The sequence below is a fragment of the Nymphaea colorata genome, chromosome 10 (assembly GCF_008831285.2).
Source record: "Nymphaea colorata isolate Beijing-Zhang1983 chromosome 10, ASM883128v2, whole genome shotgun sequence".
In the NCBI taxonomy this organism is placed as follows: Eukaryota; Viridiplantae; Streptophyta; class Magnoliopsida; order Nymphaeales; family Nymphaeaceae; genus Nymphaea; species Nymphaea colorata.
This window is the reverse complement of record NC_045147.1, coordinates 8,096,801-8,207,171: the sequence shown is the minus strand read 5'-3', so window position 1 is coordinate 8,207,171 and position 110,371 is coordinate 8,096,801. Positions and strand designations below refer to the sequence as shown.

General features: G+C 38.4%; 2 protein-coding genes across 4 annotated transcripts; both read right to left on the bottom strand.

The window, feature by feature from the left end:
• Positions 1–17,376: 17,376 nt before the first annotated feature.
• Positions 17,377–77,351, bottom strand: LOC116262232 (uncharacterized). Of its 3 annotated transcripts, XM_050080228.1 has the most exons (16): positions 76,795–77,351; positions 76,584–76,667; positions 57,189–57,329; positions 57,031–57,101; positions 53,459–53,552; positions 41,296–41,373; positions 24,888–24,954; positions 23,273–23,358; positions 23,054–23,104; positions 21,561–21,608; positions 20,466–20,586; positions 20,129–20,309; positions 18,646–18,783; positions 18,444–18,556; positions 18,261–18,329; positions 17,377–18,183 (listed from the first exon to the last, which is right to left on the bottom strand). In XM_050080228.1, exons 1-16 carry the CDS (start codon positions 77,011–77,013, stop codon positions 18,050–18,052), a joined length of 1,695 nt encoding a protein of 564 aa, XP_049936185.1. In that variant the 5' UTR covers positions 77,014–77,351; the 3' UTR covers positions 17,377–18,049. The 3 variants fall into 3 exon arrangements, with proteins under 3 accessions (XP_049936185.1, XP_049936186.1, XP_049936187.1); XM_050080229.1 differs by lacking the exon at positions 18,261–18,329; XM_050080230.1 differs by lacking the exon at positions 41,296–41,373.
• Positions 77,352–103,294: 25,943 nt separating this feature from the next.
• Positions 103,295–109,631, bottom strand: LOC116262545 (protein NRT1/ PTR FAMILY 8.3). The gene is made up of 5 exons (XM_031642002.2): positions 109,473–109,631; positions 105,850–105,952; positions 105,496–105,713; positions 104,785–105,341; positions 103,295–104,552 (listed from the first exon to the last, which is right to left on the bottom strand). Exons 1-5 carry the CDS (start codon positions 109,533–109,535, stop codon positions 103,730–103,732), a joined length of 1,764 nt encoding a protein of 587 aa, XP_031497862.1. The 5' UTR covers positions 109,536–109,631; the 3' UTR covers positions 103,295–103,729.
• Between the last annotated feature and the right edge of the window lie 740 nt (positions 109,632–110,371).

Below are 110,371 nucleotides of genomic sequence, written 5' to 3'. Positions count from 1 at the left end.
ATTGTATAGAAACATGAGCCTGTGATATGAGCTCCTTTTGATAGATTGCCTTCTAAAGGCTAAGAGCTTGGTGGTCGGGTAATCTTCTATTATTGCATATATGAAAAAAATAAGTTATGAAAATCAGCCAAAATGTTTGATAAAAAAAATTGATCTTGGAATGTTGTCTGAACATCAAAAAAACCTAAGAAAGTCATCTTTCACAAAAACATAGCACAGTGTTTTCTTATCAAATAGCTTATAAACGACCGATAAGCAATAGGAATAATATGTTATTGTTTCATGAATGTATCATGTTAACTCTACTCCAATCTTCAAATTGCTAGATAACTCCTAAATCAACAAGTTATTACAGCTATAATCAGAGTGCAATTGAAATTTATAATATTGTCTACTATGAAGAAGTGTATTATGATAAAATTTATGTTGTCCCTTAGAATGAGCATAACCGTTGACCTAATGTTCTTCCCGCGACAGATGAATATCGAACTCCATTTTTTTTTTTGGTAATAAAGCAAAAAGAGCCTCCTAGAAGTTAGACTGATAGGTAAACATATGGGCTCCGTGCGACTGCCACATCACCGTTGACTTTGGAATTGTTTCATATCAATATTGCAGAAAGTTTTTTACGAGAAAATCTCTCTTCATGTTAAAGGCTACAAACACTTTTGCTCATTTTTCTTCTTCTTTTTTAAATATATTTTGTTTGTTGTAAAGTGTAACCATAGCCACCGTTGAAACTTTTAATTAAGGTCTATGCTTTTTTTTCAAAATAACTGGGGATAACGATCAGTGCTATTTTTGTCAAATTCAAATTTAAACATACCCCTAAAACTTGACTTGGAAATAAATAATTTTTTTAAATATGTTTGATAATCTCATATCTTAGTTTTCAGGTTATACATATTTTAAAATGATGTTTGATAATGGATGTGGTCTGTCTTAATGAAAGTCACAATCCTACCAAAGAAAGGCTCAATGGTGAAAACATTGAAGATAGCAAGCAGTTTGGTGGTGGCAACGGTAAAAGAATTGAAGACAATAAACAAAATGGAAAGAAGACTCAACGTCTCCAACCGATAACAAGAACCTCTCAAATTAAAGAAACTGTTGAAAACAAAATAGTAAAGAAATATGCTTATAATACAAATGCATTAATGTATGAAGCAGGATGAAGGAATAAAAATCAGAAATGATCTCATGTGGATGTAAGTCAAACTGAACCACGTAAAAACCGTCTTTGTTATGCTCTTTCTTCTCTCTTTTATGGTATCAAAGCCAACTTCATTCCTTATTTCAGCAATCGAGACTGATAGCAATGGTAACTTCTCCATCACCAGCATCAAAAAATTTAGGATCTTCAGTCAATACAAGTTTTGGTACGATTTTCACTTCCCCACTCATGCAATACCCCAACAATTTACAACATTTCTTAAACATCAAACTTAATGTAGAAAACTACTTGATATGGGAACCTCATTGATATCTTGTGATTTAATGGGGTTCATTGATGGTTCTAAACTTAAGTAATCCATGTATGTGGTTGGAAGTAGTACCGTAATCAACCAAGACTATGTTCAATGGCTTAGACAGGACCAGCTATTATTGAGTTGGATCAAATTATCCTTGTCGGAAAGCATTCACACTCAGATCGTAGGGCTGAAATCCTCTGTTGAAATATGGAAATATGTCAAGCAGTCATACATTACTCATTCTAGGTTCAGGATTATGCAATTGAAGTCTCAGTTATAGGACCTCAAGAAAGGGATTTTAAGCATGAATGCATATGTTTATAAAGCCAAAATGATAGCACATTAATTAGACAACATCAAAACCAGTCGATAAAGAAGACTTAGTTCTCTATATTCTTAAAGGTTTACCTTCGGAGTATGCTGCCTTCAGAACTAACATGTAAACTACAAAGGAGGCTATAACGTTAAATGAGCTACATGGTCTCCTCTTTATGCAAGAGGCAAACCAAAAGGAAAATAAAGTTCAAGTTGAACCTTTGACTCCATCTGCCAACGTTGTGACAAAGATCAATTATGGTAGACATCAAAACTATAGAGGAAGAGGGAGAAATAATTATCAAAATAAGAGCAAGAATTTTCAAGGAAAAGAATGATCGACCTGTCAAATATGTGAAAAGTTGGGCATTTGGCTAAAAACTGATATTCATATGCGAACCTTATCAAAGAAAAACGACCTAACTCTGGATCGAGTCCTCAAGCCAATCACTCTTCAATTGGAAACTTTTACAACTAGCAAGTAGGAGACGATAATTGGTATGGAAGCAACCGACTACATCACCAACGACATTAACAATTTATCTATTCATACTTACCATCAAGGTGGAGACACATTAAAGATTGGTGATGGATCAAGTTACATATTCTTAACATTGGTTCCTCCATTATTTCTCCAAACTTGTGTTTAAATGGTATTCTTCATGTGCCAAAAATTACTAAAAATTTACTATCAGTTCAAAAATTTTGTAGGGATAATAATGTCCATTTTGAATTTCATCCTGATTTGTGTTTTATTAAGGATCGAGTAACAGGGATGGTGCTTCGCCAAGGAACAACTAGTGGAGGTCTCTACAAAATAAAGCATGACAGCGAGAAGAAAGAAGTGTTCAGTAGCAATAAGGAGTGATCTATGGCATAAAACATCTTGGATATCTTGCATTTTCATTAGTTAAAAGACTCTTAGTTAATTCTGATTTGCTTTAAGATAGCATGCTTTCTATGTCTTTGTGTAAGGCTAGTCTTAAAGCCAAACATCATAAATTGTCTTTTAAAACCTCTACATATAAATCGATTGTTCTTCTTGAGATTATTTATTCAGACGTTTGGGGTCCATCTCCAATTATAAGTTTAAATAATTTTAGGTACTATGTGATTTTTGTGGATGGTTTCTCTAAATACAAATGGAGGTGGTGAATTTGTAGGATTAAAATCCTTTTTTATTGAGCATGGCATCGATCACAGGATCACCTATATGCACACTCCTGAACAAAACGGTATATGTAAAAGACGTCAGGTCTTGCACTTATGGCTGATGCTGATGTTCCAAAAAATTTCTGGTCATGTGTCTTTTCTAGTGCAGTTTACCTCATTAACTGCATGCGAACAAAAACTCTTGATTATCTATCACCATTTGAAAAACTTTTAAAAGATCACCAGCTTACAATTTCTTAACATTTTTTGGTTGCGAGTGTTTTCTTTAACTTTGTCCATATACCAAGCATAAACTTGACTATAGATTTGAAAGAAGTGTCTTTCTAGGGTATGCCCCTCAACAAAAAGCTATTACTATTTGAAATTGAAAAACAACAATTTTTTTGTGGCTAGACATGTTGTTTTTAGTGAAAAAGAATTTCCATTCAAAACAAAAAAAACATAGAGAAAATTACAAACCAGAATATCAAGGTAGCCAATCTATTCCCTTTGCATTTCCTTCTCCAAAACTCACTGCCGTCGAGACCTTAGAGCCACATCTTGAGACGCATCATGCTGATCCAAATATGGAGCAATGCCTTCATTTTGACAAGCATGATGATAGTCAATAACTAGGTGGTCAAAGTTACAGCCAATGCCCCAGTTCAAATGGTGAACCAAAACTCAACCAAGATGGTGTACCTCATACACCTTGTCCCACTTGTAGAGATGATGTCCAAATCGAATGTAGAGGTGATCAACTTGAATCTGAAATACTTGCTCCCTCTAAGACTCATATGATGGTTACTCGTTCACAACTAGGAATAGTCAAACCAAACCTAGTGCTTCAAGATTTTCAACTATATTCTTCTATCAAATACCCATTAGCTTTAACATCTATATTGACTGAGGAAAGTGAATCACAGTGAAGCCTTACAATGTGAGAAGTGAAAAGAAGTTATGGAAAATGAATACAATGTACTTGTCCGAAATAAAACATGGACACTTGTTTTTCTTGAGAATTTCAAACATGTTATTGGGTGTAAATGTGTTTTCAAGATAAAAAGGAAGGCAGATGGCTCTATAGAAAGGTACAAAGGTAGGTTAGTAGCTAAGAGATATAGCCAAAAGGAAGGAATAGACTACACCAAGACATTTATTCCTGTCGTCAAACGCACCACTATTAGGACCATTTTGACCATTACTCTTAAAGACAAATGAAAAAAAAAGTAGGTTGATGTGCAAAACACATTTCTCCATGGAAGCCTTATTGAAGAAGTTTTCATGAATCAACCGTTTGGTTTTGAAAATCGCCGTTTTCCAAAATATGTGTGCAAATTACATAAAGCTTTGTATGGTCTAAAACAAGCTCCAAGAACTTGGTTTGCTAGATTGAGTACATTTCTTTACAAAATAGGATTCCAAAAGCTCGTACAGCCACATTTCTCTTCATTTTTAAAAAAGAAAATATCATTGCATATATTCTTGTATATGTTGGTGACATCATTATTACAGGAAATTCAGAAATTTATATTCAAAAGTTTATTATCTCATTTAGCTATGAATTCACCATCTAAGACTTGGGAGATTTGCACTATTTTTTGGGCATCGAAGCTAGACATACCATTGAAAGGTTGATCATTTTACACCAAAAATACATTGGAGATTTATTGAAACGAACAAATATGATCGGCACCAAACCCATGTCAACACCTATGGCTACTAGTCCTACCTTAACCATTTCATCTAGAACAAAATTTAATGATCATTCTTTATATAGAAGTATTGTTGGAGCATTACAATATACAACCATGGCAAGGCCTGACATCGCCTTTGCTGTAAATAAAGTGTGTCAGTTCATGCATTCTCCAACCGACTTCCATTGGGCAGCTGTCAAACGCATACTCTGGTATCTGAAGCTCACCATAAATTCTGGCTTACTTCTTAAGAGATCATCCACTATGAATATTACAGCATATAGTAATGCTGATTGGGCAGAATGCCTAGTCGACAGACGATCGACTGGCAGATATGTAGTTTTCATTGGAGAAAATCTAGTATCTTGGAGTGCCAAGAAACAAAATGTTGTATCAAGATCTAGCACAGAGGTAAAATATAGATCTATTGCTAACACTATAGCAGAAATCACTTAGGTTCAACTACTTCTTCATGAACTTGGAATTTCTCAAGAATCAAAACCTGTTCTTTGGTGCGATAATGTTGGGGCAACTTATCTTGCATCACATCCTGTAAACCATAACAGATGCAAACATATTGAAATCAATCTACATTTTGTTTGGGAGAAGTTAGATCATGGAGAGATGATGATTCAATATGTGTCTAGTAAAGACCAAATTACAGATATTTTTACCAAGCCTTTAATGAAGCGTTCTCACCATTCAATTCTCCCTCAACTTCATCTAGTCAAGCTCACATCTTCTTTTAAGACAGTGAACTTGAGGGTGGATCTTAAGGAAAGTCACAACCCTACGAAAGAAAGGCTCAATGGTGAAAACTAAGGCTGGGCGTTGGGCCGGGCCGCCGCCGGGCCGGCCCGATAACCAAACCGGGCCGGGCTCGGGCAGGAAGGGCGGCCCAGCGGCGGCCCGGCCGGCCCGACTCCCGCCCTCGGGCAGTCGGGCGGGTGGCCTCCGCCCTGAGCCCTCGGCTCGCTCTCCATCTCCCTCTGCTCCGTCTCCCTTTCCCTTCCGTCTCCCTCTCCCTCTGCTCCTTCTCCCTTCTGTCTCCCTCTCCCTTTCCCTTCCGTCTCCCTCTCCCTCTGCTCCCTTCCGTCTCCTTCTCCCTCTGCTCCCTCTCCCTTCCGTCTCCCTCCCGTCTCCCTCTCCCTCTGCTCCTTCTCCCTACCGCCTCCCTCTCCCTCTCCCGTTTCCCTCTCCCTCCCTCTCCCTCTCCCTTCCGTCTCCCTCTCCCTCTCCCGTTTCCCTCTCCCTCTCCGCCTCCATCCACCGCAGCCCCGCTCGCTCCCCTCCCTCTCCGCCTCCGTCTCCCTCTTCTCCCTCTCCCTCTCCACCTCCGTCCACCGCAGCCCCTCCTTCTCCCCTCCCTCTCCGCCTCCGTCCACCGCAGCCCTACAGCTCCCCTCCCACTCCGCCGCGATGGCCGGCCATCTTGGCAGCAGCCACCCACGAAGTTGGGTGGCCTGCCGGTGAAAAACCACCGCCCGCCTGCCGTTCGGCAGGCAAGCGGTGGAGGGCTTGGACGAGACGCTCGACCACTCGGGCGGTTGAGCGCGGGTCGGGTCCGAAGCGCGGGTCGGGTCCGCCAAATGGGCTGGGCTGGGCTTGATTTCTGTGGACCAGGCCCGGTACCCGGCCCGGCCCGGTACCCGGCCCGGCCCGGTACCCGGCCCGGCCCGGTACCCGGCCCGGCCCGGCAATATATCGGGCCGGGCTCGGGCCCGGGTTTCAGGCCCGACGGGCCGACCCGGGCCGGGTTTTAGAGGGCCGGGCCGGCCCGGCCCGATACCCACCCCTGGTGAAAACATTGAAGATGGCAAGTAGCTCGGTGGCAATGGTAAAAGAATTGAAGGCAATAAACAAAATGGAAAGAAGACTCAACGTCTCAAGCCGATAACAAGAACCTCTCAAATTAAAGAAACAACTTAAAACGAAATAGTAAAAAAATTTGCTTACAATAGTTCAAATGGAACCTTGATAAATACAAATGCTTTCTACAGTCCCCATGCGACGTCAAAGGCCACGATTAAGTGGGCGGTGGAAAAAAGGGTGAAGGGTGAGAAAATTGAGACTTTGGGTTAAATAACTAACCTGTCATTTTCTTCTTGTTTTCTGTGGTTGAGGCTCGCCCTTAGTTTCAAAAGCTTAAAATTTTTAAAATTCAATCAAACGATTTTCTTTTTTCCACATAAATTTAAAAGATGAATAGTTTCCTATGTACATGAATAGTTCGATTTATTAAGAAAGAAATGGTAATCGTGCATATACGTCAAACCGTAAATGTGAATCTAACAGGAAACCCCTTTGGGTGCAAAACAATTCCTTATTTGTATAATGGTAGATACGATTTGATGATAAAACCCAATTTTTGTGATTAAATATAACAAAATGTGTCTTCCCCTTTTTAATTCGAGAAGACTGAAGAATGAAGATGAATAACAAGAAAGATAAGAAAAAGAGATAGATAGAGGAGGGAACATCCTAACTTGGCGAAACACCTAAACTTCCTGTGTCATGCTGTTCAGGACTCGCCGTTGGGATTCTTAATGAGTTGAATGGAGCTCATACAAATTAAAGGTTATTTTCTCTAAGCATCATCAGTGACAATCTTCTGAGGATAATGAGATTGGTGATCTTGGTTTAAGTGTTGGGATTTCTCCCCTTTATGTATACACAAACGATATGTCCTAGCCGGTCTAGAAAATCAACTGAACCGGTCTAGAAAAGGTTCGAATCGGTTCCAAAAGGTCCGAACCAGTTTTGAATTGAGTTGAATCGGTCTGAAACCGAATGAACCGGTTCGACTTTTTCAGAACCGGTTTGACAAAAGAATCAGTTTTCAAAACTTAAACCGCATGGATCGGGTCGGGACCCGGACCCGACCTGGTCTAAAAAAATTAACACAGAAGCGGGCGGCAAAAAAAGTTTTTTTTTTTTAGACTGTTGGATCCGGATCGGGTCTGTTAAGACCCGACCTGGACCGACCCTCCCGCTCGGCCGTCGCCCACCGAAGACTGCCAGAATCGACCGGTTTTTTTTCTTTTTTTTTCTTCTGTTTGCGATCTGCCCCCTTTTTTTTTGGATGGTCGGGCGCTGTAACAGCGGCGGGAAAACCACTGGCAGGCCACCCAACTGCGTGGGTGGCCACCGGCGGGTCGTGCCTGGGCGGCCAGAGGTCAGCGGTCGCCCAACGGCCGGCCGACGCTCTCCTTGACGGCCTGAAACCCGTCGCCCCTCCCTGCCGTCGCCTTCTCTGCTGTCCCCCTTTCCTTCTTCTTGTTCTTCTGTTTTGGCTGCAACAGAGACGCGGAAAGCACCGACTGGCCACCCAACGGCGTGGGTGGCTGCAGGCAGGACGCGCCCCAACGGCCGGAGGCCCGCCATCGCCGAACGGCGACTGATGCCCACTGATCCTTTCGTCCCTTTCTCTATACCTTAGGTGGTGGCAATGGAAGCCCGACGGCTTTCGTTGTTCGCCCAAATTTTCTTTTTCTTTTTTGAAAAACTTGTTGCCGAAGAACCAAAAGGGGAACATCCGAACGGGAAGAACGCACAAAAATCATCTAAAATCAAATCAACGATTGAACAATGAACATGGGCTTTGATAGCAATTGTTGGGATTTCTCCCCTTTATGCATACACAAACGATATGCCCTAAAACAGGATCATGCTCATGCTAAATCATTGAATTAAATAAAATAAACTTAACTGTAGCGAAAGCGTACCTGTATCCATATGATGAACTGAACAGTAGATCGCGGTAGGATTTTTCAGGGTCTTTGTGGTGTGCTTGAGGTCTCTCTCAGATGGGGAAGAGGAAAACCCTAGAAACCAACGTTTCAGGCAACCATTGCATGACCTCATGGACTACTACCATTTTATATTAAGGACAATTACGGATTCAACCTATCAAAGAGTCTGTAATTGCGTGTAGGTATCTATACATTTCAAAATTACCTCATACCATCTAAAATGACGTAATATCCCAAAACGCAATCACTTAAGCGGATATTTACCTTAAGATAGTCATCATGACTGAAATTCTTCACATATGCCAGCTCACTAAATGATCTTACATTAATATCTTCCCATGTTACCGGAGAAGAGTAGAAAAGGAGAAGAAAAAGAAGATTAGCAAAATTGACGGGGGCACAAGTCCCAACCTCTATTTTCATGAGCTATCGGAGAGTGGTTCTCTCATCTCTTATCTAAGAAGTAAGAAGTGGCATCCATTTATTCCTCCCATTTCAAGACAAATTGGGTGCGAAATTGGTCCTGACTTTGCGCGGCACAATAGAAACACCCATCTCTTGAAATTAAATAAACAGAAAACAGTCGCCTCTTTACCTGCTTTCAGAAGCATCTTCAACCTTTTTCCCTTCCAGGGCGAGCGGGAGTATCATTTACCCTACTCCTCATTTCGAGAAGAGAGTCGAGTCCTCCACCTCTTCGAGCCCCCTTCTAGAGATGTACGATGCCGTGTTGGCTCCTTCATAGAGATCATAGAACCTGCAAGAATCACATAGTGATGTGGTGTCTTCCACTTGTCCACTAAATTTGACCAGCGGCGCTTTCTTCTTTAACGCACTGAACTCTTACAGGTGGTGTTGTAAAACAGGAACAAATTAGATGGAACCAAATAAAAATAGATGAAACATACAAGTAGGGATGTCAATGGATCATATTTCTGTTTAAATTAATTATAAAGAAAGTAGTTATGGTAACCATTTTAGGATCCTAATAAAAAATAGAAGTGGATTAAGATTTTAAAAAACAATATCTGATCAAATTTGGATCTAGATTATGTTTTAATTAAATATCTGATCAAATGGTGAAATTTTTGACATGAATATTCAAATCCTAATTTAGATATCTGTACCAGGAATGCACCCATCTAAATCCGAAGAATCCGAATTCCAAACCATGAGTCTGAATCGGAATCCGTCCTGATCTGGCTTTTGAAGTGCCTCTATTGTCTGGGCTTTGAACCTGCAACCTGCCACGGCGCTAGGTTGTTTTGGCAAAAGCTTCAGCCAAGAAAACCAACTTAGATAATTATTAGTAGGTGAATATAAAATTTATATAATTAAAGAGTTAAGTCTCAGTAATAAGTGACCGTGGGTTTTGTAAAAGTGGTTGTAGGTAACCATAAGTTTCAAAGGGTCAACCTATGACAATGATGGATGGGCTGTTTGCTTGAAGCTTTAACCAATAGCACTAACGTAAATTTGTGATAATAATTGAATAGTTCGATATTTTTCAATAAAATATCATGTATTTTTAATTAAAATGTGAATGGACCCAAGTTTATTGGATCACCCAATTTTAATCTCTAGGCTTTTTGGAAATATATAAATAAATAAAATCAGTTTTTAAATGGATAATTATTTTTATTTTTTAATTTCTCATTCTTTTTTATAGAGGGCCGTTACCTTTGTCTCCCACTTCAACTAATACCTGAAGCTGTGGAAAAGCCGAAAAGGTTACCTAAGTTTGTTTTAAATGAGGTATCAAGCCAGCAAGGAGAAAAGAATGTCCTTTCTTCTTCTTCTGCTCAACCACTTCTCTACTTTTCTTCCTTGTTCTCCCTTGCTGCTTAGTTGGGACTATGTCGAATGGTAGTGCTGTCAGTAGTTACTGTAGCAGGTATGCTGCTACCCTATGATTTATTGTAGTCTATATACACTATATGGATGCTATGTGCCTTGTTAACGGAATGACTCATATGTGCATGATTTCTCCTCTTACTTTCATAAATATATATGATGGATACTGTATAATGCCAGTGTGAGGAAGACATGATATTTTCCCTGTGTATCAGCTTTACTTATCTTAATGTATGATTGCCAAGACGATGTCCACCATGCATATGTATGTACCTCTTTTTTTTCTTTTTGTACCATATTGCTGACATTTACCACCAGGAGAAGTGTCTACATACATGGTTGAGACCATGTCGTTATGCTCAACTGAGGCCAGTGCATATGGATGAATGTCATGGCACTAATTCCATCTTTGATGCATTTCTATTTTTGAGTATGTGTAGTTTTAATGTGCATGATGCTTCGGCAAATTACATGTTGACCATGATGCTAAGTTGCATGCATGATACTATTGCATTTGTTCATTGTGTTCATTATATCTTTTTTTTTTATATATAACTACATAACCATTGTGTTCATTAGACCTTCTTTTATATAACTACATCAGCATGGAGAGCATATACTTGAGAAAGCGGAATTCTCTTTCCTCTCCCAATGTGTTTCTAAAGATATTAAACAAAACGAAATCGATGGGTTTCTGGTGTCACGGGCTAACTGTGTCAAGTCATTCTAACATTGGCGGTGCCGAGGGTTGCCATAAGCCCTCGACCAGTTTGCCTCAATGGTAGTTGAAGCATTCTTCAATCTTTCAGACCGTGAACTAGATGAGGAGTGGTAGACATGATTTATCCATAGTAAGTCATTGGCAAGCTGTGGCCATGATGAGGTTTTGTTAGAACACTGTCATTCCTTCAAGCAACTATCTATTCCATACAAAATTTATGAGGAAAAAGACTTTTCTTAGAAGGAAGTCCTTAGCCGAAGCTAGTTGCCAACTAGATGTCATTAAGTAGGCAGGCAACCATCACCTTGATAATGAGCTTCCACTTGCTCACCCCACACCATTATACACGGTTATGAACGAGTTTATGCATCCATAGGAGAATTAGGCCTAACCCATGTGCACCTTCACAAGTAGCTTTATGCTACCCATGGGAACTTTGCATCTTTCGAATGGACTACCAATCATGCTGCACTAACATGCTTCATCCTTGCACTACCACACCGCATATCTCAAGTGTGTTGTTGTTTGCTTGACTTAGCATCCGATTGGATCTCACTTGAATCTTGATCAATGCCGAAACTGGCTGCATGATTATCCCATACTACTTGCTTAGTCAGGCCAAGCACAGTCGGTCTGCAACATTCTCTCATCGCCAAATCATTGACAGCCTCACCAACCAGCTGCATGTGGGGGAAAGTCCACAACCATCTCTTTTGTTGTCTTTTGCTGCATTCGATCCTTATGTTGGTTCTCTTGAATCTTTTGTGCTATGCTTAGTCTATCTGTTGACTTTTGGCTACCTCTGTGCAAGGATTCAACACAATATCGTTGATTGTTCTTGATTTTACCAACCTCCATTTGTTGACGCCACTATGTCTTGGTTACGTGTCTTATCGAGTGTATTACCTCTAGTCCAACTTCGGGTCTTCCCGCATTTTTATTGCATTTTGTGCTTTAAAAATTGAATCCAGACCGGGTTATCCCTCATGAGTACCCATTCTACCATTTGGGTTTTCAAATTTGTCAAAGGCTTATAACTGAAGTTCAAATTGTTATAATGTAACACTGTTATATCATATTGCATACATATTTATGAAAATTAAATGACAAAGTTACGTGATATTTTAGATAAGATTAATGAAAGAATTAGTCTCACAACATATATATGGACTTCTTGTAAAAAACATGGTTATTTGCGTTTGACTACATATTATATTCAAAGGTGAAACTAGGATTTTTTTTTAAGGGGCCGAACAGTTTAAGGACAAATTGTAATATATATATATATATATATATATATATATATATATATATATAACAGACACACATATACACATACACACTTTAAATAGCATTTATAAACCACAACGTGGAGCAAGTGAACACACACATTTCAACCACTTGGGCTTGCAACATTATATTGACAAAGTACAATTGATTATGAAGAGATTATTGGCGATAGTAACTAGACAAAAGAGCGATGCCGATAATGAACATAGAGGGTTGGTTTTGAGGTTGATGATCATGTATTATTTAAAATTTCACCTATAAAGAACGTTTCCTGATTCTGTATGAAGGGAAAATTGAATCCAATGTATGCTGGTCTTAACATATTGGAGAAAGCTGGTGCCCAAAGTTCAATCATGGTGATGATATTTTTTTGTCTTTATGGTTCAAAAGTATGCACTAGATCCAATGCATGTGATTGATTTTAAAGATATTCAAACACCAATGAATTGCTTATGGAGAAAAAAACCTATCAGAATCATGGATTGAAGAGAAACAAGTGATTTTGCATCAAACTGATTCAATTAGTATAGGTAAAGTGACAATACATATATTAGGAATTTAAATGGGAGTCTGAGGATGACATGAGGAGAAAGTTCCAATACTTGTTTTGATTTTGAGATACGTTCTAAATTTCAAGGAACAATTTATTTAAAGGAGATTAGATATAATACCTAACGGTATATCTAAGGAGATACCCAACATTTTAAACGGAAACTGTGAAATAGAATAGAGTTTTGATCTAAGATAAATAGAAAATTTTATTTTTATTTTGCCAACAACTTGGAAAAGAGCATAAATCGTACTAATGCCCAACGACAGTACAATCTTGTCCGAAAGAAAATTTTCTATGATGTAAGGAGAGCCATAATTGAGGTAGGAAGTCCAAGATCCAAATGGGAGATGTAATTAAAGTTTCTATCAAAGGTATCTGGGGGATTTTAATTTTACAAAAAAATGGATTTTTAGGCTGATTATTCTGTAAAAAAATTTTGAGAGCAAGGAAACCAGTTGAGAAACTAATACTTCAGGTAATTTGAAGAAAATCAAGTTAATGGAGCAAGTTTTTGGGGTTAAATGAAAACATTAATGGTGGATCCTGATTACTGTCCGGATGCAAGCCCAATGTTATTTTGTGCATGTATTAGATGTTAACCGGAGGCAATAAAGGCATCGGGTTTGCTAAAAAACAAATACAAGAGAGGAAGAAGCATGAGAGTAAGAAAAGATAGAGGACACAGGAAGCAGCAGAAGATGAGGAAGATGCAAGCACACACCCACACTCTTTTTCTCTCTATCGCTCCAACTCCCAGTTTTGTTTTGGCCGATGCCAAATTTGTGCAATATCTCACAAATCCACCCTCCAACCCTTTTTTTTTTTTGCATGGGACCACAATAATACATTTTGGCTTTATTTAGCAGATTTCTCTCCTGCTGCCGGTAGTTGGACGTGTGTTTTGAACTCCATTGCTAGTTTGGGACTGAGAAAACTTAAGGTGAATCAGTAGATTTCATACATTTTTATTAAATGTCTCCTCAAATGATTTGTTAATCTATGGTTGTTGCATGCCAAGTTTGTGATTTAGTGAAATGATGAATTTCATGAAGGAGATGATGTTGTGTTAGGGACATTTTTTGGAGCCGGGACTGCATTTTTAAGGGTCGAACTGAATGGATGCTTAGGTGCTCCACATCCTACTTATTTGGACGCATCAAATGTGCTGTTAAATTGCTGGAATTCATGAACTTGCTGGGCCGTTGAAAGCAACGATAGAAGTATATCCCCACTAAGAGTTGCTTTAGGAAAAAGCTATATGCTTTCTAGGCCGGACTGTGGGGGATTAATGTCTGCTCCACATCCCAGCCATTTTCCTATTTTAAAATGCACATTTGATGATAAAACGCACTAATTAGAGAATTGTTAAGATTAGTTTAGTGTTTGATAGTAAACTATGAGTGAGTTTTAGTGTGAGGGGTAGCTTTAAATTGTCATTTGAAACTTGAAGAGTTAAATTATGCTCTCTGCTCCATGTTCGACACTTTTCGATACCCCAGACGTGATTTTTTAATTGATGGATTCTAAGTATTTAAGGCAGTTAATTGGGTAATGCAGCTTTTTCTTTAAGTGCATGAACATAACTCCTTATTTTGGTGATTTGATCGATATGACAAGAAGTTAAAGAGCTTAATGCTGCATTATGGCTAGACTTTTAGTTTGGGGTCCCAATTCTCTTGAAACTAGCAATTACTTAGTCCAAGCTATGGTAGTGATTTTTAGAGTAGAGTATATGCTTTTTGGACACAATGACTTAATCTTTTCTCCCCTTTGGGGTCCCAATTCTCTCGTTATAGCTACTTGGCAACCATGGGTTTTTAATATATGGAAAATACTTTTGCTGACATGTTGAGATGGTAGGTCTATTTTGGTGTGGTTAGTGATTTTATGACGCTCATGATTCATGGGATTGGAGCTCATTGCATTTGAGTTAAGAGAAGGGTGTAAACTGTGTAGATAATGTGGCGGTGGTATGAAATAACTTCATGTGGTAAGTAGCTATCTGTCCAACGTGGAACATGAAAGCTACGGGTTGCGCTGAATTATCAATAAACTGTTTTATATCATTCATGTGGATGAACTTTCAGCTTGGTCATGTTTGCATGTTAAGAAAGAGGTCGATGCCTTAGAGCCACGTGCATATTTCAAAAGCAGGAAAAAAAAATGTGTTGGCATGCACTGAATCTTTGAGCCGCATTATTTTGTCATTTGTTTTCCTTTTTTTTTTTGCTTTGCTTGTTAGCTTATAAATCTAACTTTGGAGTTGGTGTAGATCATTAATTAGAAATTATGAGAACTTCAACAGGGAATAGAGTGTTAGACAGCTTATACTTCTGATTGGTGATATTAAATGCCTAAAGGTTATTGCACGGATAAATGCTGAGGTCAAGAGTCCAACTGTGGAAAAACAAAAAAAATAAACGTGCAGCTGATCTACCCGGACAGATGTAAATACTTTAAGGTGGTTTCTATTTTTAAGAAATTGACAACTTACTCTTCAGTTAGGTTTTTTGTGTTGTTGTGATAAAATGGTAATTTTTAATAAAATGTGGACATCAAGTTATTTATATCTATAGAAAGAGAAGTAACAAGTGAGAGAAAAGACACCTTTTTTTTTGCTTTTATATTTTTTGTTTGTTTTATCAAGTGTTTTTTTCATTGTGCCTGGAGTTCCGGTTGTTTGTATTTGTAGAGAGAGAGAGAGAGAGAAAGAGCAGCCCTTTTACCTTGTTGGCAACAAAATTTCAGGTGAGAATATCCCCAATAGGCTTGGCATGAAAAAAAGAGAGCAATGACCGAGAAAATACTTTCATTGGCTTACATGGCTTTTTATATTTTACTACGTACTTTCTTTTGTTTTATCTGAATTTTAGGTTGGTCATATGTGTAGAGAGAGAGTATTTTTATTGGCACCTATTTTTACATGCTTTATTACTTATTTTCCATTGTATGTTTCCTCTATTTTTTGTTTTTAGGTCTCTCAAATGTATAGAGAGAGAAAAAAAAAGATTGGCTCTCATTTTTAATATACTTTATCAAATGTTTGCTTTGTGCAAAAAAGCAAAGTATTTTTATTTGTTCATGTTTTTTTATATGTTTTATCATGTACTTTATTTTAGCATGTGTGTGTGTGTGTGTATATAATATATATATATAGAGAGAGAGAGAGAGAGATGCCAAACTATGTGTTAAACATGTCCATCCAATTATTTAAGCAAACATTAGACAAAACAAGTTGAACACGCTATTGAAGCAGACACAGGAGGATTACAACTTGTCCAAAAGACAATAACTTGTTCTTAGAGAACATGTTCGAATGACGTGTTCCAGAAACATTTGATCCTGCAATAAAACGGTATATAGGGAACTGTACTTGGTAAAATCTTGCGTGTTAAATCAACCCAAAATACCAACGACCGCATATAGAATGAGGAATCTTACAAACAGCAGCAAAGCCCTCTTTCCACCGGCTACGCAGAAAGGGTAAAATACACAAGGACACTTGAACCGTAAAGAGGAATATCTGGCAACACCTTCCGCTCAACAGACTCCATTATTTTAGTTTCTGAGGATAATCTTAGCAATAAAATAAAACGTTTAAAACAAATTACACAACGCAAACACTTCCGCCGTCAAATTTTCAAAAATTGCCAAAGGGAACCTCGACAATGATGCAGACGTAAAATGATAATACTAATAAACATTCTGTCATCATAATCTCAAACATAGGCAGAAAGATATAGACCTTAAGATATAAACGTCAGCCAACATGTAAAGCAAGTTGAGATTGACCGAAGCTAAATTTCAAACAGAAGGGACACACTGTTATGGTTTTCCTACGTTGTTCTAATTTCACCGTTATGTTCCCCTAGAGAGAGTGTTCTTCTAGACGGAGCAAGCTACGGATGACAGTCCCAATATGCCAACCAAAGTGCCACAATATGTACCAACTCGTTCTTCAATTCAAATTCTTTTACTGCTTTTGGATGGCATGACTGGAAATGGGCCTAGGTAGGATTCAAATATCCGCCTGCAAACTTACCAAGGTTTTATAAGGTCCTCGTGGTACAAAATTCAAGGTATATCCCAACAGATAATGTGAACCAAACTGGATTCATCCACGATAGGCTGAAAGTGCTACCATTATTGTTGTATCAAGCACTCAACATTGAAATGGTTTATACAATTTCTTTCAATATGTGCCCTCTAAAATGGTATTTCAGAGAGTGTGAATTTAACGCAGACGCTACACGAAGTTGAAGAAATAATTAATGGAGCGGGAAAGGGACCACATTCGAGTATGATATCATGCAAGAGTTCAAAGAAAAAGGGTGCATATGGCATGGCATGCTATTGCTTTTCTAGAAGTTCTTTAAAAAGATTGGGCTATGCAGAGGGCAATTCCTGCAAAGAATAAGCATATGACCACCGTAAGGACAAGAACAAATTTGGTAAAGAAGACAACCGAAAAGTATGCAAACAAGGTACTGAGACAAAACACTGATTAGTTAGTTCTACCAGTTAAAACAATAAAATAGAAACTAGGATAACCTGGATTAGAAGTCAACCATGCAAATATAAAAGCTTTTTTTAACTAAACACAGCATAAGTCAGTTTACAATCAAATTCAGTATAATAAAAAAAAAAGAGACAAAAGCACGAAAATCAGATTCAGCCCATTGGCCAGCATCAGTTTCATGGTAGTTGCGCAGTGGTCTGGATTCCCCCGAGGGATTGCCATTGTAAGGCAGGGTCAGGACTCCCCCGACAGGTCGCCACTAAGGGGGCAGGCCCATTAAGATGGGACCCTACCCCTACCGTTAAAACGGTCTAGTCCTTGGGGGTGTTTCTGAGGGGACCTCATCACTTCACTGACCGCGATCGGCTGGCATCTGACCAATTAAAGTTCCTTCAGGACACTTGTCCCTTGAGTGAATTCACTTTGAACCTACTTATTTAAGGATACAATGCAACAGCCAAACACACTAACGGATTGACAGGCCTTTAAAAAGAAACACTGTAACAGGTGCAACAAAGGAACAGCAAAGATATTACGTGTCTGTTTTATTCTGCATGAAGACTGCCCCACTCGATATTTCTGATTCCGCATGAAGACTGCTCCACTCGATATTTCTGATCCTCAGCAGCATTGGCAAAATGGTACCAGAATTTGGCAGTGGATGCATTGCGTCCCTAAATCAGCTGATTAGGTACTGCTCTTTAATCAACTAGGGTAACATGTCTTATGAAGAGATTGACAGCTTGAAGGGAAACAGTCTTTCCCCAAGAAAATCCATGACCAACCATAGCAAGTTATGTATCCTCTTTGATAGTGATTTCCCGATGTCATCAATTTGTGAATACAACTCCAAGGCCTCTGAAAACACAATAAATTAGCATACTAGTTTTCATCTGCTTGTTAGACCATCTATGGTAGTCAAGTGCACAGCCTACCAATAACTATTCTCAGATAAATATAATTTATGCTAGCTCTGAATCTGTAAATAATATTCCTAGCATGATCTGCATCACAAAGAAAGTTATAGTTACTTCCAAAATAAATGTGAGTTATAGTTGAAGATATGCTATTGCTTACAGAACAATTGTATATCCTGCAGAAAGGAAAAGGAGAATTACTAGTTTCTGGACCAAGTTTTGTTGCAGCACCATGTATGGAGTACTTAGCATATGCTAACAGTCGGACACGCTGTGATGTGCCCAACTGGCTGATGATTGACCTTAACAACCCACTGCAAACATGAATAAAGAAAATCACAATATAAAGTAAGGCCTTTTATAAAAAATTAGCATATAGAAAGCACTTGAAGGATAAACTTACTCTGTGCGCAATATTGTCAGAAAATCACGTGGTAAGGATTCCATGAATGACGTATAATCACCCATTTTCAGAGAACTTAGTTCCTTCTTTAGGTTCTGTTTCTCTTCAGCTGACATGCTCCTTCCAAGGATGGATTTACTAAATAAATGAAGAGATAACCATCAGTTCATCTAACATGCATGCCCGACTAACAAGCAGAGTTGCAGGTGGCAGATGCCCAACAATAAAGAAAAGGAATGAAAGAAACTCATTTTTTATTCTCATATATGGCATAAAAGGAATAAGAACACTAGCAAAAGGATTGCTTTGGGGGCAAGAGAAGTTTTCTATAACCAAAGCCAGCACGTTACCTAAAGTAAAGAAATGGCCTAAGAGTTTGAAACCTGTAATGGCCAAATTGTAAGTTAGGTATACTATCCCACATCCCATCCATACATGGTATGTCAAACTCCAAATCAACGTGAGATTTAATTTCCTAATTGATATTAAGTATCATAAGTTAAAGAGACACTGCTGATTGGTAAGATCAAATGGCTCCATTGGCAACAAGCTATCCTTCTCCCAAAACTTCCATAAAGAAAAAAACGGGAAAAAACAAATTGTTGATCGACACACTGGTAGCTACCCTCACCCACACCTGGGTTCTGTCAACTTGTGTGTGGCAACTGCTTTGGCGAGTCCATGTGATTTAGGAGAGAGAGAGAGAGAGAGAGAGAGAGAGAGAGAGAGAGAGAGAGAGACTGTGTCACCAACAAAGTTTAAGACATGATGAAGACCAATAGTTGCTTCATCCAAGCAGAACTAATGGCACCCACAACCTTCAGGATGGATTCTAACTACCACAAATCTCCAATTTCACAAACCTTCAATCCTGCACCTTGGCACCAAGTCTTGTTCCCTAAACTCTTTACAATTGAAAGACCTGTTTTCACACATTAGGTTTCACTTATTCACACCCATCTAACCTTAAAACCAAATTCAGGAGATCTGGATGAATTGCTCACTTCTCAGCCAAGTTTCTTAACCATATCAAGTAAAAGAAGAGATCCATAAATCTGTTTAGGCTGCAACTTGGACCAAGTGACCAACTTACCAAATCAAATCTATGAGGATGGTACTCATGGTCAGGAGAGCTATTGGCCTACCATTAAACACTTTCTGAGTCACCATCTGAAAAAAGAGCCGTATTTGTCACATGATCATGAAATTTTGCAGGTCAAGTTACTAGTGAAATAATATCCTTGTCAGCTATCATAGCTATAGTCATCTACATTGAACAGTGCAATGTTGAGTTAGAGCTGCAGAGGTGGGTCATCAATCTTCTGAAGATTAGTTGGCCATTTTTTTCTTTATAGTTTGCTTTCTTGATATCCTTTTTTCACCAAATTGAGACATGCTTGAGGACATTTTATTTTAAAAGAAGCCTATAGAAAAATTATCATAAGATGTCGGAAAAAAAAAATCCATTTAAAGAAACAAATACCTGTTAATAGTCCTTCCAGTGAAAATAACAGGGAAATACTTGGCATATTTTCCGACGCCAAGTTTTTCACCTAAGTGCAAGATTTCATCAACATCCAGAAGAATCATAGCCTTCCAGAGATGACAATAGTCTAACCTAAACCTGTCATCCAACTCTCTGTAGATACCGTGGTCCAGAAGCACTGCAACGTCATATTATCCACAATGAAAGAAAACAACATTATTAAGAGATAGGCACCAGTAGTTAACACATAGATGAGGGAACCTTTGATGCCGATATCAAGTTCAAACAGCAATTAGTCAAAACTTAATTTGGTAAAGAGAATTAGTTGTCATACCTATAGTAAAACCTTCACTGCCTTCTGGAGACACCAAAATATTTCCGGGGTGTGGATCCCCATGCACAAAACCATGAACAAATATCATCTCTGCAAATGCTTCCATCAAAGCTTGGGCAACCTATAGAAGTAGGAAAAAATAACTAAAGCTTTTCTCAATAACAAAGGAATGAAGGATCCTCAAGAACCATTATTCCATCATTTCTGGTGTATAGGATAATGGAGCAAGATATTTCAACCAATTACATATAACAGGAAGAAAAATAATAAAAAAAAATGCTAAACTACCAGGATTACAGAAATAAAAATATGTTACGAAGCTGGCTTTAATAAAACGAATTCCTGCTTATGCACATATAAGCTTTTCTTACATAAACAACAGTGTTGATCCACTCTTACCCATGGTTCTCACACACAAGCCTAGTGGATGCAGTAACAGCAGTTAGGATAATGCTCATAAAGAATCCTGCAGTTTTTGTTTTCCTTTTGACATTTTCAAAGACTCAGACCGTTCGTCACTCCAAGTTATACTCTGATGTACTAGTTTGTCCTTAATAGTTCATTTGTTAGTTCACATTAGGCCGCCCAATAAGCATGTTTTGTAACCAGGAGTTAATGCTGCTGAAATATCAGGAGTAATGCTTTTATAATCAAAGGGAGAGTTCCTTTACAATGTATGAATGCTACAGCCAAGGCTGAAGTCATGATAATATTTATGAAAGCTCATACGAGAACCTGACAAGAAGTGATGTGCTTGAAGAGGTCACATACAACCTCGAACCTGGAATACCACTTTTGCACTTAACTGCAAAAGAAGCATGTAATATCATGATATAAAGGGAATGCAGCAAATGAGCAAAGAAAAGACGAGCATGTGCCTGAAAACAAACAAAAATAAATGGGAAATAAATTCCTGCCGAACATGGTCTAATAGGCTAAGCCTATCCAATAGTATAACTCAGATATTTTACGAACTTTCATGTAAAATATAACAAATGCAAAGCTAACAGGCCTTCATAACAAGCACAATAGGACACTTGTTGAGGTACCAAGCTATCGTGAAAAATGTCCTACTCAAAGAGTAAGACAGCTAACCTTTTTCGGCTTTAATCCCATTTCCTTCAAGAATTGAATGTCATCAACCTAAATGAGACAGCAACTTATGAGAACTAACATCAAGTCCTAATCATATCATAAAGAAACCAACAAAAACTAACTAACTGCTAACCATAGCAACAAATATCGCGATATTAACAAAAAAAAGAAAACGATAAAAACAGGAAGTATGCAAATCAAATAAGGCAACCTATGGCCTCAAGCAAAGCCCGTGTGTGTGGTTTCAAAAGCTATTTGAAATAATGTCTACTATTGGTTTCAATAGATCAGCACCACCACTCTTTACTAAAAAAAATCTACTAGTATGTAACGGTGTTATATGTGGATGACATTATACTCATCTGAAACCATGCAAATTATATATATTATATACTAGACCCATCTTCAAAAGCACTTTGTTACTAAAGTCCTTGATCCTCTCAAGTTTTAGTGGGCATTGAGGTGGCTAGAAGTAATGAAGGGGTAGTTTTATCTCAAGAAAATTTGTGTTTGATTTGTTAAAAGAAATAGGAGTGTTAGGATCATCCAACATTTCTATGGATTCTAAATTCCATATGCATGATAAACATGTAGAACAACTAAAGTTTTAAATCATTAGTTCGTAAAATCTATGTCACATGGGTGCATCAAAACAGCTACCGACATCGACACTGTGGTAGGCTTACTGAAATAGGAGTGCAGTAAGCCAAACCAGGCCAAAACCGACCATTTTAAATGTGAATTTGACTAAACTAGCCCTAATACAAAAAAAAATGTAAATTTAGACAAATAAGGCTATTAGACAGTTAAATATATAACAGATGATATATATATATATATATATATATATATATACACACACACACACACATTATCGTCACACCTTCACCTAAATTTTTGTGAATATTGTTGTGTCCCGCACCAGTGCCCACACCAATGTGACATACTGTGAACTTCTATACACAATTGCGACAAGACCAGATATTTCATTGCTTGAGAGTAAGATAAGTTACTTTATCAACATGCCAACCAAAGTGCACCAAGAAGCTACAAGAATTGTTCTCAGATATTTGAAACCAATGAGGTTTCTCTCGGGTATTTTTTTAGAGAAGTTTTTCTCAAAAAAAAATGCAAAAATCTTGATAAATTTGAAAAAAATAATAAAAATTAGAGATAAATAAAATAAATGATCAACTATTAATAAAAAGCCAAAAAATGACGAAAAAATCAGGCAATTTTCATTTTTGTCGAGAATTCCTCATTTTTTTTTGGTTTAGTTCTTTTTCTCATAAATCGAGAGATTTTGAAAATCTTGTGATATCTATGATAGTGATTACTAGTATGGTAAATGCTCCTGAGAACAAATAGACAAGGACAAATGTACACTAAAGTACAATTCTTAACAAATGTAAAGCCCAACAAAGTTCTACTAAAAGACTATTAAGCAGTTTCTGTTATGTTATACCAAATAGAAGGTGACAAAACAGTGGTACCTTGTGCCCATAAAAGAACTGCATAGTGAGAACACTCTTTGTTGTCAAATCCTGCATTTCAAGTTAACTACCAGTTAGATCTTGCTCTTTTGGCTTGCCCAACTAACAAATGAGACTGTCATAACCTAAATTTAAGCTTATTCAACATTTACATAAAGAAAGGGCTGAATCTCAAGCTTTTCAGGAAGCTTAAGTAATCTAAACAAGTCTAAGCCTTACCCAGTACACTTGAGGAACTATGATCATCTTGTGCTTCTTTAAATTTTTGGAAGTTCTCTCAGAATTTTTTGCCTCTTGAAGAAAGTCTACAAAAGCCAGAGACAACATATGTGAATCAATCATTAAACAATGATGATTCTAACTAAATGAATCTTCAATTTTTCACCAAAAATGGCAAAAGAAACCTGAATCTTAACAATATAACTTTTAGGTTTTATACTTTTGCATTTTTCAGGAGCACAGGTAGACTTTATTGGGCTTAAAAATAAATATCTTTATGTCAGGCAACAGCATATCAGTCAGAAAATTTAATTCAGCATCTTCAACATGTATATCCACCCATACCATCTACCTTCCAATTGCCAACATGCCATCTGGTTATCTCTGGAAACATCCATCAAAATTAGTATAGCCTTCTTTACCTTCACATGGAGGACCTTGGACGAAACAACCCCTTAACACTAGATTTTCAGGCAGACATGCATATAAATGGTTAAAGGGAGACATTGTTAGAATTAGCATCCTAAAGTCTGCTTTCGGCGCTACACACACACACACCTATGTCACATAGGTACGGGTACGGGTGCGGGTACGGGTGCCGGTGCGGGTACGGGTACGGACCATTTTTAAAAAACTTGGGTGCGGAGGTACGGCCGTACACACACATGCACATACTTATATAGAAGTTAAAATGAAGAAAAAAGAGGGAAGTGGGACATTAAAATGAGGGTTTCGAAAATTTTAACGTTAAAATGGTTTAAGAAGTTAAAATGTGAAAATCGTTAACATTAAAATTGGACAAATTTGGACTCTATTTGGACTCAGTCAACATTGACCAAGTCTGAAAAGGTCAAAAATGACCTTGGGTGCGTTGACTGCACCCGGTACGGTCAACGCAGTACCCTGCCGTACCCAGGGCCGTACCCGTACTGTGTGGGTACTTCTCCTTAGGAGGAGTACCCGTGTGACAGAGACACACACACACACATATATATATATTCACATAGATATTGGTACAGGCATGGTTACAAGCAGACAACAATTTTAAAAATTGTGGTACGACATATGCAAATTTCCACAAGAAATATGGAAAACATCACAAAAAATATGAAAAATTCCAAAGTTCCACAAAAAGTATGTCAAAATTCCACAAAAAACCTGCAAAATTCCATAAAAAACCTGAAAAATTCAAAACTACCATGTCCACCCGTGTCCCCATACCCATGTTCGCGTGTCGACACTCGTATTGCAACCTTCCAGTCTATGTCACATGGGTGACCCGATCCAACCCGTACTCGAACCTTCCGCTGCACCTGAGTACCAGAGCGGGTACGTGATGCAAACTCACGTACCCGTGTCACGTAGCTTCCAGTTGTGCCCATGTGACCTAGTGTTTGTCATTTTTCATCATTATCTTACAACAGAGTGGAAATGTGATTTGAAAGGGAAAATTGAGTCCATTCACGTGAAAAAGTCTAACATGCTCTATACGTCTATTTGGTTAATCACTTTTCTAAATTTCCAACTATATTCTTGAATTGGAGCAACAACGAGCTGCTTGAGCCAGAATAAGACAAACGATGAAACTACTTAATGGACAACATTGATCACTGACCAAGTTCTGCAGAAATTGACTTCTCAAATTCTGGTACAATCCACTCAAACTGATACTCAGGAAAAAGCTGCAAAATATCAATAAGTTCATAAATGAGCAAATGGAAAAGGGTAAAAGAACTGTGCATTGTCATGTCAACTTATGTTTATGAATTTTGCAATTAGGAGATTTTGCCACTAAGTTTTAGTCCATCATTTGAGAAAAATATTTTACAACAAATTATACCAATGCGAATTCTTTCCAAGGAAAGTCAAAATTTGAAAGTTCTATCCAGCAATTTGTTAAGCTGCATTATCTGCTCCATAAATATCAACTTTCTCTTGTATTACAACAACAAAGGTGTTCTATCATTTCCACCTTAATTAACTAAAATTTGCTTAAACTCACGCACAAAATCTGTCAGATGGAACATACAAAACACACCCATTATTCTCGATTAAAATGTCAAGCTGAAGGTTAATCTAGATAAAAGTTACATCAGTGTCTGGTTGCATCAAAGACAGTTGGATCTAAGGCTGATACAGTTAAGAAGTTATGTTTAGTACAATACGTGTCAAGCATTAGGTGAGAAGTGAATTTCTGACAAATGTTTTAACATGTGAACATGAAGAATTCAGGAAGAATAAGACGCAGCTAAGAAAATGTAATCAAGTAACACCAGAGAAAAGATATACACTTGTGTTTTAACTTTTAACTGAAAGCAATCCTAACACCAACAAGCATACCAACTATGCCTATCATAAAAAAATGTGGGAGAAAAAAGGTAATTTTTCAACACGGAAAAAGATGCACTTTATCTGGCAGTAGAAGTTCAAATTGTGGTCCAGAAAAATGAGTTTTTTGTAAAGCTTTTTTAAAGTGTAACAGAAGCAGTGTCATGCTTCTTGTGTATCAAGTGAATGGTGGTTAAGTTTCTAATATCCATAGTTCTATAGTGCTACAAAAGTTACTTTAGGGCCCATAGGACTCTGCCCTCATAGTTAGATGCAGGAAAACATAATTTGTCACTTGATGGAGCAGGACCATGGTTAAAACCCACTGAAAAGCATCATTTGTCACAATGCTGAAGACAGGAGTACTAACCATGAAGGCAGAAACGCTTGTTACTATGTGGTTGTTTTTATGTCTCAATGGTAGAGGACTATGTAAAGTTTAATACTTCCAAAAGGCTACCATGCAGATGCTGTCAGTGGTATTCCTATTGATGCTTCATAAGTATGCTCAGAAAGATCCTGTCGCAGATCAGCCTGATCTTTTTCTCCTTTATATGGGATCTTTCTCATTTGTTCCTAAGATAAGGTTGTTTTCATCTTTTCCTGTATGGAATCTATGTTTCCAATAAACTCTAATACAATGTTAGTAGCAGTGTTAAGACGTGACGGTTTGTAAGTTATTGGTCTGTAAGTTAGGTTCTGGATCCTTTACAGATCCGGTTCTAATAAGTTATGTTGGATGCTGTAAATAATGTTTTGCTTAGGCATTCTTGTAAAGAGTGAGTCTTAGGGTATTAACCCTCTTTTTATTAATTGAATGAACCACGTCTAGGGCTGCTGAGACATGCAGTTTTCTTTCAGCTCTGTTCACTTCCTCTCCTCTCGTTTTCTGCAGTGATAGATACTGGAGAATCTCACATGGTATCAGAGCACATCAGCAAGTCTGGGCCTTGGACTGAATCGAAACCAAAAGGAGTGTCCTGCTAGATTTGACAACTCTTCATGATTTTTCCTGTTCTCCTCTCTTGATTCCTCAGTTTCAGTCTATCTACTCTGTCCTCTCCTTATATGTTCTGCACGTCAGCAGGTCTGTCCCCTTTATCTCACCTTCCTCTCTATTCTGTCCTCTTGGTTCATCTGTTCTAAACATCATCAGGTCACTGTTGTTTTAGCTTTTCTGTTCATCGTCCTTCTTTTCTGGGCTCCCCTTTTACTGTCATTAATATACCTGTTTTGATTTAAACCTCGTTATTGTTATCTGTGATCTTATCTCTGTTTAAATCAGACTGCTCTAGCCTCGCTCATGAGATAATGCCTTTCCACTAACAGCCACCAACATTAGTGCCTTTAAAAAAAAAACCTTAAAAAAAAGAGGCAAGAAAGAAAAGGGATCAGACGTCTCTTTCTACTGCACAGATATATTTTATCAGATTTATCTTTTTCAAAAAAAAAAAAAAGAAGGGGCAGCAGACGTGGAACAGATTTTGGGCATTCTTCCTTGGTCAGCAGATTTTCAAACAGATTTTGGGCATTCTTCCTTGGTCAGCAGATTTCATTTTTCTTACTTTCCTGACTGCTAGTGGTATCTATATTGAACTTTAAGTAGGTAGACGTGGAACAGATTTTGGATATTCTTACTTTAAGTCAGACCTATCCCACTATTTCTTCTATATTTCTTTATGGATCCACACACTCAGTCTGTCATGTCTTCCAACTTTCTTGGTCGGTTCATTTCTGAAAAACTCACAAATACTAATTTTCTCACTTGGAAGCGTCAAATCCTCCTATTCAGTAAGAGTCAAGGTCTCTCTGGACACCTAAATGGTTCAATTCCAATCCTTCCAGAATATATCTCGCAGGAAATCAAGGATCGGAATGGAGCTGTTCATGGAGAATTCATTCCAAACCCTAAATTTGAAATCTGGCTGAAGTGTGATTAAGCACCCGTGGCTTTTATCATCTCCATTGTTTCGCAGGAGGTACTGGTGCGTACTCCTAATGAGTGTTCAGCCAAGGAGTTCTGGGATAAACTTGTAAAGACTTATTCATAGATTTCATAGGCTAAAATTTCCTATCTCCAGTGCGAATTCCAAGTACTTTCAAAAGGATCGATGTCTATCATGGAGCTATTTGAATTGTGTTGCTTCTATTTCTGATCAGCTAGCTACTGTGGAGTATGAGTTGTCTGAAAAGGATATAGTACATAGAACATTGGATGGATTGAGGCCAGAATATCATGTGTTGACTGTTAAGTTTGTACAATATGGATCGGGTCACCCAGACCCGACCCATTTGATCCACACGCCCAACACATCATGGGCAGTGGCATACTTGTAAATCTCAATGTTATTTTGTGTATTTTATGATGTACCCTAAATCGTGATTAGTATATAATGATAACAAGAGGCAGACATCATTTGTTGCTGCTCTCTTTCATCTCTCTCTTGCTTGGACGTGCAGCCCACTTCTCTCTTCCTCTTCTTGCATTTAACTTCATTCAGTGGTTTGGTATTAGATATCAAAATCTTACATGGTATCAGAGCAAGGTTTTGCCACTGAGAATGTCAAGTAAGAATCTCTAATTTCTGCCCTAATCTTTGTTTCTTTTCTGCCCTAATCCTCAAATCTCTATTTTCTGCCCTAACCCTAATCCCCAAATTTTCTGCCCTAATCCTATCGTCTGCCCTAATCTTCCCTAATCCTATCGTCTGCCCTCATCTGCCATAACCCTACCGTTTGCCCTAATCTGTCTTAATCTGCCCTACTGTCTGCCACCTAACCCGAATCTCAAAACTTCTATTTTCTCCCTATTTTCTAATTATTGCATCTATGGATCCCTGTTAAAATATAAATCCTTCACCAGCACGTTGAAGAGGAGTCTCTTAGGATTCCACCTCCTTGTAGAATGTGTTAAGATATTTAATATCCTTGTAACATGTGAAGAGTCTCCTAGGATTCTATGTTGTAGTTAATATCCTTGTTATATGGGAAGTCTCCTAGGATTCTATGTTGTAGTTAATATCCTTGTAATATGTGAAGTCTCTTAGGTTTCTATGATGTAATTAATGTCCTTGGAGCTTGTGAAATCTCCTAGGATTCTACGATTGGAGACTCTTAGAATTCTGGAAATGGGATTATAAATAGAGGCCGTGCAAACCATTTTGGCTACGGCTTCTTCTCCTCAGTTTCTTCTTGTTTTCATTCTCTCTCTCCCTCTCCCTCTCTTTCTCTCTCTCTCTCTCTCTCTCTCTCTCTCTCTCTCTCTATCTCTATCTTCCTGCGTGAGTGCTGTTTTCTGGTTACAAGTATTGGTGCTAGATTTCTATCATGGTATCAGAGCGCCAGGTTACGTTATCTCTACCAAACGAAATGCCCAAACAGGTCCGATCTGGTTAGAACTCTTTTCTCATCTTATCTCTATCCTGAATTTACTTTTCTCTTGCGCAATTCTTGTTCCTTTTTCTTCTTGCTTACCCAAGGACACATCTTGTTATATCGTGTCTTCTTTCCCTCTCATCTTCTACCTATATACCATTCCTTTCTGCTGTCATGGAAAACCTTTCGCATTCTGGCATGTCCTCAAGTTTTCTTCCTCACCTTATTACCGAAAAACTCAACCATGAGAATTATCTGATCTGGAAAAGGCAAATCATGCCTTTCATAAGAAGTCAAGGCCTCTTTGGACATCTCGATGGTTCAACAAAGGCTCCACCAATATCCGTCTTACAGGAAATAAAAAATGAGGCAGGAGAAGTTACTGTTGTTCATGAAGACAACAATCCTGAACATGCTATGTGGATGAGACGTGATCAAAGTCTGGTTGCGTATATTTTGTCCACTTTATCTCAACAACTGTTACTTTCAGTTTCTGATGATTGTACTGCAGAAGAATTATGGGAAACCCTTGCTGATACCTTTTCCCAAATATCAGAAGCTCGAATTATGTACTTAAAGAAAGAATTTCAGAATTTGAGCAAAGGTTCAACGTCTATCATGGATTATTTGGGGCGTATTAAGGCCGTCGCAGACCAACTTGCTGCCTCAGGGAATAACATTTCTGATAAGGAAAAGGTGCAGCAAACCTTGAATGGACTTGGGCATGATTATCATGCTTTTATTACAGCTCTTGAGGTCCTTCCTGTTCTGCCTTCCTTCAACGAACTACAAGGTAAACTTCTCCAACATGAAATGAATATGAAAAGAGTCATTGAAAGGACTGATCAAGGGAACTCCCAAAATGTGTTGGCTATGAATGTAAAGTTTGGTAAGAGCCATGGGAACTCCAACCATGGTGGTCGTGGCATTCTACCAACACCACATAACCAAGGTATGTCTCCTTTGGATACTTCAAGAAAAATACCAATTTGTTTTCAGTGCAACAAGAAAGGACACATGAAGGCACAATGTTGGTTTAATCCTCAAAATAAAAACAAAGGGGTAAGACATGATTATAAACAAGGAGGACAAAGTTCTAAATCCACCGCTGAAGATATGCAACAGCTATTGATGACCGCATTCTCAAAAATGACTATAAAGCAAAATGAGCAGGGAGAATGGTTCTTGGATTCAGGTGCAGCTACCCATGTGACAGGAAATACAGGTAAATTGACTAACTTATCCCCTCATTACGGTAGAAGTTGCATTATAACAGGTGATGGAAAATCTCATCCTATTACACATATTGGAAATGCACATATTCCATTGTCATCCTTGTCTCTATCACTGTCTAATGTTGTTCTTGCTCCCAATATCAAAAAGAACATCATATCCATTTCTAAACTCCTTGATGATACAAGCTCTTCTGTTGAATTCACACCTTCTGTCTATGTCAAGGACCTCCAAACGAAGAAAATGTTCGCTAGAGGGGAGCGTCAAGGGAATATGTACGTCCTCAAGGAATGTCTACCCAAGGATTGATCCACTTTTGATATAGGATTGAAGACATTTTCTCTTTCTCATAATGCGTCATCAGTGCCAAGTTCTTGCCATTTTCAATCAAAAGTAAGGTGCCCTAACCAATTTTTGGAGTCTGATTTGTGGCATAGTCGGCTAGGACACTGTGGTCGACATTTCATTGAAAAACTTGTCACAGATAGTCTCATTCCAAGATCAAGTTTACCTCTTACTTCAAGTGTCAAAAAATGTTCAAGTTGTGGACTTTGTAAGGGTCATGTTTTACCTTTCCATAATATAAATCAAAGGGCTTCCAAACCTTTTGAAACTATTTTTTCTGATATATGGGGGCCAGCCCCTATTGATTTCATGTCTGGGTCAAGATATTATGTCTTATTCATTGACTCTTACTCACGTTTCACCTGGATTTACTTCATGAAACACAAATCAGAAGTACCTCACATATTTCGAAACTTCTATGCCATGATTCAAACTGAATTTTCATCCAATGTGGTGCATTTTCAATGTGATGGAGGGGGAGAATATTCTTCGCTTGATTTTATTGAATTTCTACGTGAAAAAGGGATAACTAGACAAATTTCCTGCCCTTACACACCACAACAAAATGGTGTAGTTGAGCGGAAACATCGACATATAGTTGAAAGCGCCATGAGCATGATGCATGATACTAATGTGCCCATTTCCTTGTGGATTGAAGCCTTCCATACTGCTGTATACATAATAAATTGTTTGCCTATGACACTCTTGATGTCTAAATCGCCATATTTTACACTCTTAGGCAAACAACCTGATTACAAGAACTTGAAGGTTTTTGGTTGTGTATGCTATGTTCACGTTGATGCTGCCTTGAGGAACAAGTTTCAAGACAAAGCTATTCAATGTAGATTCGTTGGATATGCTGATGAATATAAAGGTTTTCGATGCTATGATCCAACAACTAAACGTATCAAAACTTAAAGAAATGTCATTTTTTATGAACATAGTTTTGATAATACAAATGAAATGCCTATGACCATTGAATCTTATGATCCCTGGACCAGTACACAGTTATTCAATGCAGATCCTGTTATAGAAAATGATGTGCCTCAAAGTGAAGATTCAGAGAGAGCAATACAATCGTCGGATATGGCTCAAAGTGAAAATCAAGAAGATCCAACACAGTCATCAAGTCATCACGAAAACAATAATGAAGAACAGAGCAACGATGCACATCGGTATTCGGGTCTTATCTACAGTCGACGACTAAGGGACAGAGATGCTCACAATGAAGAAGACAACATGCCCCACCTTAGAAGATCCCAACGCATTCGTCATCCCATTCACAGGTGGGTTAGCTATAATTCTTTATCACTTGATTTTCAGTTATTCATGGCAAAAGTTGGCAAGGAGGAAGAACCTACTTCATTTGATCAAGCATCAAAATCACATCATTGGAGAAAGGCTATGAAAGAAGAAATGGATGTCTTGCATGAATGTGGAACGTGGGAGATCGTTCCGAGGCCACACGAAAAGAACGTAGTGGGCTCCAAATGGGTATTCAAAATTAAATACAAACCTGACGGCAGCATAGAAAGACACAAAGCAAGGTTGGTAGCAAAAGGGATTACACAACAATATGGAGAAGATTATGATGAGACATTCAGCCCTGTGATCAAAATGGGAACAATTCGCGTGATTATATCATTGGCAGTTGAATATGGATGGAGACTACATCAAATGGACGTGAAGAATGCTTTTCTTCATGGTGATTTAAGGGAGGAAGTATATATGGAACAACCTCCAGGATACACGAAAGGAGACTCTCATGCATGGGTTTGCAAACTAAGAAAGTCTATTTATGGACTTAAACAGGCCTCACGTTCGTGGTTTGACAGTTTCTCTTGCAAGATTCAAGAATGTGGTTTTCGAAGATGTCCTCTAGATCACTCTCTTTTCATTTATCGAAAGGAAAACATATTTACTTTACTTCTTATATATGTTGATGATATTGTTATCACAGGCAATTCAGAAAAACACATAGAAGAAGCTAAAGTTTTGATGATGCAAAACTTCAAAATGAAAGAGCTTGGTGATTTACGATTCTTTCTTGGAGTGGAGATTGATAGGCACAATAATCGTCTCACATTGACACAACAGAAATACATGTTGGATCTGCTGAAAAAGTCAGGTATGTCTGATTGTAAGCCTGTTGGAACTCCTAGTGTTCTAAAACAAAGACTAAGTGCTCAAGATGGGGAGTTATATGAAGATCCTACGCAATATCGAAGTATTGTTGGGGCACTTCAATATCTTACATTTACTAGACCACATATTATATATGCTGTGAATCAAGTATCTCAATTTATGCATGCACCTAGAGATACTCACATGGATGCTGTCAAAAGAATATTAAGATATCTTAAAGGGACAGCAGGAGATGGTTTAGTTTATGGTAAGAGTGAAAATATAACTACTGGACATCAACTTATGACATTCACAGATGCAGATTGGGCTGGAGATCCCGATCAAAGAAAGTCCATTTCTGGTTTTTGTATTTTCATTGGACGTAATCTTGTGTCTTGGAGTTGTCGAAGCAAAAGGCAGTAGCAAGATCCAGCACTGAAGCTGAATACAGATGCATGGCTGCAGGTACTGCTGAAGTTACCTGGGTTAGACATTTGCTAGAAGACATTGGAGAAAAGATTAAAACATCAATGTTAATGTGCGATAATCAAAGCGCTATTAACATTGCCTTTAATCCCGTACAACATGGTCGAACATAGCACATTGAAATTGATCAACACTTTGTTAGACAAAAGGTGGAAGACAAGGAGATTCAGCCTATTTATGTTCGTACAGATGAACAAGTTGCAGACTTATTTACAAAAGGATTAACAAAGGAACGATTCTGGTTTCTAAAAGGCAAGTTGTACATGGTGCAAAACCATGCACAACTTGAGGGTGGGTGTTAAAATATAAATCCTTCACCAGCACGTTGAAGAGGAGTCTCTTAGGATTCCACCTCCTTGTAGAATGTGTTAAGATATTTAATGTCCTTGTAACATGTGAAGAGTCTCCTAGGATTCTATGTTGTAGTTAATATCCTTGTTATATGGGAAGTCTCCTAGGATTCTATGTTGTAGTTAATATCCTTGTAATATGTGAAGTCTCTTAGGTTTCTATGATGTAATTAATGTCCTTGGAGCTTGTGAAATCTCCTAGGATTCTACGATTGGAGACTCTTAGAATTCTGGAAATGGGATTATAAATAGAGGCCGTGCAAACCATTTTGGTTACGGCTTCTTCTCCTCAGTTTCTTCTTGTTCTCTCTCTCTCTCTCCCTCTCTCTCTCTCTCTCTATCTTCCTGCGTGAGTGCTGTTTTCTGGTTACAGATATTGGTGCTAGATTTCTATCAATCCCCACCGCAATTCCAACATCTTGTCGTCCAATTTTCTCTCCCAACTTATCTCACGAAAGCTAAATCATACCAATTATTTGACATGAAAATGTCAAATAGTCTCGTTCATCAAAAAATAGGCCAGAATTTGATGTTTTCTGCACTGCTTTAGAGGTATTGCTTGTCATTCCCTCTTTTGAAGATCTGAAAGCAAAATTGATTCAGCATGAAGCGAGTCGTGTACAACGACATGAATTAGTTTATTCTGGCAATCGCAATGTGTTTGTCACTGGGACCCATGCTTTACAAGGAAGTCGTCCAAGAGTTTGGAACTCACAGGCAGGGATGGGGAGAGGAATCCTTCCAACACCTAACACAAATGCACAGGCAAATGTACCACGAAGGATACCTACTTGTTTTTATTGCAATAAGAGAGGTCATGTAAAGTCAGAATGTTGGCATAACCCTTAGAACAAGGAAAAACAGGTCAGGCGTGACAATAAGGCAGCAGGGTCATCTGTTTTGAACACGACTGCGGCGTCGAACATTTCCCCTGATGTGCAGCAGATTCTAATGACAGCGTTGTCTAAAGTCAATCTCAAGCAAAAAGAGGGAAGACAATGGTATGTGGATTCTGGTGCTACAGCTCATGTAACTGGTGACGCACGTAAGCTTTCTAGTGTTCTCCCTTATTTAGCTAAAGGCTCAGTCGTCACAGAAGATGGTTACCATCACAAAATATCACATATTGGAAATGCACACTTATCGATGGCTCATTCCTCAATACCCTTAAGGAATGTTCTTGTTGTTCCAAATGTCAAGAAAAATATCATTTCTGTGTCAAACCTTATTGATGATACTCATTCCTCTGTTGAGTTTACTCCTTCTATTTATGTTAAGGATGCTCGAACGAAGAAGACATTCGCTGAGGGTGTTCGAAAAAGAGACATGTATGTCATTGAAGAAGCTCCAAAAGTGTCTAAGTCTTGTGTTTCAAATTCATCCTTTCTCAGTCATAGTGAAGTCAATATCACAGAGTATAATATGCCATCTCTTTGGTTGTAGTCGATCTTTTATTCAAAGTCTTGTTGCAGACGGACTATTACAAAAGTCCAGCCTAAGTCCTGTCAGTGAGTCTAGCATGTGCTTAAGTTGTCATATTTGTAAGAGTCATGTTCTTCCTTTTCAATCAATAAATAAGTGAGCTTCGAAGTTATTTGACACCATTTATTCTGATGTTTGGGGGTCTGCACCTATTTCTTCTTCTTCTGGGAGTAAATATTATCTTGTTTTCATTGATTCTTATTATCGTTACACTTGGATTCACTTCATAAAAAGCAAATCAGAAGTTTTCCGCTTGTTCACCCAATTCCACGCCTTGGTCCAAAACAAATACTCTAGTAATATCGTGCATTTCCAATGTGATGGTGGTGGTGAGTTCATTTCAAATGAATTTACTGAGTACTTACTAAATCATGGGATCACTAGACATATTTCCTGTCCACACACACCACAACAAAATGGTATTGCTGAAAGAAAACATAGGCACATAGTTGAAAGTGCTCTCAGTATGATGCATAACACTGATGTGCCAATGACTTTATGGACTGAAGCATTCCATACTGCTGTTCATGTTATTAATCGACTGCTACTATCCATGCTTGAAGGAAAATCTTCATTCTTTATTTTACATCAAGAACAACCAAATTATGATGAGCTGCATGTTTTTTGTTATGTTCATGTTGATCTTTCTTTGAGAAATAAGTTTCAACATCGAGCTGTCGTGTAGATTTGTGGGTTACGCAGAAAATTATAAAGGCTATCGCTGCTACAATCCAAAGAGTGGACGTGTGCATATTTCACGACATGTTGTTTTTGATGAACTCAGGTTGAAGGATTTAAAGGAGCCACATGCAACACTTAATGTTAGAAATGATGTATATGACTCATGACTGAATGTTGAAATATTAGACCAAGCACTACGCACAAAGTGACAGAACTATTGATGAGCTTGAGACAGTCACAAACACTCAGATGGACAGCATACCTTTATCTACTCAGACCAACAACATGAGCATGACTTCACCTAATCGGTTTTCAGGAGTGGTGTATAATCGACGATCAGTTCCAGTTGATCCAGAAACTGCCACTACTTGTCCACGTAGATCAGAACGTGTGCGGCACCCTATTAATAGATGGGTAAGTTATGATAATTTCTCTTTGGATTTTCAGCTCTTCAAGACAGAATTGAACAAAAAAGTGGAGCCAAAATGCTATGAGCAAGCATGCAGAAGCAAACATTGGATTGAGGCCATGAATGAAGAAATGACTGCCTTAAATGAATGTCAAACATGGGAGATTGTTCCTCGTCTAGATGGTAAGAATGTAGTGGGCTCAAAATGGCTTTACAAACTCAAGTATAAACCTGATGGAAGCATTGATAGATATAAGGCTCGACTCGTGGCTAGAGGCTTCACTCAGCAGTACGGGGAAGATTATGATGAGATTTTCAATCCAGTCATCAAGATGGGAACGATCCGGGTTATCATCTCTCTTGCCGTCTCATATGGTTGGAATTTATATCAGTTGGATGTTAAAAATGTTTTTCTTCATGACTTTTTAAAGGAAGAAGTTTACATAGAACAACCTCCAGGATATGCTACCAATGATATGACTAAATGGGTGTGCAAATTACAAAAATCGTTGTATGGGCTTAAGCAAGCATCTCGTCCATGGTTCGATAGATTTTCCCTCCATACACAGCAGGTTGGTTTCCTCATAAGTTCATTGATCATTCCTTATTCATCTATCATTCAGGTGAAGTTACCATTTGGCTACTCATATATGTAGATGACATAGTTCTTACTGAAAACTCTTCATGTCATATATCCCATGTTAAGGAGGTATTGCAACAAGAATTCAAGATGAAGGATCTCGGTGAACTACAGTATTGCTTGGGTGTTGAGCTTGATAGAAAAGGTGACACATTAACTCTTACACAGCATAAATACACTCTTGATATTTTGAATAGGGCAGGTATGACAAATTGCAAGCCCATAAATACACCTAGTGTTCTCAACACAAAATTAAATGTCTCTGATGGGAGTGATGTCTAAGCAAATCCTAGTTTCTATCGGAGTATAGTTGGCATGTTGCAATATCTCACTTTTACACACCCAGACATAGTATATGATGTGAATCAAGTCTCTCAGTTTAAGCACACACCCACAGAAGGGCATATGGATGCTACCAAACGTATTTTGCGTTATCTTAAGGCTACTCTTGGGGATGGATTCATCTATACAAGACAGCCAACTGTTTTGCTGGCCACAACATTTTCACTTATACTGATGCAGATTGGGCAGGTGATCTAGACGATAGATAATCAATTTTCAGTTATTGTCTCTTCTTTTATTCCAATCTTATTTGTTGGAGTAGCAGGAAACAACATGCAGTTGTCAGATCTAGTACTGAGGCAGAATATAAGGCAATGGCTACAAGCCTACAAGCACAGTTGAAGCTTCATGGTTACGTCATCTGCTTGGGGAACTCTCTCTTCCCAATTGCTCAGTCATTTCTATTTTGTGACAACCAAAGCGCGATCAAAACTTGAGGGGAAATGTTCTTCAATTCCCAGAAATGGTGCCCTGTGATTGGGTTTTGCTCAGTCATTCCCATTGCTCACTCATGTTGGAAATGTTTCCATTTCCATGCTTGATTCAAGCTTCAAGCTTTCCCATGTCCTTCACTTCCTAATATCAAGAAAAACATTAATTTTGTTTCGAAACTTGTTGATCATTCCAATTCTTCAGTTGAATTCATTGCTTCTTCCGTTTGTGTCAAGGATCTTGTAACGAAGACAATGTACGCTAAAGGCGAGCTTCAGGGGACATGAACATCCTTAAGGAAGATCCTACCACTGTTCGTCGGGACTTGAAGCTCAGTTCCTCACCTTTGTCACCTAAGGATCATAGTCTTTTCAACATGGATAAATGTAATAAACCATTATGGCATTCTCGTCTTGGTCATTGTAGTCGAATCTTTATTGAAAAACTTGTGTCTGCTCATTTCATTCTTGAGTCTAGTTTGGAATTTCCTACAAGCAAGAAAATGTGCTCCAATTGTCAAATATGTAAGAGTCATGTTCTTCCTTTCATTTCAATAAATGAAAGAGCTTCAAGGCCTTCTGAAACAGTTTGTTCAAATGTGTGGTGTTGGTGACCTCTTTGAGAAAAATGCAAGGGTGTTTAGATGAAAACTTTAAACCCTTCAAAACTTTGTTTTGCCTCCAAAAACAAGCTTTGGAGAGTTTGGGTGCCATAAAAAATAGGTTTGAGAAAAACCAATTTTAACAAAGGATTATTTTGTAAAAGGAAGTGAAAAACCTGACTTCCCTCTCTCAAAGAATAAATCTGAGGTCTTTTCAAGTTTCCGTCCTGTTAAAAATCAATTCTCTTTCAATATCCTTAATTTTCAATGTGATGGTGGGGAGAATACTTCTCTCATGACTTTGTTCATTACCTCCAAGATAATGGAATTAATCGACGAGTATCTTGCCCGCACACACCTCAACAAAACAGCATTGCAGAACGAAAACATCGACATACTATTGAAAGTGCCTATGACTATGATGCATGCCAGTGGAATTCCTATGAGATTATGAACAGAATCTTTTCACACTACAGTCCATATTATAAATAGTCTGCTTTTGTCTATTTTGAATCATACGTATCCATATTTTGTTCTATTTCATAAGAATCCAAATTATGATACTTTACGTGCTTTTGGTTGTATTTGTTATGTTCGTGTTGCTTCTTTACAAAGAAATAAATTTCAGCCCAAAGCAATCAAGGGTAGATTTGTGAGGGTATGCAAACGATCACAAGGGATATAGATGTTATGATGCTACAAGCAAGCGAATCAAAATTTCAAGAAATGTAATAATTGATGAACATAATTTTGATGATGGAGATGATATTTTTGTATCACATGATTCTCGCATGACGAACTATAATCCTTGGCTCAATGCACGACTTCTTTCCAGTGTTGATACTCAGGGTACATGTCCATGCATTTCAGATCCAGATGTACCTATGACGGGGCAAAATCATATTGTAGACGATTCAGCTACCAGTATTGACAAGTTTTCTAGACAGATTGATGTTAGAGGTGATAGGAGAATTTTTCCCATCATCGATGATGAGCAAACAGTGGACCCCTCTATAGGTAAACATTCTTCAACATCATCTACTTTACCTGTTAGAAGATCAAAGAGAGTTCATGATCTTATTGATCAATGGGTTAGTTATGAGAATTTCAGTACGGACTTCCAGTTGTTTTTATCTCAAATTAAGAATGAGGTTGAGCCAACATCATTTTCCCAAGCTGCAACGTCTAATAACTGGATTCAGGCGATGAATGAAAAATTGAAAGTGATGCATCAGTGTCAAACATGGACCATTGTTCCACATCCTTCTGATAAAAATGTTGTAGGTTCTTGGCAGGTTTACAAGATTAAATACAAACAAGAATGGAGTATAGAGTGTTCTAAAATGCGTCTTGTAGCTAAAGGATTTTTGCAGACGCTTGGACAAGATTATGATGAAACTTTCAACCCAGTTGTAAAAATTGGTAAAAATTGGTATAATCCGTATTATTTTGGCCTTGGTGATTCATCATGAGTGGCAAATAAGGCAATTGGATGTCAAGAATGCTTTCGTCCATGGAAATTTAAAAGAAGTATATATGGAGCAGCTCTCGAGATATCACGAAGGAGAACCTAAAGAGTATGTGTGTCGGCTACAAAGAGCTATATATGGTTTAAAACAGGCCTCTCGTTCTTAGATTGAAAGCTTCTCGTTAGACATTCAAAGTCATGGATTTCATCGTTCTCAGCTTGACCATTCTCTCTTCATATTTCGGAGTGAAGGTATCACTGCATTCCTATTGATATATGTTGACAATATTATTATCACAAGGAGTAGTTTTTCACATATTCAGAAAACTAAGGATATCCTAGGTAAGCGATTCAAGGTGAAAAATCTTGGCAATCTTCAATATTTCCTTGGAGTTGAGGTGGATGTGCAAGATGGTGCTCTATCCCTAACACAACACAAGTAGACCTTGGATCTCTTAAAGAAGGCTGAAATGCAAAATTGCAAACCTCTTGCTACTCCCAATGTTCTCAACCACAAATTAAGTCAGCAAGGGGGAGATGATTATCATGACCCCACAAAATATCATAGTATTGTTGGAACGCTTCAATGGTTGACGTTTACCCATCTGGATATCACTTACGCGGTAAATCAAGTCTGTCAATTTATGCATGCCCCAAAGATAGATCACATGGAGGTAGTTAATACTTAGATATTTGAAGGGTACAATTGCTGATGGCCTTTTATATTCTTGAGGAACCTTTGTGCAGCCTTGTCATGATTTATTAGTTCACACTGATGCAAATTGGGCTAGAGATCTAGATGATCCGAGATCGGTATCAGGTTATTGTGTCCTTCTTGGACCTAATCGTGGATATTGGAGTAGTAGGAAACAAAGGCAATTGCTAGATCAAGTGCAGAGGCAGAGTACAAGGCCATTGCTGCTGCTACTGCAGAAGTGACTTGGATTAGATATTTATTGTAAAAATTGCATGAACCAATGGAAAGTTGTTCATTGTTGTGTGATAATCAGAGTGCTATTCAAATTTCTCTTAATCCTATACAACACAGCAAAACAAAAAAAAAAAAAATTGAGATTGACCAACATTTTATTAGGCAAAAGATTGAAGATAAAGCGATAGAGCCTCGTTTTGTCCATTCAAATGATCAATTCTGATTTGCTTACTAAAGGTCTCACAAATAACAGGTTTTGGTTTCTTAAAGGCAAGTTGTCCATGGTTCAAGACCATCCACAACTTGAGGGGGAACATTAAGACGTAATGGCTTGTAAGTTATTGGATCTGGATCCTTTATAGATCCGGTTCTAATTAGTTATGTTGGATGCTGTAAATAATGTTTTACTTCAGGGTATTCTTGTAAAGACTGAGTCTTAGGGTATTAACCCTTTTTTATTAATTGAATGAACCACATCTAGGGCTGCTGAGCCGTGCGGTTTTCTTTCAGCACTGTTCTCTTCCTCTCTTCTCGTTTTCTGCAGTGACTGGAGAATCTCACAAGCAATGAGCCCCGAAGGTTCACCTCTTTCAAAAGAACAATATTGACATAAAAAGTGTGCAATGTAAACAGGTTCTGCAAATGGGAGAAGGCACAAGTTCAATAAAGCATGAGAAGTTACTCAAATCTAATGCAATTTCTACATCTTCTAATAAAAACAGAGATCTGAAAAACTGACATTAGTTTCAGGATTAATAAGCAGCACATCAAAATGAAACTAATCAAATGTGCATACCCAAGACAAGGATTTTGAGAGAACACTCATTGTTGCAATATCTGTCATCATCCTTTCCTCTAAACCAGGATATTGCACCTGAAACAAGGATGTGGAGATTGTTCAATGCACATGATGTAAAGATACCAAAATAGGTTCACAGTGTTTGCAAGGAGCATTTCTTCATTTGCAGTTATCAGTTGCAAGTTTTCCTCTTTGAGTATTTTATCTTCAGTTCTTCCCTTCCATCCACTATCCAGTTTGTGAACATATCATAAGCTACTTGTCCTTCAGAAACTCAATTAGGATATGCTCAGAAAATAGTGACAGATTGTTGATAGATATCCAGACTCTTAGATAGCCTTATCAGCACTTAAAAGTAGATATTTAAAGGCATTTAATCATTTTCCAATCAAGGATAACATCTTCGATCTAGTTATACTGCCTTCCTGAAGCCTGCTTGAAACCACATAACCCTTAGAATACAAAGTAAAGCCATGAAAATGTTTCAGCTATTGTACTAAGGAAAAATAGAAAATCATTTTGGGCCATGACTGCTTGGTTTCTTCACTTGAGAAAAAGGACGTTCACCTGGTCCCTCCACTTGAGAAAAAGGTACATATGAATGCTGTTGTACGTGAAAGAGAGAGAGAGAGAGGGGGGGAGAGAGAGAGAGAGAGAGACGTGAAAGAGAGATTTCTTATTATCGTGCCCTAATCTCTACTTAAAGAGAGGTTAGGGCACGTCTAGAGCTGTTACATAAGGGAGCCTCATAAAGTTGTAAAAAGACAAAACAAGACTCCAACTTTTAAATAATCAGAAAACTACTACACAAAATAAACTTTCTGATTCAACACTCCCCCTCAAGCTAGAGCATAGATATCAACCATGCTCAGCTTGTCACAACATCTAGAGAAATCACCAATTGGAAGAGCCTTCGTAAACATATTTGTTGCCTGATCTTCAGAAGCTACATGAACCGTAGACACCACACCTTCTTTTATAAGATCCCGAACATAATGACAATCCACTTCTATGTGTTTAGTTCTTTCATGAAATACTGGGTTGTTTGCAATATAATTAGCAGCCTTGTTATCGCAGTACATTTTCATAGGAAGAGGAACACGAATATTCATATTTGTTAACACAGATTTAACCCACGTCATCTCAGTAGTTGTTTGAGCCATTGCTCTATATTCAGATTCTGCACTGGATCTAGAGACTACATTTTGTTTCTTACTTCTCCATGATATGAGATTGCCACCAACAAAGATACAGAAGCCAGTGGTGGATTTTCTATCATCAACAGACCCTGCATAATCAGCATCACTATAAGCTACAACTTCTAGAGATTCACCTTTCTTAAAGAAGAGGCCTCTGCCCGGGGATGACTTTAGGTATTTCAACACCATCAACGCAGCATCCCAGTGGACTCTTCTAGGTTTTTCCATAAACTGACGTAATTTTCCAACAGCAAAGCTAATGTTTGGTCTTGTTATAGTAACATAAAGAAGTTTTTCAATGAGAGACCTATAAAATCGTGAATCTACTAGATCCGAATGATTATCATGAAGATGAAGACGTGGATTCATAGGGAGATTAGCTGGCTTGGTCCCTAACATCCCTGTATCCGGTCAAGGACATACTTCCTCTGAGACAATACTATACTATACCTTCTTTGTTCTGTGCAATCTCAAACACAAGAAAATATCGCAAGTGACCAAGATCTTTCGTGACAAAATACTTTTGAAGAAAAGCCTTTGTAGCTGAGATTTCTTGATCATAATCACCTGTCAAGATAATGTCATCAACATATACTACCATAACAATTATACCTTTGGAGGTCTTCCTGATGAATAGAGAATGATCCAAAGGAGATCTTTCAAATCCACATTGTGAAACCACCTCTGATAATTTGTGGACGCCCTGGGACTTTCTTTGAGTCCATAAATCGCCTTCTTCAAACGACACACTTTACTACACTCCCCCTGTCGCTCAAACCCTGGGGGTTGCTGCATATATACAGTCTCCTCAAGATCACCATAAAGAAAGACATTCTTCACATCAAGTTGATATATAGGCCAATCAGAGTGTACTGCAACAGAAATAATGAGGCGAATAGTGTCCAACCTGGCCACAGGAGAGAACGTCTCAAAAAAGTCAACACCGTATGTCTGAGTGTAACCCTTAGCCACTAATCGAGCCTTATATCGCTCTACTGACCCATCTGAATGATACTTGACTGTAAATGCCCATTTGGAGACAACAATGTCACAATTTTCAGGTAGATCAACCAATTCCCAAGTATCACGTTGTACGAGAGCATCCATCTCATCTTGCATAGCTTTACGCCATTCACAGTCTAATAATGCCTGTTGATGACCAGTTGGTACAGTATGGACTGACATAGACTTAAGAAACTGTTGTAAGTTGTCATCAAGATGGTCAATGGAAACAAAGTGAGAGATAGGATGCATAGTACACTGTTTCTTGCCTTTGCATAGGGCTATAGGCAAATCCTGTGAAGGATCACCATCAAGTATACTTACTTCAGTGGAGCTCACATCCTGAGGAGAGTCTGATGGTCGACCATGAGAGGGATCATGTTGTCGCCGAGTGTAGACCAATGGAGGGTCCTGGAACCTATTCATAGTCGAAGTGGAAGAAGGAAATGGTGAAGGAAAAGATTGCAACGGGACAGGAGGAATAGGTATAGGAATACGACATGGCAAGTCGGACGACACTGAAGTAGGACTAAAGTAGAACTGAGACTCGAAAAAAGTGACATTCGCACTGATATACTCTTTTTGAGTTACATGGTCAAAACACTTGTATCATTTTTGGTTTCTAAGATAACCAACGAACACACATTTAATGGCTTGAGCAGAAAGTTTATCACGTTTAGGCCCAAGAATATGAACAAAACAGGTACACCCAAAAACTTTAGGTGCAACAAGAAATAAGCTTCGATTGGGATAAACAAGTTTAATGGGTACTTTGTTTTCAATGGAGGATGAAGGTAAACGATTTGTCAGGTAACAAGCCATGAGTATGGCATCACCCCACAAGTATGCAGGTACATGATTATGAAGCATTAGGGTACGAGCAACAGTTAGAAGTTGCCTATGTTTTCGTTCGGCAACTCCATTTTGTTGTGAGGTATGAGGGCATGTAAATTGAGGAGAGATATCATTTTCAGCATAAAAGGTCATTAAGATAGATGATTTGAACTCGACAGCATTATCAGTGCGAATACACTTAACAACGGAATCAAATTGAGTTTTTATTTCAATAATCAAGTTTTTGAGAATACAAACTGCTTCAGACCTTTCTTTCAAAAGGAACACCCAACTGACTCGAGAGTAATCATCAACAACGACCATAAAATACCTAAACTTAGCTCGGCTAGCAACCCTGCTAGGCCCCCACACATCAATATGGAGAAGATCAAACAACCCTTGACTCGAAGGACTAAAACTCGAAGGAAAACTACTACGAGTGTGCTTGCCAAGTTGACAAGCCTCACATTGAAAAGAATCTGGGACTGAGACATTAGGTAAGATAGAACGGAGCTTGGGCGTTGAAGGATGACCAAGCCTGAGATGCCACTGAAAGAATGTAGACTCTGATGTAGAGGAGGTAGCAGCAAGACCCATAGGAGCCGACAGGATGTAGACGCCCCCTTTCTCATAGCCGCCACCAATCGTCTTCCCAGTTTGTAAGTCTTGAAAAGAGCATGAACCAGGGTCAAAAATAATGCGACAGTGTAAATCAGTAGTCAACTGTTTGACGGAGAGCAAATGAGATGGAAATTCGGGAGCATATAAAACATGTGGAATAGTCATGGACTGAGAAAGTTTCACATCTCCATAACCCAATATGGGTGACATTCTACCATCTACAATTTTGGCATGAAGTGGCTGAGAGAATCTATGTAAAATAGTAAAAGAACCAGGTCTACTGCAAAAATGTCTCGATGCTCCTGAGTCAATAATCCAAGAGATACCTGATTCAGACGTGGACGTATCCGCTGAGAAGGCTTGATCAGTCAAAGCTGTGGAAGCTGAAGCCTGTGAGGCTTTGTGTGCCAAAAACTGTTCATACTCAGATCTGTCAATGCTAACTGTAATTGTCTCTGATACTGTGCTAGACGACGGGCCATCCACAGTAGGAGTGGCAACCTGCGCAGAACCCATAGGAGGAAGAGTAAAACTCTTGCCATGTTTGGTGACCATAGCTCTCCCCTGTGACATAGAGAATGGACGACCATGTTTATCCCAACAACGATCCTCCAAGTGTCCCATCTTTCCACAATAGGTGCATTGGAACCTCCCACGACCACCAGTTCCACAACTTATACCTCTTCCTTTGGCACTATAGGTGGTGCCCTGACCACGACCACCCCCCACAGCAAGCGCAGAAACTGGCATCACATTAGCTGGTTGGGACAAGCTAATAGTCAGACGACTAAGTCTGTTGTATGCATCAGAGATATCAGGAATTTCACTCCCAGTGAGCATCTGATCTTTGGCAGCGGCATACTCAGGAGAAAGACCACCAAGAAACTTTGCAACCATGGTAGGTTCAAAGTGTGACTTATAACAAGATTTGCATGGAGGGTGCAGGAATTTCAGTCGCTCATACGTAGCTTTAACTGTTGCAAAGTATTGTGATAGATCTTGATTTCCCTGTCGGAGATTGTGCAATTCTTCTTCAACTTGGAGGATTTTACTTACATTTTTATCTTGTGAATATGTCTGCCTAAGGAATTCCCACATCTCCTTAGCAGTAGTATAGTAAGTAATAGTAGAGGCAATTTGTGGTTGGATGTTATTCATAATCCAAGACATAACCATGTTGTCGTCCTCTTCTCAGGTCATGTACTTCCCTGACTTGTCAATAGGTTCATCCTCTTCAATTATGTGCCTCTTTCGATGTCCTTTAACTAACAACATAAAGGACCTGGACCACAGTTCATAGTTGTGTCCATCTAACTTCACAGTAGATCCATAGGAGAAGGGATTTCCAGCTCCTTTATGATCACTGCCACCCTCTGGTTTGTTGCTCTCAACCATAATGAAGCATAACAAGAATTAAGAACAAGAATACCACGATAAATTTGTGAGGCAGCTAGGGCACATGAAATCAATCCTATTTATAATCAGTCAGTCATGCAAAGGAGCTGATAAACAAAGTAGAAATCAACAACATCGCATGCACATCAATAACCCACAAAAAATAATCTTGCCCTTCTCCACGAAGACTTCAACAAACAAAACAGAAAACGGCACAAACCTCCTTCACCAATCTGCCTATTGACTGTATTTTGTAGCAGGAGTTTCAGAGAAAAAAAAAACAGCAAACGTGCAGACTTTCTTCATGCAGATTTTACCATACTACATACCTTCAACCACGACATGCCTTCTGTTAAAATATATTGTAATGGGGAACCGGGTCCATATCTGGACCCGGTCCTATGGGGCACGGGTACCGAGGCTGGCTCGGTACCCTAGGCGGCACTCTTTCTCTCCCTCCTATATATTCTTCACTTACGTGTAATTGTTGAGTTAAGTGAATATTATTTTCTCTCCTAGGGTCGCGGTTTGCCCCTAGGTCAGAGCTTCCACGTGGTTTTTCACCTCTTTCAGAGGTTTTCCACGTATATCGTGTGTTCTTTCTCTACTCTCTCCTTGCGGTTCTGTTTCTACATGGTATCAGAGCCAACGCGTGTGAGATCGTTGGTGTGCGAATAGTGTTTTCCGCCGCCGCTGTCACTGTTCCCAGCGCTGCCGCCGTCCAGCACCGCCGCCGCCGCCACCGTTCCCAGCTCCGCCGCCGGTGTGTTTTTTTTTTCTCTTCCGCTGTCATCCAGCACTGCCGTCGTCGCCGTTCCCAGCGCCGCCTCCGACTGTGTTCTTTTTTCTGCTGTCGTTCCTGCGTTTTTTCAGCGCCGCCGCCGGCTGTGATTTTTCCGCCGCCGTGGGTTGTGCCTCTTCCGCCGCCGGTTGTGACCTTCTTTGGTGATTGAGATGGCTGACGCGGTGATCCCTAAGATTGATGATGCCCTGGACACGGGCAGCAATACCAAGAGTGAGAACTTGCCTGTTCATGTCACCTCCATCCGGCTGAGCAAGGATAACTATCTCTCGTGGTCTGCTGCCCTAGAAATCGGAATAACCAGTCGTGGTCGCTTGCACTATATCACTGGGGAGAAACCTGCACCTTCTAAAATTGATTCGCAATGGCCGACCTGGGCGTTGGAAGATAGTCAGGTTAAAGTATGGATTATTAGTTCGGTTTCCGCAGATATTCAGCCTTTGATCTTGCGTAAATCGACTGCATATGATATGTGGACTGTTCTTGCACGGATGTATGGTCGTAAGAAGCGTGTTTTACGTGCATATCAAATCAAATGTAGCATATATGCTCTTAAACAGGGTGATTTATCTGTTGCCTCCTTCTATGCCGTCCTGAAGCCTAAATGGAAGGAACTCGATTATCATGTGAATGATGACTGGAAATGTGGTTTAGATCATGCCCTGTATTGGGAAAAGGAATGGATGGACCGCACCTTTATCTTCCTTGGAGGCCTGCGTGATGAGTTTGAATCCATTCGGAGCCAAATTCTTAACTGTGATGAGATTCTTGAGATCGAAGAAGTGTATGCTCGTGTTGAGTCTGAGGAACAACGGCGCCAGATTATGCATATTGACTCCAGTCAGGGGAGTTCTCCAGCAGCCTTTGTGAGCCATACTTCAGGGACAGGGCAGCATCCTACTCGACGGTGCAGCCATTGCAACAAAGTGGGTCATTCTGTTGATTTTTGTTGGGATCTTCATCCTGAGAAGCGTCTCGTCCGGGGTCGTCCTCCTCCTAATCGCCGTGCTCCTTCTGTGCCCGAGCCTAGTTCGGGGTCGTCCAATGTTGCCAAATCCAAGCTCTCCTCAGATCAACTCAAAGAGTTGCAAGCATACATTAGTCGTTTGTCTACCCGGGATGATGCTTCTACTTCTAAGGGGGCTAAGTTAGCCCAGGCCCTTGTTGCTACTAGTGATCAAGGTAATTCCTCTCTCGGTGATTGGAAATTCCTCTCTCGGTGATTGGATTGTTGACAGTGGGGCTACTCATCATATGACAGGGGACCCTAAGATGTTTCAAGAATACAAGTTGACCTCTGGGCAGCAGCGTGTGTCTATGGCTGATGGTTCTTCTATCTCTGTGGCTGGAAAAGGGAGTTTATCATTACTGAACAAATATTGTCTTCATAATGCCCTGCATGTTCCCAATATTCCCGTAAATCTGTTATCTGTCAGCAGTATTACCAAAGAGCTAAACTGTAATCTAATTTTCTCTGCTGATCGTTGTTTCCTGCAGGACTTGAGGACGGGGCAGAAGATTGGGATTGGTTCGGCTATTGATGGCCTCTACAGACTGCCCGTACAGGTTGCTTCTGCTTTGATTTCAGCCACTAGTGGACAGTTGCCTGGCGTGGAGGACAGATCCGCCATTATGCGTTGGCACGAGAGACTTGGTCACCTCCCATTCCAATTGCTTAAAAAGTTGTTTCCTAGGATGTTTCATTCTGTTTCTTTGGACACCTTCGCCTGTGAAGTGTGTCAGTTGTCTAAGCATGTTAGGGCCTCGTACCCTACTTCGTTCAATAAAGCCAACCGTCCTTTTGCTTTGGTTCACTCTGATTTTGGGGTCCTTCCGGAATACCCACTTGTCGTGGCTTTCATTATTTCATGACTCTTACTGATGACTACTCCCGATGTACGTTCGTGTATTTGTTGAAAGAACGTAGTGAAGTTCCCGGCAATGTCAAAAACTTTGTTGCATTTGTTGAAACTCAGTTCCAGACCTCTGTTCAGGCCTTCCGTACTGACAATGCCCGAGAGTATGTCTCCCAATCCCTTGATGACTTCTTGCGAAGTAAGGGTATTATTCATGAAACATCCTGTAGCTACACCCCTCCTCAGAATGGCGTGGCTGAAAGAAAAAACCGTCATTTGTTAAATGTTACCCGGGCCATTATATTTCAACGTCATGTCCCTAAGAGGTACTGGGGGGACGCACTTCTCACTAGTGCTCATCTTATTAACCGTATGCCTACTCGTGTGTTGAATGGTCATTCCCCTTATTCTGTGTTGTGGCCTACTCAGAATCCCTGGCCTTTGAACCCTCGGGTGTTTGGGTGTGTTTGTTTTGTCCATGATCATAGTCCCACTCTCAAGAAACTTGATCCTCGGTCCATCAAAGCAGTCTTTTTGGGGTATTCCTCCACCCAGAAGGGATACAAGTGTGTTGACCCTAACACTACCAGAGTATATGTCTCCAGGGATGTTACCTTTCATGAACATGAGACATACTTTCCTGCGAATCCTCTTCAGGGGGAGTGTCTAGGTGACAGAAGGAAAGAGTATTCTTCGCATCAGTTGATTCAGTTAATGGATTTCTTGGATTATACGGTTAGTTCTCCAAGTGTGAAAGACGCAGTCAGTGAGGATAGAGACAGTCAGATGGAGGGGGGCCCTGTGGAAGAACAGTCCCGTGATCACTTATTTGGTCAGGTTTACAATAGGAAGAAGAAGGATGTGATGGAGGACGTTGATGTTACCAATCCCAATCTTCCCAATCTTATGAGCTCCCCGGATGATCCAAGTCCAATGAATGAAGAACTTCCCATAGCCCTGCGCAAGGGCACCAGGTCATGTACTTTTCATCCTATTCAGAGATTTGTTTCGTATGCAAAACTCAGTAAAGACTACAAGTGCTTTGTTACTTCTTTATCTATGGCTGTTATTCCCAGGTCAGTGGAAGATGCCAGGGAGGATCCTAAATGGCTACAGGCCATGACAGAGGAGATGGACGCCCTGGAAAAGAACAATACATGGGAGGTTGTTGATATCCCCAAGGGAACTCACTTAGTTGGCTCCAAGTGGGTGTTTAATGTGAAGTACAAACCTGATGGCACTGTAGAACGCTATAAAGCTCGGCTTGTTGCTAAAGGGTTTAGCCAGAAATATGGGATTGACTATCTTGAGACGTTTGCTCCCGTGGCAAAACTGAATACCGTAAGGGTCATCTTAGCTCTTGCAGTGCAAAAGAAGTGGAGCATGAACCAACTTGATGTCAAGAACGCCTTCTTGAATGGTCACCTTGAGGAAGAAGTCTATATGAGCATGCCGCCTGGATATGCTCAGAACGGGAAGTGTTGCTATCTCAAGAAAGCTTTGTATGGTCTCAAGCAGTCCCCTAGAGCTTGGTTTGAAAGACTAAGGGTTGTAATGAAGACTAATGGATATAAACAGGGAAATGGTGATCACACCCTCTTCACCAAGCAGAGAAATGGTCTGGTGAGCCTTCTACTTGTATATGTTGATGATATGATTGTCACAGGTGATGACGAAGAAGAAAAAAAGAAGATGAAAGAAACGTTAGCTGCGGAATTCGATCTCAAAGATCTGGGTAAACTAAGGTACTTTTTGGGGATTGAGATCGCGCGATCTGAGACTGGACTTGTTATGAGCCAAAGAAAATACACTTTGGATCTTCTAAAAGAGACAAGTAAACTGGGATGCAGGCCCTTTCTTACTCCAATGGAGTCTGGCACAAGGATAAGTATCAAAACTGGGACTATCTTGGATGAGGAAGGAAAAGGGAGGTATCAGCGGCTGGTTGGTAAACTTATTTATCTCACTCTTACTCGCCCGGATATTACGTATGCTGTGGGTGTGTTAAGTCAGTTTATGCATGCCCCTACTGATTGTCATTGAAAAAGTGCTGAAAGAATATTGGGATACTTAAAAATGACCCAGGGAAAGGATTGCTCTACACTCGACAAGATCAACTCAGCATTGAAGGATACTCTGACGCCGACTGGGCAGGATGCACAGATACTAGAAGGTCTACCATAGGATACTGCATCTTTCTTGGAGGTAACCTGGTGGTATAGAGAAGTAAAAGACAAGAAGTTTGTTCCAGGTCCAGTGCTGAGGCTGAATACAGGGCGGTTGCTATGGAGGTTACAGAGATGTTATGGCTCAAAATTCTTTTAGCAGATATTGGGGTTAAAATGGAAGAGAAGATGAGGATGTATTGTGACAACAAATCTGCTATTAACTTGGCAAACAATCCGGTCATGCACGACAGAACCAAACATGTGGAGATCGATCGCCACTTCATACAAGAACGCATAGATTCAAAGGAGTTGATTCTACCCTATATGAAGTCTGAAGATCAAGTTGCTGATGTCTTAACTAAGTCTTTATGTACATCTCAATTTGAGAAAAATGTTAGCAAGCTTGACATGTTTCACATGTATGCCAAGCTTGAGGGGGAGTGTTAAAATATATTGTAATGGGGAACCGGGTCCATATCTGGACCCGGTCCTATGGGGCACGGGTATCGAGGCTGGCTCGGTACCCTAGGCGGCACTCTTTCTCTCCCTCCTATATATTTTTCACTTACGTGTAATTGTTGAGTTAAGTGAATATTATTTTCTCTCTCCTAGGGTTGCGGTTTGCCCTTAGGTCAGAGCTTCCACGTGGTTTTTCACCTCTTTCAGAGGTTTTCCACGTATATCGTGTGTTCTTTCTCTGCTCTCTCCTTGTGGTTCGTGTTTCTACACCTTCAACTTCAGAATTATATAACAGAAATAACTAGAGGTAAAGAACATCAAACCCTAGTATCCACAACGTAAACTTCTGAAGAATACAAATCAGTCATCCATTAACCACGAGATCATTCAAAAAATAGTCTGCCTTTGACTGCAACGGCTGCCTTTGACTGCAACCATCACCCACAACTTTGAAACATGTGTCTTCATATCTCCAACGATCTTCAGACCTTGCAACGACCAGATCTAGGGCATCTAATCACTACTGATCATGTCTTGGCAGTGATTAGATCCTTGATCTCCCATACGATACAGCCCCTTAGGGCAAACTGTTACCCACGGCAGATCTGGACAGAATACAAGAGATGAAGAGGAAGAAGAAGAAAGAAGGAAGGCAGGAGAGGGGAAGACGACCAGCAGTTGGAGTCAGACAGGTCCAAGGAGACGAGCCTCTGATACCATGTTGTACGTGGAAGAGAGAGAGAGACGTGAAAGAGATATTTCTTATTACCGTGCCCTAGTCTCTACTTAAAGAGAGGTTAGGGCACGTCTAGAGCTGTTACATAAGGGAGCCTCATAAAGTTGTAAAAAGACAAAACAAGACTCCAACTTTTAAATAATCAGAAAACTACTACACTTAAAATAAACTTTCTGATTCAACAAATGCTATGTGTGTGCACCAAAATCTTTGCCTATCAATGTGTGAGTTATCATGTTCTCCAGGGCAACCTCTCTCAAAACATTCTCCTAAATGAAACATGCAAGCCATTTCTCATGATTGTACAAAGTGGATTCTCATGTGGAGATATACATAAATCATACCTCTTATGTTGAACAGCTAAGCCCATGTAACTTAGCAATGCTAGTTTTAAAGAGACAAAACTAGAAAAACTTGCCGAGTAATAGTTGTCGTCATGATTACTGCACTATATGAAGCTATATTCTTCCTTAATGGTAAAAATCCTGACTAGCCAGCCAGCTCACTGGTCCAACTCAGTTGAGTCAGTCATTGACTGACTTGTGTTCCAAATCAGCAACTAGCTGGTCAAATTAGTCAAGCAGTCAACCTAGTGTTAGTCAACAGACTAATTTCTGATCTAAAGATATATGTATGTGTTCTTTATAAAAATGCACATTTTCTGTATTTCTCATAATTTATGTATCTGTTTATTTCGACCCCATCAACTTGGACCAAGTTGGACCAACTAGTCTCAACTAGTTCCAATTAGTCTCTTCAGTATCTTGAATAACCCGTGTCATACTTTTCACTTTGATAACTATAGATTCTAGCCATGTCACTCAGACCATTGTCTCATGTTATGATAATTTAAATGCATTTACTTGGTCATCATGACTGGTTCACGACCGGGTCTATTACAAGCTTGCCATCTCATATTTGTTCTTTATCCCCTCAAATGTTTGGTATTAACTGCATGTAATTAAATCCTTGTATAAGTAAAATTTGCTCATCAATATGAAAAGATAAGTAGCAAAACTGCAGGCCAATGTGACGTCCAATAAACCCAGGATTGATGGAGATACTCGCTAAGCAAGTGGAGAACAAACCTTAACTGCTACTTCTTGGAGGTTTTTTAATATTGCATGATGCACTTGAGCAATCGATGCTGCAGCAATAGGCTGTTCATCAAAGACCAAGAATCTGATACAGAAATTTAGATCCTAGTGTCAATACAATTCACTGCATTTTTCTGTAAGCATTGGTAAGAAATATAGAGCATTTACATGGTACAACAATTTACCAACTCCATTTATGTGATACTGCCAACTTGGACTCAGTTACCTTTCACCCTAAACTAAGATGGTACCATGATCAGGAGATCAAGCAGAGACCGTCGGAACAGAATGTCCTTCATGTTATCCCACTTTTATTTTCAGTGTCTTCCTCACCTATGTCAGATGGGTGCGGGGTGCAAGTGAGGGATGCGGCAATATATATATATATATGCCATCGCTGCACCTGCACCCAATTTTTTTGGAACTTGCTATGTGTGTGTGTGTGTGTGTGCGTGTGTGTGTATATATATATATACATATATAATTTGTTATTGTAAGTAATTTTGTTTGTCTATGTTTTAAATTTTTTTCAACAAGGTTACCTTAATCTCATATAAAGACAAAAATTTATTAGATAAAATGGGAAGATGAGAGAGAGAAGAGGGGAAAGATAAAAGAAGGGAAATGATGGGGAAAAAAAAAACAAGAGAAGAAAAGAGTGGGTGCAGTCAGTAGCACCCGACTTGGTCAAAAGAAGTCGGTGCCATGTCGGGCTGCACCTGCACCCGAGTTGACTCAGGCGCATCACCATTTTCGGCACACCTGTGTGACCAAGTTCCTCGCACTTACCAACTAACTATTCCCCAGCTCTACCTTTCTTATATCATATCAAACAAAAGAAAAGTAGTTCTCATCATGACGTAACAGAAGCTTGTCAGAAAACTCAACCATGAAAAATATAGATTATAGACAAAACCTATATTTTACACACTAGAAACCTCTTGCAAATACCACTCCTAACAGAGACTAAAGAGAAAAACTATGCAGAAAGGAACAAAAGAGAAACAATATCTCACTACAGAGTTCACAAGGGCACCTTGAAGAGGAACAATGGTCCCTTAAATAGAGCAGAGCTAGCTGTTGGAGGTTGTCCAATGCCTACAACTCTAGCCACTGGACCCTCCAACAGCAGGTCAAAAGAAGGATTAAAACATTTAAAAAAAAAAATACAGAAGAAAGAAAAAGAAAAATACAAATTTACAAAGAAAAACCTATATACTTTGATTCTTTGAAATACCTAACTACAACATACACACCCCCTTCCCAAAAAAAAAAGCTGCAATCTTATTGTGCAATTGTTGAAGGTTTGCAACATAAATTTAAAAAAAGCACCAAGCCTTAGCAACAGTTGGCACTCACGATGTCACATAAAGTAAATCCATAGCTCCCTCCAGAAATTCAGACACTCTTCTCTACCATAATGGAGCTCCATCTCCATATGTTCCAATGTGCTCATGAAATGTGTAAGGATGACTTACATCAAACTTAATGTTCAACTTTAAGAAAAATTTATGTAACTCTAAATCCAATAGAGAACTTCTTTTGACACTTTTTATGCTTTTAAGGTGGAACATAAGTGACACCATATATCATAATATAGTGTACAATACAAGCGTGTACCATAAGTTATAGCCAATATAGTATAGTTGCACCATATATCATAATATAGTGTAAAATACAAGTGTGCCCCATAAGTTTTTTCTTAATAGTTACGTTATGTAACCTATTGAATTAAATGATACAATATGCTATGCATAACACTGCATCGATAGACACCCTTCCCCCAACACACACGTGTCATAAATATTGTTACTTTTTCAGAAAGTAGTGAAAAACAAAAAAGAAAACAAAAAAAAATGAGAAAACACAGAAATTCTGCGTTATTTTCCAAAAAAAAAAAAGACAAAATGAAAATATCATTTTCTTCATGTTCTCTTATTTTTCAGAAAAAATAAAATGACCTTTAATATATTTTATTTTTTTTATCTTTCTTTTAATATCTTAATAGGTATTTTGAATTTTGTTCAAAATGTTTTTTAGGAAAAATAGTAGGATGTTTAAATTTCATAGTTTTTGCTTTTATTTTTTGTCTTTTATCTTTTTGAATTCTTGAGATATTTCCAAAATTTTCTCGAGGAAAAAAAATTCCTGATTCCTACCCAAGAGAAACCTGGTTTACAAAACCAGATATCAACATTTGTGTATGTGTTTGTCATCGTCACAACTATTGTCCTCAGGTTTTTAATAGCAAAGTTTTTCTCAAGTACCTTTTGAAAAAAATTGTTTTTATCAAGAAAATCTCGGCAAATTTTGGAAAAACGAAAAAAAATCTAAAGATTACGTAAAAATAAAATGAATGAGAAACTAAAAAGAAGACATGAAATAAAGTGATAAAAATCATGCATTAATGTTGATAAAATTGATGATAATAATTTAAAGTTTAAATCTGAATCCATGAATCTTATTAATATTAAAAAAGAGAAGAAAAAACAAAGTGAAAAAATTGCAAAAAAATGCAGCAAAAGAAAATGTGATACATTTACTTATCACTTTTTAAAAATGTATTTTTGTTTTGTTTTTCTCATTTTTCGTTAATACCATGATATTTGTGAGAGTTGTGTGTATACATATATGTTTATAAATGTGGGGTCACCATTATACTTTTTGCAGTGATGAATCTTCTATGTGTTCCTAATCAAAGAAATTTGTCCACTCCTTGAGGTTTCAAAACCAAAAGGTGTAAAAACACATAAATCTCCTTAAAAGAAATTGGAAAGAGATGTAGCCCCAGTTCCTTTGGAAATAGTAAGATGTTTGAGTAAAAAGTGCGGGCCTATCTGTATCATCTTGATTTGGTTATACTTCCACTCCTTTTTTTACATACACAAACAGCAGTTACTTGTATAATGAAATAAATATCGTACGTGTGAACATAGAACAGACCTGTAATGTATACTCTTCAAATAGGCATGACAGCTAACTGATATTGAGACTATTTTACTTGTGGGTAAGGATAAAATGAGGGACCTGCATAAATAGGGAACTTCTTCATTCTTATCTTATGGATGCCCCAACCTGACTACATGGGTTGTATCTAGGAAGCACAAATGTTAGACCGGAGAATAAAGAGATATAATTTCAGCTATCTAGTCCAATTTTTTATGACTGTGTCTAGTCCAAACTCTAGACTAATCTAGTCCAGAGAATAAAATCAAAAGGGTTAGCATTGCAGCCTTCCCAAGTGAGGGCTAAAGTACGCAACAAGAGCAACAGAAATCCCCTTTTACTGAAAAGCACGAGTCTGAATGTTATGTGTATACACTTCAAATAGGCATAATAACTAATTGATTATAAGGCCATTTTACTTGTGGATAAGGGTAAAACTAGGGACTTGCATGACAAAATTTCTGTTTTTTGTTAGACGCATACTGAAGTGCATCATTGTTCACATGGTGGACACTAAATGTTAAGATTAGAGGACCATGGGATATTGCATGTGTAATATTTCATTGCAACCAAGAACGTGAAAGAAAAATAAAATGATAATGAAAAGAGAAACTTACATGTCAGACAGGTTCACACCAAAATTTCGAGTCAGGGCTTCTCTTATTACTTCAAAGTTACATGGAACTGCCTGACTTGCCACAAAGACAAGAAGCAATCATAAGTAATTTGCAGTGATGATGATGCAACCTTTGAGGTCCGAATTTCCAACGTATACCTGGTCTTGCAGACAAGATAGCACTGATGAGTATTCTTTTGGTACATGTCTCAAGGACCCAACAAATTGACCAGCTTTTATGTAGAACCCTTTGTTGGTTTCACAGAGTTTCAAAATTCTCCTGGCTGATCGAAGATGAACCTGAAGGTTCAAGAAACCATACAATTTGTTTCAATATAATGCATGTGAGCATCAGGTTTGCAAGTATTGGTTCCAAAGTGGAGATTTTGTAATTTGGGCTGTTCCAGCTCCTTCTACATTTAGTTGTCCGACGCCAACTCATTTATATCCTGGCTTTGCATGCAAAGCAATGAAGGACAAATTTTGAACATGTGTTCCCCATAGCTAACAAACAAAAAGGCCACAACTCGCAAAATAGGTGCCCACACCATTGTCGATGTGGGTGGGTGCTGCCGGTGCATGGATGGGTCCAGCCCGACATGGCACCGGGCACGGACAATGCGCATCTGGTGCAGCTTTCCACACCTTAGTGTGATGCGTGGGAGGCACACCCGACTCGGTCAATGGAGAGTCGTGTGCAGTCAAGACACGGAGACGACAAACCTGTCCTTTTTTGTCGATTTTTGTTGTCTTTTAACATCAAATCCTTTTGAAGGGTTTTAGAGCTTTGTTGAAGCCCTTTTGGTTCTCCCTTCCACTTCTGCCGCTGATGCACCCTACCTCTGCTCTCGCATTCTCTGACAATCATCTCCGCCTAATTGTGCTTCCTTCCAGCATCCAAGCAAATGATGTAGCTTCCTCTCCATCCAGTGACCAAGCCATTTGGTTATCTTTGTGTGTTTTCAACTTTTTCGGCAGGTTGATACAATTTTTCAGTTTGTTCCATTGTCGTTCCCATTTTCCCTGGTTACCTGGTTTGCTTTTCTCATCTGGTTTGTTCTATTCTCGTCTCCATTCTAAGATATTTGCAATAGATTCCAAGATACGCTTGTTTTCATTTCTTTCTCTACTTATCTTTTTTTTCTGTTTGTAAGCATGGTTGGCAACAGATTATTCTGTTTTTTTTTTTGTCATCATATGCTCTTTTTTGTGTATGTTTCTGTTTGTAGCATTCTCAAACCTCGACTGACTTAGTTCTTCGTTTTTTTAATTCTTTTTTTGTGTGTCTTACATTCTGTTCCTAAGCATGGTTGGGAATAAATTTAGTTCTGCTTCGGTTCATTGAGCGATTCAGCATATGCCCATTTTTCCGTTCCTTTTTTTTTTTGGTTTGTAAGAAATAAGCATGTTTGGTTGTTCTATATGAATGTAGCACGTATGTTGTACATATGAATATATAATAAATGCTGTACATATGAATGTATAATGCATATATGAATATGTTGTATTTGTATATATGAATTTACATAAGCTGTTTATACTTTATAGTTTATCATAAGAATGTATGAAATTGCTGTAAAAGTGTAAATATATGTTGTATATTCATTCTTTTTTCTTTTTCTCTTTTTCAATTTCAATTTTCATTTATTTTTGCACACTTACATGCATTTCCATTTTCTTATAATATGTTGTATATAATTATATATGTAGCAATAGCAGTCTTAGTAGACAGCAGTTTTATGGTTTTAGGTTTTAGTTTAGTCGTTTTTCACATAGAACACATGGTACATTCTAGTTAATAATACTTTTCATTTTTAATGATTTAACCTTTCCTTGGTTTAATGTTACTAAAGATGCATGAAATGATGAAACTATAATTTTGTTGGAATTTACCTTATTCAATGTATAATTGTAATGTTGAGACATTTAGATTGTATAAATACGTTAAATTTAAATTTCTGGTTTTGAAATTTGAAGGTGAAATTTACAAGATGGCTGACATGGGGAAAGGAAAGAAAGTTGCTTCAGGATCTTTCATCAAGTATAAACAGTGTTACACAATCATAGTCTGACTCACAGCCTGGTACTATATATGTAAGTGAACAGCAACCATTGTGGAAAAGGAATTTAGGTGGTCACAAAAGATGCAGGCGGCGGTGAGTGGTGGTAATGTACATTTTGTGTGTAAATATTGTGAGGGTCATTTGTTGGATCTTACACAAGAGTAAAGGCACATCTCTTGAAGCTATCAAATTTTGGAATTTGAATATGTAATAAAATTCCTGCAGACAAAATCAGAGTGTATAAAAAGTTACAAGAGAATGTTGATCAATGCAATAGAACTAGTGCTAGTGATAGAACTATGTCTCTTAAGGTTGTTGATAAGAAAAAAAAAAGGGCCTGTGAGAATCCTTTAGAGGCATGTTTTAATGCAAGTAGAAGAAGAGAATTAGATAAACTGACTGGTAAGTTTTTCTATTCTAGCTGCATTCATCTCAATGTAGCTAGAAATCCCTATTGGAAGAAGTTTGTGCTTTGCTGTTGCAAATAGCAAATTGGTTGGATATATACCTCCACGCTCAGAAAGATTACGAACATCAATTCTTAGCAATGAAAAGAATGATGTCAAACAAGGATTAGCTATGACAAAGTTTAAAGGAAACACAACTAGGGTATCAATTGTTTCTGATGAATGGACAGACATTCAATGGCGTCCACTATCTATATTGTCATTGCATGTGATGAGGTAGTCTGTTTTGAAAACAACTGATGCATCTGAGGAGTATAAAGATGTCGAATATTTGAAGTGGTTATTCATAAAAGTCATCAAACAAGTTGGACTTGATAAGGGAGTGTAGATCATCATAGATAATGTTGCCATCACAGATTATGTTGTGGTATGCAAGAGTGCTGGTTTAAGTTTGAGGAGTAAGTTTGCTCGTCTTTTGGATTCCATGTGTTGCGCGTATTATATATTTGGCATTGAAGGACATATGCACCCCACCAAGTGAAGAAGAAGAAGATCCTCGAGGACATGAACTATTTTCATGGATCAAGATATGGAAAAAGATGCAAAGAATATTAGAAATTTCATTGTTAATCACCAGTATGTATCATGTTTTGTTTATAGTTTTTTAGATTTGAAATTATTGAAAGTTGCTAAAACACAATTTGCTTGCATCATCATCATGTTGAAAAGGTTTCAGCGAGTAAGGCAAACATTAGTTCATATGGTGGATGTAATGTTGTTAAGGCCTTGCCTAGGGGTGGACTAAGCGTGAGCCCACACCCATTGCGTGAGTCCACACCAATTGCATAAGTCCACCATTTAGGTGATGGGATATGTGTTGGCGCCTAGGCTAGCCTAGGTGCCAACACAACTAGTCCATGGGAAAGTGAAAAGTCACCATCTTTTTCAATTAAAGTTTCTTAATTGAGTATATATTTTATGTACTTTATTATTGTATTGATTACGTATTTTTATGTATTGTTATGTTGATTATGTTGTTATATGTATATACTGTTAGTCACTTAGTCTGTTATATAGTATTGTGATACTTCATACTTGTCATATGTATACATTAGTATGGTTATGTTATGTACTTATATCATATAGTTATATGTATTGTTACTTTGTTATGCATGTTATAAATGTATATGTATATTGTTGACATATGTTGTATATGAGTCTCCTGTCAGGGTCAGGGTCTGGACTCGATCTAGTGTGTTATCCTGTTATGACCCTACTTAACCTATGTAATCCCTAATTTTCCTGGTGAATGAAATATTGAAGAGAGAGAGTGCCTGGCGGCTAGTGGGCACCAGTCCTCCTCACCCGTGGTTTTTTTCCTTTAGTTGAGGGGTTTTCCACGTTAAATTTGTGCTTAGCGACTGTTCTATTCATTTTTGTGTTTCAACATGGTATCAGAGCCAACGAGTTTTTGAAATTTTTGATCGAGCTTGTGTCGTTTGTTCGTGGCTTTGTTTCTTCTTTGTTGCCGTTGTTTGGACGCCCGACATTGTGTCCGTTCGCCCCTCGGCCTCGAGCAACGTCGCCCAACGAGCACGTTTCCGATGGAGTCTGCCGTGAGATCTCTCGCCGTCGTCCCAACTTCACTGTTGTTGCTGGAGAAACCTTTGCCGCCTGTGTCCATCGCGTTTGTTGCCACCGCCTCCTGTTGTTGCCGTTGCACCTGTTGCCGCCACTTCTGCTGTTGCCGCTGCCCCTGTCTGCGTTTGTGTGCTCCTGCCGCCGAACCTTTGTCTCCAAGTCGCCTGCTGCTCTATCTGTTATCGCCCAAGGTCAGGTCCACCTATCGCCTCTGGCGTCGCCCGTCACCCTGTTGCCCAACACTGTCGCCTGCCTCTCTGTTGCCGCTTGTGGAACTCTACTGTCGACGACAGCCCTTCTGTCGTTGTCTGTTTTCCACTTGTGCTCCCAGTTAGCATCTTGTCAACGTCGCCAAAATCTCGCTGTTGATCTTGCTTACCGGTTCCTCCGTTGGCAGAGCTCCGCCCACTGTCGTTTGCTCCGCCCAGCTTTGCCTGCTCTGCCTGCTTCACCGTCGGCTGGGTTGCACAGGTCCTCTAGTCTCCGCTCACTGCCGTCTTCTTGCTGCAGCATAGCCGAGTTTCAACCGTGACTGTCCTCATTTCTGCTCGTTCCTCCCTTCTGGTATCCTCTGTTATTGTTGTCGTGTGCCCGTTGCTACGCTTTGTGTGTCTCCTCTTCTTGTTGATTGTTTTACTGTTTTGAGATGGCTGAAGCATCCTCCACTACTATTAACCTATGTCACATGGTACGGGTACGGGTACGAACTATTTTTAAAAAACTTAGGTACGAGGGTACGGCCGTACACACATATATGTCAAAAAATTTCAAACATAATAACATATTCGCACATATATATATATATCAAAAATTACAAACAGAATAACATATTATCATATTCATAAATCATAAACCAATAGAAATAGGGATCATTCCAAATAGACGAATCCTCTCATGAAATGATATATCACAGCAATAATTAGGGAAGACGCAGATTTGAAAAATCTGCAATAGGAGACTCAAACATGTCTCATTGCCGAACACATTTATCAAGCCATATGTTTAGCTTGCAAGATGTCTTGGAGGTTGGAACACAAAACGGCCCCTGGTATAGACACTATAATCAATTTGACTATTGTATTACCGAGCGGAGCAGCTGAAGCACAATCTCATTCTCTGCAGATTAGAGCTTATCAGCTATAACATGGAAAGCAATAGGATTATAGGACAGTAAATGAGGTCAAATCTAAATATTCAAATTCTCTCATATAGTATTGAAATATAACGTGATTAAAAGAAATCTAGGCTGCCTTAGACAGTCTGCATCTACTCGGGCATGCAAAAAAGCAGAGAGAACCATCGTACAGCAAGCAACAATTTTACGAATATAAAGAAAAGGAAAAAGAAGAAATGGGACAGAGAGAACCATCGGTCGACAACACTAGCAAATAGAACAAGGGTGGCCGTCATCGTCGTCGTCGGTTGTCGCCGGCAGCGAAGGCAGGGGTGGAGCCGATGAAAATGAAAAGAAAAATGAAAAAAGTGAAAAAAAAATACCGTGACAGTCGCTCCTGCTGTCACCTCCTACCGTCATCTGTCACCGGTCGCCGCTGTCGTCGCCGTTCCGCCCCTGCCTTCACTGCCACTGCCTTCGTCGCCGGACGTCGGTCGGTGAGAGGTAAGAGAGAAACTGAAACCCTTAACTTTCATTTTAAGTTTTAAGGGTTTCGAACTTTCTTTTTTTTAACGGTAAAATGGTTTCGTTAAAATTAAAACGGACATTTTTGAACTCGATCAAATTTGACTGTGTCCAGAAAAGGACAGATACGGCCTCCGGTGCGTTGACCGTACCCGGTACGGTCAACGCCGCACCATAGGCGTACCCAAGCCCATACCCGTACCCGTACCAGTGTCGTACCGGTACCGAACGGGTACTTCACCTTCGGGTACGGTCAACGCCGCACCATAGGCGTACCTAAGCCCGTACCCATACCGGTGTCGTACCGGTACCGGACGGGTACTTCACCTTCACAGGCGTACCCCTGTATCATAGCTATTAACATTGATCAGACTGAGGTTGGGGGTGTTAGAACTGAAAATATACTTGTTCAGGTTAACACTATTCGTCTTACCAAAGAAAACTATCTTCAATGGTCTGCTGCTATCACTATGGGGATCGCAGGTCGAGGCTGAATTGCTTATATAAACAGGAGGAAGATTGAACCGGTTGAGACTAATGTTGCGTGGGACACATGGTTTCTTGAGGACAACCAAGTCAAGACTTGGATTGTCAACTCTGTGTCCTCTGATATTCAACCCCTCATTCTTCGCAAGAGGACTGCAAAGGATATGTGGGCTATTTTGGAATAGATGTACGGCCAGAAAAAGAAGGATGTGCGAGTGCAGCAATTGATGAAAGATGTTTATGCTCTACGACAAGGTGAACTCTCTGTGGCAGATTTTTATGCAGCCTTGAAATCTAAGTGGGAGGAACTTGACTACTATTCTGATGACACTTGGGACTGCCCTCAAGACCAGGTACGTCATTTAGCTAAGGAGTGGAAGAATAGAGTTTTTCTATTCTTAGCAGGACTAAATGATGAATTTGAAGGTATAAGAAGTCAAATCCTCAATTCTGAAGAACTGTTTAGTATTGAAGATGTTTAGTCCCGTGTTGAAGCTGAAGAGCAAAGATACCTTGTTATAACCGAGCGAAAGGGGGATCACACCTCGTATAATGAGAGGTCTGCTCTTGTTAGTCGTGCTCCTATGGGAGCTGCCCAGCATCCTCGCAAGTGTACTCACTATAAAAAGACTGGTCATACCATGGAATTTTGTTGCGACCTGCATCCTGAAAAGAAGAATAGTAGAGGGAGGCCTTCTAGTGGGAAAAAGCCTATTTCTGATGCTACTAACTCTAGTGGAGGGAAAGCCTCTATCTCTGTTGAACAGATTCGTGAGCTTCGTGCTTACCTAAGTCGGATTGATGTCGGTCAGGCCGAAGTGTCAGATGACGTGAAGCGGTGAAGGTTAATCATGATCTTGCCATTTCTGGAGAAAAAAGTAATTATTATATGGGAGAATGAATTGTTGATAGTGGTGTCACCCACCACATGACTGGCAATCCTAAGCTCTTTCATGAGTATAAGATCTCATATGAAAAGGAACATGTTTCTCTTACCGATGGTTCTTTTACCTCTGTGGCAGGAAAAGGGAGTCTTTCCTTTTTAAACAATTTTTTACTGCATGGTGCCTTACTTGTTTCTCATCTTCTCTTGAATCTCTTGTCTGTCAGCAAAATTACAAAAGAGCTGAATTGTGAACTCATATTCTCTGCCAATCGTTGTGTTTTGCAGGACTTGGTGATAGGAAAGAGGATTGGGATTGGTTTGGTGTCTAAAGGCTTATATGGTCTACCCATCCATGTGGCCACAACTCTTATGATAGCAATCAGCAGAACAGAGAAGAAGAGAGAGGATTGTCTTTAATTATTTTTGTATTGACATGAACGCCTTGGACATCTTCCTTTTGGTTCTATGATATCTTGTGATATATGTTAATTTGCTAAGCATGTGAGGGCTTCATACCCTATTTCCACCAGTCGTGCTAATGAAGTTTTTTCTTTGATCCATTTTGATGTGTGGGGGCCTTCGGGAATCCATACCCATCATGGTTTTTAGTACTTTATAACATTTATAGATGATTACTGAAGGAGTACCTTTGTATACTTGCTGAAAGACCATAGCGAAGTGTCTCATGTCATAGAGACCTTCATCCTTCTTGTGGAGACCCAATATGGAAGATCTGTTAAGAGCTTTCGGTCTGACAATGCTCGTGAGTATGTGTGTCAATCTGTAGAAGATTTCTTTCAAAAAAGGGGGATTGTTCATGAGACGTCTTGCAGGTATACCCACAAAATGAGGTAACTAAGAGGAAAAATCGTCAATTGCTTAATGTCACCAGGGCCTTCTTGTTTCAAAGAAATCTTCCAAAACATTATTGGGGTGATGTTGTTCTCACTAGTGCATATTTGATTATTGGCATGCCTAGGCCCTAGTCGTGTGCTAAATGGGCGGACTCCTCACTCTATGCTTCCAAGGAGTCGTCAACCCTTTCTCCTCCCACCTCGTATCTTTGGATGTGTTTGTTTTATCCGTGATCATAGTCCCAATGTTAAAAAACTTGATCCAATGTCGATTAAGGGTGTATTTGTTGGGTATTCACCTACTCAAAAGGGGTACAAGTACACTGATCCTACCACTAGTCGTGTTTATATTACCAAGGATGTCACCTTCTTGGAACATGTCTCTTACTTTGGTGAGAGTCCTCTTCAAGGGGAAAAGTCTGTGTCAAGGAAAGAGTATTTTCAGAGTCAAAAGATTCAATTCACAAATTTTCTGCAATACAAGCGAGAAGAAAATCAAATTGTTGGAGATGTGCTTGGGCATGAGAGAAATGAAGGGTGCTCTATTGGGACTGAGGAAAAACGTAATCACTTGTTTGGGCAGGTTTACTCTAAGCGAAGAGTACTTACAGATGAGGTGACTGATGGTGAGAATTCTACTCCCAATCCCAATGCTATTCCTTCCCTGGATGACCCAAGTCGTGCTCGGGAGATTCAGACTGAAGCTAAAAATGAAGAGTTTCCCATTGCCCTGAAAAAGGGTGTCAAGCTCAACACCCTATTGGTAACTTTGTATCATATTCTAGACTGAGCAAGTATTACAAATGTTTTGTATCATCTCTTTCTTTGGCTGTGATTCCCAAGACTGTTACTGAGGCTCAGAGTGATCCCAAGTAGACTCATGCAATGCAAGAAGAGATGGAAGCCTTGAGCAAAAAGAGGACATGGAAAGTGGTAAAGATCCCTGAAGCGGCTCATCTTGTTGGATCCAAGTGAATCTACACCATTAAGTATAAACCAGATGGGAGTGTTGAGAGGTATAAAGCACGCCTTTTTGCCAAGGGGTTTAGTCAGAAATATGGGATTGACTATTGGAGACTTTTGCTCTTGTTGCAAAGATGAAGACAGTTAGAATTATTATTTCTTTAGTTGTAATGAAAGAGTGGAAGATGTACCAACTTGACGTGAAGAATGTTTTTCTCAATAGAGACCTTGAAGAGGAGGTGTATATGTGTATGTCCCCAGGATATGATGAACCGGGAAAATGTTGTAAACTGAAAAAAGCTATATGGGCTCAAGCAATCTCCTCGAGCATGGTTTGAACGTCTTAGACTTGTAATGAAACAACATGGCTACAATCAAGAAAATTGAGATCATACTCTATTTGTGAAGAGGAATGAGGGTAAGGTTACCCTTTTTTTAGTTTATGTTGATGATATAATTGTTACAGGTGATGATGAAGATGAAATCACAAAATTAAAGGAGTCACTGGCTGTTGAGTTTGATCTCAAAGACCTTGGCAAACTAAGGTATTTTCTTGGTATTGAAATTGTTAGGTCAAGTACAACCCTTGTGCTGAATCAACAGAAGTATACTTTGGATTTACTGAAGGAGACAGGAAAACTAGGGTGTAGACCTGCCTCTACTCCTCTGGATGTTGGACACAAGCTCAGTACTAGGGATGGAGAACCTCTTTGTGAAGAGGCCAAAGGGAGGTATCAACGTCTGGTTGCAAGATTGATCTATCTCACTCTGACTAGAGTTGATAATACCTTTGCTGTTAATTTGATGAGTCAATTCATGCATGCTCCAACCGATGCTCACCTGAAGGCTGTTGACAGGATCTTGTGTTACTTGAAAGGGAATCCTGGCAAGGGGCTCCTATATGTGAAACAAGGACCTTTCAAGATTGAAGGGTATTCGGATGCAGAATGGGCAAGCTGTGTGGATACTACGAGATCAACCTCATGGTACTGTATGTCTGTATCTCATTGGGGGGAATCTCATAGTATGGAGAAGCAAGAGTCAAGATGTTGGTTCCCGCTCAAGTGCAGAGGCTGAATATAGGGCTGTTGCTATGGGAGTGTCAGAATTACTGTGGCCGAAAGTAGTGTTGAATGACATTGGAATAGGGACTGAAGGACCAATGAAGATGTACTGTGATAACAAGTCTACAATAAATCTGGCCAACAAACTTGTGTTACATGACTGAACAAAATATGTTGAGATTGACCGTCACTTCATCCGGAAGAGAATTGATGCTAAAGAATTGATTCTACTATATATGAAGTATGAAGACCAAATTGTTGATGTTCGGACTAAAGCCTTGCCTTTTACTCAGTTTAAGAGAAATGTATCTAAGTTGGGCATGTTTGATATGTATTCCCAACTTAAGGGGGAGTGTTGACATATGTTGTATATGGGTCTCTTGTTCGGGTCTGGGTCTGGACCCGATCCAATGTGTTATCCTGTTATGACCCTACTTAATCCGTGTAATCCTTAATTTTCCTGGTGAATGAAATATTGAAGAGAGAGAGTGTTTGGCGGCTAGTGGGCCTCGCATGTGGTTTTTTCCCTCTAGTTGAGGGGTTTTCCACGTTAAATCTGTGCTTGACGACTGTTCTATTCCTTTTTGTGTTTCAACATATATATACTATTATGTTAAATTGTATTGTAATACAATTTGTTGTTCCTGTTATATATATTGTACTACATGTTATATGTATATACTGTTATGTACAGTTGGTTATACCTGTTATCTAGTATTGCATCAACCTATTATATGTATATACTGTTAGCATGTTATATTATATGTAATATTTTGATACCTGTTATACGTATACGTTAGTATGGTTATGTACTTTATATGTATTGTTACTGTTATGTCCTTATATGTATACTATTATGTATCGTTATCCTTTCTCATTATATTATATCTTTCTTTAAGTACATATGGATTAAAGCATTCCTACAAATTTACATTCCTTCTAGAGATTAGATTCAGTTTTTTCTTCCTTTTTTCTTGTTACTTGTATTAGATTACATATAATGAGTAATATTAAAATTATTCTATTGATTTTGCATATTCAATAAAGTCAACAATTAATTTTTTATTGTTTAAGTTGATTATATTTGTTATATTACTACTCTCTACATTTCAAATATTAGTAATAGTTAGTCAAAATAATTTGACATATTAATATAACTAAAAATGATGGTTGCCTTTTTTGCGTAGGCCAGCCTACGCGCTAGGCTCTGCCTGGCGCCCAGGCACTGCCTAAGCTCCTTGACAACACAGGGTGGATGACAAAGAATGGAACTTCTACCATGCTGAAAATGAGGCCAAAGCTGAAGCAATTAAGAACATTATAATGGATGATAAATGGTGAGATAGACTGATAGACTTTTTGGAGTTTACAAAACCAATTTGATGAGTGCTAAGGGAAGTAGATAAGGATGAGCCTATGCTTCATAAGGTTTAAGAAATCTGAGATAATATGATTGAGCACATTTATTCTATAATTTTCAAGTATAAAAAATATATTGCAGTTAATAATTTAGAGTTTTTTTATGACATACATTCAACACTAGTAGAAAGATGCGATCAAATTCTATAGCCTTGACTATACATATATATATCCTCACTGCACCCACACGTAAGTTTTTTGGACCTTGGTGCATCCCGCATACACACCCACACCTGCACCCTGCACCCATGTGACATAGGCTAGATGTGATTTATGTCCATGTGTTTGTGCACTAGAAAATTTCTTGTACATTTTCTTGAGTTGAAAATATATGTGGTTCACACAATCATGAGTATACACACATAAATCCAATGTTTTAAAATACAGTGACTCAAGACTCAACTCGTCCATTCACGATTTGTGACTCGACAGGTCAACTCAATGACTCAATTGAGTTTTGTCTACTTCATTTTTTTTAGAAAAACCACATACAACTAATTATCTAAATAATATGCAATTTGTGTTGCTTATTTTTGTTACTTTGTAAACTCGCATGAAGTGAAAGGGACGGATGCTGAAAAGTGAAAACACACACACACACACACACACACACACAGAGAGAGAGATGATTGAAACACGAGAGACACAGAGAGAGAAGCCTTAAAAAAAGATGAAGAGGAACATTAAAGATAGAAACATTGGAAACTGTTGGAGAGGTTATTGGAAATTTAATGATTTTCAAATTTTTTTCACCGTGCTACTTAGTTTTGACAGCCATGTTATCAAATAAACTCATCAAACTTATAAAGTGGAAGGTGGGACCAGATTGTTTGACTCGACCGATCAAATAAGTCTTTCACGAGAAACACCAATTTTTGTGCACAAATGGATCACTCTACTGGGTTGACCCTATAGAGCACCGAGCCAAGCTGTCAACTAGTCAAGGAGCTGACTCGGCGAGCTCTAAAATACTGCACAAGTCAACAATATCACATAAAAAAAAAACAAAAAGAAACCTACCAAGCAAATGGGAATGGACAAGCAAAAAGCTACAAATCCAAGCATCATTTTTCCATGGAAGAACTAAGTATCATCTCACTAAATTTGATTAAAAAAGGCAAACGAGAATGCTGAGAGATCAATTAGAGAGACCAATATTGTGGTATGTAGGCTTTAAAGCATATAGAAAAGAATCAATATATTGGCATATGTAGGCTAGTATGGGCAGTTGCTCAAGGAAAAAATTTGGATGTTAAATACATATAATTCCATATTGCTATATGTCCTCCTTTATTGAGAGATACTTTTTGTAGCTTTCTATGTTACCTTTAATTTTTTTTTTTTTTTTTGGTTCACTTTCTTTTGTTTCAAATCCATGCCTTAATTTCTTTATGTTACTAAATAACCATAAGGCTTCCTATTTCCCCAACAACTTCCTACTTGTTTTTGAGATCTTTCATGTCCTCTTCTACATTGACATTCACTTCCTTTTCCATTCTTCCTTGCTTCCCCATGTGCTTCCCCACTTGCATTATTTTTTTCATTATGTAGCATTTTGTTATATATGGTTTTCAACCATAGCCACAAATATCGCTAAATTTGGAAAAATATCGTGATATTAATGAAAAAAATGAAGAAAACGAGAAAATATAGCGATATTTTAAAAAAATAAACATTAATTTATCGTGATTTTATCACGATTTTTAAGGCAACTTTATCGTTATTTTTTTTCTTTCTTTATTTCATTTTCTTTTTTTGTTCAACTTTTGCTTCATTGTTTTATTTGCTCTTGTTTTAGGTATTTAACGTTTGACTTCCTAGATGCAATACAATACTTATTACTTAACCATTTTTATCATTTCAACTAGATGTTTTGTTTGTCTTCTTGTTAGTTTCTCATTTCTTGTATTTTTACCTTACATTTAGATTTTTTATTTTTTTAAAAAACTCCAAAATTTTCTCAAAAAAACAACTTGAAGAAAAAAATACCGTAGAAAAACTTCGCAGATAAAAACCCATGAACGATATTTGTGACTATGTTTTCAATAATTATATGCACAAAAGATATACTTCATCATTGTTTAAGGTCCATAGTGTGACCCTTCTTTGATCCATATGCATGGGTACAGTAGCAGAGCTCCATAGGGCCAGTGTTGGCAACTGCCCACAAGGGCCTGAAGGTTTTAAATGGAAGATGGACTTGGGTCCTAGGTCCAGGAATATGAGCTTCCCCAGTAGACCAGGTGTTAGGGGTGGAGGAAAGAGGAGGCTGGTAGTGGCCATGGTCCCCTCTCACATTTTTGGAAAAAAAAAAATTATGCATATACTTTTGAAAATTTTTAACTTGGCATATGTAAAAATTCTAAAAATTGTTAATCGGCCCCCTATACAAGTTTTGAAAATACTATTCGGCCCCACCAAAAAAAAAAAATTCTGACTCCACCCCTACCAGGTGTGCCTTAGTGCTGCGGACCATAGTAAGGGCCCTGCTCTTTACAATCCTCAACCTGCATCCTTAGCACCCTGAAGTGCAGAGGAAAGTGCGGTCATGAAATATTAGAAATTCAAGGCCACTGCTTTCCCATAGAGCTGTACATGTTGGCTGTGGCAGGGGCCAACTTGGTACTTGGTACTTGGTATACAATGGCTAAGAGACAGAGGCGAGGTACTATGGGACTTCATTAAGATGAAAATGCATTTCAAGGACAAGGACCAAGGACAGTTCACACTAGAAGCAGATCAAGGAAACCAATTGCAAAAGAATCGGCACTGAAGCTCATGAAGAAGACGTCAACTACCTTCTTGCTGCTAGCTACGAATAACCAATCCCTAGGTAAGCCCAATAACTGGCTGCAGCATACAGAAGTCGATGGAGTTAAACTTGGACAAATAATGCAGGAGTTCCAAGAGGTGTTTTGGGCTCCAAGAGGGCTGCCTCCAAGCAGGGACAGCGATCATCACATAATGTTGCAACTTGGTACTGCTGCTATCAAACAGAGGCCTTATCAGTATAATCAAGTGCGAGGCCTTAGAAAGCATGGTGCTGGAGATGTTGGGAAACGGCATTATCCAGCCCAGTCACAGTCCATTCGCCTCTCCTGGCTTGCTGGTGAAGAAAAAGGATGGTAGCTGGCGCTTTTGTGTAGATTACAATGCGCTCAATGCAGTAACCGTCAAGGATTGCTACCTAATCCCAGTTATAGACAGGAGGGGCCTATTTTTTCAAACTTAGACCTGTGCTCAGGATACCACCAGATTCGGGTGGTGGCTGATGACGTGCCCAAGACTGTGTTCCTCACCCATGACAGGCATTACGAATTTGTGGTCATCCCTTTGGACTGACCAGTGCACCTGCAACGTTGCAACTTTCCAATGTCTGATGAATGACATCTTTCGCCCTTACCTGAGCAGATTTATGTTTTTTTTATGATATCTTGATTTATATCAAGGAGGAGGAAGAGCACCTGCACCATTCTCTCTATGCAGCAAAAGCAGATGAAGGCTAACATATCCAAGTGCACCTTTGGCACCACGTAGGTCTCTTACCTAGGACATGTGATCAGCCGAGGGCAGGTCAGGATGGAAGAAGATAAAGTGCCCGTTGTGCGTCACTGGATACAGCCCAAAACCGTGAGGGAGCTGTGGGCAATTTTAGGTATTACTGCAAGTTTGTGCATGGATACAGGATTATAGCCTCTCCCTTCACAACGCTCACTAAAAGGGGCAATTCAGGTGGGATGAGAAGGCTGAGGAAGCTTTTGCCAAATAGAAAGAGGCTGTGATGACAGCCCCTGTTTTATAGATGCCAAACTTCCAGCTACCATTTGTGGTAGAATCCAACGCTTCAAACGTGGGAGTAGGGGCTGTATTAAGTCAAGATAAACATCTGATAGCCTTCTTCAACAAGGCAATTGGAACAACCTTCAGTGCAAAATCGACTTATGAAAGGGAACGCATGGTCATTGTCATGGCAGTTATGAAGTGGAGGCACTACTTACTGGGATGAAAATTCATAGTGCTGACAGACCACAACAATTTAAAATTCTGACTCCAACAGCAAACCCTTTCACCTGTTCTCCAGCGATGGATCTTAAAATTGACAAGCGACCTCCAGATATTCGCAGCTACCAACCTGGTTCAGCAAGAGAGGAAGAAGTAGACCTGCGTCTGAGGTGCTGAGATGTTGTGCTCAAGGATCTCAAGGAGCATTTATCAGCTGCCTGGAATGGTATGGTGATCTATGTCACATAGGTACGGGTACGGGTGCTGGGGTGGGTACCAGTGCGGGTACCAGTGCGGGTACGGGTATTGACCATTTTCAAAAAACTTGGGTGCGGGGGTACGGCCGTATATATATATAAACAATAAGAAATACTTAAAAAATATGTATCAAAATAAAGAATATACATCAACATAAACAAATAAATAATATAGAAATATATATCAACGGCTCTTGCAGCAGTGTGTCTAATATGAAAAACTTTAAACATATGGACAACCAAACAGCCCCTTAGTCAAATATGAACATCAATCGAATTTTCACATCCAAAGAATAGAATAAAAGTTAAGGTGAAAAAAATTAAATCAATGTAAAATTAAGCAGTTTGGATCTATAGGTACCCAAGTGTCAAAGTACCCATTTTGGGTACGGGTACGTGGACCTTACTGAAGTACCCATGTGACTTAGATGGTGATACAATACAATCGAAAGCAAAGACCAGCAATATAATGCTGGAGATTTGGTCTACTTGCACAGACCAACCCAAAGAGCAGGATTTTGTCTACCTAGGGGATACTGTTAGAATGTATGCATCCAGATTTATATTATATATATACATATATATATATATATATATATATATATATATATATATAATTTTTTCCTTTTTCTTTATGTATTCTCCTTGTTTCTTATTTTCTGTTTCCTTTTCTGTTTTGACCTTTTTGACTTTGACTGGGAGTTGAATAGTCCCAATGGCTAAATTTCTAGCCATTGGAACTAGTCCAACGTCTAGTTCTATGGCTTCTTGTGTAGCCACCCTCTATATAAAGGGTGACTATTCACATGCTTTGGAAAGGCTTTGATGTCTGGTTTTTCTGTTGTACTTTAAGATTCAGCAATACAAGTTTGTGCACCTCTAGTTTGAGGTTTTTCTTGTGTAAGTTCATGGTGACGCTGGTCCCCTCAAGTTTATGATATTGAAGCATCTCTAGATGCTGTCCAGCCCTGGTTTTCATGGTATCAGAGCCATTGTTTTGGCTTTAGGTTTTTGGTTTTTTGAAGGCTTTGGAAGATCAAATCTTGCTGCCTGTGACCGAGGAGTTCACCAACTGTTTGGTGAAAGTGCTGAGAAGACACCTTACTATTTCTTGTGGCCAAGGACCTGCCTTCTTGCCGGAAAAACTGATGATACAAGCAACTATTTAGTAGCTTTGGTATTGTCACAAGATTCTTTTGTTGCTGATTTCGTGGATATCTTTCTCCTTGAAGCTCAACAACTCGATCACAACATACAAGGTTTTGTCGAGTTGCTGTCTATTTCCTGCTGAAGACTGCATGCATCTATAATAGTCAAATTCTTGCTGGAAACCAATTTGATATATTTCTATTAAGGAGGCTTCTTCCACCAAACCTGAATCCTTATCCCCTACCGCTTGGGGGGTTGTGGATTATTTTTGCTGCCAGGAGACAATGTGGAGACATTCAGCGAAGATTCCCGGATTTTACACCTTGAGGACAAGGTGTCTGAGAAGGGGGGACAAGTTGTTAGAGCTGGACCTGAACCCCTCAAACTGTTTTTCCCTTTTATCGGATTTCTTTTGGTAGCATTTCATTTCCTTGTTCCTGTTGGACTTGAGTCGAGTGGCTGTCTCCTTGTTTAGTCAGTAGTGGGTCGGGTGAGTGGTTAGCAACTAATAAGACCCGATACCCTGTTTAAGGGATATATACTGAGCTTAATGGACATTGAAAACCCTAAGACGTGAGTAGTTAGCAACTAATAAGACCTAATACCCTGTTTAAGGGATATATACTGAGCTTAATGGGCATTGAAAACCCTGAGATGAAATACAATTACTTCTCAAAGTTGGGCTTCTCCTTGGGTATGTGTGTGGGATTAAGCAAGGGCCAACATCAAGCCTCCCTTCTCTCTCTCTCTGGTGGCGCACATCTACAGCGAGTTTCCCATCCTCAAACTCTATGAAATCACACATCCCGATGGCCAGTCCAGCCACCATCCTTGGACTTTAGCAAACATTTCACACGTGTGAGCTCCCCCTATCGAAAGGAGGCTGAATGCGAACCTAGCATCACAGTGGAGAAGGCAATCAGACCACACCTTGCGGCCAGAAACTTCTCCCGCAGCGGTCTCCGTGGCAAGCCCTCGAACCTACACCACAATAACCATCACACATATGCCATATCCAGCAACCACCCAAATCACCAACCTCGGCAGTGGATACCTACCCTCTTGGAGAGCACTGAGAGAAGCTACTTGAGGAGGAAGGCCCTAGGCCATGTGCAGCCTAAAATGACAAAGCCCTGCCCACAATCGGTCGCGCAAGTGAACCTACTGCAGCAACTGCTGGTGTAATATCAAGGCAAGTGAGTATTTATCCTCCTTAGTGCATTTCATTGATCACATGGCATGCGCCCCATTCCCATCCCATGAACTTGACACTTGGACACTTCACATGTGGTTTTTTTGTCGCAAGTAGACCCTCTCGGCAACCTATTCCAGCCCTTGGGCTACACCCGAGTGGCCGAGCCCTTAGACCACCCGCAGCCAAGTGCCCAGGCTTTGGTAGGCCTCGGTTGAGAGTGTCATGCACACTAGCACCTGACTGGCCATGCATGGCCAAGTCCTACCAAGCTCAGCCATCTTTGGAGTTTGGTGTACCCTTCACTTGGTAGCCCTTGGCTTTATCATTGGCCAAGGGCCAACTAGCTCGCCCAGGTCGCTCGGCTAGCTTCTCGACCAGGTTGCTCGGCTTCGCCTTTGAGAATATGGCTTGCACTTGCTTCCCGTTGCCAGGGAAGCAAGAGAAGTCTGGAGAAAGGGAGAGTGCATTGTATTTCACCTAGACCTTGAAAGAGGTACTATGCATATTACGGAGGGAGACGAGCCAAAAACAATGTGTGTAACAAGGTATAAATTCTTCTTCTTCCTTGTGACATAGGAAAAGAGAGAATCATAAGAATATGCCATCTATGGCATCAACCAACTTTTCAGACAACCCAATGTTGTTCTTGGTAGAACAAACTGTACAAATGTGCATGAAATGTTCAAAGCTATACTACTCAAAAAACACAAAAAATCCAATGTGTAGATTGGTTTTTATAAAATGAGTTCAATTAACAGTCTTAGGCCTGCCGGCTTGTAACAGATCTGACTGAAGCACCAGATTTTTGTGAACCTTTTCAATCTTATAATTTAGACATTCCATCAATTATTTTTAATCTTATAATTTTGGATGTTCCATATAGATTATTGTTACCGTTGGATTCACTGGAAGGAAGCAATTTGTGGCGGGGAATCCTAGATGACCCTCTTGGACGACATACATCTAGACTTTGTGACTAGATCTTTTATTATATATAATTTTTTAGTTTCTCAATTTTTATTGAATTTTTCCTTGACGTATTTTTCTTCTCTGTTTTTCTCTCTCAAGCAAAGACTAGCGGACTGAGCTAGCCCAAGGGCTAAAATTTCTACTGTTGGAGCTTCTCCTTCTATCACTTTTGTATATATTGGGGTTGAGCCCCCCTAGTCTAACTTTTGTAGCCTGAAAATACTCTTTGTTAAAAATGAATTTATTCTCGCACTGATCTAATTGATCAGTGCGTTGAGCATTTAGAGTAATATCGTGAGCTTATCTAGGTTCGTAGGGACCTATTGTTCTTTTTGGATTCTCGTTGGATTTCACCCTTAGCTATTCAATACCGTTTCATTAACCTATAATGTTTCCAGCGCGATGACAATCAATTGCATCAACTCATGTACAACCTCATGCAGTCTGAAAAAAAAGATGAACACAAAAGAAAAATAAATAAGCAATAGTTAACATACATCGAAATAACTAGATGAAAAAGTATCTTAGAACAACAAGAAGGGGCAATCGAGATTGCATACTGCTGATAGTTGCCGGCGATATTGTTCTGAGCCGACCTGCACTCCCTGCAGTGAGTACTTATAATCGATGACGTTGCAAGCAAACTGCCCTCATATCCCGAACCATACAAGCGGGCAAAACCATAAAAGATACCATAAGAGCCAGAGAAGAAGAATAAACTTAAAAAAACCAAAGAAGACGAGAAAAACCGGCGATTCGGAATTGGCTCACGGTAAAGATCGCACGAGAAGAACGGAGGATGCCACTGCAGCCGGCCATGACCCTGCCGGCACAGGCAGACGCGAAGACAGATTCGCCTAAATATGATTGTAGAGGGTTGGATTTGGCGAGGACGATGACTCCACCGGCCGATGCGCCCGCAACGGCATAGAGTCGCCATCTCCCGGTCCTGCGGTCTGAAGGGAGGACTCGAGCCCATCCCCTCCACATTTTCGCTCTTCCAGGCACCAAATAGACAAACCGGGAAAGGTGGTAAACGAGAAAGGAGGAGGGAAACTCCAGTATTGCGCCCGTAAGTTTTAAAAAGAGGCTATTTAGAAAATCCTAAACGATATAGTAATTTGGAAAGCGTTTCTTTCGTGTGGGTTGATTTTGTAAAACTCTCAGGGTTTTTATCGCATAAGCTGAAAACGGGAGAGGGTTTAAGGGCGTGGGTGAGGAAGACCGAGAGGTATGGAGAGAACGGGAGAGGAAGAACGAGAGAAGGGGAGAGAGAAAGAGGGAGAACTAGAGAGCACAAGGGAAAAAGGGGGCAGACTAGAGATTGAGAAAGAGAGGGAGAGAAGAACGGTAGAGAATGTAAGGACATCCAAATTTCAATTTTTGGTTCAAGTAGATATATAGATTCGAGGTTTGAATGTCTGCTTGTTAATTTCTGATAGAGGAATCTGATTCTTGCCAGTCTTAGCATGTGACTTGTGATGAAACTATATTTCATGTCTATAGAGGGCTAAAGGGGATAGAGGGTTGAGTTTTTGACGGCTGTTTCTCTAAATTCAAGTATGGATGGTTGAGAATGAAGTATTGAGTGTAGAATGTTGGGCAAAGAGAGCATCTGGTTATGTGTTATTCTTCAATAGTGCTGCAACTGCATGAGTTCTTGTTGGGTCCTAATTAAGGTTAAATTGAGGATAAGAAGAGGGTTTTCCAATTGTGTATGCGTTGTTCTTGTTTGGGCAACATGTTTGATGTGTTATGGTTGGTGAGGCTGCTGGTCGTGTAAGAGACAGAGATTAAGATTCTTCAAGAAGAATGTTAAATCCCTCTATTATCTATTTGTTTAGGTGGGCTAGACCACAAAAACATACCGAAGGACCTGCCGGAAGAATGTACTAAATAGTGTTTTGTTGTTCGTGAGCAGATTTTAGTATAATTTCTTTAAAGCATGTGTGCCAAGTGGCAAACACATCAAGTAGGAAGAGTTCATGTACAAGCTCACATAAAAGCTACAAAACTTCCACTCCTATTGGAGAAATGAGCGCTAAGAACCAACATGAGAATGGATAGTGTAGGAGTCTTATATGTAGAACTATAGGTTCAAGCTGTCCTCTATGAACAAAGAAAATAATTCCAAGTCCATGATGGGAATTTGCAAAAGATAGTTCAGTCAACAAAGAAAGATAAAAGCATGAACCTTAAAGTAACCAAAGACAACACTTTGATATTTGGAAATATAATGATAGTGATAACACAAAACTTAAACATGTAATTACAGAAGAAATACAATGCACTCGAGTAGTACAATTTGTACTACATTCTTAAGGAAAGTTGTTGGGCCCTAGTATCAACAAAGGGAGTGCCAACCCTGACCCTATTACCATCAATTTTTTTTTCAATAAAACATCGATGTGCGACGACACAACAACTAAAAAGGAGCTATGCAAATCAAAATGACAATGGAGCAAACATTCCATTATATAGCAAATTCAGTTCGTGTATAAAATGACTTCACGTTTGCCAATGAGACATGACAAAAATGTCCCCAAAACCAAAACATTGATATCTAAATAAAAACAAGACATCAATGAGACTAAACATGACACACTGGCATAACTATAGACCTAAAATCTGCCCAGTAGGATTTGAGCAAAGCCATCTAATCAACTTGTTGCCTCAGGTCCACAAAACCTGAAAAAGGTGAACAACAGAAGTGTTCACATCCCCAAAATTATTCGGTTTTTGAAGTTCTCTAAAAAAATGAGGATTTATTTTATATGAGAGATAAATGGACTCGCCCGTCGGTACGAGGATTGAACGTTCCTGACGCCTTTATCGGGGGTAATCAATCCAATTGCTATATCTATTCTTGATGCATTTCGTTTTGGCTTAAACATAATTTTCATTGTAAATGCAGCATAGTGTTTGAGAAAAATGTTGAAGATTTAATGTTTTAAGATTTTCAGAAAGTTTTGAAGAATCATTTGAGAGCATAGATCATTTTGATTTGAGAAATTTTGAATTGAGAAATTTTTATAAATATCATTTGGAAACCTTTGAAGATCACTTTTGGAAATCACGTTGGTGTTCTCTTATTACTTTAAGAAGGTTTGAAGTTTTGCTCTAATTCGGTTACTACCTAGTTAGAGCTCCATCTCATTTTGTTTAAGTTCTTTTAGAAAGAGGTGCTTGTGATTATTAGTGATGTTAAGTGAACGTGAATGTATGAATGCATTGATCCTACATGATTAGAAGAAAATCATTCATTCTTACCATCATATACATTTAAGTTTTCCATTTTTATAATTGTCATAAGTACTTTTATGAAAAAAGAAAAGTTGTTGAAAATGGGATGAGGTTGTAGACCATAAAACATTATTTCAATATTCGGTCATTGCTTGATTTTCGGTCTTGTTGAAGTCGACAAAGGGGAAGTTAAAACCTTAGATCTTGAAAGAAAAATATCTAAAAGAATTTGAAAAGATAAAATATTTCCATAGAGTGAAAGAGAGAGAAAGGGATTTTTAAAATCACCAAATAGAAAATTTAGAAAAAGAGAGAGAATATTATTTTATATGTCTCTACATACATGTATATATGTGTATATATATATACATATATGTACGCGTATGTATATGAAAGATTATGAAGAGAAAGTATTAACTCAAATGGAGAGGGAGAAGAATATCTTAGAAAAAGATTATATATATACACACACACACGTATATGAAAGTTTATAAAAAGAGGGTATTGAATTGAAGAGAGAGAGATCTTAGAGGAAAATATATAGAGAAACATATATATATATATATAATTTGTAGAAGAAGACTTCTAACTTGAAGAGGGAAACAAAAGATTCTAAAGAGGGAAAATGAAACACATGTATATATGCATTCATGTGTATATAGAAATTCATAAAATAATATGTTGAACCATAAAAAGAAAAATACAAAGAGAGATACTCAAGTGCATGTATATGTATATAACATGTATATACGTATATGTCTTCATGAGAGTTGAAATCCAGAAATAACTTGAAGATATCCGACTTCGATTTTTAAGTAGGTTGGAGGGAAACTTGGACTCATGCAATAGTCTAAGCTAAGTCTCCAAGGCCTCATTAAAGAGAGTTCTTGCTTTCGAAAATATTTTGAAAAACATTATTTCAAATATTTTCATACATGAACATGAAACATAATCATTTTGTTTATTACAAGAGAATATATTTCTCCCACCATTGGGTATAGAAGAAAATCAAGCAATGTAATAAAGTACTCATTGGGGGTTCATAATCAAGTGATTAAGAAAGAAACTAAACGTAAGAATGACATGAAGATGCATTTTTAACATGTACATATTCGTGAGGGCTTTCCCGGTTGGACAAATCCCAACCTCAAAATCAACATGATAATAGAGAAGAATTCCAACTCAAACACTCATTCTTATTGTTCATTTAAATATAAATGGGAAAAATCAATCAACTATGCATAAATAAAATCTTAAAACAACGCAGCATTCAAGAGAAGAGAGAAACATATTTCAATTCTAAAATGAAATTTTATTTCATCTTCTCATACTCCCGGTGCACTCAAGAATAGCTTCTTAACTCCGAAAAGGAGATTTGAGGGCTATCTTATGTGGCCATGGGAAGATGAAGAAAGGAGGAAGTAATGAAAAGAAATGGAGTGAGATGTTGATTACATATCTCTAATGAGAATAATTTTAAAGATAAATCTCTTACTTCGGATGATCTTAGAGTTGCTTTGGGTGAAGCTCCAATGTGATGAAATGCCCCCACGAGATCTTCTTGTGCTCTCTTGAAGAGTTGGACCTTGAAGAAGCTTGCTCCCAAGGTTGGAAAAGAAGAAGAGAAGAAGAGATAGATAGAGAAAAAGAGCTAAAGGAAAACTTTAAATCTTCAATTGAGAAAGTATTAAAGGTTTCCCAAGGGTTAGCTCCCTCAAAAGGGAGGATTGTTGAGGTATTTATATGGAGATTTGGAGCCAAAACTCAAAATTTGAATTTTTTTGAATTTAACAAGATTTTCATGTGAATTTCAAATAATTTTTAATAATTTTAATTTTTTTGAAAAATATGCTTTGACTAAGTGGGATTGGCTACTAGCCCTACAAACACCCCTTTGAGGTATGGACAGGGCTAATGTCCACCCAGTCATGCCAAAATGGCCACCGAGGGGTGTTTTTCATAAAAAAAAAAGGGGGGGGGGGTTTGGCATGCCAGGAACCCTGGGTTTTTCAAACAAAACATATTTAGAGTGATGTTTCAGTTTTAACCCTTTACCTGAATGGGTTATTTGAGCTAGATTGAGTTTAGGTTTGACCCCTTACCCAAGTGGTTTTGGGCAAGATTGAGTTTAGGTTTGACCCTTACCTGAGTGGGTTGCTTTGTATTGCAGGTTTACCTCTTACCTGCATAGGTTGCTTTGCATTACAGACTTAACCCTTTACCTGCATGGGTTGCTCTCAAGTCTTGAGTGATGATAATAATAAAAAAAATGCTCTAATGTAATCGTTACGTTTTACAACTAGGAAGAATCCAAAATGAATGGTGGATCAAATGTGGAAAACACAAATATTTGTCATTGAATGGAAAGTAAATACAATAGGACTAGGTATAGAATTTCTTGAGGTGAAGATTGTTAACAGGATTGGTAAGTTCCACCCCATCAACATCAATCAATCGGTATGAGTTTTAGGGCAAGGCTTCTTTAATAACACATGGACCTTCCCAATTTGGTGCCCACTTACCACGTAGTCGTCTTCTGAGGTATATCACAGATCGTAAGACCAAGTCATTCACTTTGAAATGTCTCTCGATGACTGACTTGGCAAATTGTCTAGCCACCCTTTGACGATAGGCTTCAGTGTACTCAACAGCTTTTAGCTTCTTTTCATCTAGCAAATCGAGTTGCATTAGTTTCTTATGTTGATATTGACTTAGAGAAAGCTCTATGAGAAAAGCGAACTTCAAAGCAGGTTTTAGTACATGTAGTAGTAGAACCACTTTCATTCCATAGACTATCTCCACTAGGGTAGAATTTGTTGGAGTTCTCATGATGGTGCGATCTGCTCATAGAGCGTTATACATTTTTTTATGCCAGTCTTCCCCAGTATCTATTGTCCATTCCAATATGCAAATCAGGATCTTATTGATGGCCTCTACTTGTCATTACCTTGGAGGTAATAAGGAGTCGAAAGATGATGCATGATACGGTATTTGCTGCATAACTACTTCATCTTTTTATTTTTGAAATGAGTCATGTTATCAGATACTATATCATAAGGGACTCCAAATTTACAAAGAAGAGTTTTGTGAATGAAAGACACTACATGACACCCTTCTACTATTCTAAGCGTGACGGCTTCTACCCATTTGGTAAAATAGTCTATTGCAGCAAGAAAATACTTATTGTCATTAGAAGCCACAGGGGATATTGGTCCAATTACGTCAAATGCCTACATTGGAAATAGCCAAGGAGATGTTACATAATGCAAATGAGAAACTGATGCATGGATTATTTGAGCATGCAACTGGCATTCTTTTATATCTTTTGACGAATTGGTAACAATATTTTTGCATAGTAGGCCAATAATATCATACTTGAATTATTTGCTTGGTTAGAGTTTCGTAACCAACATGTCCCCCATAGTCTCCTTGATGTGACTCTTCGATGACTTCCTTTGTCTCGTTTCATCAAAGCACTGAGAGTATTTAGTACTAAATCCACGCATGCATAATACTCCTACAAGAATAAAGTACTTTGCTGATATACGTTGAATCGTTTTTGTTTATTTTTGGGCATTTCAGTTTGGAATTCTCCGCTCTCAATGTATCTTTTGATGTCAAGATACCAAGGCGTATTCTCCTTTCGGATATGATGAACATGCTTCACCACTTCAAAAGTAGGATGTTCTAATCTTCCAATCTCAAAAGAACATATTGTTTTGTTGATTCAAAAAGAGATAGTGGATCCTAAACTTGCGAGGCCATCCACAATAGGGTTGTCTTCTCTTTTTATGTGAGCTAGTTGTACTTTTTCAAACTGAAGGATCAAGGTGGTGGCGATCTCTTGATATGACACCAACTTTTTGCATGCGTGCTTGCGCGACCGCACGATTGCGTGCACCAGCATGCGATTCTCTTTTTTTTAATACGAAATAAATATGAAATGAAGTATAATGAAATAAAATAAGATAAAATGGATAAATAAATGAATAAAAGGGGCTGTTCATATAAAAAGTATAAAACCATTTTTTTATTTAAAATGTGTATAAAATTGGTTACAAATAGGTGGCCGACTCCTTTGTTGAGTGACTCCGGGCTTGTTTTAAATCCGGATTGGGTTTAATTAGTTGCCAACGCATTCTAGTGAGTGATTTTGGCTCAAAAACACATTTTTGGCATGAGAGCAAGATATATACTCAAAAGGAGGGTCCGCACATGCACGCGTGGTGTTCAATAGCATCAAAGTTTGTCGTTTTAATCTCGGCTTTGAATTTTGAGTTTGAAATTCTTGATTTGGATCTAGACTTATATTTTGGACCTAATTCAGATCCGATAGTTGGATTTTGGATTTGAATCTTGCGTCTAAAGTTGGGTTTTGAATTTGAATTTTGTTTTTGGGGTCTGGACAAGGGTTTAAAGACTCATTTTGGATCGAATAGTCATGAACTTGTTTTGGGTCTAGGATTTGACTTAGGGACTAAAAATAAAATACAATCTTTTGGGAAAAATTTGGGGTGATAACAAGAAGACTTAACCTTCATATGATAACAAACCAGATAAATCCCTAATCCTCTAAGGTAAGGGCTTAAATCTAGAATATAACATATACAAAAACATAATCACTATGCTATCATGATACACATATGCAATGGTATGACTTGTCATGGGAGTCCCTCACATATTCACAATATGCATGGACCTCTCAATAGTCACAATAACACACCATCTTCAATTTAAGCACATTCACTTCATTCACATTTATTTTATTTATATTCAATACAATGAATTGACAACTCATGTGGGTGCAAAACATGGGCGCCTGCACACCATGGTGGCCCGAAATGATACAGATCCATTCATGCTACAACGATAGAGCAATCATCAATGAATATATTAATTCTAAGGTGAGTTACTCAGCCTTTCCTATGGCACCCAGGTTGGAAAGGCAGGAGACGCTCCAAGCACATCACACAATGATATCCTAGGGCCTTGCATTGCCTACGCTATGAGCAAGCGAGACTAGTGGTGAGGACGGGATGTATCTCAAACACTTTGCCTTAACCCACTGGCTCCAATCGATTATTTTTTCTTAACTTATCATTATAAAAAGAAATTCACAATAGGGCCGGCTAGCACGTGAGGTTGGTTTACTTCATGAGTGCACCTATTCCTCAAATCACCTCCATAAGAGGTAACACATTCAATCAATACTCTTAGCTAGCCATCATGCTTTTTGGGTACTTCTATCCGTTAAGTTCATTCAATCAAATCATCGTCCAATGGTAATGTAAATAAAATCTCATAAAATTCACATCAGCCAAACCATAACAATCACATCATACAAAAACTTAGCGAAACCGCAAAAAAGTAGTTTCGATCTGTGATTGGCTCGTAGTTGTCCTATGTCATACTACGATGCTCACTAATGCACAATCGGGGTCGATGGAGATAATCGACTCGATAACTTGCCTAATATGTCCTAAACAATTATAATTCTTAGCATGCATATGCCATCACGTAATAATTTTTAAAATAATCAATCAATCTCACACACGCATTCATACAACATTAAACATATTATACCACATGTCATTCAAGCAGAACACAATCATAGGATTCAATGATCTTGAAAAAAATAGACACTATATTTGGCTTCAGGTAGGGATTTGCCTGGAATGGCTCCATATCTATTATGTGTCGCCACAAACACTTAAAATTATCGCTCAAGGTCTACCCGATGTGCCTAATTCACCTGAAAAAATTCAAAGCAATAAAATTTTCCATTCACTTCTCTCTAAAACTCTATGCAGGCAAAAGCTAAGAGCATCGAGTCATTTGTCATCATCTCAAGAGGGTGCCGAAAGGTAGGATCGGCCCATAGAACCCTCTAACAATTTTTTCTCATCTTTTCGAGGTTATGACCGACTGATTTAAACCTGAACACCTCCATTCAACCTATTGGTAGTATGTTTTTCAACTTGTTTTCTTAGTTGAGGCTTCATCCCAGCAATCATGCTTCCCCATCTGTCAATTTAATGACGACTACACTAGCTCACTAGTAAGAGTGTAAATTAACAAAATCAATATGAACCGGCAATTTCATTTCACCTCAGTGTATGTCCAAACTTTAATAACTTACATGTTTTGTCGTCCTTACAAATCCTAATTTACCATGTGAACCATCATAAATACTCTTTCCCCACAAGCAATATAATATTCATATCAATGATAGAATACATCAAGAATTCATTAAAATAGTCGTAAACCTTCCCCACATTACCAAAATCTCTTCCATGCTCCCTATCCACTTTAAATATTAACCCATCGTGTTAAATATATAATTACATACATTCTTAGGGCAAAGATTCAATAAAATTAGGCTTAATTAGATGTGTTCACCCTTCTTATAGAGTCTTAGCTTTGTAGTGTCCCCGATAGCTACCCCAAATGCTTGACCAATCCCCAAACAGCCAAGACTATACGCTGTTGTCACCTCCAACACCCTCTACTTGCTGGTATGAGGGGAAAGACATACTCTTCCTATTGCCAAATCCAAAGTGGCCCTAAAGAGAATAAAAATGAGAAAGAGAGAGGTCTAACGATAGAAGAGGGCATCCGGTTGAGAGGGAGATGGCTCAGTTGAGGGAGACACACACGAGAGAGAGACAACAATAGAGAGATGAAGGGAGAGAGACAAAAAGGGGTGAGAACAACAAAAACAGACGAGCGAGGGAGATTGTACACTGACTCACTAAATCTGCCCATTTGATGGCTATTAAGAGAAAACTCAACATTGATAACTTGGTTCAACTGTTTATTGAAGTTATCAAAAGGCTGCACGGTGCCCATGTATCTATAGTATATGATTAAGACTCCAGCTTCACTTTAGAATGCTAGCCTAGTATACACTCAATTACGAGAACCAAAATGAAGTTTAATACAGCCTTCCATCCGAAAACAGATGGACAAACAGAAGAATGGTCTAGATGCAAAAGGATATGTTACACACTTGCGTACTGGCGTTGCAATGCTATAGGATATATATTTGACTCTAGTGCAATTTGCATAGTTGTTAGTCTAGTATTGGGATGATATCCTATCAAGTTCGTTATGGAAGGAAAAGCAGAATGCCAGTGTATTGAGATAAAGTGGGTGAGAGGAGGCTTCTATGGCCAGAATTGGCACACATGTCCACATCAAAGGATGAAATTAATGAAAGAAAATATGAATGTAGCTTAAGGCCGATCAAAAAGTTATGCATATAATAGACATAGAGATCTTTAGTTTTAAGTGGGAGACAAAGTATTTCTCAAAGTATCATGTTGAAAAGGGTTGGCTAGATTCAAAAATACTGCCAACTAAGGCCAATGTACATTGGACCATATGATATTTTAGAAAGAATTGAGGATCTAGCATATATAGACTTTAGTTGCTTGCTGTTATCTATAAACCACAATGTCCTTCATGTGTCTATCTTGAGAAAATGCATATGTAATCCCTCACATATACTTAAAGAGCAACCAATATTATTAAAGGAAGACTTGACTAAAACAGTAAGACCAATATGCATTGTGGACCAGAAGGACTCATTGGTTTGAAAAAAGATGGTACCACTTATAAAAGTGCAATGGACCAATATGTCTGAAGAAGACAACACATGAGAATGAGAAGATGATATGAGATCCCAATAGCCTTGCCTCTTCCTAAAGAGATTCAGTGACATTTCAAGGATGAAATTTCTTGGTAAATGGGAAGAACTACTATGCCCATATTCTTTTAAAAAGGGTTGTTTGAGAAATTTGGAATATCAGGGAGGTTTTAAAAAAATTGGTTAAATCATCGAGTTGATTTGTTAAACTGAAAGAGGGATTTTAAAGCACTACCACCTCATTCTTCCTTCTTTTTTCGTACAAACACAATAAAAGAGAGAGAGAGAGAGAGAGAGAGAGAGAGAGAGCACAAAGTTAGATTAAGGAATATGAAAGAAGGAGATACGAGATTGAGGGAGATAGAGGAGAAGGAGAAGAATAGGCAGCAGGGTGGTAAGCTAATTTCATATTTTTTTTTTCTTTTCAATCATTAATCTTTCCCTTAAATTGACAACTTAGATAGTTGTTTTGTTCATCCATGATATGTCATCTCAACTTCAACTAGCTTTAGTAAAAAAAATTTATAGTAGAGGTGTTTCTTGATCTAAAAAGGGGTTAGATGATACTTATGATTTAGGGATTTCTGGGCTTTCTCTTGAATTCGAGTGTAGATGGTTTGAGATAGAAAAGTTCAACAAATATTGCAGGAAAAGATAGAGAATTCAACATCATGTAAAGGAAATCACATGTTTTTGTTTCCAATTAGGGCTGCGGCCATGCATGGTTCTCCCATAAATCTTGATTGGGTTTTGATATTTAAATGGAAATGATGAAACCTATCTAAAGAGCATTTGATTGAATCTAATTCTTGCATTAGGCTGAAAATAATAGTAGATTTTCATTGTATAGTATGGGGCTAATTTGAAGACTTCATAGAATTGAAGATTTGATTCTTTAATTTTTTGGAATAGACTACTCTTGCAGCCAAAGCAGAAATTAATATGTATGACTGGTGTCCTTGGGAGTTTATATTAATTATAATCTTGATTAATTGCAAAGGGGTATATTTAGGAAGTTATGGCAGCATAATAGGATTTACAGTTGGTGGAACTGCTGCACATGCAGTGGGAATGTGTTAAAGACATATATTGAGTTTTATAACTAATATGTTATCGAATTATGGCTAGATGGGCATTCCCGAAAGTCATAATAAATAGAATATTCCTTTGTTGGTGAGTAGAATTTAGTGTAGTTCAATTAATATACATATGCTTGATTGTTTGTTTGGTTGGTGCATGGATGGTTACATTCAAATAGATAGTAGATTGTTAATACAACTGATATTTTAATGTTTGTCTATGAATTATTTGATTATTCGGTGGATGAATCATGAAAATTGATAAATACAGCAGATTTAACATAATTGATCTCCTACTCAACCTTGATTTGTTCATTTATATGCTAAACACATTTGATTTTAGATGCTTATAACTGAACGAAGTTGCTTAAATTTTATTTTCTGACTACTTTGTTATCTCATGTATGTTGAGCTTCTTGAAGAAATAACCAAATTAACGATACAAAGCTGGGTTAGAAATATGATTAAAAATGTTAGATTTTGTCATATATAACAAAGATTGACTTGTAAGGATTATATATTAAAGAATTGAGATAGAACTTAATTAAAAAAGGTTGATATAATTCATGGTAAGTAATTATAATGACAAGAGAAATTTATAAAATTATTAATAAAAATTTTCAGCAAGTCTTTGTTGTAACTAGCCATGATAGCCAAAAAGTGGGTGGCCAACGAGGGGCGAAGAGCAAATCCTCTTAACACTCCCACATTGATTACTTACAAGAACTTTAATTGAATATATGATGGTCACTAGTCGTACCATTCCACAAACGAATGAGTCCTTCATGTGTGGAACCTCACGTAGAAAGTGAGTATTTCTTGTGGTGATAGAATGAACTTAAGAAAGGAACTGATAGAAGAAAATCAATGATTAATAAGAAGAGATTCAGAACTACATTTAATTCATTTCCACTACATTCAAACTTGATAGTGATGTGAAGTGTTGCATATTCATTGTTATCTATCATGAATATCTTATTTGAAATGAAAGAATAATATTATAGATCTGCTCACTAGGTCATTAGGACTGACCATTAAATGTCATTTTTTAGCTGCACAAGATAGATCTTCCAAGCAAGGTGGCTAAGCATAAGTTTATATGAAGCTTTTGACTTCTTTGTGTAATTAGTAGAATGTAGATTTTTCTTTGTTTGATTATGTATCTTGCATGACATATAAAAAGAACATGGGTTGTATGTGAGGAAGAGAACATAATATATGTACTTTTAGTTTGGGAATGAGAAAGTAGTTAATTGTTAAATTTCTAGACCATGTTTCAGTTTAAATTGAAATTCTATCTTAATGACGGTTAAATTTGAATTTTGTCTTACATCCTAGAGAAGAGGGTGACAAACCTAGTGAAAGCAAGCTATAGAGGAGGAGAGAAGGAAAAAGTTACTATGAAAGTCTAGGGTATAGATTCAAAAGTTGAGGGGCTGTTTAATGTGGTTCAAACATTGAGCAGTTGTTTGATGTTAACACATTTGTTGCTCCGACTTGTAATTTCTTAAAAAAAAGTAAAAAAAACTAGATGGTGCCTTTTGTTCATCTCAAAATGAGGGTTGTGCAAAGGATAGAACCATAGTTGAAAGAGAGAAAAGAACCTTTTACATAACTGATGTGATATATATATATATATATATATATATATATATATATATATATATATATGTGTGTGTGTGTGTGTGTGTGTGTATATATATATATATATATATATATATATATATATATATATATATATATATATATGCATTTATGACATCTATTAATGAAAAGTTCTTGATAATATGTTTAAAAAAACAAGTTTATACTAATGTTCTATATATGATTTTAAACATCTAGTAGGATCATTTCGACCACAAATAAAAATGTGACACACATAACATATTTGTGAAAATTTTCAAAAGTATAAGGATATTATAGAAACATTTATGAGAGATAATTAGCTATAACGTAAGGCATGACTTTTACTATTCCTCTTCATTAACTAACAATTTCTCCCCCTTCTCTCTCTCTCTATAATATATATATATATATATATATCATTTCCTAACAAAAATGAAGGAATGAAAAAAGCACTTAAACCTTACCATGGCTATCATATGAAATGAAAGACATTGATGAGAGCATTATTAAATGAAAAATGCTGATGTCAATTGTAAAAATTTCCCTATTGCATGCACATGCCCAAGCTATCTTGCTCATAAAAATTCAACCGGCAATTCATGCTGCCTACCATCCGAGAGCATAGTGTCAACCCTAGTCTTTATTAATAGGCTAATACAAGAGTTTTCAGTAAGCTGCTATTAGTGCTAACAGTGAGTGAATTGGTTGGGATATGACAGTTCTGATGCAAGCTACTGGGAGAGAAGGCTTTCATAACCATATTAGTGCCAAAAAATAAGAAATAGATACACAAAACAAATGCAATGGGAAAACAAAACAAAAAATTTACAAAACTTTAGCAGCTCAAACACTTGGGGATAAGAGATTGAGTGTTGGGAGATAGTCACATTCAACTACCAAATCTTCTTCGTCAACTAAATCCAACAACCCTATGACTTCCACAACAAGGTTACAAGTTAAAACCAAAATAGATAGGGAACTCTTAGCAAAACAACAATAACCATTCCATTTGTACACAGTTGACAGAAAATTCCTTAATCTGAAGACACCCCAACCCTTTGACCTTAAATAACCATTTTAAAAAAAAAACATAAAACATTGAGGTGTAACGATTCAAAAGAAAATGAGCTATGCAATTCAAAACAATGTGGCAAACTTTCATTTATATAATAATTTTCAGTTCATACAAAAACTACATCATACTTCCCAATAATACATCATGACAAAAATGCCCCCAAATCATAACATTGATGTCTAACAAAAACAAAACATCAATATGACTAAAACAAGATGCACTGACACTACAATAGACCCAAAACCTCCCCAATAGGATGTACGTAGAGGCATCTGATCAACCTGCTGCCCCGAGACCGCCAAAACATGGAAAAAAAAAAGACAACTGAATGCTTAGCCTTCGCAGTATGACAACAAGCTAGGAAAATCCCTAACCCTCTAAACTAAATGCTCAAATATGAGATATAACAAAAATGAAAGCAAATCACTATCATGTCGTGATAGGGCATATATTCACATGACTTGTCATGGAAGTCCCTCACATATACCACGACATGTAAATGTCACTCAATGGCCACAATAGCACATTCATTAGTCACATACCATTCATGCTTGAACACATCATTCACAATCACTTCATTCACACACAGTTCATTCACATTCTTTTCATTTACATTAGCTTTAGTGAATTGACAGTTCCTATGGGTGCAAACACAGACACATGCACACCACGGGCGACCTACAGCCAGGAGACAACATCCGTGGTGGCTCAAAATGATATAGATCCATTCACGCTATAGCGGAAGAGCAATCATCCATGGATGTGTGAATTCCTGTGATAGTTGCTCAGCCTTCCCTAGGACACCTAGTTTGGGAAGGTGGGAGCCCAACGCTTCAAGCACATCACACAACGATACTCTGGGGCCTTGCACCGCCTGCGCTCCGAACAGGCGAGACCAGTGGCGAAGGCAGGACATCTCCCAAACACATTGCCACAACCCACTAGCCTCTCATCTCTTATTCTTACTTACTTATCATTATGAAAGTACATTCACAAAATGACTAGCTAGCTCATAAGGTGGGCAGAGGGAGGGTGCTGGCAGAGAGAGGGCGTGTGAGAAGCGTGGGAGGGGGACTCGATAGGGAGAATCATGATAGAGGGAGAGGCGATAGAACAATGAGAGGGAGGAGGAGAAGAAAGAAGAAGAAGAAGGACAAAGAGAAAGACCAATGGCTTACCTGTGCAACGTCGTCACTGCCACCGTCGCCGTTCCTCCGCCGACGCAAACGTCACCACTGCCACACCTTCTGCCTCTAGTTCCTTCTCTGCGTGGATGTTCCCTTGCGACAAGAGAGGCAACGAAGAGGGAGACCGAGAGGAAGGTGAGGGAGAAGAGTCCTCGTCGGGCTCTCACGCAGGTGAGTTTCGGGTCCAGGTCCAGACCCGCTCTAGCCCGACCTGCAATAATGCATAATGTTACACAAGGTGACTAAATGTAGTTTATGGGCAATAGAATCTCCCAACAAAAATTCAAAGCATTTGCTCTTAATACAAGAAATCATCCACTTGGGTAGCTTGAAGACCATCATCTAAAAAGTTACTGTTTGATTAATAACATGTTTAATTAAACATAAATTATCTCCATAAAATAGGTGGTGACCTTTCCAACCAGCTAGTCACATAGAAATCATCTTCATCAGTGGCTTGCCATATGCCATATAGAGTTTACCACTAAAGAGAGACAACCCAAGATATTGAGTTGGTAAGGAAGTTTTGATCTTGCGCAAGTAGTTCATCAAGGTGTTGCCCAAACTATCATTGACATTAAAAGTTATCAGAGATTATATGAAAGGGGTGAACTCTCAGCCTTCTAGATGGCAATTCAATGACAACAATGAATAGAAATGAGACAAGGGGTCACATTGTCTAATACAATTTGAAGAAAAATAGTAAAGAAATGAATCATGTGATTATTTGTCATTATTGTCATAAGAAAAACATGTAAAACTATGATGTCCCAATGAAAGCTTAAAATACTTGAAAAGAAAGTTGCTACCAATATGTTCAAAGTTGAACGACATGAAAAGAAGGTTGCCATGGAGGGGCATTAAAATGAAAAGCCAAGCACTGTAGGAGTTGTATTCTTGCCCCAATTGGAAGATATTCAATCTATTTGAAAGAAAAAACTTCAATTAAAAGTATCATTATCTCTACTTTTACATGTGGCATATTGTAATATCCTATTGAAAAGTTTACTCCTATTTTTAAGATTATGAGGAATTTTAAGGGACTTATATGAGAATTGTTAAGTCATTGATTGTCTTAGTTCCTAACCTTTTTGGGGCTGGAACTCTAGGGATGAGTTGGGATCCATTAAACTATAAACCTAAGTCCAATGTAGGAGTGTGTTGGGTGGTTACAAGGGTATCATAACCAGTACAATATTTGAACCTTGGGTCCCACATGCACAAATGTGCGTGTTTCAAGAGGAGCAGATTGTAGCACCCCATTGAAAAGCTTAGTACTCCATTCTAAGATTATGAGGAATCTTGAGGGACTTATAAATGGGTTATTAAGTGATCACTTGTTCTGGTTTCTAGTTTTTTAGGGCTAAAACTAAAGCTACTAGGCAAGTTGGGATCGACCAAACTGGAAGCTCAAGCTTGATGTGGTGGGCCAGGTCGTTATACATACCACCTTGAACTTTCAACTTGTGAGCTTCTACATCTGACTCAAAAAAAGTCATTCTTTTTTTAATGTAAAATCACTTATAAATTTGTTTTTATGTCTCTAGATAACTATACCTTCTCAAAATCAAATGTGTTGAAAATCTTGATTTTTCCTTTGTGAACTAAAGAGTTTTTAAAGATTCAAACATTAACTTACATTTAATTTTTTTTGAGTTTCTTAATTAACCATGGATACCATGTAATTACAAGTTAAGCTCATTGAATTAACTATAATTGAGCAAAAAAATGAATTAAATCCCATTCGTACTCACATGAACTTGTGATTACAATCATTTAAATGAATCAATTTAGATGTAATCACATTTCAACTCATTAGATGAACTATAATGGAGCAAACAAATGACTTAAATTCTATTTGTATTCATCCAACGAGTTGAACTTGTAATTACACCTATATTGATTTATCTAAATGATTGTAATCACAAATTCGTATCAATGCAAATGAGTTTTAAGTCATTCATCAGCTTAATTTATAGTTAATCTAATAAGTTGAACTTATAATTACATCTATATTAATTGATTTAAATTATTGTAACCACAAGTTCCTATGAATACAAATGAGATTTAAGCCATTCATTTGCTCTGTTATAGTTCATCCAATGAATTGAACTTTTTAAAACATATATACTGATTGTTTTAATTGATTTTAATTACAAGTTCACGTACATATGAATTAGATTTAAGTAATTCACTTGCTTCATTGTAGTTCATCCAACGAGTTAAACTTATAATTACATCCATAAAATATGTAGATATTTATGAGCTTGAAAAGAATAAGCTTTACATATTCTAACTTGCAGTGTTGCCTTAGATAAAAATGGGATTGGAAGGCATAAATATGATGATCATGAATATCTTCCCCTTTATATGGTGCCATCATTGAATGATGACTCCTTTATACATAATGATGAAGAATTGAGTATCAATCACATTCATAATGATTATTTTGTTATTGATAATTGTTGTGGTATTTTGTTGATGTGTGATAATATTAGGTCATCTGAAGAATTAATCACCTACCATAAGTCCAAATAAAGTGAAAATGACATTAACTGTAATGTTGGTCCTGAATCCACTCTTATGGGATCACATGTAGGGATGTTCAAGAGCCAAATTGGTCCAACTCAAACTCAGCTTTAGTTATACAAAACCTAGCTCGAGCTCGACTTGAAGTATAGTCCAGCTCAAGCCCATTAACTCGAACTTGCTTCGGTTGAACATATGCAAGCTCTAACTCGACTAAAGCCTCAAGGCAAGAATAGGGCCAAATGAAAAAAAATTCTTTTAATGAATCATTGACAAGCTGACTCCTTTTTATAACGACTCTTGAGGCAGGCTTTCCTCACAAGTTTACAGTAAATGACTAAAACTGATTTAAATGCATAAGACAAAATGTCAACTCATTGAAGACGGTCTTGTGTTAAAACATTCTAAAAAGAGAGATAAAAAAACCAATTACAAAAAGACTGATCACTCATTAATTAGTCTTGTATCAAGAGTTTTGATGAGAGGAACCTGCAAACACGTTATGAAAAGGCTCAGGCATTTCAAATTTGCTACCTATGCCCCTTTAATGAATCAAACCGAGACTAACGGGTTTAACCTAGTCAAGCTTACCTTGCTCGAGCTCAGCTCATTTATAGAAAAGAGTTTACTTTTTAACTCGAACTCAACTTTTTTATTAAACAAATCATGCTTGAGCCAAGTTTATACCAGTTGAGTTTGAGCTATGCTTGAGCTATTGGACTCATTGAACAGCCCTAATCACGTGGAATTACTCAAACGTTCTAAAGATCGACCTTACTGATTCGTTTTCACTAGGACATTCAAGTATATGTGCTTATTCCTTTTGCCTTACTTTTGATTGCAGTATACTTGATGAAGTAAAACAATAACCTTGTTTGCTAGAAGCAACGAATAATAAATTTAAAGCATTAGATAAAATGCAAGACTTAGGAGTGAAACATTGCATGTTATAGGTAGATGTTATGGTGAACATTAAATATGATGAACTGATGACAATATGTAAGGTGAAATTAGTACCTAAACATTGTCCATGGGAGTACAAGGTAGAGTAACATAGACCTTTCGCCTTAGTAATTTCTATGTCGCCTTTGAGGTCTTTAACAATTGTTTCTTTCATTGGAGGATGACTAGACATCGTGGATATTTTTCTAATGGAAATTTGAATGAAAAACTTTCAATGGATGCACCTTCAAGATTTGATATTCTTGTTTGCAAATTTTTTCACTCAAAAGAAGTTTTATATGATTTGAAACAAGTCCATGGGACTTCAATTAACAAGTTTAGTAAGATCATGTTTGAGCAAGATTTGAAATCATGTTGCTCTATCATAGCCTTTTTGTTAATAGGAAAAATGAAGTTATTGCCATTTAAATTCAATATGTTGATGTTGTGATCACTGTAGGGAGCGATAATGATGAAATAAATAAATCAAATGATTCATAAAAGAAAATTTTGAAATGTCTGACGTGGATTTTCTAAATTACATTCTAACAATTCAATTTGCCTTTTGTTCTAGAGCTTACACTTTATCACAAATTATGTTCTCAGTATACTAGGAATTATGTATGACAAGATGGTGAAACAAAAGAGGCACTTGGAATAAAGCTTAAAGCTGAAAGGCCCTTTATGGGGTGTCTAAATTAATGACTGTGATCTAAGATAAGAAATGAGGTGAGATCCTAGGGTCTAATATCTTAAGGTTTTGCTTTCATGATACTTAGTAGGACAGATCCCTTGTTTGAAAAATGCAATAATTACAACACAAAATTGAAACCTGCTATGCTTCATTAATTCATATATATAAAGTTAGACGTGCGTCCCTCTCACTATAAATCCATGGATAATGAAAATTTTAAATGCATGATCTGAAAATCTAGAGTTAGACAAATCTATGTATTTATGTTGGGCCCCTTGAGATATTAGAACCTTGGAACCAGGGCTAGAGTAATCAAACACCCTCTTAGAGAGTCATGCTAAGCACCATTATTAATTAAGGCTCTATCTTATCTCTCTATTACTAAACTTGATATAATGCATATTGTTCATGTAATCAAACACTAATGCTAATAAGAGGAAGAAAAGAGGGGAGAGGGAGTTGGGGAGGGGATAGGAGCGGAAGGGCTCCATATCATCACTATGCAGCCGTTAGGTTGCATATTCTTAAGTGATTCCTCAAACCCCTAATAATGCAAGAAACAACAAAAATATTATTTTTCATCTATTGAAGCTGAGTGTAAAGTTATAGCAGCTTTTTAATGGGTTTGTCAAACTTTTGGTTCGAACAAGGTCATCACCACAATTGTACTTTTCTTGAGCAAATCAGACACATTGGGATAGATTTTTATTATGTTTATTGAGAGTTTTTGAAAATGACTGTCATGTTTCCCAAATTAACTTTAGACTATTAGTCTGACTCCCTTTCGAAGGCCCATCCATTCCTTTGTTTTTCCATTTGCCTTGACAATTATGAAGCCACAAGTTTGAGGAGAGTAAAAAAATGCAATAATACACATCTACTGTGTAGGGACTTATTTCCTCTTGTACTCATTTGTATTCTTGTTCATGTTTACTTGCGTTTTTTTCTGTTTATTCTTTTATTGCAGTTCTCTAGCAGTTGTGAGCTTTTAGTTGCTACAAACTTCCCAAGCAGATAGAGAGGCTCTTTGTTATGTATATAAGGCCCCATTTGATTGCAGGGGGAAAAATGATGGAGCAGGTGAAATTGGTACAGCAACGGTAAATTTCACCCATTGATGGTTGAGTGCATCAGACGCGGAGAAATTTACCACGTTAAAATGGTACAATAACGGTATATTTCACCCGAAAAAAAGTCCGAGGTGAGAGCTCAAACTTTTTACCGCAGATTTTTTTGTGAGCCGTTAGGGCTCTCAAAAAAATATCGTTTTCTCCTCTTTCCCCTCTGTCGTCTCTTCCCCACTCCTCTCTCGGTCTCTCGTTCCTCTCCTCTCTCAGAGCCTCTCCTCTCTTGCTCTCTCCATCCTATCTCGTTTTCTCTCCTCTTTCCCATCCGTCACCTCTTCCCCTCTCCTCTCTCGTTCCCCTCTCATCTCGCTCTCTCCTTCCTCTCCTCTCTCGCTGCCTCTCCTCTCTCGCTCTCGTCGCTCTTTCTCACCCATTCCTCTCTGCAAAGCCATCTTCCTCCCTGTGTCGAAGCCAGCGATTTGCCTCTCTGTTGAAGCCAGCGATCTTCCTCCTCCTCCTTCTTGCCAGGTATGGTGGCCTAGCTTCACCCCCCTCTCCCTCTGTTTCTGCTATACGGTGCCCTAATCTCCTTTCTCTTTTCTCTCTCTGCAGGGTTGGCTGAAAGAAGCTGCTTTTCTAACTGGCTGTAGGTCGAGCCACCAAAATCAGATCCATCTCTCCAGGTGAGTCCCTGTTACTATCCACAATGAGGTCGGGAGTTTGATTTGGTTTCTAATTTCCCATTCTCAATGGTCACCAGTTCACCATATTTGCTGAACTTGAGAGGTGACCTGTTGAATAAAGCATGTGTCTCTTTTGTCTAGATGTTCTCCAAGGAGGTTGCATGGAGGGGCAGCATTGGTGACCGATCAAGCATAGTGATTCCTTTCACTCGTGAATTGTGGACTTCTTCTGTAATTATTTGTGGATGGTATGAAATCATGTTACTTGTTTTTGTTTTTGTAGCTTCAATTTTTTATGTACTGGATGTTTTGTTTGTTGTTTTGAAAGATCATCTAACAGTCCTGAAAAAAGTCTCTCATATATTTTACCTTGTGTATCAAACAAGGTTAATTTTACCCTGCAGAAAACTTCTCTGTGCATCAAACAACGTTAATTTTGCCATGTTAAATTCTTCTCTATCATCAAACATGGTCTCAGATTGGAAGAGGGGAAAATTTCATCATGTATTTTTTTTCAGTATTTTTTACCATGGTAAATCTACTACGTTAAATTCTTCTCTGCCATCAAACGGGGCCTAAGGGACTGTCCTATTTCTCATCCATACTTTGTCGAAGCACTTTTGGTGAAATACAAGGTTACTTTTTACACTGTTTGTTGTGCTTTCGATACACATTGTCTGTGGGCAATGCTGAAGAGCTTTTGTTATTCATTAATAGTGATTTCTTGAATTGATATAGATTTATATCTATATCCGTTTATTACAGACATCATGTACTTGACTTTTGTGTGTGTGTGTATGTACATACACACATTGGCATGTATATAATGAAATAGTTAATTTATTAGATGCCATAATTTGTGGAGGTTCTTAATATTATTCAGTACGAAACGATAAAATTGTTCAAGCCTAAAAGCTTTAGAAACTCTTATTGCATTCCATGTTAAACATTTTGGCTACTTGCAGAGTTAGTGTAATCATAGCATGCTAATAAAAGAAAACCTAAATTTAGTTCAATTAGTTGTAGTTTCTAAGGAACTAAAACAATCAAATTTCTAAATATAAATAGGATATGACAAAAGATTAATATAAGTGCAAAAATTTATGAAAGACTTATATTCTAAATGAAAGAGATACAAATTTCTACAAATATTTTATCTGCCTTTATTTTGTACGAATATACATGTAAACGTGTGTGCGCGCTTTAGTTTCTTGTGAGAATCAAAGTCACTTCTTATTTATCAGTCTGTTTTTTTGTGAACACTCATTTTACTGGCTTTGGACAAGTATGCTTTATTAATATTCCTTGTGGGGCGATACTTTAGGTCTTTTATTAGTCTACCGTTAGGTAGACGTAACTAAAATCAAGTGATACTAAAGTTAAAATCTGTAAATAATGAAGAATTCCTGGAGTCTCTCTTTCTCACGTTACAATTTGAGATTCATATTTATGCATCTAGAAAACTAACAATTTAATTACTTTACAAAAGGACTAGAAGATATATTTTGTATTTATTCAACTAGAAAGTCTTTTAGGTTAAGCATTCTTCAGATTATTCAGATGCACGGCGCTTCTATGGCTAAATCCTATTATTATAATTAGCTGGACGAGCAAGTTAGAGTTAAATAGACACCGTGAAGGTCTTAACTCTTAAGTGCAACTCGTGTCCAGGTGAACCGGGATCATGTTGGCAAAAGATTCCTTGGCGTGTTCGGGACACTGGAATCACACTGTAGCGTAGGAAGGGAAATCCAAATTTTTAGAATTGTTCCCCACTCCAGAATTAACAAATGTTGGATAGAATTCCGGACCGTTTGAGTCGGATCCCGACATCTGTTTCAGGAATCCTCGTCCCGCCCAAAGAGTTTCCTGATAAGATTTTGCCATTTGATGCAGGGGCGGGCACCGATACTGCAGGCGTGGCCTGCTTTTCCATTTTACCCGGAGAGAGGGCGCACAGCCCTCCCTGGCCGCCTGCGCAGCCACCAAGCTGGTGACACAAGGATCTGCTTGCGGCCAGAAACCTCTCCGATGGACGTTAATTTTATTTCCGTTGGTGGCTAATATGTCTCTAGCTTCAGCTGAAACCCCTGGCTTCCGGCCTCTATGTTTGCTACAACGGGGGATTTCTTTTTCTCTACGTCTGTGGTGGCCTGCTAATGCAAAAGCGCCAGCGCCTTATAGCTGGTCCGGACTGGCCAGACTTAGATAGAGATGGCTGTTCAACCACCAAAATCCAGTAACTACAAGGAATGAAAAGAAAAAAGAAAACAATAATCATTGGGTAGGGCAGCGGCACGTTGGGTGGCAGAGGCTGGCCGGAACCAGCATTCGGATTATCGGTCGGTGGAGGATGGCATGGAAATCTGGAATTGGAAATATGTTTTTGGAAATACATTTCTTGGAAAAATGGGAAAAATGTTTCCGATTCTCATTTTGATGTGTGTGTGATGACTCAGAAATATAATTTTGAGTTTGATGAAAAAGAAATATATTTTCATATTTCCAAAAAATTAATTCTTAGTTTGATAATAAGGAAACATTTTTTCAGATTTACAGAAATTAGATAAATAACCACACCAAATAGATAAATAACCAACAATGGCCAGTCTTTTTAGTAGAAGAACAAAAATAACTGTAGTAGAGTTCCAAGAGTTCGAAGAACATATGAACGCAACAAGATACTGTAAATATAAACAGTATCAAATGTTTTAACAGCTGATGCAAACAGTCAATGTTCTAACAGCTGATGAACTGAAAATGAAAATATGTACGTGTCTAATGGCAAGCATAAGGGCATAGCAGGGCAAGCACAAACATAAGATTTAGTTGTTAAATTATGCAATTACTAAATGAATAATATTAAAAATAATGGAAGAAAGCAATTGACTAGCTGTTTTCAATGTCTACATCAAAAATTGTAATGCAGGTATGTGTTTTACGCTTTTAGCAGTCCTTTCAAACAGCAAAAACCTAAACTGCATTATGCAGATAAAGATATCTGTTGTATTACTTAACTTCTCACAATCAGAAAATGAGTTTGACCACATGGACCTTGTGGACATCTACATGACTCTACAAGCCGGACAAATCAGCATCCCATTTAATCCAGAAAAGAACACATTGATAGACGTGATAACAATCTCCAAGGTGGATTTTTTTTTTCCTTCAGGTCTTGCCCATTATTTGCAAATTGCAATTAATGAAACTTTTAGTATCTCATCTTACAACTTGAATTTACACAAAGAATGCTGGTCTTTGTATAACACACTGAAGAATTAATATGAGGACATATTCTATTTTTCCAGATTCTGAACCATGTGTTACATATTTTCACATCTCTCAAGAACAAAAGTGGATGGACTTCATTTTCCACCTTCTGGGACATGTATCTTGTAATATTTTTGTATCACTGAAGATCATGAACTATCTACTTAATGAATTGGTTCAAACGCATGCAAGGATACAATCCACCTGGTCACCTAATTAAGACACCAGTGCAATAAGGACATGTTGGACACGAAGAAACACGTATTATGTATAATGCTTTTTTTTCCCCCTCTTATATAGTCAAGCAGGTGGAAGGAGGATAATGAATCTAGTATATATATTCTCTTATATAGTAATACTTAATGATTTTTTTTTCTCTTATATATTCTGTTTCCTCTACTCCAAATTGAAGTATTATAAAGCTTCATAATATTTATCTTGCAAAAGGAAAGAAACCCGAAGCATTGAACAGTAAACCCCTTTCAACTTAGAAGGATTTAAGATAACCCACCTAGCCAGATGGGGCCCTTGTGAGCAACACCATGATTCGTACTTGCATAAATAATTTAATCAGCAGCAACAAAAATGGTGCATGCAATCATTTTTAATCAGCAAAACGTTCACTCGGTCTTGCAGAACAAAAGCAAAGCGTAACAAAGCAAGACTATTTACAGTCCTAAAGAAACCATTCTTCATATACGCCACAAAAACAATCACTTAAAATTTTCCAGTCCAGATCTTTTACACCTAAAACAGATACCCCCATGTAAAACACCCGACCACCGAATACAGAAAAACAACAAAACCCTAAAATCTTCACCATTCATGTTCAAACACTAACCTTTCGACGAAAACCTTGCAGATCTGCTCACAGAGGAACAATGGAGCCTCAATTTGTTGGTGCAGAGAGAGGAAGAGACGGATTCCTGCGCTTCGATAAGACGGTGAGCCAAAATCAGTGTTTCCCAACACGAAAGCCGCTGCACAAACGAGAGAGGAAGAGACGGAGGGCTTCTTCTTCAACAAGGGCGGGAGAGACGATGAGGGGAGTAGGAGAGTGAGAGGGCGAGAGACAACGAGGGGGGAACGAGACTCAAAGGGTGAGAGAGACGACAAGGGGAGAAGAGACTCAGAGGGCGAGAGAGACGAGGGGAGCAGGAGAGTGAGAGGGCGAGAGAGACGAGGGGAGCAAGAGAGTGAGAGGGCGAGAGAGACGACGAGGGGAGCAGGAGAGTGAGAGGGCGAGAGAAACGACAAGCAGCAGGCAGGAGGGAGGCGACGGAGGCAGCTGCGGGCCTACAACAGGAGGGACGGGGAGGCGATGCTTGGGTGGGAGGTGATGCGTGGGTACCCTAACAAGCAAAAAAATATCGCTGGAAAAATGTTTCCACCTCTCGCGGTGGAAACATATTTCCAAAAAAAAAATTTCAAAAATGTGTTTAACGGTTATAATTTTAATTCCACGTTTGATGAAATGAGACAAATTTTAAATATTTGAATTTTTTCTCCTTGCTACAGGAGATTTCTAGGCCATCAAACGGCCCATAAGGGAGAAAAGAAAAAGAAAGCATGCATGAATTTCATGCATGAGAAAATGGAAAAGGCGTTAAAAACGGGGAACTATACCCATATACAGGAAAGTTGAAAATCACCCCGTAGTTCACGAAATTAAAAAGGAAAAGTGTTATAATCACCGCAGGCTCCAGGTTCCATCAAATACAGGCTGGTGGTTCCAGGGAAACCTATCCATAAAAATGAACACAATGCCATTTTCCTATTCCACCTATTCCAGATTAAGATTATGGAATGCTATTTCCATAATCTTAATACATTCCATAATCTTAATTTTGGAGCATCAAACACTACCTTAGATTTCATTGTCCACTGAAAGCTGCAGAAAGCTTTCAGTTCCTAACACAAGTTCTCCAATTCATTATCATTCCGGACCCCTCTTGTCCTTCACCAGACCAACAAAGACCCGCAAGTATTTCACGTCTCACAAACAAGCGGGTACGCATACTCTCTCGCTACTCTCTCGCTCTAGTACTATTTCCGCCCACCCATCATAACAGAAAGAGTACTGGATAAGCACAGCCAATCAAAATTGCCACCACCATCAAAATAAAATGACAATTACAAGTTAATATACATTAAATGGCAAGCCAGCATATATACAGCAGATTATCATTTTATGCCAAGACAAATAAACAGAGCAATGGGGACGGGTATCAGCAATGGGATTTTATTAGTCTGGACTCTGGAGTGCGACCAAGTGTCACGCCTTCAGCATGGTTCCACATGTTAGAAATAAAATAAACACATCAGGATACCAAAAGATACCAAGATGCGAGACTTCCAGTACAACAGGCAAACGGAAAAAAAATATCAGAGCCAACTTTTGTACTTTATATGTAACTAGCAACAGCCAACAGCAAAGCCTACTTTTACCTGTGTACATAACTTCATCCTCGAGGGGGACACTGCTTCGACAGAACTTTGTAGCATCCAAGTGAAGCTAACAGAAGAGTACAATCTTGTACCCACAGTGATTTGATTTTCAGAATAGGAAATAAATACGTCATTTAATGTCTAAAAGTTTGCCACGAATATATACAGGGCGCATGGTAAAGAAATGATCAGAAGCATGCACTTGACAAACATAATCACGAGGTCTTCTTGCACTTGTACCAACCAGCACAAGACACATAAACCAAGAGATTCAAAAAGCTTAGCCCAGCCAGCAGCCAAAAGAAGTAGTCAAGATGACCTTCATTCAAGTTATCAGGTATCCAACCAGCACTTCCACCTCTCGTGGTCACTGCAGTAACGATAGTCACTATAAAAGTGCTCAGATAATTACCAAGTGCAGTAGTCAGCAAAGAGAAGGCACTGCACAGACTCCGCATTGCATCTGGAGATTGATCATAGAAGAATTCAAGCTGTCCAATGAATGTAAATACTTCCGCAGCACCAATCAAGAAATACTGTGGTATCTGCCAAAAGATGCTCATGGGAACAGTTACTGAGGAATCAACTAAACCAAGCTCTTTAACAATTTGCAAGCGCCTAATTTCAACTAACGCAGCTGCAGTCATGCATAAAATTGATATGAAGAGGCCAATGCCTATTCTCTGCAACTCAGAGAATCCTCTCTCCTTTCCTGTCAAATTTCTAGCTATTGGCACAAGTATGCGGTCATAAATGGGGACCCACAGGATCACACTCAGTACATCAAACACAGAAAGTGATGCAGGAGGAATAGTAAATGAACCAAGAGAGGCATCCATGGTCATCCCTTGCTCCACGAACATGGTAGACATCTGTGCATAGACTGCAGAAAATACTATGCCAGTAGCCCATATAGGGAACATGCGGACAAGAATTTTCAGCTCCTCAACTTGTGTAACTGTGCAGAGTCTCCACGGATTTGTAAACTGATTGGTCTTGATATCAATATCAACCACAGTAGCAGCTTTGTCAAGGAACCTAAAGAAAAAACATACGGTCAAAACTCAAAATAACAAGCACAAATGAATCTGGAAGACAGGCAACTCATGGAATGGGATATTTGGAAACTAACATGGATGGCATTGAAATTTGCTAACATAAGGTAATTTCCAAAATTACACTTCATCCCCAAGCCCATACAGTCGTATCGTCTAAACAACCAAATACTTTCAATGAAAGCTTATGTAGTTAGGTTTGGACAAAAAATTACTTGAATTCATCAGTATGCTCCAATTTCCGACTCCCTTCAATGGCAGAGTTCTTATCTGTTACTTCATGCAGACGGGAGCTATCAAGAGGTACGTCAACATTCCATTTATGGATAGACGCAACCACGACCTGGCAAACTCTCGTCAAAGGGCTTCCTCCTGGTCTTTGAAACCTATAGAGAGATGTTCCACAGAAGAAGCTCCCAATAGCAAGACCCATGAATACTGTTGGAATACCAAATCCTAAGCCCCAGCCAGCATTGTCTTGTATCCACACAAGCAAACTGCTTGAAACAAGAGCTCCAAGATTGATAGAAAAGTAGAACCAATTAAAGAAAGAACCTTTTCTCACCCTTTCTTCTGGGTCAGAATCATCAAACTGATCAGCTCCAAAGGATGATACACATGGTTTGATTCCACCTGTTCCTAAAGCAATCAGATAGAGGCCAAAAAAGAATATAGCATATTGTGCAGCACTTGCTTCTGGACAATTATCACCAACACAAGATGGGGGTTTGAATGCAGGAACTGATGCTGAAAGAGTCAAGGTACCCATCCCCTACAATAACAGATCCGAGGATATAGAGTTAATCATCTTCTTGATTAGAGAAAGAAATACCAGACAGAAGGGCAAAGAACATCATCAGAATCTGCATAATTTTACAACTAAGATGACAATCAAACATATGCAATGATTGAGGGTTGGCACTTACAATGAAGTAAATAGAGGAAAAAACAGCAATAGTCCAGTATCTTCCCCAGTACGCATCAGCCAAAACAGCTCCAATGAGTGGTGTGAGATAGCAGGTGCCTTGCCAGGTGGTAACATTACTTGCAGCATAAGCATTTCCCTGATGTAGTATTTTTGTAAGGTATGTTACAAGGTTAGTAGCAATGCCATAGTACGCCAAACGCTCGCAACATTCATTCCCTGCATTTCATAGTTCACATTAAACCTTAAGACCACAACCTTGTTCACATAATAAACTGAATGTGCCCATCAAGTAAAACATAAGAAACCAATACAAAAAGGAAAAGGATGACAAGCAGCTTGCATAACACAGTACCAAGAATAAAGGGACAAGCCCTCCAGTTGCCTGTATTGTGTTTTAGAATAGGCCTCCCATAGAAGTCCACTGATCCATCTCCCGTATATGGTCCATTTTTGTTCTAAATATCACAGGTGCAAAAATAACCATTACAATCACAGTTATAAAAGGAATTTCTAATCCAAATCAAATTGCATCTTGCACTTTAGCATCAGTGTCCCAAATCATTAAGGTCTATCACCTTAACATGTCATTTTAGTCTAAGAATTGGCAGAGCGTACTTAAACCACCAAAAAACACTTATCTTGTAATAGTTGTTCAACTGCTATGGTGGTGCTGTGCTAAAAACGAAAACATCCAAATCATATATCAGGAGTGACACCATGACTCCATAATGGAATTCACCATAACCGCCAATTTCAAGCTCAAAACATTAAAAAAAAGCAAACTACAACAAAAAACTATCCAAAAGGAGCATTGCAACAATAAAATCCAGCTAGCTGTGACTTCCATTTGCATTTGGAATTTTTCATGTCAATTCATAAGCGAACAAGAAGAAGGCTCAACTAATGAGAAAGATGTTAAAATTTATATTCCCTTATGCATATGCTTAGATCATGTAATTGTATACATAATTACATATTTAATACATATACAACCTATTGTATTTTTACATAAGCATATACATATATACATTTTGGTATCCTTTTTTTTTATTCTTTTGTATTTTCTTTCTTTTCTCTTCTTAGCTTCCTGTTTTCAGTTTTAGTTCAGCTAGATTTGTACTAGACATCAGGTAGCCCCAATGGCTAGAGCTAGACAGTAGCTAGCTCCTTCAAACTTTTTTGTATATAAAGGAGCTAAACCCCTTATAGATTAAGGCTAGCAAAGCCTGGTAGGTGATTCTAGTTAAGGACTTCTATTCTACAATCTATTTTATCAGGCAGTATGATGTGTTCTTACTCTTTGAAGAGCATTGAGACTATTTGTTCTTGATTCATAGATTCTCCCTTAATCTGTTTGTGAACAGTCTCATGTCACATTATTACTGACGAACCTAGGTAACAAACTGACAAATAAATTGAAAATTAAAGACACTTAAAAACTTCAAACTTAGTCGATTTGAATGCCTAAGCATTCTGTCTTTCATTATCCAATTTTGCTAAATCTATCAGCTACCTGGTGATTCAGTCATCCACGACCTCCACAAAGCAAAGCACACCACTAAGTTATGTTATTTATGCAATTAAATTGAAAAATGATTGGTATACTACTTTATGATAAATACATTGGGGAAAAAAAAGAAGGCTCCTGGAAATTCAGGAAAGACCATGAAGGTACAACACTGCCATCAAAAGATTTTTGGTCCTTGTACAGATAAAGGTGTTAAGATACATTTAATTGTTATGTTGATTTTACAAAACTAGATCCATAATGGACCCAAAGTCCAGGTGGTTCACCTAAGGTTTCTTTTGCCTTCTGGTTGCCTAATTGATCATTATAATAAAAGAATCCCTGCCCAATGTCTGTTGTTGCTGCTGCACATTCAGAACATAATAGAAGAGGAGCTGTCCTCCTCCCTCCTAGACGCTTTCAGTTCAGCACCCTAACAGGTCTGTTCTTTCTTGATTTCCCAATACATGGTATCAGAGCGAACTTAGTTGCTGGGAGCCTTCAGACAGTGCTTTCTGTTTCAGATGTTTCACTGGCATCATCTTTCTTCTCTTGTTTGATGAAATCATGCAACCATTCTTAGTTCTTTCTTCAGCCCCATGTCCAACCAGGTTTTTTCCTCTTGGGTGTTCTCCTTATATTTTGTCTTGTTGTTCTATTCTTCTTTTCTTGTGCCGCTACTTGTATTTCTGTTCTGCAAATAAAATCAACTTGAACAACCTTCTTCATGGTGATTCTATTTTCACTTTACATGATGTAGATATATCCAGTTATTGGATGTTATTAATCTGATAGTCAGTATCTTCTTTTGTCATCACGCCTTCTTCATTGTGTGCTAGCCTTCTTCATTCTATCCAGTTCACATTTGTGTGAATCTGATTTCAGGTTTTCATTGTTTCAGACTATTTTAAACCTGAACCTAGTTTTATTGTGTGCATCATCAGAAATCACCATTTTAAGCCTTTGTCCTTTGTCTTTTTCTTAAATCTCTTCTCATTTTCAGAATATTGTTTGATCTCTGTCTTTTCTTCTGTTTCATTAAATCATGGATTTCAACACTTCACAATCCACACAGTTTTTGAGCCATATGCCTAGATGTTAAAAAGAATCAAACAAGCTCTTTTAATGGAAAAGACATAATCTCATTTAACGAGATTTATGACCTGAATAGATCAGTGCTTAAAAGCTTAGCTTAGTTAACCAAGTTGACTTGGTCAGTTAGTTCTCAACCTTGTCAAGAAAATGGAGAATTTATTGAAGAATCAGGAATTGACAAGACCCAGGAATTGACAAGACCCAGCTGAGTCAAAATGACCTTACAATCCACTTTGTCTTCAAGCCCTATGCAAAGGCTGCTTTTATCTTATTCTGTTCCCTTTAAAACTGAGCCATTTTCTCTGAGATTGCCTTCTTTGGATCTGAATATTGTTTATTCTCAGAATTTTCTTCTGTTCCATTAAGTCATGTATTTCAGCACTTCACAGTCCAACGTGGTTTTGAAGCCCTATAACTCAGGTTTAGAAAAAAAAAAAAGAACTTCTTGGCTTGGAAAAGGCTGATCATATCATTTATCAAGATTAGTGACCTGACCTGACCAGTTTTTAAAAACATAGCTGCGTCAACCAAGTTGATCTGGTGACTCCATCCTCAACCTGGTCAAGAAAATGAAAAAACCAGGAAGTACTGACAAGACCCAGATGAGTGTTTAATTCTTTGAATCCCTATGCCAGGCATCTGGCGTAGGGCATACACACCCCCTAAAGCGTCATCGGACGATCCAGATTTAAAAAACTATATTTAAAAAAAAATTAAAACAGATGCAGGCATATAATTCTACATATTATATATAAATCTGACGATGTTATAATGAATTAAACACTCTTGTGTACATACATGAATTAGTTTTCATATACGTCATCTGCAGCCAACTAAAAAATGCGAACCATAGACTTAATTGAATTAGTTTCTGCAAAAATTCGATAATCTACGGATGTATCACAATCAACAAAGCTAGGGATCTGATTTATCTTTTCGTGGATCGGACGGAAAAATAAGAAGGATAACAGACGATCGACACATATGATTGCAGATTTTTAATAGCAAGGAAAATTATCGTCAATCTGACTTTCAAGATGCACGCTACGGAGATTTTCGTTAATCAACCACCGAAAGAGATATCAGCCAAAAAAGAAAAAGGAAAGGACAAATCTAGATTTTTTTTTCTAGTTTGACAACAAAATAGTCGTACATAATTCGAGGTCATGTAACATAAATTAACCAAATCTTCAATAAAAATCACAAGGAGGAACCTGTTAAAGATTTCATCCATTGATTCGACAAAAACATAATAAATCGAAATATTGCACGAAATTTTTCTCAAACTATCCGCGATTTTTTCTGGGTAAGGCGGGTTTGTGCAATCACCTAGAGCGAGAGAGAGAGAGAGAGAGAGAGAGAGGAAAACTGACATTGGAATCTCCACCTTCGGGATCTCCATCTTCAAGCAGCCTCTCTTGTTCCGGAGAACCCATCTTCTCCTACCAAACTCACAGTAACCAGAGGAGGAAGAAGGAAGCCTTGAGTTTTGACGAGGATTGCTTCCTCAAAACATTTGCTTATGGCATTTTCTTTTACAAAAATTTCCCTCTGGGTTCAACAATTTCATTCTAAGGAGCGTAAACCCACCTCATACTTTAATATTTAGGTCATAGCCCCAAGCGATTTCTGGTACAATTGCTAAACAAGGAATGCGTTGAGAAAAAGACATCCTTTACGAAATGGGCTCACTTACGTCGAGAAGGACAGTAAGTGCTCTCTCGCGGTTTGTTTCCGCATGTCCCAAACACGGTATTTACCCCTTAATTTGAATTTCAGAAGTATTTCCCCACTACTTCTTTCTTCATTCAGGGGAGGCTGGGCGTCGGCGGCCCGGCCCGACAGCCAGGCCCGGGTCTGCCCGGCCCGTTTAGGCCGGGTAACTAAAAAAAATATACCCGGTAACTAAAAAAATATATATATTTTTAAATTTTTTTATTTTAATAATATTTTTTATTCTTAATAAATATATTTTATATTAAAAATATTATTTTATAATTAAAAAATATTTTTTTAATTGAAATGGGCCGGATCGAGCCAAGCCCAAAATGAGACCCGGGCCGGGACGGACCGGGCCGAGCCCAGAATGAGACCTGGGACGGACCGGGCCGAGCCCAGAATGAGACCTGGGCCGGCCCGGCCCGATACCCACCCCTATTTTATTTTAGGCATAATCAACCTAAATTCACCTCAGGGCTGGCTTAACATTTTGAGCATATATTTGAATTTGACTTCGACTTTTTCTAAACTAATTAAGTTCTAGTCAAGTTTT

What these genes read in the sequence shown, in the direction of transcription:
- LOC116262232 (XM_050080228.1), bottom strand. Translation starts at nt 77,013, where the DNA reads ATGTGGAGGGGATGGGCTCGAGTCCTCCCTTCAGACCGCAGGACCGGG. An exon ending in TCTCAAAATCCTTGTCTTGG is followed by an intron (nt 24,955 to 41,295) that starts GTATGCACATTT and finishes GATATTTTGCAG; the next exon opens with CTTTTTCCTGAGTATCAGTT. An exon ending in TTATCTGAGAATAGTTATTG is followed by an intron (nt 18,184 to 18,260) that starts GTAGGCTGTGCA and finishes TTGTGTTTTCAG; the next exon opens with AGGCCTTGGAGTTGTATTCA.
- LOC116262545 (XM_031642002.2), bottom strand. Translation starts at nt 109,535, where the DNA reads ATGGGTTCTCCGGAACAAGAGAGGCTGCTTGAAGATGGAGATCCCGAA. An exon ending in CCGAAGGTGGAGATTCCAAT is followed by an intron (nt 105,953 to 109,472) that starts GTCAGTTTTCCT and finishes TGTGATATTTAG; the next exon opens with AACAAAAATGGACCATATAC. An exon ending in GGCTTGTCCCTTTATTCTTG is followed by an intron (nt 105,714 to 105,849) that starts GTACTGTGTTAT and finishes TATGAAATGCAG; the next exon opens with GGAATGAATGTTGCGAGCGT.